Raw genomic sequence first — 144,179 nt, 5'->3', positions numbered from 1 at the left:
TAATCTGTTGCATGATTTTTCTTCACTTTCATGAGAATCATCACCTCATCCGGAGGCTGAACTTTGTCTTGTCTTTGGAGCATTGCGTCAACCTGGTACTGTTGAGACGGTCTACGCATTTCCTCCAAAAAATCATTGTCATAAACACCTGAAGGGCTGTTCTCATCTGCATCTCTCTCAGCTCTGCTTGAGTTTGGCAGTTCGATGTCTTCTTGTGATCCACAAGCAGGAGGGAGGCTGGAAAATGATAAGATAGCCAATTAGGTGCCTTGTGTATCACCTTGAATGTAGGTAAATTAAATCACTTTCAGTGCATCAATACATGGACTGTTATCAAAAACTATGTTTAACCCTCCTGTCCTCGAGTCAAGGAAAGGAAAGGAGGGAGGGAGGGAGGGGGGGAGGAAGGGAGGAAGAAAGGAAGGAAGGAAGGAAGGAAGGAAGGAAAGGAGTGAGGAAGGGAGGAAGAAGGAAGTATGGGAGGGAGGAAGGAAGGAAGGAAGGAAGGGAGGGAGGAAGGAAGGAAGGAAGGAAGGAAGGAAGGAAGGAAGGAAGGAAGGCAGGAAGGAAGGAAGGAAGGAGAAAGGAAAAGAGGAAGGGAGGGAGAAAGGAAAAGAGGAAGGGAGGAAGGAAGGACAGAGGAAGGTAATGGGGGGGGAGAAAGAGAGAAGGAAGGAGGGAGGAAAGAAGGAAAGGAAGGAGGGAAGGAATGAAGAAAGGGGGATGAAGGAAGGAAAGAAAGAGAGAAGGAAAGGAGGGAGGAAGGAAGGAACAGTCAAAACAGACGGGGTCAATTTGACCCGGGAGGATGACACGAAGGTTAAGGTCTTAGAGGGCAGACAAAAATGAAAACCTATTAAATTAAATTATTAAATAAAGTGTGCTCATGTCATACTGAATATAATTTCAACCAAGAATTTGTACTGAGAATGAAATATAAGATCGTTTTCTTACCTTTGTGGACTTACGTATGTTTGTTCTTGTGTAAAGTTCCACAAACTTTGTTGCCTTAAAAAAAATGCAAATATGTTTTTGAATGCAGTGAAATTGAATAAAATCATTATCAACTATTAAACACATGATTACAGCTTCAATGCCTTAAGAGATAGATACTAGTGTTCCACATAAAGCTCAGCAGTTGTAATAATGATAAAATGATTAACCATCACAACACAACCATAATCTGTGACAAGGTGTAAAGTGTACTCACCAGTTTCCGAAATATTTTCTGTAAATGAACATTGCACATCCAAGTATAAAAGCAATTCCCAGTAGCAATAAAATCAATAAGCCCAGTGAAGAAGCTGTAATAGGAATAAAAAAAAGCTTTATCAGGGAAGATGATACTGTCATTCTACTCTTTGACGTGATCTAAAAAAGAAAATCATCATCTACATGTAGAGTAACTTACATTTGGTTACGTTTATGGCCAGTTGTTTGGTGTCGTTGCCCAGTGAGTTGTTGGCTATGCAAAATACAGTAATCTGGCTTTGAACTGGACCTCTTATTTCCCCAGACACTATATTTTCCATATGTGTTGAGTTGGAGGTGAAGGAGGATGGGAGAGTGTCATTTCCATTAACAATCCATTCTATAGAGGCTTTAGGGACCGCCTCAGCCAGGCAGACACACATCAGGACCTCCCCCGTCAGGCTGCAGGAGGACTCAGGTAGGATTTCTGGGGGATCTAGAAAAATAGACGTGAAAGTGTTGTTATTAATGAACAATTAATAATACATTGTCGTCAAGCCAAAAACATACAATACAGCCTCATTTATGTGTTTCGATGCCCTGCTCTTTTTCAGTACTGTGAGGGAAATAGCTTTTAATGATTCATTTACTCTTCATTTTTGCATTTTTGTTTTGTTTTACTCTTGATGATTTCCAAATGCTCATACAGTACATGTACACTTTTGACGTATCTTATACACACTTACACTCACACGTTATTCACAGAGCCATCTCTTGCCCCGTACTTTAGTTTTAGTTTGATATTTTCTCATGATATTTCAGACATCTCTTACCTACTTTGCAAGACAAGCTGTATCCAACTTTCAGTTTGTCAGTCAGTTAGTTCTGCCCTAACCCACTCAAGAGTATAATCCTGTTTTGCTTATAAATTTAGCAATCCCCCACCCACCCACCAGTTCAGTCAGTTCAATCCAAACTGTGTCTTGTTGTCTCTTTTGGCATGGGAGCTGGTCATTTTCCCTTGATTGAAGAATTTCAGTGTATTTTGTGCTGCATATGGTTTGGGTTCACACTCTCAAACATGGATTTTAAACTTTAAATATACGGTCTTCTCTACAGTACATAGATAATATTATTAGTAGTAATAGTAATAATGCAAAATTTTTACTTTTGTGATTCTAAGGGAGATGTAATATATCCACTCAGATATTGATATTAATGACCAAGTCACACACAGAATAGACTTATCTAACTAAAGTAATAGAAAAATACACACTTGAAATGCTCAGGCTCAGACTTGTGAGTTTAATTAATCTCAAAAGTGCCTTGTTATTTATCTTTGTCAGTTGCCCCTAATTATAATTCTTGTTTTTAATGATGTGTTTTATTGTTCCAATCTTTACTGTTTAATGTTTTGTTTTTATGTAAAGCGCATTAAGTTGCCCCTGTGTATGAAATGTGCTATATAAATAAAGCTGCCTTGCCTTGCCTAAAGTAAACACTTTATCTTTAACATCTAAATCATTTTAATATGAACTGTGCTCTTTTTGAATCTTGGAAACACCAGAGCATCTTTTCCAGCTCTGTGAGTAAATGATACTATCATAGTGACATTTGTATCTGTTTATGGTAAAATGATAATCTCTCAGTGATTGAGTTTTCCCACGTCAGATTATTTTTAGACAATCTGCCATCTAATATGATTTGGTTAATCCCATTATAATTTGGGGCAAAAATCATATTCATACTGAATGTGTAACAAACAATAACTAAAAAGAAAACATCTAAAAGTATTAAAGCTATTTCACAATGAAGTATTTTACGTGAGAATAAAGGGTTGGTGTAGATGGTAATAATTTGGCTGATTATCCATATAATAGGCTGGCTATATTCTGTTAATGTGTTATCCCTGTATACTTGTATTTCTGATTTGTTTGTATTTCCCTCTTGTCTGTGTGAGATTTGCATGTGTTGCATGCACTCCCATGCTGGTGTTATCTGTTGTACTTCTACGCATGTGTTCTTTGACCCCAACTTGAAATTTATGTGAATCTGTTGGCATCACCATGGCAACCCTGAGACTTTGATAGACCAACTGCAGGTGGAATAATGACTTGATTGTTATTAAGGTTTTCCTGAGACAGTTTACCATCACGCTGCATCAAGTTTTTATTAAAATGGGAATAAAGCGTCTTTATTTTTTGTTATGTTATTGTGTTTTTTTTTTCTCCACATTGTTTCTATCTGTTGTCCATGTTCTGCCTACATTATGAATGCTTGTGGTGGGCTAGGGCTGTGTATGCTTAATCTCCTAGTGTAAACATTAGTTAGTGTAAAATGAGATTTATTTTGAAAACTTGTTTTGAAGAATATACTATTTTGGTATTTGTTTGGATGTTTTAAATGATTTGAATAATAGTTCATGATCTTATAAATATATTATTTATATTGTTATTCATATTGGGAACTACTTCCTCCTCTGTAGTTTGTCTTTACTGTTTACATTACTTGATTGGACGGAGTGATACACCGCTCAGTGAAGTCATGTATGAAGTTTGTTGTCTGCGTTATAGTGGTGCCACCATGGTGCCACTTGTCTTTTTCTCTCAAAAGCAGCTGTCCCCATGCTGTTTCTTATCCATTAGAAGTAGATTCAATTAAGGTGATGCTAAAATACACCTAGCATTACATTAGCTACCTTAGTTATATTTGCCCTAGTTTTGTGCCAGTTCTCTTGAGGTCGTGTCTACATGGTAAACCCAGACCTGTTAAAGATCGAGCTAGTTGTGAGTCCTACCTCATGAGTTTCCTTGTTTGTCTGTCTTGTCTCCTCCCCTTGTGCTCCTCCCCTGTGTGTCTGTGTTTCCCATTGGCAGAGGCAGGGCTCAGTGGTGGAGGTTTGGCACACCTGATACTCAGCTCAATCAACAGCTGCAGCATAAAGACCTGTGGTAACGCTCGGCCGAACCTCTAGTGTTTTATTGTGTCTTTTGCATTGTGAAGATTACTACTAGTGTAACTGCTCTCTCCTGTTCCCAACAATTTTGCATACTCCACTCGCTGCTGCCCTGCCTCTGTCCCCTGGATCCAGCTCCCTGTGCACTGCCTTCCCGTTTTGGACCTTGCTGCACCAACCTTCCCTGGAACCCTTACCCCAGACCCAGCCACTGCTCCCTCACTGCCCCACTTACTTTGCCATTAAACCCTGCCTTTGAGTTTGCCTTGTGTGTGTTCGCTCGTCTCTGTGGTCTGCTCGGGGGTCCTATTATTTCTGGTTGTGACACAAAGAGTGATCACTTTAACCCAAACCATTGCTGCTTCCGAATAACATACTTCTACTTTTTTACTTCTAGTACATACTACAGCAGCCCTTACAAAGTACATGCTGTTGCATGCAGTGTGGATATAATTGGGGGCATACTATTTCCATCTGTCCTTGCGGCTTCCGTCATTGCACTGTCATGGTCTATGCACTGTCATGGTCTATGCACTTAAGGCAGCCCAGTTGACGTGACATACTTTCTGGTGTGCAGAGGATTGTTGGTTAGAATGGCCAGAAAAGCATGCTGACTTGCATAATACAAAATGCGACCAGATGTAGTTGGGCATCCTGGTACTTTTGGCATATTGCATTTGACATGTTAAACTTGACAGTTTTTCTGTCATACTAAATAATATGGTAGTACAAGTATCAGAAGACATGTCATGCAGAAAAAATAGGTGAGACAGTAAATCTCTAGATGACGTGTCACTGCTCACATGGGCTGTGCGGCTGCTTTAATCAGTTAACATGGGTGCCAAAATAATAAGCAAGAGGTCCCATGATGCACACAGTCTACAATGAGAACTGTTGTGTGAGATGTACAAGTAGCGGTCTCGTCAGAGGGATAAAACCTAACCAGAAGCTAACCACATTTTCACATCATAAAACTAAAAATAGTTTTGTACAACCCACACAATAAAGAAACTTACCAATCTTGCCAGAGTTCAACAAATCTAAGGATAACCATCTACACACAACCATTGATTGCGTACCTAGATAGCTACTTGTTATTTCTATTCCAAATTGTATTGCTCATTTTAAACAAGCTCATCACAAGATTATGTTTTGTAGCTGCTCTGGAGACTTTAATTATAGCACATGATCTTTCTCAGTAGAGTTCCCCAAATTGTCATGTTAACGTCCGCTTTTTGGACAGATTAGGGACTGATTGTGACTCTAGTGCTTGACAAAATCGACTGTTTGATTGAAAACTCCAGGAAAGCTACTAAACAGGCCTTGTAATGACAGCTTCAGTGTCAACCATGTGTAAGCCATGTTTCTAACTACTGCTTACAGTATCTTGCGTGGTTCTCGTGCAGAAATCAACGTTCAGAGCTCAAAGGTAAGAGAGAATATTACAATATTTATATTCTTGGTCTGTGTGAACTGTTGTACCACTTCATTCCCTAACTTAGTCTTTCCTTTAACTTGCTAGAATACTTTTTCCATTTGTTTGACAGTATCATAGAGGGATGAATATTTTAAAAAATCTAATTGTGATTATTTGACAGATATAGCCATTGCAATATAATTCTGCAGCACCACAATATTTAGTTTAAAATGGTATTTCGACATACATGTCTGCTTTTATAAATATTGTGTGTCCTGTGATTTTGAAAATTGCAGTAGGCCATATTACTCGTTCTGCAAGTTTTTGACTACAGATTCAGATGTGGGCTGCTACTTGTCAAATTGCAAGCAGAAGGCGAGATCAAGTAACTCCCTGGTGTGTGTTAAGTTGAAATTATTATTACAAATTATTATGTTGTGGTTCAGGAAATAAAATGAAAGATTTTTACATGGAACATTAATAGGCAGCCACTCAGATTGTCCTGCTCCGATGTTATTGTGAGCGATGCAGGAGACAGAGGTATGTCGTGTGATGTTGCTGAAGGTCATTTTCCTCTGAGTTGAATTCCTTTCATCGTTCTGACCCATCTCTCTTCTGAGCCACGAGTAGGTGTGCGGTGATGGGTTACATTCAGCAGCACAGTCCATGATCACTTCGTTACCCTCCGACACTGGTTTCGTCTCCTGTACCAGGGTCACAGTTACAGGTTTATCTGTGGATAAAGGAGGTCATAGTTAGTATAGTAACCCAGTTGATACACAGCATCCTTCACATACAGAACAAATAAATGTACTTCTGTTATTTAGCTTACAGAAAATGTTGACTGTATGTTGTTGACTGTATGTCGTGATAGCTCCGAAAACTGCAGAGCAATTAATGTAGCCCTTATGCATTTTATATGTTGCAATCCCTCGCAGTGTCTCCGTGTACAACCACAGCCCATGTACTTGCTCACTGGAGCCCGTGTAAGAGGAGTTTTCCAGAAGTTGACTCATATTCCAGCGAATCTTTGGTGGTGAGTCAGGACAGGCGAAGTTGACTCTGCAATGGGCCTGGAAAATCTGCCCCTCCACTATTTCATTCTGAATGGTGATTTGGGGAGTTTTTCTCTCTGAAAGAAAAACATATTGATAACTGAGATATGATGATAATCAAAAGAACTACATTTTTAAATTAACAATAGTGTAAATGAGATGTACAATTACAGAAATGACGTGAATTTGCTTTGTCTGATAGTAAGATGTTCCCTCTAGGTTAAAGTCCAGATAAAGTTTTCAATGTTTAGGATCTGTAATTTCATAGCTTTCAGGTGTAGTCAGCAGTGGAAGTACACGTTTAAGTATAGAGGGACAATAAAGGAAATATAACTTATAAAAAGATTTTATTTATTTTTACTTTAATATATTTGTAAACATCTACTTACCAACTTTAATAGTTACAGTGTGAAGTTTTTTTTGAAGTTTTTCAGAGTCCTGGTTGAGCCACACATATATTTTAAGGTTGTTGTCTGCTTGCTGAACTTGATCAATCTTAAGGGAACAGTTCCCCTCTTTAGCTTTACCCGGTACTGAGGTGCGTCCTCTGAACTGGGCTTCCACTGTTTTAGGTTTAATTCTGTCAAACACCACAGGATAATTTATGGTATGGTACTGGTACCAGACGACCCGCTCATATTCTTCAGTCTGACATGGTACCACAACACAGCTCCCCTCCACTGCATAGACTGTTTGGGGTACACTTATTTTCCGGCTTCTCACCTGCTGGAGCACTGAGAGTCCTTTTATAGGAGAGAGGAAGAATAAGGAAAGGTGACAGGGGTATCACAGAAGACAACAAGTGTTAGTTGTGGTTGTTCTGTTTTGTGACATTTCCTCAAAATGAATGAGAACATATAATACGTGATACACAGCATGAAACACCGACACACAGAGATATAACTGTAAAAGCCGTTTAACCACAAAGCTTGGTTTCCTCCAACAGATTGTAATCATTTGTGAATTACAGCCGACACCAGCACTTCTGGTTGTGTTGTAATTACCATTTCCATCAAATGCAGAAAGTGTCTGACAGCATTACACAACTGTATGCACGTCTACATGTCACACTGCAGTTGTCAAACAGTGTCCCACGCATCACATACAAGTTGTACTAACGGACTGTTTGTTATTCATCAGAAGGGATTTTTGTTCTTTTATCTTGACCATCCCTGGAACTATAAATGAGGCTTAGCGAAAGACAAGAAGACTTTCTTTTTGCATGTTCATATCTGTAGTTTTATTTCTCAACCTTCCGTCACTCTGATCCCTCTCACAGCTCACTCATAATTTCCTTGCTGTCATTTCTGGGGCATCAATTAAGACATCAGCCATGATAAGGAAACAGGAAGTCAGTCTGACTCTTGGAGCGAGAAGGGAGAGATGACCATTATTTGCAAAAGCCTTACAGAGTCACAATAACAGGAAATGATTGTTCAGGCTTATGATGTCTGATATGTGTATGAATATGAGATGCACGATTGATTTCTTGGGTTCCTTGAAATAAACCACTTCAATTCTACAAATCAACAAATCTACAAATCAGCCATATATCATCATGCTTTTTAAATATGTTTTCTCCCTCTCTCCTTTAGTGTTTTGCTTGGTGCTGTTTGCATGCCTCACCACCTCCACATCACCGCCAAGTCTTTGCAGAAGAAGAACACTTCATCAACCTGATCAGTCTCAGCAGAAGTCATCAGCCACACAGACACATCAGTGTCCGGACTCCATGAGGGGATTTATCTTGTTGCTGCTCGGGACTGAAGTCCTTCAATTCAAAATCTCCCCGCAGAGTCCAACTGCCAAAGATTTTTGACAATACCACACCATCACTATCATCTGCATCACAGACAACTTTTGTTGCTTCATTCTCTGGTCTCTCCTTATTTAAATATTTTTCCTTTTGCAACCCTAACCCTGACTTTGGGAGATAGCATGACCCTCCCTCCACCAGAAATAACCATATTTTATAATATTCACACCAAAAGTAGCTACTGTAGTATAGGAGAACATGAAAAGCAATCTGCTGATCTTTTTCCAATCAAGTTTAATAGTGAACTGTGACTTTTAAACCGTGGCCCTCTGCCACTACCAGCACAACTTAAGCTTTGTACATTGGGGGGTTTCACAGCACGGAGGGATTTAATAATAAACAGCTAATTTCTTAAGCAAAATGCAAATCCTCCCTACATAGAATCACATCATCACACAAGCTGCGTGTGCACTTCAGCAGAATATGGGCGTATGACAGCTACCCTTCCTACCACACAGAATCAACCAATTTTAATAAGCCGAGACATCACACACATATCACAGCGTGCACACAGTCAGTTGTCTATCAATGGTCGTTTTCCCAAATAAACCTGACTGAAGAGCATCCATAAGTTCATTTAATTCATCTATTTATAAAAGCTTAACAATAGCACAGAACTGCACTACACAATAATTTGGACACATACGCCTATGACTGAATACAGTAGGGAATATAACGAAGACAACAAACACAGAATGACAAAAACATCACATCACACAGCGTGCACACAGCCAACATTAGCGGCAGTCGCGTATTAATGACTGTTTTCCCACATGAACCGTAACATACCCAACCATGGCAAGAATAATATCAGCTGGCACAGTGGTCGTTATTAGATTTTAACATACATAACAGAAACATATCTTTTGATGATTACATTAAAAAAAAGTTACTTGAAGCCGAATCAAACATTAATGTACAGGGGAAAAAGCCATGGTAGCTTTCTTAGCTGACAAATAATTGCTAGCATGGACAGAAATGTATTCAATATGATTTTATATAAGCCTAAATGACATTCAACTCTGTTTTATCAATCTACTTTGACTTTTTTGTGTTTTGTATGGGCCATGTGTTTGTGGCTATGATAAATGCTAAATGGTGTGCAGACTCTGCCTACTGGCGCACCACAGGTGTACCAGTGTGGTAATGGTGGGGACTGATTCACATTGCACTGAATGCGTCATAAAAAAAGCCCATTCAATCACGAGGGAAGACATGGTGATAATTAGTCAGTTTAACTCTCATTTGATATTTCTCGGCTTTGATATTGAACTGGCAGGTTTAGAGTGTTCCCCAGAAATGTTTTGTGAGAATTATTTGACATGCCTCCCCAATTATTATCCCCTTCCTCTCATAAATAACAAACAGTCCCCAGGTAACAAGTTGACGATTTTCACAGTTAACAGAATGAGGATTTATATGTTTTCACCAATTTCATAAGAACGTCAGATAGAAGCTAAATATGTTTGCTTTGTAGAGGCTTACTATATAGTCTACTGTACATTCAGTAGTCAAAAGCAGTTAAGTTTTGTTTTTTGGGTCAGTTTGGTTTTTCATGGCTGATTGCAACAACAGATCCTTCTGAATTTGATGTACTTGTGATTTGTGTCTCTGGTCGGCATCTTTGCTGTAGCAGATAAACATTGAACAATGCGAATGGTGCAAAACTTTGCCAGCTAGCAACAATAATTCATGCATTTGATTAGTATTTGCCTTCAGTAATACACGAAGAAGACTGAAATATGAGTCTGCTTTCTGTTTAACACACAAGAATGTGTTAAAACATAGTTACTGTACATCATTTCTGATTTGCAGATGCATTAAATTGCATATATATGTTATTAAACAATGCACTTTTTACAATTTCAGAAAAGGCATACTATTTTTTTTTTTAAATAATCTTTATTGATTACTAAAATATCACAAAAATGTATATTTTAACGGTTAAACAACACACAAGTTGTTTTGAATAGGTTAAAATAAAGCTTATCCATGTGCCGACTCAGAAAAGAAAAAAGAAAAAGAAAAAAAAGAGAACAGCTACTATACTACAAAGCTGTAATAATAATTCTGATTATCAAATGATTATTATATGATTAAAAAGCAGCAGCAATTGCTATATATTACATATATTATTATATTACAGTAATATAATATTGTATTCTGATTATGTGAGTGAATAATGCAAGCTTAAAGCTCTTTTAAAATCTACAGATATTTTTTTTATTTTTACGACCAAACTGACAGAAGTTTGGTGAAGCCTTTTAAGATGACACTTTTTTTTATACATATTTATATGACACATATTAGTTATGATGTTCTAAACATTACTTGGCAAAAGAACCAGAGATACCATCAGATAAAACAGATGAAGTGTAATATTACCAGTAAACAAGCTCAGCAGTCGAAGCAGATGAGTAGTCCCCATGATGAAAGTCAGATGCTGTACACCATTCAGTAAGTGACCTTTTGGCCTCTTAATTTCTGAAATACAGAAGCTGTAACAACGTTTCTATAGTTACATTATGATAATTTTGTATTGCATCGTTTCTGCACATGACAGTGCTCTTTTACAGTAGCACAAGAGTGTTGAAATGTTGAAAATGCCATGCAGAATTTAATGAGTCACATTGGTCATAGATTACTAAGTTACAACATGTACTTTCTTAAAGCCCTTAAACACCTCAAGGTTAATCAAAATGCTAAAAATACTGATACAGGCCACAAAATGATATTCTGTAACATTTCAACACAAAATAAGTACTAAGTAAGTATTCAAGAAAATAATATTAACATTTTCCTCATGGACAAGAGGGCTTACCTTGCCAGATGAGCTGCTGAATTAATGTGTCTGTGATGTCTCAAATGAAGTTAACATCAGTTAACATGCTCAAGTCAACCACTTTATTACACCCTAATCCCCTCTACGCCTCCCTCTGTTTTATTTTGTCTCAAACAGGAAACTTGCTGAGCTTATTTAAACCAATCAGTCTGACATCAGAGAACCACAGAGAAAGACAGAAAAAGAGGCTTTCAAGCTGCTTTCTAAAGTCTGGTATACTTACTGTAACACTCCACCAGTTATTGTACAATACGTTTAAAACATAAAATTAAGAAAACGTGAACCTTTTACTTTTGCAGAAACAAAAAACAAACTCTTGCTTCATTTACACATGCTTAGCGCCAGTATATAAGTAAAAAATAAATGTGATTTGTTTTATAGTATTTTGCACATTACATTACATTAGAAATACTGTAGCTAAATAAGATTACTATTTCTTAAAGATTTGGTTAAATCATTGGACCGTTTATTTTTGCAAACAATTGAATAAATATGCACAGAATTACTATGCTTGTGACACTATTAAAGGGATATCGACAAACCTATTATGTGTATTTCAATAAATTCTCCTCATGTTAAACAGCCCAACTCTTATCACATCCTCTGACTGACATCCTCACTGCCAGAAGCTCAGCTTTATACTGCTAACAAAGATGCTATTCCCTCTTCCTACTTTGTGTTAAAATTAATGTCAACATATACTAACACAAAGTTCCCTCACCTACACTGAGGTAATGAATATTTTGTTGTGGCATTCTGGTTGGTGCATAACATCAGTAACAGGATTTTTTAATTTTTTCTTTCACTTTCTCTCAAGGAGGCCAAACAGGCAGGTGCAAGCACTTTGAGGTCTGTGCACATGTCTGGAGCTGAGAGTATCAGGAGCAGTAAAACACAGCCACTCTATGTTGCACTGCTGCCCTCAGCTTCCATCATCTCACGGCAATTTATTTTAAAGGGGGAATGGCTAATGAGGAAACTCTAACACTTGGTATCATCAATCATGTTACTATAAACTTACATATTGTAATTTGATTAAAACTACAAAAAAATGAAAAAATAAACCCCATACATAAAAGAGAGCAAGACCTGTCAGCTATTTGTGCATAGAATTTTTGCCTTTAAATTGAACCTGGGCATATTCACATTCCACTTCCTTTTTCACAAGTTTTGGCTCATCATATAGGCTTTCCATCTGTACTGCATCGCTTAGAAAATTTCTGCGCGTGGCTCCCACCATGCACCTTTCCTCCTCCAGGTAGGAGCTCCCAGGCTGATCCACGTCCCCAGAGTCTTTCCCCTTCTTCTTCTTCTTCTTGCTCTTCCAGATCACACTAGAGTAAGTCACATCGCTGCCTTCTTCCTTCTCCTTTGAGCTTTTACCGTCTCCTTCTGCATTTTCTGGCTCTGAGCGTGGTGAGTTGGTGTTGTTTGTCTCAGAGATGGTTGTGTTTGCCTGTCTCATCACACTGCTGTTAGCATAAATGTCCTCTTCTGTTGTGTTGGGTATCTACAAAGAGGAAGAGGATATGTCAGTAATACAGACATTCTGCTAACCCCTGTTTAATTACCCAAAGTAGATAACTGCCTACCTCATTTCTCTCCCCATTTGTTGGAGGTTGGTTCATAGTGACTGTGCTGGTGTCACTTGTTGGAAGTTGGTTCATAGCGACTGTGCTGGTGTCACTTGTTGGATGTTGGTTCATAGCAACTGTGCTGGTGTCACCTTTACATTGACTGTTTGGAGGGTTATGGCGAGTCTTCTGAGCCCTGAAAAATACAGTAGAATATTCAGCATACATGGGTTTATTTGATTCACCTTTACATCTCCCACAGCTTATTGATTAGTCAAAACAATGACACTGTTTATCACTAAGAAAGTTTTTTTCTTTGTTTTTTCTTGTGTTTTAGCTAAAACAACATCTCATGGGAATGGACTTAACATCTGTAATGACTAGTAAACTGCCGGGTGACACTAGTACAAAGGTTGATTTTCAGTCATTTAATATTTTAGTTTTTTTAAGTGAAATGAGACAACTGACAGCTAAAAGGCTGAATCATGTGTTCTCAAGTTGCATGCAAAACACAAACTGTATCTGCAAAGTGGAGCAGAGGTCACAAGTTGAAACTAATCAACAGGGTTATAATGGACATTGCTCACAGAGGAGGTTGATGAATAGTGCAGATTGACATCAAACCTAATGGACACACCAGTGTTGGCATTTATTTAGTATAAAGGCAAATTACTTTTTGATTATTTTGGCATCATTTGGCTATACACTATTATACATTATCAGTGTTAATAAGTGTTGATTTTGCTGTCACAATTTGACACATATAACAGATTTATTATTTTTTTTATTATTATGTTATTTTTAACAATAACATAAAAACTGTTACATTTAGAGTCTGAACATTTCGGTATCTAAAGATGTTACCCTACCTGATAATCCACAGCAGAGCACATACTAGCAATAGTAGAGCAACAATTGTAGTGATGAAGACTGGCAACATCCCTAGATCTGAAAATAAACATACAAGGTACAATAGGATTAAACGTTTAAACATATTTTATAAAAAATTAAGCTTACATAAGGTCATATTAAAATAATACAAAGCTTTTTTTCTCATTATTTCTTCCTTACATATACCTCTTTATCTTATTACAAAAGAGGTGTCCGCATATTTGTAAATTGGTAGTATTAAAGGTACAGTTTGTATGACTTCCTCTAGTGGAATATTATATTTATAAGTATGTTATAATTCATGTTGAATACCTGAAAATAAGAATTGCTGTGTTTCATTGCCTTGGAATTAACCTCTTTATGTATACATATACAAATACATATACATATACAGAGAGCGGGTCTTCCATGGAGCCCAGCATGTTGCACCACCATATTTCTACTGCAGCCCAGAACAGACAAACCAAACACTGGCTCTAGAGAGGGCCTTTCATGTGTTTTTGAGAGTTTTGTGGAAACTATATGTTTTCCTACAGGCATGGAGAATGTATGGGTGGGGGTGGGGGGTGCAAGGAGAGGTCAGTTCACTGCTTCATTGCTAATGCCACTGAATCCTACACACTGCACCTTTTAAGAATAATGAAAAATCCAAGAAACATTTATCTGGACTTATTTACAGTTTAGTCAAAAGTCTTTCTAATGTCATTTAGTTTCAATCATTTCATAACCAACTGCTAAATACACACCTTGAAAGGTTTGATCTTCAGCACTTTGGACACAAAATGTCTGATTGGCAGATCCCAGAGAGTTGGTGCTACGGCAGACCACGATGATAAGATCCTTCCTGTGTGGTTGATCCACAATCATGATGCTCCTCAAACTCCTGCCATTCACAGACTGACTGCTGATAGTAAACTTGTCAGAGTGATTGACTGGTAACCCATCCACATACCAGTGTAAGGTGGGAGAGGGGTTTCCCACAGTCTCACAGGAACAGTTAATGTGGCCTGTAGGTTTGGCACAATCAGATGAGAGAAGGATCTTTGGTGGAACTGTAATGAAAGCATAAAAGAGAAGTGAAGAGTCAAGTAAAAGTCATGCCTTGCAGACTTACGCTACACATCCACTTTACAATATGACATACCCCCTGCTTCCCCCCAGATGTTGTCAACTTACTGACATGGTACACAACACACCCCTTAACCCCTACCACTAACCATGTCACTACTAATCCCTTAATCTAACCAAGTGTGTTACGTAGTAAAGTGTATTTGTTGTGTAGATACTGCAAGTTTTACAGTTGAATTTAGCAGACTCCTTTATCCAAAGTGACATACATCAGAGAGTTGATACAATACAAGTAGGGATCTAGGCAGGAGAGAACAACCCGAGCCAGTGAAGTTCGAGTCCAATAGGACGTAGTGCCAACAGGCAACGCATAGACTGCATATATAGTTTTTTGAATTTTGTTTATGTTCAGTCCATCAAGTGCAGAGTCTCTGTTGTGGTTGTACCAGGCGCCTTTCATTGGCAGACCATGGTGAATGGGACGGAGAGTACACTTGAATGAGGGAGTTCAGGTAGGCAAAAGCTGTTTCAGTTGCTGTTTTGTAAACTAGTGCCAGGGTTTTTAATTTGATGCAGGCAGCAACTGAGAGGGATATGAACAACAGTGGGGTGACGTGCCGTTTTGCGCTGATTGAAGACCAGACATGCCGCCACATTCTGGATCATCTGTGGAGGTTTGAATGTACATGTGAGGACGCTTACTGGTATGTAATTGCAGTAGTCAATGCGTGATATTATGAAAATCTGGACTAGGTGTTATGCTGCATGCTCAGACTGGCCTCATGTTGTACAGGCCTTGGAAGTTAGTTGGCCATCCATCGTCTCCCAGGTTTCGGGTAGACTATGTGGGCATGATTTGGGTCTCTTCAAGCTGGAAACTGATCTCTTGTTTTATAGAGGGATGGCTGGGATGACGAGGAGCTTGGTCGCAGCGAGGTTAAGTTAAAGGTGGCATTCTTCCACCCCAATGTATTGGTGAGGCATGATGGCGGAAACGACGACGGAAAGAACTGGGTATCATCAGCATAACAATGTAATGAGAAATAATAAGGGTGGATTATTGCACCAAGTGAGGTGGTGTATGTTGAGAAGAGAAGGGAACCAAGCACTGACCCTTAAGGAACCTCTCTGGATGAGCCATGTCGTTTAGATACTTTAATATACTCTAAAATGAGCTCTTTATTAGTTATACATTTTATAATATTTTAAACACAATAAAAACATTTTTCAAAACTGTTTTAAAGCATAAACAAGCAGTTGAGCTGATTTATGTTTACTGGTGGCCAATTATCATATTGTTCAGTGTCAGCTGATTGTGATCATGATTTTGAATTGATAAAACTGTGATTCCCATTTGAACCAGAACTGCACAGCTTTAGTAACTTGTAAGAGATCGATTTATATTATGTATAAATTCAACAATGACTAAGTAGATTGAATTAAGAGAAACACTAGGATCATTTAATACATACATACATACATATTATATTATATATTATTTATAGAAAGTAGAATTTAGAATTTATAAATCAATTAACTGAATTTAGATTAAACTTGTGAATCAAGTGATACATACATTGAACATCTATTTGACTGATGTTGGATCGTCCAGCTCCAAGATTATTTTCAGCCTTGCAGAAAAAAGGAGTTTTAGGAGCTTTAATCTTTAACAAAGGTCCGTTCCCCATGAAAGTCTCCTGGCCTCCATCAGCACTATACCAGGTGTAGTTCCTTACTGCTGGGTTGGCATCACTGCTGCATGCCAGTGTCACATCACTGTCCTCTGGTACTGGACCAGAGGGACTGACTGACACTGTGATGTTTTTGGGCAAATCTGCAACATGAACAATGAATAAAATACTTTGTCTAGACTTTAAATTGGAACTCAGTGCAAGTCCAACAATTATTGACAAAATCTTAAAATTGACCATATAATAGTTCACTGCATTAAGCTAGATGTGTCTAGGTATGTAGGACAAAAGTTTTGTGGGAGAAATCTGATTGTGATCATGATTTTGAGTTGATAAAACTATGATTCCCATTTGAACCAGAACTGCACAGCTTTAGTAACTTGTAAGAGATTGATTTATATTATGTATAAATTCAACAATGACTAAGTAGATTAAATTAAGAGAAACACTAGAATCATTTAATACATACATACATATTATATTATATATTATTTATAGAAAGTAGAATTTATAAATCAATTAACTGAATTAAGATTAAACTTTTGAATCAAGTGATACATACATTGAACATCTATTTGACTGATGTTGGATCGTCCAGCTCCAAGATCATTTTCAGCCTTGCAGAAAAAAGAAACTTTAGGAGCTTTAATCTTTAAAGAAGGTCCAGTCCCCATGAAAGTCTCCTGGCCTCCATCAGCACTATACCAGGTGTAGCTCCTTACTTCTGGGTTGGCATCACTGCTGCATGTCAGTGTCACATCACTGTCCTCTGGTACTGGACCAGAGGGACTGACTGACACTGTGATGTTTTTGGGTGAATCTGAAACATGAATAAATCATGTTATTGGTAGGTATGACATTGCATGATGTGATATGATATCTGTCCCTGTACAGTATTTGTCGGAGTAGATCGTCCAGCTTCAAGATTATTTTTAGCCTTGCTGAGTTTAGAACCTTTAAACCTGGAGTGAAGCTCTTTTACATATAAATGAACACCTGTTACATTCAAGCCTTTGTTAAATTAGCCACATAAATCTCTCTGTATTTCCAATTTATAAATCTGGTGTCTGTGGTGACTTTCCAGCACTGGTGCACCAGTAGTGATGCATTTTACATCAACTACAGTAGCAATGACTGGTTTATGATAGTCACCAAGGTGTGTCTGTTCCAATGACATTGACAATGTTTGTGTAATTACTCTGACTGCCAAAAGGGGGAGACAAAAGTTCTGTACTTCAGGTTTAATCTTTACATCCGTTTCATTCATTCCCATTAATATCTCCTGGCCTCCATCAGCACTTGAACAGGTGTTGTTACTATTGGGTTGGCAGTATATTCACTAGTAGTGAACAAGCTGAATACATAACTAATTGTCCTGTATTTGTGTGTGTTGGTTATTGTTGTCTCAAAAGGATAAACTGATGCGAAAGAGTCTTTTTTGACAACACTTGGGGATGTTAAATTGGGAAATTTTCAAATCCTGAACATAATGGTTTCACATCACACAACACCAGTTAAAAGTTGGGACACACCTTCCCATCCACTTGAATGAGAAAGTGTGTCCAAACTTTTATTTGTTACTCATTATAAGTTAACCAATTGATAACAAAATCTTATCATTCGTACATCAGATCACTGCATTAAGCTAGATGTGTCTGGGTATGTAGAACCAAAGCTTTAAATTTGATACATACATTGAACATCTATTTGAATGCTTTTGTATTGTGCAGTTCCAAGATCATTTTCAGCCTTGCAGACAAAACGGTTGTTGTCTTGAGTTGCTTTGATGGTTAACGTATCTCCAGACCCCACGGTGGTTTCCCGGCCTCCATCAGTTCTGTACCAGGTGAAGGTTCGTACAGCTGGGTTGGCATCACTGCTGCATGTTAGAGTTACATCACTGTTCTCTCTTACTGGACCAGAGGGACTGACTGACACTGTGATGTTTTTGGGTGAATCTGAAAAAGGAAGTGAGTGAAACATAGTCTGATATTTGTAATGACATGAAGTCTGATTATTATATGCTTTTTTCTTATGAAATTAGGGTGAAGTGGATCTGTTTATGAAGCTTAACACAGAATGAATGAAGAAATGTTCAGATCTACCCTTCGCTAAGAAAAAGGAAATGAGTTTATTAAGGATCAGCTATAGAAATTAACATTTACTACATTTCTGCTCCTAAAGGATCATTATTAAACTCATTATCAAAATATTGTTGTCTTCATTTTCCTCTAAACTTTCCCTTTTCTTGTGTGAAAAATACATAACTATAGTGTTGATTAACACAATAATCAGCTTGCATCACCTCCTTTACCCACAACATTAAAATCTTGTGAACATATGAAATCATTAGTAATATAACAGTCTGGAAGGAGCCATTCTTTACAGTGAGTACACTTTCTTTAGAGTCTGGAGTACAGTTTACTGCTGGGTATTATTTGCATTTTAAAACAGATGAATTAGACATAAACTGAATCAATAGATTCAGAAGTTGAAGTGTAACAATTTGAAAAAGAAAGAAATAACTCACATGAAATATCAGCGGTTATACTGCTAACAGATGTTCTAGTGCTGCCATCTTGTTTCCTGTATGCAGCAGTACAGGAGATTTCCTTTCCATGATGGAGGTGAGAAGCAGTGAAGGTCAGAGCAGAGGTCTGTACTTTAGTTTTGTCCCGATTCTCCTGCAGCGTCTCCACACTGTCACCAAGGCCGGGGGTCCACGTCAGAGTTGGAGGATGAGACAGACAGGGAGCTGGAGAAGAGCACCACAAACTCACTGAGGTTCCCTCCTTCACCTTCAGTGTAGACGGTGTCAGAGTTGGTGAGGGAGGATCATCTGATACAGAGGCACATTTGAACACTACATTAGTCACTACTTACATTTTTTAAAGTTTCAGTAAATAGTGCAGTAAATACAATGAGGTCAATTTAATTCTACAAGGAGAGGTTGATATCAAAACCTACCTGTAACACGAACTGTCAGTTTGTCATTATCATAAGTATATTTCAGAGCATTGTTACACTCCAGTCTAAATGTATACTCATTGTTGTTACGAATATGTTTGTTATTGAGGGTTGTGCTGCAATCTTTCAGTCTTAAATTTCCTGTAAGCTGTCCATTTTGTTGTGGAGTGCTGCTATCAAATATGTATACACCATTATTTCTCCATATAGCTGTACATGTGTCGTCTAAGTTTTTTTCATGGCCGTCCTCTATATCAAAGGAACAAGGGATGGTCACACAGGATCCACTCAGAACATTTATAGTCTCTGGCATTGAGACCTCAAATACTCCACAGAGGGCACCTGAAACACAAAACAAGGGAAACTTTATCACAACAAGACAGTTTTAGTGCTCTACTGCTGCCTTCTGAAACATCGTCCATACAGTTTATCCACAACAACATAAGTTAATGAATAAACCTGTACCTTTCTTTCATTTCAGAGTGATTTTTAAATGCAGAAATAATCAAAACAACTTTATCATTCAATTTAGTTTCTCAGAAAATACTTTTAGACTTTCCCACATAAATACAAATACAAATATACTTTGCATAAGAGTGAATGCTTGACCATCAGTGTAAAGTCAAATAAAATGTCATCTTTATAGTTCAATCAATTCTAGATATGAATGAATTTCAACTCACCTTGCAGCAGAAAGCCAGTGAGAAGGAGCTTCAGAGCTCGAGCCATCTTTGTTAGGAGACTGAAGTTCAAAGGTGTCTGGAGACACAGAGATGAAATGTAGCAAATATGTGAACCTTTATCGGTTTAACATCCTCTGATTTTTAACTTAAAGGTTATTATCACATGTCACATGTAATAATATTAGTTAGCGTGTAGATTTTTGCTGTGTGAATGCTGTAAAATAATGAAAAAATAATAAAAACTTGGCGGCAAACAATATATATTTTCATTAAAAGCTTTAAATGAAATAAAAATCCACTATATTGAAGTCATTGGATTCTCAAAATTCTCAGTGGACCCTCATGAATTGAAATTCAGTGGTGAAGCAGATGCTGAAATCTTTGTGATACAGCAAACTAATTTTCCAGTGTTTGTTTTATGTGTTCTTAGTTACTGTAGAAACATGGTGGTGCAACATACCTTTGGGGAAATTATTGCTATAGAAAGTTTATTTTTGGACAAATGGACAGATGTTAACTGATTAGTTATACTACATCATGTAAGTCTATCTGCAGACTCGCAGTATCGACATAACACACCCACTTGGTCAGATTTAGGCATATTGGTTTGATGTGAATGTGGTAAAGTGGGTGTGTAGCATAAGTCTGCAAAGCACAACTTCACTTGACTCTTCACTTCTCTTTTATGCTTTCATTACAGTTCCTCCAAAGATCCTTCCCTCATCTGATTGTGCCAAACCTACAGGTCACATCAACTGTTCCTGTGAGACTGTGGGAAACCCCTCTCCCACCTTACACTGGTATTTGGATGGGTTACCAGTCAATCACTCTGACAAGTTTACTATCAGCAGTCAGTCTGTGAATGGCAGGAGTTTGAGGAGCATCATGATTGTGAATCAACCACACAGGAAGGATCTTATCATCGTGGTCTGCCGCAGCACCAACTCTCTGGGATCTGCCAATCAGACATTTTGTGTCCTCGGTGCTGAGCATCAAACATCTCAAGGTGTGTATTTAGCAGTTGGTTATGAAATGACTGAAACCAAATGACATTAGAAACACTTCTGACTAATATGTAAATCCATATCAATGTTTCTTGGATTTTTGATTATTCTTAAAGATGCAGTGTGTAGGATTTAGTGACATCTAGTGGTGAGGTCGCAGATCCCAACAAACTGAACCCCCTTCCCCTCCCACTCACACTCACACCCTCCAACCCTGTAGGGAAACGTACAGTTTACGCAAAACTCACAAAAAATGTGAAAGGCCCTCTCTAGAGCCAGTGTTTGTTTTATCTGTTCTAAGTTACTGTAGAAACATGGTGGTGCAACATACCTTTGGAGAAATACATAAAAGAAGTTCATTATAAGGTAATGAAACTCAGCCATTGTTATTTTCAGGTAATAATACACTAATTAAAACATATTTGTGAATATGATATTCTAAGTCCATAGGTATATAATATTCCACTAGGGGAAGCATCTAATCCACTTTGTCACACACTGCACCTTTTAATACTAACATCTTACACATATGCTTACACCCCTTTCATTATAAAAGAATGAGGTATATTTAAGGAAGTTGCAATGAAAAAAAAGGTTTGCATTTTAATATAACAGTGTTACATTACTGGTTTTAAAATGAACACTGTAAACATCAGTTTAAGAGTGCTAACGTGAGATATTGACATTCATTTTAAAGAGAAGGCCAGTGTTGCCATCTGACCCTAACATAGAGATAAAACAATTAAGACATACGGAAAAATATATATTCATGTCTAACTAGACGCAGAGCATGAAATGATGAAAGAGAGCAAAATGAGAAGTGATATGCTACAACATAAAGTGGTGTTAATTTAAGGTCAGTATCACAAGTCATATGAAATAGTATTAGTTTGCTTCTACATTTTACATTTAATTTATTGGATTCTCAAATTTCTCAATGGACTCAAAATTTCTCAAACTCATTTTCCACTTAATGCAGAAAACAGTGTTACATTACTGGTTTTAAATTCAACACTGTGAACATCAGTTTAAGAGTGCTAATGTGACACATTGACATTAATTTAGTAACTGTGGTCATGGCAAGTTTAAAGAGAAGGCCAGTGTTGCCATCTGACCCGAACACAGAGATGAAAAAAACCAAGACAAAAACATTTCATGACATACGGAAATGTATCTATTTATATTTAAGATGCAGAGCATGAAATGATGAAAGGGAGAAAATGAGAAGTGCTATGCTACAAAATGAAAAACATTTGATCTACAGTATTTAAGCTGTTTTGAAACCTGCCTTTGTTTCACATAACTAATATACTCAGAGGAAATAATCTCCAAACCACAATTGACTGTTTATAGTTTTGAAGTTTAAAACAAGAAGTAATATAAACAAACAAATAAATATTTCACCTCTGGCAGTTTATTCTATATTACTTCTGACTATAAATACAATATGATGATTAATCTAAAGCATCAGGGGTCAAAGTTTATATCTAAAGAAAAATCACACTATCACGATGTTCAACAAAGTCATGACTTACGTTTTGTTGAGGTCTGTACACAAGTCGGGTTCCTCAGAAGTGAGGCTACGTTTTAAAATGCCTGCTGAAATAATCTTGAAAATGAGGAACTTTTGAAAGGTGCCAGTGAGTAAGACTGAAGTTCATGTTTCCAAATATAACTGCAAACAGAATCCCTCTATTTTACCTTGAGCTCTGCAGCTCATGTTGTCAATTATATTGCAGAGTTGAATTGAGTTTTTCTTAAATATACTGTAAAAGTTTCTGTAGTCACTTAATAATAGTGTGACAGGAAGATGGTTTGGCTTTTTGTGAGGTTCAAATGACTGATGATGTTTCCATCACATTAAAACTGACTTATAATCAGAGTAACATACAAATACATACATATAAAGATATGCTATTAAATTTAATTTCTAACAGTTTATAGAAGCTCAATTTACCTTTCCGATATACGTTTCAGTCTGCTGAAGTATTCTGTTCAAGTGTCTTTTCTCATTTATTTTTTTTCTGTTGTAAACTGAATCTTTAAAACTTTCAACTGTTGATCAGACGAAACAAGCAAGCAATTGAAAAGCACATTTTCTCCCTACTTTCACTTTTTTCTCCACTGTTTGACAAATAATCAATTAATTTGGAAGATAATTACTGTTAATTGAAAAAAATGCTGAATTACTCAGTGGTGCCAATAATTGTGCACTGAGGACATCAATTGTTTCACCTCCATCTAAAACTTGAGTGAAAAATAGAGAAGTTACAAGAAGTTGTGTTGCTGTATGTTAAAACAACCAGCAAGAAATGACCTGAAAAAGAGGAACTTGCGAAAGTGGAAAGTAAGTGAGGATTATTATCAGTACCACAACAGTAATACAACATTTGTGCTGCATATCTGTTCATAATGAAAAACTCCTATAATTGAATAATTTATGATGCAACTTTGTTTCCATCACTTGAGCAGATAATCAAATGGATTAATTGTAAGAGATATATAGCATTGATGGGCATTTAGCAAGAGCACAAAGGCCAAAACCTATTAAGTTTTAAGTACTAGTAGTAAGCACCAAGTTAATCGTTGCCAAATATTTTTATTGAGTTAATTACACCAGAAAATCTCTGTTATATATGATATGAGTATATATGTACCTACAATTGTAACAGGTGGAGGTGGTAGGACCCAGTTGCAGCACAGAACACCAGTGAGCAGTTTTAAATGATCTTTATTTTAGTCCATGAGGTAACTGAACAGGTAAATACAGAATGAGTAGGGCAACAGGCAGGGCTCAGGATCACCAAAGACAGAAGGGCAGCAGGTAAGATAATGCCAGTAGCACTCACGGACATGAGGTTGACCAAGCTGGAAGTTCTGTGCTCTCCTGACAGGATCGAAGCCAGAGGACACCATACAACCACAGGCAAACAGGAACAGGTAATACTCAAGGTCAGGGACAGAAGGCTGGTGCGTTTACTGGGGAAGACACAAGGAGGGGAGGTCAAAAGCAAGCAGGGTTGAAACCAGGAAAACAGTCCGTGAATTAGTGCTGGAAGGTCTAGCATGAAGCAAATGCAAAATGACGAACTGGCCAAGAGTGAGTGGACAACAGGAGTATTTTTACAAGCTTGATTACAGATTAGGTGCAGCTGAGAGTCCAGGTGATTACTGATGAAGCCCAGGTGATTACTGATGAAGCCCAGGTGAACAGAGTTAACTGATGAGGTGGGTGTGGCTGATTAGCAGGAGTAGAGCAGGGGTGTGGTGAATGGAAAGTTACCAGCAGCAGGAGAAGAGCAGAACACTGTGACAACAATTATTATAATGTCACTAAAAATATAGGTCTCCATACATTTTGAGACCTGTAAATATATTGCATTTGTTGTAGCTTTAGGCAATGTGACATCAATGTACTTATTAGGTGGAAATGACGATTATTCAAAACTCATCTGACAGCTGTAGTCACCACTTAACACACGCCCCTGTTTTTTATGCTGTTAGCCTAAACGACATGCCCAAGTTGTGAGCAGCACAGATCCCACATAGTTTTAGACTTAGAGATGTGTCTGGTATCATTGGAAAGGAAACACTCTCAGGATTCTTGTAAAAGTGTCTGTGTGATTCTGTGACTTACTGACAAAGAGTGGCAGAGGTTACAATGATGGGGTTGTTTACTCGCCCATAGGTTTGCCTTTACAATGACATGTGTACAGACATTCAGGGACCTCTCAGCAGGATATAGCCACAGCCACATGTCTTGGCTTCATGCAGTCCAAATTTGGAGTCAAAAGACCAGAATTCAGAATTATTTTTCAACAGGTATGTCCATGCGTTTTCCTCAGGTCCTTTTTGGAGACTCCAAATGGACACTTGGTTACCAAAGCTGTATAACCACAATCAAACACCTATAACTTCACATCCCCTGTGCCTACAATCAAAATCTTGGTCTCTAATGAAAGCTGACGCCATATTATTATTATTATTATTATTATTATTATTATTACATATAACCATATTTTTTTGTTTGGCCATATCTATCTATCTATCTGTTTATTTTGGTATAAGTCATATGTTAAGTCGAAGAAGAACCAACCGTGTACCAAAATGCCGAGTACGTAATGATATATGGTTCAACTCTTTTACGCACAGGGCGCACGCCGGTTACGCTTGGAGTGTGTTTATGGACAGTCAAACTTATTAGCTTAGTGTCATACACCGTTGGAAACCTCTGACTATTGGCTAAAAGGTTATCAACTTCATTTCACCGAATATTTCCATAGGCTAGAACAGCAGTCAATCAAAGCCATGTCGTCATTGTTGTCGGTCACGTGTCCTCATTGGCTTTGGAGACATGTACTGCCTAATCCTAAACACCGATTGGCTTGTGTGTGGTGTTGTCAGAAGCAGAAGAGGCTCACGGTCGTAAACATCTAGTCACGTGTACTCTGAGATGGACGAGCAGGTCAGGAAATGACGTAAACGGACCGTATATGGTTTGTTATTTGTGTTATTACGTTACGTGTTGGACTAAATACATGGACATATTGAGGAAAGTATTTCGGTTTTATGGAAACGGATTTCATATTTCACAAGAATGGATACTTGGCGAGCTGTACAGAAAGTCCTGAGTCATAAGATGGTCGTTGTGGATAAAGGGAAGACTTTGAAGGTATGTAGGCATTATAGCTTTTCTCACTTAGCTGAGTGGCTAGCCGAGCTAATCGCTAATACTATTACGGCTGTGAGCAACCATATAAGTCGTGAGTAGTCTTGAATGAATCAGGAGAATCAAAGCTTTCCAACGATGTACGGCATGAATATATATGTTTAAGGGTTGGTGTTTAAAACATTCAGAAGAACGTGTCGCTACCTCCTAACATCCGTCCCGTCCCGTAGACGGAACAGCGTGCGTTAAGAGGTTAAAATGCCCAGCTGATCTTTGAAAACAAATAGCAGGAAATAATATCCAGAGAAGCCATCATGGTCACCAGAGTAAGCTTTTATTGTAACACATTGTAAATCAATTGAAATCATGTTTATTTATGAGGCTAATTTAAAAACAACCTGAATTAGCCAATGTACTGTAAAAAATAAAATAACATGGTGACAGCAAAAAAATCAGCAGCGAAAAAATCTGTAGCCTTAACAAATAACAATACTCAAATAAGTAAGTGGGTCTTAAGTTTAGCCGTAAAAGTATCTACAGAGGGGGAACACGTTAGAAACTGGTAAATTGTTCCAAAGGTTTGGGGCAGCTACTACAAACACAGAATCGCCTTTACCCCTCAGTATAATATAATATCTGGTTATACATTTAACTACGAAGAGAGCGAAACACTCCCTCTGTCTAAAGTTTATCACAGAGACCTAAACCAGCCAAGACCCTTCAAGTAGGCTCCAAATGGATTTACATATTTGAGTATTCAGGTGGATAGTAACTTGAAGAACCTATTTAAACTCAGCTACCCTGTGCTGATTTTTTTTTTTTAAAGAAAAAAAAGAAAGTAATCTAAACAGTTGACAGACCTTATTTGGTAGGATCACCTTATAAAAAATGAACATTTTGCCAGGGATAGTGAACCTATTCCAATTACTTCCTGTCCTCCTTCCCCATAGTTTAAAAATATGTATTTAAAGTATTTAAGAGGGACTCTGCCCTCTCCTGGGCACAAATTAAATTGCACAGACATGATTAAGAGGAAGGAAACAACTTTATTCATAAGTGGAATCCAAAAAGTATTAAATTGAAAAATCCATTTACTATCCACCTAGTTAGATCATGGTATACATTCCATTAAATTCTTATTTATTATTATTTTATTATTGTTAATGTTGATGGTTTTTTCCACTTCTTTTTATTCTGTTATCTTTGTATCGCATTAATGAGTTAAGTTGATGACTTTAATTTTGTTCTCACTTATTCATGTAGAATCACAAAGTACCCAGGATAAGTTTAGATAAATCATCATGAGACTACAAGATGGGTGGTCTCACACTCACTTATTTTAAATGTTACTATTGGGCAGCACAAAGGAGATTTCTGTCTTCTTTATTTAAGAGTCACTCTGCCCTCTCCTGGTCACAAATTAAATTACAAGAACTTTATTAAGAGATAGGAAACAACTTTATAAGTGGAATCCAAAAAGTATTTGTACTTTATTTGCAAAACTAAAATCAATTCACTAGATCATGGTATACAGTTCATAAAATTATTTTTGTTTTGTTTTTGTGTTTAAAAAAAATCCACTTCTTTTTATTCTGTAACCAGTTCATAAAATACTGTTTTTGTTTGTTTGTTTTTTAAAAAGAGAGATTTTTCCACTTCTTTTTATTCTGTTACCTTTGTATCACATTATTGAGTTAAGTTGACAACTTTCTCAGTTTATTTTGTTGTGCATTACATAACAGAATGAGGGTTTATATGTTTTCACCAATTTCATAAGAACGTCAGATAGAAGCTAAATATGTTTGCTTTGTAGAGGCTTGTATAGTCTACTGTATATTCAGTAGTCAAAAGCAGTTTTGTTTTCTGGGTCAGTTTGGTTTTTCATGGCTGATTGACAACAACAGATCCTTCTGAATTTGATGTACTTGTGATTTAAACCTCTGGTCGGCATCTTTGCCGTAGCGGATAAACATTGAACATTATGAATGGTGCAAAACTATGCAACAATAATTAATTTAGCATCAGCCTTCAGTAATAATAAAGAAGATTGAGGTAATAGTCAGTTTAAGAATATGTTAAACATATAATTATAGATATGTTAATAGAAAATGTGCCTTTTACAAAATCAGAAAAAACCATACTAATTTTAAAATAATCTTTATTGATTACAACAATATCACAAAAAATATCTTGACATTTACACAAAACAGAGGTTGTTTTGAATAGGTTGAAATAAAGCCAGATATAACAGATATACTAGAAAGCTGTAACAATAATTGTGATTATTAAGTTATTATATTATTAAAAAGCAGCAGCAATTGCTATATTCTGTCATATATTGCAGTAATATAATATGATATGTTGATTATATGAATGAATAATGTAAGCTTAAAGCTCTTTTTAAATCTACAGATATCTTTTTGTTTGTTGAAGCCACCTTTCTTTTTTTTACAGAAATATTATATACATATATTGTCATCATTTTTTTGTTTCAAACATTACTGTGCAACCAGAGATACCATCAGATAAATAAGAGAAAGTGTAATATTACCAGTAAACAAGCTGCAGTCCCCATGATGAAAGTGAGACGCTGTACACCATTCAGTAAGTTACCTTTTGGCCTCTTAATTTCTGTAACACAGCAGCTGTAATGTTTCTATAGTTAGATTATGATTCCCTTACCTACACTGAGGTAGTGAATATATAGTTGTGTCATGCTGGTTGGTGCATAACACAGGATCAATAATAGGGATTTTATTTTAATTAGAAAAAATACTCTCTCGAGACTTTCTCTCGAGGAGGCCAAACAGGCAGGTGCTGAAGTCCACTTTGAGGTCTATATACGTGCACGTGCCTGGAGCTGAGAGGTCAGAGCACAGTAAAACTCAGCCACTTCTATCATCTCACACTGATTAATTTTAAAGGGGCAATGGCTAATGGGGAAACTACTGATGACCAGTGTTGTAACTTCATCCCTCACTCACACTCTTTCATTCACAGGCGACAGCGGTAGAATCAGTCTAGAAAAAGAATGGCTACCAATCTTGTTACTATTAATTTCCATATTGTAATTTCATTAAAGACAGAAAAAAAGAGTACATACAGGAAAGCAAGACATTCTGAAAGTTATTTCTCAGAGTTAAGCATGTCAATACAGACCTGTCAGCTATTTGCGCATAGTATTTTTGTCTTTAAATTGAACCTGGGCATATTCACATTCCACTTTCTTTTTCATAAGTTTTGGCTCATCATATAGGCTTTCCATCTGTACTGCATCGCTTAGAAAATTTCTGCACGTGGCTCCCACCATGCACCTCTCCTCCTCCAGGTAGGAGCTCCCAGGCTCATCCACGTCCCCACAGTCTTTTACCTTTTTCGTCTTGCTCTTCCAGTTCACACTAGAGTAAATCGCATTGCTGCCTTCTTCTTTCTCCTTTGAGCTTTTACCGTCTCCTTCTGCATTTTCTGGCTCTGAGCGTGGTGAGGTGGTGTTTGTCTCAGAGATGGTTGTGTTTGCCTGTCTCATCACACTGCTGTTAGCATAAATGTCCTCTTCTGTTCTGTTGGGTATCTACAATTAAAGAGGATATGTCAGTTATGTCATTCTGCTAACCCCTGTTTAATTACCCAAAGTAGATAACTGCCTACCTCATCTCTCACTCCATTTGTTGGAGGTTGGTTCATAGCGAATGTGCTGGTGTCACCTTCACATTGACTGTTCGGAGGGTTACGGCGAGTCTTCTGAGCCCTGAAAAATACAGTAGAATATTCAACATACATGGGTTTATTTGATTATTTTTGTATTTCCCACATCTTATTGATTAGTCAACATGATGACACCATTAATCACTAAAAAGGTTTGTATTGTTTTTTGGTTTTTCAATGAATAGTTAGAACAACATCTAAAGGGAATGGACTTAAACTCTGTTACAAAGGTTGATTTTCTGATAATGTGTTCTCAAGTTACATGTTGATTGGTTTAAAAAAAAAATCCTCGTCTTTCCTCTAAAAAACCCATCAAATAGTAACATTAGAACTGTTACATTTAGGGTTTTAACATTTAAGTATGTCAAGATGTTACCCTACCTGATAACCCACAGCAGAGCACATACTAGTAGTAGTGCAGCAACAATTGTAGTTATGGAGACAAGCAACATCACTGGACCTGAACATACAAGGTATAATAGGAGTTTAGGTTATATAAATAATTTTACTGATAAACGTTTCAACTTTTATTATGAAAGATGTGCATGCATATGTGTAAGTATTAAACGGTGCAGTGTTGTGTGACTTTGTGGATTAGATGCTTCCCCTAGTGGAATATTATATCACAATGGACTCAGAATATCATATTCAAATTCAAGTCATATTCATATTTAATTAGTATATAAATACCTGAAAATAAGAATTGCTGTGTTTCCATTACCTTATAATGAACCTCTTTACATATACATAAACATATAATCATTTATGTTTCACTACCATGTTTCTACTGCAGGCCAGAACAGATAAAACAAACACTGGCTCTAGAGAGGGCCTTCCACATTTTTTGTGAGTTTTGTGTAAACTGTACGTTTTCCTACAGGCTTGGAGGATGTGAGTGTGAGGGGAAGGGGATTCAGTTTGTTGGGATCTGCGACCTCACCACTAGATGTCACTAAATCCTACACACTGCATCTTTAAGAATAATCAAAAATCCAAGAAACATTTATCTGGACTCATTTACATATTAGTTAAAAGTCTTTCTAATGTCATTTAGTTTCAGTCATTTCATAACCAACTGCTAAATACACACCTTGAGAGGTTTGATGCTCAGCACCGAGGACACAAAATGTCTGATTGGCAGATCCCAGAGAGTTGGTGCTACTGCAGACCACGATGATAAGATCCTTCCTGTGTGGTTGATCCACAATCATGATGCTCCTCAAACTCGTGCCATTCACAGACTGACTGCTGATAGTAAACTTGTCAGAGTGATTGACTGGTAACCCATCCAAATACCAGTGTAAGGTGGGAGAGGGGTTTCCCACAGTCTCACAGGAACAGTTAATGTGGCCTGTATTATTGGCACAATCAGATGAGGGAAGGATCTTTGGAGGAACTGTAATGAAAGCATAGAAGAGAAGTGAGGAGTCAAGTGAAGTTGTGCTTTGCAGACTTATGCTACACACCCACTTTACCACATTCACATCAAACCAATATGCCTAAACCTGACCTAGTGGGTGTGTTATGGAGATACTGTGAGTCTGCAGATAGACTTACATGATCTAGTATCTGTGTTTGTCCAAAAATAAACTTTTTCTACAGCAATAATTAGATTTTTGAGATAAAGACATTTTGCACATTGTGCAAAAACAAGTGAATTAATCAAATTACTTCAATATACCCCAAAGGTATGTGGGATTGACTCCAGCCCTCTGTGACCATGGATAAGCGGAATGGAAAACTAATGAATAAATTAATTTGAAAACAGTCTCCCCTCATTTCTGGACTATTCTGGCATGTGTTAGAGCGCAACATCTGGCTACAGCTGAGCTGTTCATTAGATCCAATTTCTAGTTTTTTTTTAAGGCAATAGAAAACATTTCAAAAAGCATAAACAAGCAGTTGAGCTGTCTGTTTATTGGTGGCCAACTATCTTTGGCTATCATTCTTTACAGTGTCAGCATGAACACAATATGGATAGCATCTTTAAGAATCATGGGAGAAAATTGTGATCTTGATTTTGAGTGGATACAAGTGTGATTTCCATTTTAACCAGTTTAATAACTTGTAAGAGATTGATTTATATCATATATAACTTAAGATTAAGTAGATCAAATTAGATCATTTAAAGATTACACACATTTATAGATTTATTGTAGAATTTGTAAATCAATTTACTCAAATAAGCCTGACTTTAGGTAACAAACAACTTTTGAATCAAGTGATACATACATTGAACATCTATTTGACTGATGTTGGATCGTCCAGCTCCAAGATCATTTTCAGCCTTGCAGAAAAAATAAGTTTTAGGAGCTTTAATCTTTAACAAAGGTCCAGTCCCCATGAAAGTCTCCTGGCCTCCATCAGCACTATACCAGGTGTAGTTCCTTACTGCTGGGTTGGCATCACTGCTGCATGTCAGTGTTACATCACTGTTCTCTCTTACTGGACCAGAGGGACTGACTGACACTGTGATATCTTTAGGTGAATCTGAAAAAGGAAGTGAGTGAAACATTGTCTGATATTTGTAATGACATGAAGTCTGATTATTATATGCTTTTTTCTTCTGAAATTAGAGTGAAGTGGATCTGTTTGATGAAGCTTGACACAGAATGAATGGAGAAAGGTTCAGATCTACCCTTCGCATTTACTAAATTTCTGCTCCTAAAGCATCATTATTAAACTCATAATCAAAATATTGTTCTCTTTATTTTAAACTTTCCCTTTTTTGTGTGAAAAACACATAATTATAATGTTGCTCAACAAAATAATCAACTTTCATCACCTCCTTTACCCACAATATTAAAATCTTGTGAACATATGAAATCATTAGTAATGTAACAGTCTGGAAGGAGCCATTCTTTACAGTGAGTACACTTTCTTTAGAGTCTGGAGTACAGTTTACTGCTGGGTATTATTTGCATTTAAAACTGATGAATTAGACATTAAACTGAATCAATAGATGAAGTTGAAGTGTTTGAAAAATGAAGAAAGAACTCACATGAAATATCAGCTGTTATTCTGCTAACAGATGTTCTAGTGCTGCCATCTTGTTTCCTGTATGCAGCAGTACAGGAGATTTTCTTTCCATGATGGAGGTGAGAAGCAGTGAAGTTCAGAACAGAGGTCTGTACTTTAGTTTTGTCCTGATTCTCCTGCAGCGTCTCCTCACTGTCACCAAGGCCGGGGGTCCACGTCAGATTTGGAGGATGAGACAGACAGGGAGCTGGAGCAGAGCACCTCAAACTCACTGAGGTTCCCTCCTTCTTCTTCAGTGTAGACGGTGTCAGAGTTGGTGTGGGAGCATCATCTGATACAGAGGCACATTTGAACACTACATTAGTCACTACTTACATTTTTTAAAGTTTCAGTAAATAGTGCAGTAAATACAATGAGGTCAATTTAATTTTACAAGGAGAGTTTGATATAAAAACCTACCTGTAACACGAATTGTCAGTTTTTGGTCGTTATAGTTCCATTTCAGTTTATTGTTACACTCCAGTCTAAACTTATACTCATTGTTGTTGCCAGGGTTATTGAGGGTTGTGCTGCAGTCTTTCAGTCTTACATTTCCTGTAAACTGTCCATTTTGTGGTGAGTTGCTATCAAATATGTATACACCATTATTTCTCCATATAGCTCTACATGTACTGTCTAAGCTTGTTTCCCATTTGTCCTTTATATCAAAGGAACAGGGGATGGTCACACAGGATCCACTCAGAACATTTATAGTCTCTGGCATTGAGACCTTAAATTGTCCACAGAGGGCACCTGAAACACAAAACAAGGGATACTTTATCACAACAAGACAGTTTTAGTGCTCTACTGCTGCCTACTGAAACATCGTCCATACAGTTTATCCACAACAACATAAGTTAATGAATAAACCTGTACCTTTCTTTCATTTCAGAGTGATTTTTAAATGCAGAAATAATCAAAACAACTTTATCATTCAATTTAGTTTGTCAGAAAATACTTTTAGACTTTCCCACATAAATACAAATACAAATATACTGAGCATAAGAGTGAATGCTTGACCATCAGTGTAAAGTAAAATAAAATGTCATCTTTATAGTTCAATCAATTCTAGATATGAATGAATTTCAACTCACCTTGCAGCAGAAAGCCAGTGAGAAGGAGCTTCAGAGCTCGAGCCATCTTTGTTAGGAGACTAAAGTTCAAAGGCGTTTGGAGACACAGAGATGAAATGTAGCAAATATGTGAACCTTTATCGGTTTAACATCCTCTGATTTTTACAGCAGTGTTAACTTAAAGGTTAGTATCACATGTCACATGTAATAATATTAGTTAGTGTGTAGATTTTTGCTGTAAAATAATGAGAAAATAACAAAGTTGGTTGCAATTTAATTTCTTTATGTATGGCTGATATTCAAAACATATGAAGGAAATAAATATCCACTACATTTAATTTATTGGATTCTCAAATTTCTCAATGGACCTGAATTGAAATTCAGTGGTTAAGCAGATCTTGAAATCTTTGTGATGCAGCAAACTCATTTTCCACTTAATGCAGAAAACAGTGTTACATTACTGGTTTTAAATTCAACACTGTGAACATCAGTTTAAGAGTGCTAATGTGACACATTGACATTAATTTAGTAACTGTGGTCATGGCAAGTTTAAAGAGAAGGCCAGTGTTGCCATCTGACCCGAACACAGAGATGACATGACATACGGAAATGTATCTATTCATATTTAAGATGCAGAACATGAAATGATGAAAGAGAGAAAATGAGAAATGCTATGCTACAAAATGACAAACATTTCATGTACATTATTTTCAAGCTGTTTCGAAACCTGCCTTCGTTTCACATAACTAATATACTCAGAGGAAATCATCTCCAAACCACAATTGACTGACTGTTTATAGTTTTAAAGTTTAAAATAGAAAATATTTCACCTCTTGCAGAGTTTTCCTTTACTTTTGACTTCAAATATGATGATTAATCTAAAGCATCAGGGGTCAAAGTTTATATCTAAAGAAAAATCACACTATCACGATGTTCAACAAAGTCATGACTTACGTTTTGTTGAGGTCAGTACACAAGTCGGGTTCCTCAGAAGTGAGGCTACGTTTTAAAACGCCTGCTGAAATAATCTTGAAAATGAGGAACTTTTGAAAGGTGTCAGTGAGTGTGAGACTGAAGTTCATGTTTCCAAATATGACTGCAAACAGAATCACTCTATTTTACCTTGAGCTCTGCAGCTCATATTGTCAATTATATTGCAGAGTTGAATTGAGTTTTTCTTAAATATGCTGTAAAAGTTTCTGTAGTCACTTAATAATAGTGTGACAGGAAAATGTTTTGGATTTTTAATGAGATTGAAATGATTGATGATGTTTCCATCACATTAAAACTGACTGATAATCAATCAGTGTTAATAGAAAAACCAACAAATTAATCAACAATAATTTTGTAATTGATTAATTGTACATCTCATTTATTTTAACTTGTTTTTCTTTTGTTGTAAACTGAATATCTTAAAATTATTTTTATATTTGATATAGTTTAAACAAACAATCAATTCATTTGATAGATAATTACTGTTAATTGAAAAATGATTGCAAAATTTCTCAGTGATGATAATAATTATAGATTGAAGTCATAATCTGTTTTACCGCCATGTAAAGCTTGAGTGAAAAATTGAGAAGTTACAAGAAGTTGTGTGGCTGTATGTTCAAATAACCAGCGAGAAAAGACTTGAAAATGAGGAAGTAAAGTATGTGAGAACTATTACCAGAAATGACTAAACATTATCACAACATTTGTGTTGCATCTCTGTTCATAATCAAACAGTTAAAACTCTTATAATTGAATAACTGATGATGTTACTTTGTTTCCATCACTTTAAGAACAGATAATCAAATTGATTAATAGTAAACATCAAGACTTGCCATCACATGTCTTTATTAGTGAACTTACTAATTCTCCTTTTGAGTGTTTTTAGTATTCAGTGTTGTTCCACCCAAAACAGAAGTCAAGTCTGAGAAACACACGCTCACACAGTTGGTGTTAGGTGGCCTCCTTTAACCCTTAAACAGCCAGGAGTGGAAAATGAGATGTAAAAAACATAATTTGATGTTATTAGTTATCTCATTTGCACCTAAAGTAAAACTTTTCCATAAATGTTTTTAATATATTTTTGATTTTATGAGTTGTATCTCCACCAAGATACATTGCCCCTATTAAGGTATAAAATGGTCATAATGGTAAAAACTATTGTAAACTGATTTAAGCTTCAATTCTACTCATCTAGTCCTACCAATTCAAGGCATGTACAACTGAACAACCACTTTAACCATCCTAACAGCGTGTTAAAGAGTCTGTATCTCCTGGTGCATGTTGCCTGTTTAAGGATTAAGCAAATTTTGAAGTCAAACAATGAAATTAGTAATGTTAATGTGATGGTAGCAATCAGTTAAGTTAATGATGTTCAATCAATCAATCAATCAATCACAATCATCAAATCACAACAAAGTTTTCTCAAGGCCCTTCACACATAGAGCAGGTTCTAAACCGAACTTAAAACCTCTTCAGGTTTTAACTTTAAAGAGACCCAACATTCCCACATGAGCAACAGTGGCAAGAAAAATCTCCCTTTTAACAGGAAGAACCCTCAGAACCAGACTCAGAGTGGGCGGCCATCTGCCTCGACCGGGTGGGGTTGAGAGGAGAGAAAGGAAGGATAGAGGAGAGAAGCACAATGAAAATCAACAATGAAGCTAGAAGGTCCGGGACTGGAATCTGTCATCTGGACGTCTACAGGCCTAGATTACCTGTGAGACCAGAAAGCACAGACAACTCCGGGGAAGAAGTTTAGGTTATTGAATGCAATTAATAGAACATTAATGTTAATGGATATAGATGGATGGATAGAAAGAGAAAGGGAGGAGGAGAGAGGAGCTCAGTGCATCATGGGAGTCCCCGGCAGTCTAAGCCTATAGCAGCATAAGTTAAGATGTTTAATATTAATTCCATGTGGTCAGATATTCACAACAACTTAACAAAAATCTCACAGCAGACGTATTCACTGATGTCAGCTTTCACTTGATTTTGATGTATTAAGACATTCTCACAGAAATGTGGTGTTTTTAAGAAGTGCACACATTCAATATCATACACTCACTCACACCACCTCTGTGAGGCTATTCTTACAATGCTGATAAAGGATGAAATAATCATTCACCTCTAGATGTCAAACTCATCATTTTATAACTCCAAATAGGAGTTGATATGTTTTCCTTTGTGCCAGTGTCCTCTGAAAGGTGGCTTTGCTGAATCTGGTGTTTTGATGTTTCTCACTCTGTGACAGTAACCCTTTAAATGAGTGATAGACAAAGTTACTTGGGCAGTAATTTCAGGGATCATTGTCTTCTTCACATCCAATCTTCTCTTCTTAGTATCAGTCAGAGGCTTGCTTGCTTTGCGTCTTTGGTCAGCTCCTTGAGTGCCAACTTGATCCCAGTCAACACTGAGTAGGTGTCATGCCCTGCTTCTCTGCACTCTTGAGGCTGTTAACAACTCCTGAAAATGGCCCCTCAGCAGACTTGTGGCAGCCCTGGAGGCTACATAAACAAACAGTAGTAGGATTTCAGATTTTCTTTCTCTCATTCTTGACTCAAAATGAAAACTTCTCAAATACATCTAAACATATTCAGGCCTGAATTCAATCTGAAATATTCAGGTGGATAAGGCAAATAACCCATGAAACAATCTTAGTGAGAAACCTAAACAACAAAGGCTATGACTATCATGAGATTAGCATGTGATAACATATTGGACATGCTGACACTAGTTTGTTTCTTTAGGATGAATATGATGAAAAAAATACAGATCAACTTTAGTAATTATTTGAATTGTTGCAAAAGATGACTTCATTGACATGTGATTTGTGGCTTATGTATACTCAAGTTGAGTAGACAACTGGGTGCACTGAATGTACACAGTTGTACATGCACAGTTGTGAATATCTTGAGTTATTCAAGACAAATCCTGATGCAGCCTTGCTAGATATTTGAGCATTGATGGGTATTTAGCAAGAGCACAAAGGCCAAAAAAACCTGTCAAGTACTGAATTAGAAACAAGCACCAAGTTACTGTTGCCAAATATTTTTATTGCCTGAGTTAAATATTACACCAGAAAATATCTGTTATAAATATATAATGTCATAGATATGAATAAATATGTACCTAAGATTATTATAACTAAAAAGATACATCTTCATACTTTTTGAGACCTGTAAATATATTGCAGTTATTGTAGGCATCAGCCATGTGACATCTAGCAGTTGTGAAACATCAGAAAATGAACTTATTAGGTGGTATTGAAGATTTTTCAAAACTCATCTGACAGCTGTAGTCTCAAAGTGCCCAGCTGATCTTTGAAAACAAATAGCAGGAAATAATATCCAGAGAAGCCATCATGGTCAGCAGAGTTAGCATTTATTGTAGAACATTGTAACTCAGTTCAAATCAAGTTTATTTATAAGGCTCATTTAAAAACAACCAGAATTGACTGCAGTGCTGTAAAAATAAAATAACATGGTGACAGCAAAAAATCAATAGAGAAAACATATAACAATACTATCCTATAAGCATATTCGAGTAAGTAAGAGGGTCAGCTGTTTTTGTTAAGGTTTTTTTCACTTCCATGTTTTCTGTTACCTGTGTATTGCATTTCTCAAATTACATGTTTTTCTGTTTTATGTAAAGCACATTGAATTGCCATTGTGTATGAAATGCGCTATATAAATAAAACTGCCTTGCCTTGCCTTGCCTTGCCTTGTTGGAATAAGCCTTTTCCATATTTGACAGTTCTTCAATAAAATATTCCACAAAATAAAAACAAGATAGAGCCTAAAAGGAGCTTCTATAAAAGAAAATAATATGGACCCTAAAATTGTACATAATAGTAACAGAATTATAGAAATAGGAGACAACCTTACAATTTACTAATTTCCTGCAGACACAAATGCAGCATCTACAGAAACATCACATTCATTTTTTACAAGTTTGGAAATACAATTCAGCACATCAACAACAATTAATGAAAACACATAAACCTGACTGAAGAGCATCCATAAGAACATTTAATGCAGCTATTTATAAAAGCTTAACAATAGCACAAAACTGTACTACACTACAATCATTTGGACACATGCGCCTGTGACTGAATACACAAGAGAATATAATATGGCCCACAGATCAAAGATGATCGTACAGTAGACTTCTGTGATTTAGTTTCAACAGTAATTCCACTGAAACCTCCTGAACTGATGAATGTCTGGCAGTGCTGTTTTGCATTGCAATGTGTACCTCTTCATGTCATTTTACCCATTTTTGGACTATTAGATGTAGCATTAAAGGAAATGACAAAGATAAGTTAGAACAGTCATCTTGGGGTTCGGCCTATAACATCATACTCTGGAGACGTGTCTCTTCTGTCCAATGACATGTAAGTGCTGTCTTCTTCCTTTGGCTTCACGTTCTTTCTTGCTTTCCTTTAAGAAAAACAAGAGAAAGTTACATAAACCTTTTCCTAAAACATGTTCTATATAGCTTAAATATAATAAAATACATGTTGTCATAAAGTTGTATGAACCTACCAAATCAATATTATGCAGATGATGGCGAAGACATTCCCAGCCAGAGATACACAAGCAACAGCCCAGGGAACGACTGTAAAATAAGGTTCACAATGATGCATATTATCTCTCAGAAGACGCAAAATAATATAGATCAGTCCAGTCAGTTTTATATGCAGATGGGTGATAAATTAAAGAAAAAACAAAGTTACTCAGTATGGAGTCAGGCCACCATGATTTAGTGATCCTTACCAAGTCTGTGGAGCAATATTGTGGAGAATAAAAAAGGGAACAAAAGGATTCTCTAATATCTTTTTCCAGTTATTTTAAAAGTCCAATCTGTAATTGTAGGATTGGTGCTATGCTTTCTTCAGCATTATAGTTTGTTGACATTGCGGTTGCACCCAAATTAGATTTTGGTTTTACTTTTTGTTATCTATAGCTGCGTGTTCATTTCATTTTAAACTATCTGTGTCATTGCTGATGCGTTGTCATCAATTCACTGTACAATACACTGTATGTCATTTGTGTTATGTTAAGTAGTATGTTATTCATGCCCTCGACACAGTTACACTTGGGTGCACCATGCAGAGCAACCACTAAAGACTACATGTCAAGTCTCAAGCTTTACCTGAGAATTTCACATTTAAGTGTACAGTGGCTGTCTCATGGATTGTTTATGGAAGTTTAAGGTCACTAAAGTCAGAATTTTTAAAAACTTGTAACCATAGTAGATTTAAACCAAATAATGGCAAAATCTTGTTATTTGTAAAGTGAGACAAGGCATACAGCACATAAGATTAAAATGTGATACATACATTAAAGCTGCAGTTGGTAACTTTGAGGAGAGAGAGGACTTAGCACCAAATTTGAAGAAGTTCAACTTTCAGATCCCTCCCCCTCCCTCTCCACTGCACTCCTGCCCTGCCTCCAAAGTCCCTCCCCCAGAGGAGGCTGACGTGTGCGCAACGGCACGTGACCATGGATTTACAGATTGCGTGCACATCCATGGTCGCGTGCATGACACATGAACTACACTTTACAGTGACTTTCACATGGCTATACCTTACCTAGAAAATCGGAGATATGAGATAGTGACATAGTGACAGTCTTAGCAAATATGACAAAACGTCAGCTTTAAACATCTATTTGACTGTCTCATTTACATATTAGTCAAATGTCTCTCTAATGTCATTTAGTTTCAGTCATTTCATAACCAACTGCTAAATACATACCTTGAGATGTTTGACTGTGGACACTAAATTTCTGACTGGCAGATCCCAGAGAGTTGGTGCTACGGCAGACCACGGTTGGAAGATCCTTCTCCTGTAGATGATTCACAATCATGATGCTCCTCAAACTCCTGCCATTCACAGATTGACTGCTGATAGTAAACTTGTCAGAGTGATTGACTGGTAACCCATCCAAATACCAGTGTAAGGTGGGAGAGGGGTTTCCCACAGTCTCACAGGAACAGTTGATGTGGCCTGTAGGTTTGGCACAATCAGATGAGGGAAGGATCTTTGGAGGAACTGTAATGAAAGCATAAAAGAGAAGTGAAGAGTCAAGTGAAGTCGTGCTTTGCAGACTTACGCTACACACCCACTTTACCACATTCACATCAAACCAATATGCCTAAACCTGACCAAGTGGGTGTGTTATGAGTCTGCAGATAGACTTACATGATGTAGTATAACTAATCAGTTACCATCTGTCCATTTGTCCAAAAATAAGCTTTCTATAGCAATAATTTGATTGTGCATTGTGCAAAAACAATATGAATATACTCCAATGTCAGGTGGGATCAGCTCCAATCCCCTAGTGACCATGGATAAGCAGTATGGAAAATTAATGAATAAATGGTTTTGATATACCGTCTAGCCTTGACTTGAAAACAGTCTCCCTTTATATCTGGACTGTTCTTCCATGTTTTGGAGTGCCAAAAAAATCTGTCTACGGCTTTCTAAAGCAAAAACAAGCAGTTGAGCTGTTCTTTTACTGGTGGCCAATTATATTGTTAATACTGTTAGTATGAACACAATATGGATTCTCTTAGAGAAATAGCATCTTTAAGAATCATGGCAGAAAATTGTGATCTTGATTTTGAGTGGATACAAGTGTGATTCCCATTTTAACCAGTTTAGTAACTTGTAAGAGACTGATTTATATCATATATACATTTTGATTAAGTAGATCAAATTAGATCATTTAGAGATTACATACATTTATAGATTAATTGTAACATTTGTAAATTAATTTACTCAAACAAGACATGGCTTTAGGTAACAAACCTCATGTTCATGTGATACATACATTGAACATCTATTTGACTGATGTTGGATCGTCCAGCTCCAAGATTATTTTCAGCCTTGCAGAAAAAAGAAGTTTTAGGAGCTTTAATCTTTAACAAAGGTCCAGTCCCCATGAAAGTCTCCTGGCCTCCATCAGCACTATACCAGGTGTAGCTCCTTACTGCTGGGTTGGCATCACTGCTGCATGTCAGTGTCACATCACTGTCCTCTGGTACTGGACCAGAGGGACTGACTGACACTGTGATGTTTTTGGGTGAATCTGAAACATGAATAATTCATGTTATTGGTAGGTATGACATTGCATGATGTGATATGATATCTGTCCCTGTACAGTATTTGTCGGAGTAGATCGTCCAGCTTCAAGATTATTTTTAGCCTTGCTGAGTTTAGAACTTTTAAACCTGGAGTGAAGCTCTTTTACATATAAATGAACACCTGTTACATTCAAGCCTTTGTTAAATTAGCCACATAAATCTCTCTGTATTTCCAATTTATAAATCTGGTGTCTGTGGTGACTTTCCGGCACTGGTGCACCAGTCGTGATGCATTTTACATCAACTACAGTAGCAATGACTGGTTTAGGATAGTCACCAAGGTGTGGACCAGCTTACATAAAACGAGTCAGGTGTCTGTTCCAATGACATTGACAATGTTTGTGTAATTACTCTGACTGCCAAAAGGGGGAGACAAAAGTTCTGTACTTCAGGTTTAATCTTTACATCCGTTTCATTCATTCCCATTAATATCTCCTGGCCTCTATCAGCACTTGAACAGGTGTTGTTACTATTGGGTTCACTAGTAGTTAACAAGCTGAATACATAACTAATTGTCCTGTATTTGTGTGTGTTGGTTATTGTTGTCTGAAAAGGATAAACTGATGCGAAAGAGTCTTTTTTGATAACATTTGGGGATGTTAAATTGGGAAATTTTCAAATCCTGAACATAATGGTTTCACATACAGCACCAGATATAAGTTAGGACACATGTTCCCATCCACTTGAATGAGAAAGTGTGTCCAAACTTTTATTTGTTACTCATTATAAGTTAACCAATTGATAACAAAATCTTATCATTCGTACATCAGATCACTGCATTAAGCTAGATGTGTCTAGGTATGTAGAAATTAAGTTTTAATTTGATACATACATTGAACATCTATTTGAATGGTGTTGTATTGTCCAGCTCCAAGATTATTTTCAGCCTTGCAGACAAAACGGTTGTTGTCTTGAGTTGCTTTAATGGTTAACGTACGTCCAGACCCCACGGTGGTTACCCGGCCTTCGTCAGTTCTGTACCAGGTGAAGGTTCGTACAGCTGGGTTGGCATCACTGCTGCATGTTAGAGTTACATCACTGTTCTCTCTTACTGGACCAGAGGGACTGACTGACACTGTGATGTTTTTAGGTGAATCTGAAAAAGGAAGTGAGTGAAACATAGTCTGATATTTGTAATGACATGAAGTCTGATTATTATATGCTTTTTTCTTATGAAATTAGAGTGAAGTGGATCTATTTATGAAGCTTGACACAGAATGAATGAAGAAATGTTCAGATCTACCCTTCACTAAGAAAAAAGAAATGAGTTTATTAAGGATCAGCTATAGAGATGAACATTTACTACATTTCTGCTCCTAAAGGATCATTATTAAACTCATTATCAAAATATTGTTGTCTTCATTTTCCTCTAAACTTTCCCTTTTCTTGTGTGAAAAATACATAACTATAGTGTTGATTAACACAATAATCAGCTTGCATCACCTCCTTTACCCACAACATTAAAATCTTGTGAACATATGAAATCATTAGTAATGTAACAGTCTGGAAGGAGCCATTCTTTACAGTGAGTACACTTTCTTTAGAGTCTGGAGTACAGTTTACTGCTGGGTATTATTTGCATTTTAAAACAGATGAATTAGACATAAACTGAATCAATAGATTCAGAAGTTGAAGTGTAACAATTTGAAAAAGAAAGAAATAACTCACATGAAATATCAGCTGTTATTCTGCTAACAGATGTTCTAGTGCTGCCATCTTGTTTCCTGTATGCAGCAGTACAGGAGATTTCCTTTCCATGATGGAGGTGAGAAGCAGTGAAGGTCAGAACAGAGGTCTGTACTTTAGTTTTGTCCCGATTCTCCTGCAGCGTCTCCACACTGTCACCCAGGCCGGGGGTCCACGTCAGAGTTGGACGATGAGACAGACAGGGAGCTGGAGCAGAGCACCTCAAACTCACTGAGGTTCCCTCCTTCTTCTTCAGTGTAGACGGTGTCAGAGTTGGTGAGGGAGGATCATCTGATACAGAGGCACATTTGAACACTAGTAAATACTTGTTTTTTAAGTTTCAGTAAATAGTGTAGTAAATACAATGAGATCAATTTAATTCTACAAGGATAGGTTGATATCAAAACCTACCTGTAACATGAATTATCAGTTTTTTGTTTATATAGTCCAATTTCAGAGCATTGTCACACTGCAGTCTAAATATATACTCATTGTTGTTACGAGGGTTATTGAGGGTTGTGCTGCAGTCTTTCAGTCTTAAATTTCCTATAAACTCTCCATTTTGCTGTGGTGAGCTGCTATTAAATATGTCTACACCATTATTTCTCCATATAGCTCTACATGTAGTGTCTAAGCTTGTTTTCCATTTGTCATCTATATCAAAGGAACAGGGGATGGTCACACAGGATCCACTCAGAACATTTATAGTCTCTGGCATTGAGACCTTAAATTGTCCACAGAGGGCACCTGAAACACAAAACAAGGGAAACTTTATCACAACAAGACAGTTTTAGTGCTCTACTGCTGCCTTCTGAAACATCGTCCATACAGTTTATCCACAACAACATAAGTTAATGAATAAACCTGTACCTTTCTTTCATTTCAGAGTGATTTTTAAATGCAGAAATAATCAAAACAACTTTATCATTCAATTTAGTTTCTCAGAAAATACTTTTAGAATTTCCCACATAAATACAAATACAAATATACTGAGCATAAGAGTGAATGCTTGACCATCAGTGTAAAGTAAAATAAAATGTCATCTTTATAGTTCAATCAATTCTAGATATGAATGAATTTCAACTCACCTTGCAGCAGAAAGCCAGTGAGAAGGAGCTTCAGAGCTCGAGCCATCTTTGTTAGGAGACTAAAGTTCAAAGGCGTCTGGAGACACAGAGATGAAATGTAGCAAATATGTGAACCTTTATCGGTTTAACATCCTCTGATTTTTAACTTAAAGGTTATTATCACATGTCACATGTAATAATATTAGTTAGCGTGTAGATTTTTGCTGTGTGAATGCTGTAAAATAATGAAAAAATAATAAAAACTTGGCGGCAAACAATATATATTTTCATTAAAAGCTTTAAATGAAATAAAAATCCACTATATTGAAGTCATTGGATTCTCAAAATTCTCAGTGGACCCTCATGAATTGAAATTCAGTGGTGAAGCAGATGCTGAAATCTTTGTGATACAGCAAACTAATTTTCCAGTGTTTTATGTGTTCTTAGTTACTGTAGAAACATGGCGGTGCAACATACCTTTGGGGAAATTATTGCTATAGAAAGTTTATTTTTGGACAAATGGACAGATGTTAACTGATTAGTTATACTACATCATGTAAGTCTATCTGCAGACTCGCAGTATCGACATAACACACCCACTTGGTCAGATTTAGGCATATTGGTTTGATGTGAATGTGGTAAAGTGGGTGTGTAGCATAAGTCTGCAAAGCACAACTTCACTTGACTCTTCACTTCTCTTTTATGCTTTCATTACAGTTCCTCCAAAGATCCTTCCTTCATCTGATTGTGCCAAACCTACAGGCCACATCATCTGTTCCTGTGAGACTGTGGGAAACCCCTCTCCCACCTTACACTGGTATTTGGATGGGTTACCAGTCAATCACTCTGACAAGTTTACTATCAGCAGTCAGTCTGTGAATGGCAGGAGTTTGAGGAGCATCATGATTGTGGATCAACCACACAGGAAGGATCTTATCATCGTGGTCTGCCGTAGCACCAACTCTCTGGGATCTGCCAATCAGACATTTTGTGTCCTCGGTGCTGAGCATCAAACCTCTCAAGGTGTGTATTTAGCAGTTGGTTATGAAATGACTGAAACTAAATGACATTAGAAAGACTTTTGACTAATATGTAAATGAGTCCAGATAAATGTTTCTTGGATTTTTGATTATTCTTAAAGATGCAGTGTGTAGGATTTAGTGACATCTAGTGGTGAGGTCGCAGATCCCAACAAACTGAATCCCCTTCCCCTCCCACTCCCACTCACATCCTCCAAGCCTGTAGGAAAACGTACAGTTACGCAAAACTCACAAAAAATGTGAAAGGCCCTCTCTAGAGCCAGTGTTTGTTTTATCTGTTCTAAGTTACTGTAGAAACATGGCGGTGCAACATACCTTTGGGGAAATATATAAAAGAAGTTCATTATAAGGTAATGAAACTCAGCCATTGTTATTTTCAGGTAATACACTAATTAAAACATATTTGTGAATATGATATTCTAAGTCCATTGGTATATTATTATTCCACTAGGGGAAGTATCTAATCCACTTTGTCACACACTGCACCTTTTAATACTAACATCTTATACATATGCTTACACTCCTTTCATTATAAAAGAATGAGGTATATTTAAGGAAGTTGCAATAAAAAAAAAAGCTTTGCATTTTAATGTAACAGTGATACATTACTGGTTTTAAAATGAATACTGTAAACATCAGTTTAAGAGTGCTAACGTGAGATATTGACATTCATTTTAAAGAGAAGGCCAGTGTTGCCATCTAACCCTAACATAGATATGAAAAAATGAAGATGTACGGAAAAATACATATTCATATTTAACTAGACGCAGAGCATGAAATAATGAAAGAGAGCAAAATGAGAAGTGATATGCTGCAACATAAAGTGGTGTTAATTTAAGGCCAGTATCACATGTCACATGAAATAGTATTAGTTTGCTTCTACATTTTTGCTGTAAAATAATGAAAAAATAACAATAAAGAGAAGTAAATATCCACTATAATGAAATACAGAGGTTAAGCAGATCTTGAAATCTTTGTGATGCAGCAAACTCACTTTCCACTTAATGCAGAAAACAGTGTTACATTACTGGTTTTAAATTCAACACTGTGAACATCAGTTTAAGAGTGCTAATGTGACACATTGACATTAATTTAGTAACTGTGGTCATGGCAAGTTTAAAGAGAAGGCCAGTGTTGCCATCTGACCCGAACACAGAGATGAAAAAAACCAAGACAAAAACATTTCATGACATACGGAAATGTATCTATTTATATTTAAGATGCAGAGCATGACATGATGAAAGAGAGAAAATGAGAAGTGCTATGCTACAAAATGACAAACATTTGATCTACAGTATTTTCAAGCTGTTTTGAAACCTGCCTTTGTTTCACATAACTAATATACTCAGAGGAAATAATCTCCAAACCACAATTGACTGTTTATAGTTTTAAAGTTTAAAACAAGAAGTAATATAAACAAACAAATAAATATATATTTCACCTCTGGCAGTTTATTCTATATTACTTCTGACTATAAATACAATATGATGATTAATCTAAAGCATCAGGGGTCAAAGTTTATATCTAAAGAAAAATCACACTATCACGATGTTCAACAAAGTCATGACTTACGTTTTGTTGAGGTCTGTACACAAGTCGGGTTCCTCAGAAGTGAGGCTACGTTTTAAAATGCCTGCTGAAATAATCTTGAAAATGAGGAACTTTTGAAAGGTGCCAGTGAGTAAGACTGAAGTTCATGTTTCCAAATATAACTGCAAACAGAATCACTCTATTTTACCTTGAGCTCTGCAGCTCATATTGTAAATTATATTGCAGAGTTGAATTGAGTTTTTCTTAAATATACTGTAAAAGTTTCTGTAGTCACTTAATAATAGTGTGACAGGAAGATGGGTTGGCTTTTTGTGAAGTTCAAATGACTGATGATGTTTCCATCACATTAAAACTGACTTATAATCAGACTAACTGTACGTATAAAGATATGCTATTAAATTGAATTTCTAACAGTTTATAGAAGCTTAATTTACCTTTCCGATATATGTTTCAGTTTTCTCACTCCTTCCACTTTTTTTCTCCACTGTTTTACAAATAATCAATTAATTTGGAAGATAATTACTCTGTTAATTGAAAAAAATGCTGAATTACTCAGTGGTGCCAATAATTGTGCACTGAAGACATCAATTGTTTTACCTCCATCTAAAACTTGAGTGAAAAATAGAGAAGTTACAAGATGTGTTGCTGTATGTTAAAACAACCAGCAAGAAATGACCTGAAAAAGAGGAACTTGCGAAAGTGGAAAGTAAGTGAGGATTATTATCAGTACCACAACAGTAATACAACATTTGTGCTGCATATCTGTTCATAATGAAAAACTGCTGTAATTGAATAATCTATGATGCAACTTTGTTTCCATCACTTGAACAGATAATGAAATGGATTAATTGTAAGAGATATATAGCATTGATGGGCATTTAGCAAGAGCACAAAGGCCAAAACCTATTAATTTTTAAGTACTAGTAGTAAGCACCAAGTTAATTGTTGCCAAAAGTTGAGTACACCAGAAAATCTCTGTTATAGATATGTAATGATATGAGTATATATGTACCTACAATTGTAACAGGTGGAGGTAGTAGGACCCAGTTGCAGCACAGAACACCAGTGAGCAGTTTTAAATGATCTTTATTTTAGTCCATGAGGTAACTGAACAGGTAAATACAGAATGAGTAGGGCAACAGGCAGGGCTCAGGATCACCAAAGACAGAAGGGCAGCAGGTAAGATAATGCCAGTAGCACTCACGGACATGAGGTTGACCAAGCTGGAAGTTCTGTGCTCTCCTGACAGGATCGAAGCCAGAGGACACCACACAGCCACAAGCAAACAGGAACAGGCAATACTCAAGGTCAGGGACAGAAGGCTGGTGCGTTTACTGGGGAAGACACAAGGAGAGGAGGTCAAAAGCAAGCAGGGTCGAAACCAGGAAAACAGTCCGTGAATTAGTGCTGGAAGGTCTGGCCAAGAGTGAGTGGACAACAGGAGTATTTTTACAAGCTTGATTACAGATTAGGTGCAGCTGAGAGTCCAGGTGATTACTGATGAAGCCCAGGTGAACAGCGTTAACTGATGAGGTGGGTGTGGCTGATTAGCAGGAGTAGAGCAGGGGTGTGGTGAATGGAAAGTTACCAGCAGGAGAAGAGCAGAACACTGTGACAACAATTATTATAATGTCACTACAAATATAGGTCTCCATACATTTTGAGACCTGTAAATATATTGCATTTGTTGTAGCTTTAGGCAATGTGACATCAATGTACTTATTAGGTGGAAATGAAGATTATTCAAAACTCATCTGACAGCTGTAGTCACCACTTAACACACGCCCCTGTTTTTTATGCTGTTAGCCTAAACGACATGCCCAAGTTGTGAGCAGCACAGATCCCACATAGTTTGAGACTCAGATATGTGTCTGGTATCATTGGAAAGGAAACACTCTCAGGATTCTTGTAAAAGTGTCTGTGTGATTCTGTGACTTACTGACAAAGAGTGGCAGAGGTTACAATGATGGGGGTTGTTTACTCGCCCATAGGTTTGCCTTTAGAATGACATGTGTACAGACATTCAGGGACCTCTCAGCAGGATATAGCCACAGCCACATGTCTTGGCTTCATGCAGTCCAAATTTGGAGTCAAAAGACCAGAATTCAGAATTATTTTTCAACAGGTATGTCCATGCGTTTTCCTCAGGTCCTTTTTGGAGACTCCAAATGGACACTTGGTTACCAAAGCTGTATAACCACAATCAAACACCTATAACTTTACAACCCCTTTGCCTACAATCAAAATCTTGGTCTCTAATGAAAGCTGACGCCATATTATTATTATTATTATTATTATTATTACATATAACCATATTTTTTTGTTTAGCCATATCTATCTATCTATCTATCTATCTATCTGTTTATTTTGGTATAAGTCATATGTTAAGTCGAAGAAGAACCAACCGTGTACCAAAATGCCGTGTGCGTAATGATATATGGTTCAACTCTTTTACGCACCGGGCGCACGCCGGTTACGCTTGGAGTTTGTTTATGGACAGCCAAACGTAATAGCTTAGTGTCATCCACCGTTGGAAACCTCAGACTATTGGCTAAAAGGTTATCAACTTCATTTCACCGAATATTTCCATAGGCTAGAACAGCAGTCAATCAAAGCCATGTCGTCATTGTTGTCGGTCACATGTCCTCATTGGCTTTGGAGACATGTACTGCCTAATCCTAAACACCGATTGGCTTGTGTGTGGTGTCGTCAGAAGCAGAAGAGGCTCACGGTCGTAAACATCTAGTCACGTGTACTCTGAGATGAACGTGCAGGTCAGGAAATGACGTAAACGGACCGTATATGGTTTGTTATTTGTGTTATTAAGTTACGTGTTGGACTAAATACATGGACATATTGAGGAAAGTATTTCGGTTTTATGGAAACGGATTTCATATTTCACAAGACTGGATACTTGGCGAGCTGTACAGAAAGTCCTGTGTCATAAGATGATCGTTGTGGATAAAGGGAAGACTTTGAAGGTATGTAGGCATTATAGCTTTTCTTACTTAGCTCAGGGGCTAGCCGAGCTAATCTCTAATACTATTACGGCTGTGAGCAACCATATAAATCGTGAGTGGTCTTGAATGAATCAGGACAATCTAAGCTTTCTAACAATGTACGGCATGAATATATATGTTTAAGGGTTGGTGTTTAAAACATTCATAAGAACTTGTGGCGACCTCCTAACATCCGTCCCGTCCCGTGGACGGAACAGCGTGCGTTAAGTGGTTAAAGTGCCCAGCTGATCTTTGAAAACAAATAGCAGGAAATAATATCCAGAGAAGCCATCATGGTCACCAGAGTTAGCATTTATTGTAACACATTGTAAATCAATTGAAATCATGTTTATTTATGAGGCTAATTTAAAAACAACCTGAATTAGCCAATGTACTGTAAAAAATAAAATAAATAAAATAACATGGTGACAGCAAAAAAATCAGCAGCGAAAAAATCTGTAGCAAAAACAAATAACAATACTCAAATAAGTAAGTGGGTCTTAAGTTTAGCCGTAAAAGTATCTACAGAGGGGGAACACGTTAGAAACTGGTAAATTGTTCCAAAGGTTTGGGGCAGCTACTGCAAACACAGAATCGCCTTTACCCCTCAGTATAATATAATATCAGGTTATAAATTATATTATATTGTATTATAAATACATATTTGGGTATTCAGGTGGATAGTAACTTGAAGAACCTATTTAAACTCAGCTACCCTGTGCTGATTTTTTTTTTAAAGAAAAAAAAGAAAGTAATCCAAACAGTTGACAGACCTTATTTGGCAGGATCACCTTATAAAAAATTAACATTTTGCAAAGGATAGTGAACCTATTCCAATGACTTCCTGTCCTCCTTCCCCATAGTTTTAAAAGAAGATGTATTTAAAGTATTTAAGAGGGACTCTGCCCTCTCCTGGGCACAAATTAAATTGCACGAACTTGATTAAGAGGAAGGAAACAACTTTATTCATAAGTGGAATACAAAAAGTATTAAATTGAAAAATCCATTTACTATCCACCTAGTTAGATCATGGTATACATTCCATTAAATTCTTATTTTTGTTTTGTTAATGTTGATGGTTTTTTTCCCATTCTTTTTATTCTTGTATGTTTGTATCACATTATTAAGTTAAATCGATGACTTTAATTTTGTTCTCACTTATTCATGTAGAATCACAAAGTACCCAGGATAAGTTTAGATAAATTATCATTAGACTACAAGATGGGTGGTCTCACACTCACTTATTTTAAATGTTACTATTGGGCAGCACAAAGGAGATTTCTGTCTTCTTTATTTAAGAGTCACTCTGCCCTCTCCTGGTCACAAATTAAATTACAAGAACTTTATTAAGAGATAGGAAACAACTTTATAAGTGGAATCCATAAAGTATTTGTACTTTATTTGCAAAACTGAAATCAATTTACTAGATCATGGTATACAGTTCAATTTTTTTTTGTTGAAAAAAAAGTCCACTTCTTTTTATTCTGTTACCTTTGTATCACATTATTGAGTTAAGTTGACAACTTTCTCAGTTTATTTTGTTGTGCATTACATAACAGAATGAGGGTTTATATGTTTACTCCAATTTCATAAGAATGTCAGGTAGAAGCTAAATATGTTTGCTTTGTAGAGGCTTATATAGTCTACTGTACATTCAGTAGTCAATAGCAGTTTTGTTTTCTGGGTCAGTTTGGTTTTTCATGGCTGATTGCAACAACAGATCCTTCTGAATTTGATGTACTTGTGATTTAAACCTCTGGTCGGCATCTTTGCTGTAGCAGATGAACATTGAACATGTGAATGGTGCAAAACTATGCAACAATAATTAATTTAGCATCAGCCTTCAGTAATAATAAAGAAGATTGAGGTAATAGTCAGTTTAAGAATACGTTAAACATATAATTATAGATACAAAATGTGCCTTTTACAATATCAGAAAAAACCATACTAATTTTTAAAATAATCTTTATTGATTAAAACAATATCACAAAAAATATCTTGACATTTACACAAAACAGAGGTTGTTTTGAATAGGTTAAAATAAAGCCAGATATAACAGATATACTAGAAAGCTGTAACAATAATTGTGATTATTAAGTTATTATATTTTTAAAAAGCAGCAGCAATTGCTATATTCTGTCGTATATTGAACTAATATAATATATGTTGATTATATGAGTGAATAATGTAAGCTTAAAGCTCTTTTTAAATATACAGATATCTTTTTGTTTGTTGAAGCCTTCTTCCTTTTTTTTCATAGAAATATTATATACATATATTGTCATCATTTTTTTGTTTCAAACATTACTGTGCAACCAGAGATACCATCAGATGAATAAGAGAAAGTGTAATATTACCAGTAAACAAGCTGCAGTCCCCATGATGAAAGTGAGACGCTGTACACCATTCAGTAAGTTACCTTTTGGCCTCTTAATTTCTGTAACACAGCAGCTGTAATGTTTCTATAGTTAGATTATGATTCCCTTACCTACACTGAGGTAGTGAATATATAGTTGTGTCATGCTGGTTGGTGCATAACACAGGATCAATAATAGGGATTTTATTTTAATTAGAAAAAATACTCTCTCGAGACTTTCTCTCGAGGAGGCCAAACAGGCAGGTGCTGAAGTCCACTTTGAGGTCTATATACGTGCACGTGCCTGGAGCTGAGAGGTCAGAGCACAGTAAAACTCAGCCACTTCTATCATCTCACACTGATTCATTTTAAAGGGGCAATGAATAATGGGGAAACTCCTGATGACCAGTGTTGTATCTTCATCCCTCACTCACACTCTTTCATTCACAGGCGACAGCGGTAGAATCAGTCTAGAAAAAGAATGGCTACCAATCTTGTTACTATAAATTTCCATATTGTAATTTCATTAAAAACAGAAAAAAAGAGTACATACAAGAAAGCAAGATATTCTGAAAGTTATTTCTCAGAGTTAAGCATGACAACACAGACCTGTCAGCTATTTGCGCATAGTATTTTTGTCTTTAAATTGAACCTGGGCATATTCACATTCCACTTCCTTTTTCACAAGTTTTGGCTCAACATATAGGCTTTCCATCTCTACTGCATTGCTTACAAAATTGCTGCACGTGGCTCCCACCATGCACCTCTCCTCCTCCAGGTAGGAGCTCCCAGGCTGATCCATGTCCCCAGAGTCTTTTCCATTCTTCTTCTTCTTGCTCTTCCAGATCACACTAGAGTAAATCACATCGCTGCCTTCTTCCTTCTCCTTTGAGCTTTTACCGTCTCCTTCTGCATTTTCTGGCTCTGAGCGTGGTGAGTTGGTGTTTGTCTCAGAGATGGTTGTGTTTGCCTGTCTCATCACACTGTTGTTAGCATAAATGTCCTCTTCTGTTGTGTTGGGTATCTACAATTAAAGAGGATATGTCAGTAATACAGACATTCTGCTAACCCCTGTTTAATTACCCAAAGTAGATAACTGCCTACCTCATCTCTCTCTCCATTTGTTGGAAGTTGGTTCATAGCGACTGTGCTGGTGCCACTTGTTGGAAGTTGGTTCATAGCGACTGTGCTGGTGTCACTTGTTGGAAGTTGGTTCATAGCAACTGTGCTGGTGTCACTTGTTGGAAGTTGGTTCATAGCAACTGTGCCGGTGTCACTTGTTGGAAGTTGGTTCATAGCGATTGTGCTGGTGTCGCCTTTACATTGACTGTTCGGAGGGTTATGGCGAGTCTTCTGAGCCCTGAAAAATACAGTAGAATATTCAGCATACATGGTTTTATTTGATTCATCTTTACATCTCCCACAGCTTATTGATTAGTCAACAAGATGACAACATTAATCACTTAAAAGGTTGGGTTTTTTTAGATTTTTTAGAATAATTAAATCTTATGGCAAGGGACTTTAATTCTGTGGTAAACGGACTGATGACAAACACTGGTACAAAGGTTGATTTTCAGTACTTTAATATTTGAGTTTTTAAGAGAAATGAGACAACTGACAGCTTTTAAAAGGCTGAATAATGTGTTCTCAAGTTGCATGTGGATTAGTTAAAAACAAAACAAATCCTAGACTATGGTGGCAGGGGATAGTCTTGGAAATTACATGGCAAACACAAACTGTATCTGCAAAGTGGACCAGCAGTCAAACGTTGAAACTAATCAACAGGGTTATAATGGACATTGCTCACAGACGAGGTTGATGAATAGTGCAGATTGACATGAAACCTAATGGACACACCAGTGTTGGCAGTGGTGATTTATTTAGTATAAAGGCAAATTACTTTTTGATTATCTTGGCATCATTTGGCTATACACTATTATACATTATCAGTGTTAATAAGTGTTGATTTTGCTGTCACAATTTGACTCAAATAACAGATATAGCTTTTAACATTTTTTTTTTCAAAAGCATAAAAAAATAACATAAACAATTATGTTTAGAGTCTGAACAATTAAGATGTTACCCTACCTGATAACCCACAGCAGATAACATACTACTAGTAGTAGAGCAACAATTGTAGGGATGAAGACTGGCAACATCCATGGACCTGAACATAAACATACAAGGTACAATAGGAGTTTAGGATATAGAAGTAATTTTACTGGTAAACATTTTTGATAAATATATTTGATATAGAATATCAAATATATTTGATAAAGAATTAAGCTAACATAAGGTCATATTAAAATAATACAAAACCATTTTTTCCCCATTACTACTTCCTTATACCACTTTATTTAATCGTATTAGTCAAAAGTCTCTCTAAAGTAATTTGGTTTCAGTCATTTCATGATCAACTGCTAAATACACACCTTGAGATGGTTGATGCTCAGCTACGTGGACACAAAATTTCTGACTGGCAGATCCCCGAGAGTTGGTGCTACGGCAGACCACGGTTAGACAATCCTTCCTGTGTGGTTGATCCACAATCATGATGCTCCTCAAACTCGTGCCATTCACAGACTGACTGCTGATAGTAAACTTGTCAGAGTGATTGACTGGTAACCCATCCAAATACCAGTGTAAGGTGGGAGAGGGGTTTCCCACAGTCTCACAGGAACAGTTAATGTGGCCTGTAGGTTTGGCACAATCAGATGAGGGAAGGATCTTTGGAGGAACTGTAATGAAAGCATAAAAGAGAAGTGAAGAGTCAAGTGAAGTCATGCCTTGCAGACTTGCGCTACACACCCCTCATGTTGTACAGGGAAAATTGATACAACCAAACAGTTGAGGCCACATGGACCTTAAAAGTTAGTTTGCCATCAATCATAACACCAAGGTTTCGGGAAGACTTTGTGGGCATGATTTGGGTCTCTTCAAGCTGGAAACTAATATCTTGTTTTATAAAGGGATGGCTGGGATGACGAGGAACTTGGTCTCGGAGATGTTAAGTTGAAGGTGGCATTCGTCCACCTCTGATATTGTATTGGTGGGGTTGAGCTACTACCTTATCGTGGTGGAGGGGTTTGCGTGTCCCAATGACCCGCAGGAGCTCAGTTGTCGGGGGCTTTTATGCCCCTGGTAGGGTCTCCCATGGCAAACATGTCCGGGGAGAGGGGCCAGACAAAGGGTAGCTCAAAAAGACCCCTTATGATGAGTTCTACAAATGGCTTTCCGTGTCCCTTGCCCGGACGTGGGTCACCAGGATTTCTAGGCACAGTCAAGGTGTTGAGGGGGTTCGGTTTGGTGACCTCAGGATTGGGTCACTGCTTTTTGCAGATGATGTGGTCCTGTTGGCCTCATCAGACCGTGGCATCCAACTCTCACTGGATCGGGTGCCGCCGAGTGTGAAGCGGCCGGGATGAGAATCAGCACCTCCAAATCCGAGTCCATGTTTCTCAACCGGAAAAGGGTTGTATGCACTCTTCGGGTCAGGGATGAGATCCTGCCCCAAGGGGAGGAGTTCAAGTACCTCGGGGTCTTGTTCACGAGTGAGGGAAGGATGGAGCGTGAGATCGACAGGCGGATCGGTGCGGCGTCTGCAGTACTGCGGACTCTGCACAGATACGTCGTGGTGAAGAGAGAGCTGAGCCGAAAGGCGAAGCTCTCGATTTACCAGTCGATCTTCGTTCCTACCCTCACCTATGGTCATGAGCTTTGGGTAGTGACCGAAAGAACAAGATCGCGGGTACAAACGGCAGAAATTTTCTTCCCCTCCGTAGGGTGGCTGGGCTCTCCCTTAGAGATAGGGTGAGAAGCTCAGTTATCCGGAGGGAGCTCAGAGTAGACCCGCTGCTCCTCCGCGTCGAGAGGAGCCAGATGAGGTGGGATCTCCCAGGAAGAGCTAGACGAAATGGCTGGGGAGAGGGAAATCTGGGCTTCTCTACTTAGGCTGCGGCCCCCGCAACCCGACCCCAGATAAAGCGGAAGAAGACGGTACGGTATGGTACGGTAGCATAACAATGTAATGAGAAATCATGGTAGTGGATTATTGCACCAAGTGAGGTGGTGTATGGTGTGAAGAGAAGGGAACCGAGCACTGACCCTTAAGAAACATCTGTGGAGTTGTGTGGTTTAGGCGCTTCAAGATACTCTAAAATATTTACCTGAGAGGAAGGATAACCAGTGGAGGGTAGATCCTGAAATACCAAGCTCAGTGAGTGTGGACTGTGGAGTAAGCTGCCTTAACCGTGTCAAAGGCAGCTGACAGATCTAGCAGCAATAGAGCTGAGGACTGGCCAGCAGTTCTAGTTAAACACAGTGATTCCATTACCGAAGGGAGTGCAGTCTCTGCTCCCATTTGGGTCATGTAGGTTGTGAACTATTTTTGAAAATGCTTCTTCTCAGTTGCCAGTGACATTGTTGCTATGATACAACACACTCAGCTGATCAGTATGCCTAAACCTGACCAAGTGGGTGTGTCATGTCCTTAGGTGGATGTGTTATGAAGATACTGATCATTCATATCTGGACTATTCTTCTATGTTTTGTAGCATAAAAACATCTGGCTACAGGTGAGCTGTTTATTAGTTATACATTTTATAATCTTTTAAACACAATAAAAAGCATTTAAAAAAAAATTGTTCTAAAGCATAAACAAGCAGTTGAGCTGATTTCTATTTACTGGTGGCCAATTATCATATTGTTCGTAGTGTCAGCATGAAGACAATACAGATTTTCTTAGAGGAATAGTGTACTTAAGAATTATGGGAGAAATCTGATTGTGATCATGATTTTGAGTTGATAAAACTGTGATTCCCATTTGAACCAGAACTGCACAGCTTTAGTAACTTGTAAGAGATTGATTTATATTATGTATAAATTCAACAATGACTAAGTAGATTAAATTAAGAGAAAAACTAGAATCATTTAATACATACATTTATTATATATTATTTATAGAAAGTAGAATTTATAAATCAATGAACTGAATTAAGATTAAACTTTTGAATCAAGTGATACATACATTGAACATCTATTTGACTGATGTTGGATCGTCCAGCTCCAAGATCATTTTCAGCCTTGCAGAAAAAAGAAGATTTAGGAGCTTTAATCTTTAACAAAGGTCCAGTCCCCATGAAAGTCTCCTGGCCTCCATCAGCACTATACCAGGTGTAGTTCCTTACTGCTGGGTTGGCATTACTGCTGCATGTCAGTGTCACATCACTGTACTCAGGTACTGGACCAGAGGGACTGACTGACACTGTGATGTTTTTGGGTGAATCTGAAACATGAATAAATCATGTTATTGGTAGATATGACATTGCATGATGTGATATCTCTCCCTATAAAGAAGTATTTGTCTGAGTAAAGCTTTAGAGTCAAGCCTTTTTAACCAACATGCAACTAGAATTTCATAAGAGTTACAGCAAACAACAACAGCTGCTTGTATGTTTCTGCATGTCATCTCACCTATAAATTTGTAAGACATGTCTTCAATACAAGACCTACAGTATACTCAATTATTATTATTAATAATAATAATAATAATAATGCATGTCATCTATGACATGTCACCAGTACAAGACATGTACTATCAATCAATTTATGTCTTCTATGGAAATGTTTTATCCTCACAAAGACCAAAGACACTAATGTTGTTCTTGTCAAGTCATTAAGTCCAAAAATAGAAAAAAGACATCAATAGGTAGGTGACCTAAAATGACCAACAAACTATAATAGTGGTAAATTTAGGCAAGTTTCTATTCAGATAGGAAGACACATGATACATACATTGAACATCCAGTTCACTGATATCAGATCGATTTTCAACCTTGCAGACAAAATTCTTTGACACAGATGTCATCATTGTAGACTACACACATGAACATTTACTACATATCTGCTCCTAAAGCATCATTTTAAAAACTCATAATCAAAATATTGTCCTCTTCAATTTCCACCAAACTGTTTTTGGAAAAATACATGACTATAGTGTTGCTTAACACAGTAATCAGCTTGCATCACCTCCTTTACCCACAACATTAAAATCTTGTGAGCATATGAAATCATTAGTAATGTAACAGTCTGGAAGGAGCCATTCTTTACAGTGAGTACACTTTCTTTAGAGTCTGGAGTACAGTTTACTGCTGGGTATAATTTGCATTTAAAACTGATGAATTAGACATTAAACTGAATCAATTGACACAGAAGTTGAAGTGTAACATTTTGAAAAAGAAAGAAATAACTCACATGAAATATCAGCTGTTATACTGCTAACAGATGTTCTGCCATCTTGTTTCCTGTATGCAGCAGTACAGGAGATTTCCTTTCCATGATGGAGGTGAGAAGCAGTGAAGTTCAGAACAGAGGTCTGTACTTTAGTTTTGTGCTGATTCTCCTGCAGCGTCTCCTCACTGTCACCAAGGCCGGGGGTCCACGTCAGAGTTGGAGGATGAGACAGACAGGGAGCTGGAGCAGAGCACCTCAAACTCACTGAGGTTCCCTCCTTCACCTTCAGTGTAGACGGTGTCAGAGTTGGTGTGGGAGGATCAGCTGATACAGAGGCACATTTGAACACTACATTAGTCACTACTTACATTTTTTAATGTTTCAGTAAATAGTGCGGTAAATACAATGAGGTAAATTTAATTCTACAAAAAAACTACCTGTAACATGAGCAAGTTTTTTTTTTGGATAGTCATATTTCAGAGCATTCTTACACTCCAGTCTAAACGTATACTCATTGTTGTCACGAGGATATATGTTATTGAGGGTTGTGCTGCAGTCTTTCAGTGTTAAATTTCCTGTTAACTGTCCATTTTGTTGTGGTGAGCTGCTATTAAATATGATTCTATCATTATTTTTCCATATAGCTCTACATGTACTGTCTAAGTTTTTTTCGTGGTCGTCCCTTATATCAAAGGAACAGGGGATGGTCACACAGGATCCACTCAGAACATTTATAGTCTCTGGCATTGAGACCTCAAATACTCCACAGAGGGCACCTGAAACACAAAACAAGGGAAACTTTATCACAACAAGACAGTTTTAGTGCTCTACTGCTGCCTTCTGAAACATCGTCCATACAGTTTATCCACAACAACATAAGTTAATGAATAAACCTGTACCTTTCTTTCACTTCAGAGTGATTTTTAAATGCAGAAATAATCAAAACAACTTTATCATTCAATTTAATTCTCAATCAATCAATTCTAGATATGAATGAATTTCAACTCACCTTGCAGCAGAAAGCCAGTGAGAAGGAGCTTCAGAGCTCGAGCCATCTTTGTTAGGAGACTAAAGTTCAAAGGCGTCTGGAGACACAGAGATGAAATAGCAAATATGTGAACCTTTATCGGTTTAACATCTTCTGACTTTTACAGCGGTGTTAACTTAAAGGTTAGTATCACATGTCACATGTAATAATATTAGATAGCATGTAGATTTTTGCTGTGTGAATGCTGTAAAATAATCAGAAAATAACAAAGTTGGTTGCAATTTAATGTCTTTATGTATGGCTGATATTCAAAACATATGAAGGAAATAAATATCCACTACATTTAATTTATTGGATTCTCAAATTTCTCAATGGACTCTCATTAATTGAAATTCAGTGGTTAAGCAGATCTTGAAATCTTTGTGATGCAACAAACTCATTTTCCACTTAATGCAGAAAACAGTGTTACATTACTGGTTTTAAATTCAACACTGTGAACATCAGTTTAAGAGTGCTAATGTGACACATTGACATTAATTTAGTAACTGTGGTCATGGCAAGTTTAAAGAGAAGGCCAGTGTTGCCATCTGACCCGAACACAGAGATGAAAAAAACCAAGACAAAAACATTTCATGACATACGGAAATGTATCTATTTATATTTAAGATGCAGAGCATGACATGATGAAAGAGAGAAAATGAGAAGTGCTATGCTACAAAATGACAAACATTTCATGTACATTATTTTCAAGCTGTTTTGAAACCTGCCTTTGTTTCACATAACTAATATACTCAGAGGAAATAATCTCCAAACCACAACTGACTGACTGTTTATAGTTTTAAAGATTAAAATAGAAAACATTTCACCTCTTGCAGAGTTTTCCTTTACTTTTGACTTAAAATATGATGATTAATCTAAAGCATCAGGGGTCAAAGTTTATATCTAAAGAAAAATCACACTATCACGATGTTAAACAAAGTCATGACTTACGTTTTCTTGAGGTCAGTACACAAGTCGGGTTCCTCAGAAGTGAGGCTACGTTTTGAACCGCCTGCTGGAATAAACGTACAAATGAGGAACTTTTGAAAGGTGTCAGTGAGTAAGACTGAAGTTCATGTTTCCAAATATGACTGCAAACAGAATCACTCTATTTTACCTTGAGGCCTGCAGCTCATATTGTCAATTATATTGCAGAGATTGTCTTGAATATGCTGTAAAAGTTACTGGAGACATATTTTGCTGTAGTAGATATTTTGGCTTCTTTGTGGAGTTGAAATAATTGATGATGTTTCCACCTCATTAAAACTGACTGATAATCAATCAGACTGATTGTATGCATAGAGATATGCTATTAAATTACATTTCTATCAGTGTTTATGGAAACTTAATTAACCTTTTCAACTTTTTTAGTGTTGATTGAAAATCAAATCAACAATAATCTTATAATTGATTAATTGTTCAAGTCATTTATTTATTTATGTATTTATTCATGTATTATGATGTATTCTGCTAAAATCAGCTCATCTCATGTTTTCTACTGTAGGTCAGACAAAACAAGCAAACAATCAAAAAGTGCATTTTCCCATTATTTTTACATTGTAATTTTCCAACAATCATTTGAAAGATAATTACTGTGTTAATTGAACAATTATTGCCAAATTACTCAGTGATGATAATAATTATGAATTGCAGACATAATCTGTTTTACGTACATGTAAAACTAAGTGAAGTGAAAAATTGAGATGTAACAAGAAGTCGTGTGGCTGTATGTTCAAATAACCAACGAGAAAAGACTTGAAAATGAGGAATTTGAAAAAGTGGAAAGTATGTGAGAACTATTACCAGAAATGACTAAACATTATCACAACATTTGTGTTGCATCTCGGTTCATAATCAAACAGTTAAAACTCTTATTATTGAATAACTGATGATGTTACTTTGTTTCCATCACTTTAAGAACAGATAATCAAATTGATTGATAGTAAACATCAAGACTTGCCATCACATGTCTTTATTAGTGAACTTACTAATTCTCCTTTTGAGTGTTTTTAGTATTCAGTGTTGTTCCACCCAAAACAGAAGTCAAGTCTGAGAAACACACGCTCACACAGTTGGTGTTAGGTGGCCTCCTTTAACCCTTAAACAGCCAGGAGTGGAAAATGAGATGTAGAAAACATCATTTGATGTTATTAGTTATCTCATTTGCACCGAAACTAAACCATTTCCATAAATGTTTTTAATATGTTTTTAATTTTATGAGTTGTATCTCCACCAAGATACAGTATCTCACAAAAGTGAGTACACCCCTCACTTTTTTGCAAAGATTTTATTATATCTTTTCATGGGACAATACTATAGAAATGAAACTTTGATATAAGTATACAGCTTGTATAGCATATAGATTTACTGTTAAATTGTATCAAAGTTTCATTTCTATAGTGTTGTCCCAAGAAAAGATATAATAAAATATTTGCAAAAATGTGAGGGGTGTACTCACTTTTGTGAGATACTGTACATTGCCCCTATTTAGCTATAGAAATGGTCATAATGGTAAAAACGATTGAATGTTTTATTTAATAAGGAGAAGTGATATATTCTTGCTTTCCCTTGTCATAAATACCAGACATACTATTTTCTAAACTGATTTTTATCTTTTAAGCTTCAATTCTACCCATCTAGTCCTACCAATTCAAGGCACGTACAACTGAACAACCACTTTAACCATCCTAACAGCGTGTTAAAGAATCTGTATCTCCTGGTGCACGTTGCCTGTTTAAGGGTTAAGCTAATTTTGAAGTCAAATAATGAAGTTAGTAATGTTAATGTAACTAGTGCAGTGACCGTGCAAAGTCAGTTTTTGCGTGTTTTTACTACAAAGTAGCCTGGGCTATTCAAAGTGTTTTCAGTTCCATCCATTTTTTTGAGGGTCTGAGGTGTATTTCACATTTTTGCTACCAAGGCTCTGCTGTTATACCCTCTTTAAAACCCAATTTCACCGGTCCGTCAGTGGTGCGTTACATTTACGCAGCGGTCACCGGAGCTGATAGGTACCACTATAATCAATGAGAGTGTTTCCACCAGGAGCGTCTCAGCAGCGTGTCAGCAACATCTCAGCAACGTCTCAGCAACGGCTCTCCGCGCCGCAGCGCTATCAATCCGCAGCATTTCTATTTTTGACGGAGCTGTTTGTAACTCGCGACAAGCTCAACAGAGCAGATTGCACCAGACAGGAAGTCAGACACAGAATCGGCATAATAAAACTTCCGTCTTTCAAAATAAAACAACCCGTAGCCTCCCGATTGTATTTCAGCAACAAATATGAATAAAACAAACAGATAAGGTGTGAGTTGACACTGGGCAGAGGACGGAGCAAAAACCGTGGGGCAGCCACTGACGGACCGGTGAAAATCCCGGGTAACCCTGGTCCTGCGCTGTGCTCAGTGTGCTGTGTGAGAGGGGGAGTGGCCAGCAGCTAGAGCGGCAACAGCAAATGTGTGCTTCTTTTACCGACATATTTATCTATATCTTTTACATTTCTTATCCAAACACATCAAACTTGGCACTGCACTTACTCGTGCCGGTAGCAAGACACATGTCGTAGAAAGACGTTCCTGTCATTTATAGATAGATGACAGTAAATCAGTTAAGTTTATGATGTTTAATATTAATTCCACGTGGTCAGATATTCACAAGAGCTTAGCAAGATCCTCACAACAGCAGGGGGTTGAGCATAGCTCAGGGGGTAGCCAACCCACCCCATGTGTTGAGGCTACAGTCCTTGCCGCAGGTGACCCCGGTTCAAATCCCGCATCGAGCGGTCTTCTCCTGCATGGCATTCCCCCCTCTCTGCCTCCTGTTTCCTGTCTCTCCCTACTGATCCGTACAATAAAGGCAAAAAGCCCAAAAAATATACTTAAAAAAGGGCTGCCCTTTGTCACCGATCCTGTTCATAATTTTTATGGACAGGATTTCTAGGCGCAGCCAGGGTGTAGAGGGGGTCCGGTTTGGTGACCTCAGGATTGGGTCACTGCTTTTTGCAGATGATGTGGTCCTGTTGGCTTCATCAGACCGTGACCTCCAACTCTCACTGGATCGGTTCGCAGCCGAGTGTGAAGCGGCCGGGATGAGAATCAGCACCTCCAAATCCGAGGCCATGGTCCTCAACCGGAAAAGGGTGGAGTGCACTCTTCGGGTCAGGGATGAGATTCTGCCTCAAGTGGAGGAGTTCAAGTACCTCGGGGTCTTGTTCACGAGTGAGGGAAGGATGGAGCGTGAGATGGACAGGCGGATCGGTGCGGCATCTGCAGTAATGCGGACTCTGCACAGATCCGTCGTGGTGAAAAGAGAGCTGAGCCGAAAGGCGAAGCTCTCGATTTACCAGTCGATCTTCGTTCCTACCCTCACCTATGGTCATGAGCTTTGGGTAGTGACCGAAAGAACAAGATCGCGGGTACAAGCGGCCGAAATGAGCTTCCTCCGTAGGGTGGCTGGGCTCTCCCTTAGAGATAGGGTGAGAAGCTCAGTTATCCGGAGGGAGCTCGGAGTAGACCCGCTGCTCCTCCACGTCGAGAGGAGCCTTCTTTAGGATGAAGTAGTAAAGAAAAAAATCAAGTTAGATTGAGTTCAAATTACCAAAGTTCAACTTTGGTAATTATCTGAATTGTTGCAAAAGATGACTTCATTGACATGCGATTTGTAGCATATGTATACTCAAGTTGAATAAATAGACAAGTGGGTGCACTAAATGTACACAGTTGTACATGCACAGGTGTGGATACCTTGAGTTATTCAAGACAAATCCTGATGCAGCTTTTCTAGAGATTTGAACATTGATGGGTATTTAGCAAGAGCACAAAGGCCAAAACCTGTCAAGTACTAAATTAGAAGTAAGCACCAAGTTAATTGTTGCCAAATATTTTTATTGCCTGAGTTAAATATTACACCAGAAAAATCTCTGTTATAGATACTGTAAATAATCTCATAGATATGAATATATGTACCTACAATTATTATAATGTCACTAAAAAGTTAGGTCTTCATACATTTTGAGACCTGTAAATATAAAGTATAAAGTTAGACCATATGTTCCTCAGGCCTGCCTTCCCACAGCACAGGTATGGCCATTCCCTAATGCACGTAACGTGTTCATCGCATCTATGAAAATGCTTGAAAGACGTGAAATTCTTTATTTTATTATTAAACTGGGAGAACATAGGGCTGTGGGAACACAGACACGCTCCCCATAAAGCTTGAGTTAAAAATTGAAAAGTTACACAAAGTTGTGTGACTGTATGTTAAAACAACTAGCAAGAAAATACTTGAAAATGAGGAACTTGCAAAAGTGGAAAGTACAGTATGTGAGAATTATTACCAGAAATGACTAAACATTAACACAACATTTGTGTTTCCATCACTTTAAGAACCGATAATTAAATTGATTAATAGTATTCAGTGTTGTTCCACTCAAAACAGAAGTCAAGCTTGAGAAAAACACCCTCACACAGTTGGTGTTTGGTGGCCTCCTTCAACGCTTAAACAGGCAGGAGTGGAAAATTAGATGTAAAACACATAATATGGTGTTACTATCTTATTTGCACCTAAAGTAAAACTTTTCCATAAATGTTTTTAATATATTTTCAATTTTATGAGTTGTATCTCCACCACACCCTCACACAGTGTTTGGTGGCCTCCTTGAAGCAAATTTTGAAGTCAAACAATTAAGTTAGTGATGTTTATATAATGACAACAAATCAGTTATGTTAATATTGTTTAATATTCATTCCACATGGTCAGATATTCATAACAGCTTAGCAACAACCTCTGAGCAGACTTTGATGTATTAAGACATTCTGACAGAAATCTGGTGTTTTTAAGAAGTGCACACATTCAATATCATACACTCACTCACACCACCTCTGTGAGGCTATTCTAACAATGCTGATGAAATAACCATTCACTTCGATGGCAATGGTCCCATGTCAAATAGGAGTTTAATATGTTTTCCTCTGTGCCAGTGTCCTCTGAAAGGTGGCTTTGCTGAATCAGGAGGTTTACTGTTTCTCTCTCTGTTATGGCAGTAACCCTTTAAATGAGTGATAGACAAAGTTAAGCGATACATTTCAGGAATCATTGGGCCTCATTCACAAATATGAGCAGAAATGTTCTTACACTCGGTGTAAAGTGCATAGGCATCAGCTATGTGACATCTGGCAATTGTGAAACAACAGAAAATTAGGCTTATATAGTCTACTGTACATTCAGTAGTCAAAAGCAGTTTTGTTTTCTGGGTCAGTTTGGTTTTTCATGGCTGATTGCAACAACAGATCCTTCTGAATTTGATGTACTTGTGATTTAAGCCTCTGGTCGGCATCTTTGCTGTAGCAGATAAACATTGAACATTAGGACAGGTGCAAAATTTGCATTTGCCTTCAGTAATAATAAAGAAGACTGAGATATTATTGAGTTTTCTTCAACCCAGCCATCATCTGTTTGAACTCCTGCCCTCAGGCAGGCGTTACCGGGCAGTTAAAACCCGAACCACCAGACTGTTGAACACAAGCTTACAAACCTGAACTCATACCTAACAACACATAAACCTCACAAACACCAAAGTGCAATAAATCAACTTGTGCAATATTATTACTGTGAAATGTATCATTGTTGGTACTTTTATATGACTGAGTTCCTTTTTGTATGGCTGAGTATGTATGTGTATGGTTGTGTGTATAGTACATATGTATTTTATCTCGCCCTATTTTTTACTATTTATTACTCTTTAATTGAGCTCCATTATATGCCTTAGGTTTTAAATTTCATTGTATTTTATACAATGTCAATAAAGGAATCTATCTATCTATCTATCTATCTATCTATCTATCTATCTATCTATCTATCTATCTGTCACAAAAATGTATATCTTAACGGTTATACAATACAGAGATGCCTATCCATGTGTCAACCAAGAAACAAAGATGAAAAAATACACTACAAACCTTTAATAATAATTTTGATTTAATAAATGATTATTATACTACAAGCAGCAGCAATTGCTATATTCTGTCACATTGCAGGAATATATTATATCTTGATCATGTAAATGAATAATGCAAGCCTAAAGCTGTTTTTAAATCTACAGATATTTCTTTGGTGAAGCCTTTTAAGATGACACTTTTTTTATACATACATTTTTATATGACACATATTAGATATGATGTTCTAAACGTTACCAGCAAACAAGCTCAGCGGTCTAAGCAGATGAGCAGTCCCCATGATGAAAGTCAGATACTGTAAGTGACCTTTTGGCCTCTTAATTTCTGAAACACAGCAGCTGTAACAATGTTTCTATAGTAACATTATGATGATGTTGTATTGCATCATTTCTGCACATGACAGTGCTCTTTTACAGTAGCACAAGAGTGTTGAAATGTTGAAAATGCCATGCAGAATTTAATGATGAGTCACATTGGTCATAGATTACTAAATTACAACATGTACTTTCTTAAAGCCCTTAAACACCTCAAGGTTGATCAAAATGCTAAAAAAATAATACTGATACAGGCCACATAATGATATTCTGTAACATTTCACCACAAAATAAGTACTACGTAAATATTCAAGAAAATATTAACATTTTCCTCATGGACAAGAGGGCTTACCTTGCCAGATGAGCTGCTGAATTAATGTGTCTGTGATGGCTCACTGATCAGTTAACATGCTCAAGTCAACCACTTTATTACACCCTAATCCCCTCTACGCCTCCCTCTGTTTTATTTTGTTTCAAACAGGAAACTTGCTGAGCTTATTTAAAACAATCAGCCTGACATCAGAGAACCACAGAGAAAACCAGAAAAAGAGGCTTTTTAGGCCACTTTGAAAGTCTGGTATACTTAACACTCCACTAGTTATCGTACGTACGTTACTGTACGTTACTGTACGTTACTGTACGTTTAAAAAATTAAACCAAGAAAGCTTGAAGCTTTTACTTTTGCAGAAACTGTAAACTCCCTCTGCTCTTGGATATCTCTGGTTTTTCACTCTCTGTTTAGTGTAATATTGGAGTGATTGTTTTTTGGGATGCTTTAACTGTGCACTCTCCCTCTGATGACAAAGATGCACTTCCTCTTTCCTACTTAGTGGTAAAATGTTAACACTAACATATACTAACAGAAAATTCTCCCTTACCTACACTGAGGTAGTGAATATATTGTTGTGTCATGCTGGTTGGTGCATAACATCAATAACAAGACTTTTTTTAAATTTAAAAATAAAAAGTTTGGAGCAGTAAAAATCTATAAAACTGTTTTCCGCTGCTGTCTTCAGCTTCATTTTAAAGGGGCAATGGCTAATGGGGACACTAACAGTTGCTGATGACAAGTGTTGTAACTTCATCCCTCACTCACACTCTTTCATTCACAGGCGACAGCGGTAGAATCAGTCTAGAAAAAGAATGGCTACTAATCTTGTTACTATAAATATGCATATTGTCATTTGGTGAAATTCTGTACATACAAGAGAACAAGACAAGTTAAGAAGTTATTAAGCATGACAATACAGACCTGTCAGCTATTTGCGTATAGTACGTTTGTCTTTAAATTGAACCTGGGCATATTCACATTCCACTTCCTTTTTCACAAGTTTTGGCTCATCATATAGGCTTTCCATCTGTACTGCATCGCTTAGAAAATTGCTGCACGTGGCTCCCACCATGCACCTCTCCTCCTCCAGGTAGGAGCTCCCAGGCTGATCCACGTCCCCAGAGTCTTTTCCCTTCTTCTTCTTCTTGCTCTTCCAGTTCACACTAGAGTAAATCACATTGCTGCCTTCTTCCTTCTCCTTTGAGCTTTTACCGTCTCCTTCTGCATTTTCTGGCTCTGAGCGTGGTGAGTTGGTGGTGTTTGTCTCAGAGATGGTTGTGTTTGCCTGTCTCATCACACTGTTGTTAGCATAAATGTCCTCTTCTGTTGTGTTGGGTATCTACAATTAAAGAGGATATGTCAGTAATGTCATTCTGCTAACCCCTGTTTAATTACCCAAAGTAGATAACTGCCTACCTCATCTCTCTCTTCATTTGTTGGAGGTTGGTTCATAGCGACTGTGCTGGTGTCACCTTCACATTGACTGTTCGGAGGGTTACGGCGAGTCTTCTGAGCCCTGAAAAATACAGTAGAATATTCAACATACATGGGTTTATTTGATTATTTTTGTATTTCCCACATCTTATTGATTAGTCAACATGATGACACCATTAATCACTAAAAAGGTTTGTATAGTTTTTTGTTTTTTTAATGAATAGTTAGAACAACATCTAAAGTGAATGGTACAAAGGTTGATTTTCTGCACTTTAATATTTGACTTTTTAAGTGAAATGAGACTGACAGCTTTTAAAAGGCTGAATAATGTGTTCTCAAGTTACATGTTGATTGGTTAAAAAAAAAATCCTCGTCTTTCCTCTAAAAAACCCATCAAATAGTAACATTAGAACTGTTACATTTAGAGTGTGAACATTTAGGTATCTCAAATGTTACCCTACCTGATAACCCACAGCAGAGCACATACTAGTAGTAGTACAGCAACAATTGTAGTTATGGAGACAAGCAACATCACTGGACCTGAACATACAAGGTGCAATAGGAGTTTAGGTTATATAAATAATTTTACTGATAAACGTTTCAACATTATTTTCTTTCTTATACCTCTTTCTTTTATTATGAAAGATGTGCATGCATATGTGTAAGATGTTAGTATTAAAAGGTGCAGTGTGTGACAAAGTGGATTAGATGCTTCCCCCTAGTGGAATATTATATACCTATGGACTCAGAATATCATATTCACAAATATGTTTTAATTAGTGTATTATTACCTGAAAATAAGAATTGCTGTGTTTCCATTACCTTATAATGAACCTCTTTACATATACATATACATATACATATACATATACATATACATATACATATAATAAACATATAATCATTTATGTTTCACCACCATGTTTCTACTGCAGGCCAGAACAGATAAAACAAACACTGGCTCTAGAGAGGGCCTTCCACATTTTTTGTGAGTTTTGCGTAAACTGTACGTTTTCCTACAGGCTTGGAGGATGTGAGTGTGAGTGTGAGGGGAGGGGGGTTCAGTTTGTTGGGATCTGCGACCTCACCACTAGATGCCACTAAATCCTACACACTGCATCTTTAAGAATAATCAAAAATCCAAGAAACATTTACCTGGACTTATTTACAGTTTAGTCAAAAGTCTTTCTAATGTCATTTAGTTTCAGTCATTTCATAACCAACTGCTAAATACACACCTTGAGAGGTTTGACTGTGGACACAAAATGTCTGATTGGCAGATCCCAGAGAGTTGGTGCTACTGCAGACCACGATGATAAGATCCTTCCTGTGTGGTTGATCCACAATCATGATGCTCCTCAAACTCGTGCCATTCACAGACTGACTGCTGATAGTAAACTTGTCAGAGTGATTGACTGGTAACCCATCCAAATACCAGTGTAAGGTGGGAGAGGGGTTTCCCACAGTCTCACAGGAACAGTTGATGTGGCTTGTAGGTTTGGCACAATCAGATGAAGGAAGGATCTTTGGAGGAACTGTAATGAAAGCATAAAAGAGAAGTGAAGAGTCAAGTGAAGTCGTGCTTTGCAGACTTATGCTACACACCCACTTTACCACATTCATATCAAACCAATATGACTAAACCTGACCAAGTGGGTGTGTTATGTAGATACTGTGAGTCTGCAGATAGACTTACATGATGTAGTATCTGTGTAATTAGATTTTCGTTGTGCAAAGACAAGTGAATTAATCAAATTATTTCAATATACCCCAAAGGTATGTGGGATTGACTCCAGCCCCCTGTGATCATGGATAAGCGGAATGGAAAACAAATGAATAAATTAATTTGAAAACAGTCTCCCCTCATTTCTGGACTATTCTTCCATGTTTTAGAGCGCAACATCTGGCTACAGCTGAGCTGTTCATTAGATCCAATTTCTAGTTTTTTTTAAGGCAGTAGAAAACATTTCAAAAAGCATAAACAAGCAGTTGAGCTGTCTGTTTATTGGTGGCCAACTATGTTCTTTATACTGTTAGTATGAACACAATATGGATTCTCTTAGAGAAATAGCATCTTTAAGAATCATGGGAGAAAATTGTGATCTTGATTTTGAGTGGATACAAGTGTGATTCCCATTTTAACCAGTTTTGTAACTTGTAAGAGATTGATATATATCATATATACATTTTGATTAAGTAGATCAAATTAGATAATTTATCGATTACATACATTTATAGATTTATTGTAGAATTTGTAAATCAATTTACTCAAACAAGCCTGACTTTAGGTAACAAACCTCATGTTCATGTGATACATACATTGAACATCTATTTGAATGATGTCGGATCGTCCATCTCCAAGATCATTTTCAGCCTTGCAGAAAAAAGAAGTTTTAGGAGCTTTAATCTTTAACAAAGGTCCAGTCCCCATGAAAGTCTCCTGGCCTCCATCAGCACTATACCAGGTGTAGTTCCTTACTGCTGGGTTGGCATTACTGCTGCATGTCAGTGTCACATCACTGTCCTCTGGTACTGGACCAGAGGGACTGACTGACACTGTGATGATTTTGGGTGAATCTGAAACGTGAATATTTCATGTTATTATTAGGTTCCTGTACACTATTTGTCTGAGTAAAGCTTTAGAGTCAAGCCTTTTTAACCAACATGCAACTAGAATTTCAAAAGAGTTACAGCAAACAACAACAACAGCTGCTTGTATGTTTCTGCATGTCATCTCACCTGTAGGTCATCAATACAAGATCTATAATCAATGTATGTCTTCTATGGAAATGTTTTAGCCTCACAAAGACCAAAGCCACTAATGTTGTTCTTGTCAAGTCATTAAGTCCAAAAATAGAAAAAAGCATCAATAGGTAGGTGATCTAAAATGACCAACAAACATTTCCATTCAGATAGGAATATATATTTAGACACGTGATACATACATTGAACATCTATTTGAATGGTGTTGGATCGTCCAGCTCCAAGATTATTTTCAGCCTTGCAGACAAAATGGTTGTTGTCTTGAGTTGCTTTAATGGTTAACGTATGTCCAGACCCCACGGTGGTTTCCCGGCCACCATCAGTTCTGTACCAGGTGAAGGTTCGTACAGCTGGGTTGGCATCACTGCTGCATGTTAGAGTTACATCACTGTTCTCTCTTACTGGACCAGAGGGACTGACTGACACTTTGATGTTTTTGGGCAAATCTGAAACATGAACAATGAATAAAAAACTATGTCTAGACTTTGAAATTGGTACTCAGTGCAAGACAACCAATGATTGTCAACATCTTAAAATTGACCATATAATAGTTCACTGCATTAAGCTAGATGTGTGTAGGTATGTAGGACAAACGTTTTAATTTGATACATACATTGAACATCTATTTGAATGGTGTTGGATCGTCCAGCTCCAAGACTATTTTCAGCCTTGCAGAAAAAAGAAACTTTAGGAGCTTTAATCTTTAACAAAGGTCCAGTCCCCATGAAAGTCTCCTGGCCTCCATCAGCACTATACCAGGTGTAGCTCCTTACTGCTGGGTTGGCATCACTGCTGCATGTCAGTGTCACATCACTGTCCTCTCTTACTGGACCAGAGGGACTGACTGACACTTTGATATTTTTAGGTGAATCTAAAAAAGGAAGTGAGTGAAACATAGTCTGACATTTGTAATGACATGAAGTCTGATTATTATATGTTCTTTTTCTTATGAAATTAGATTGAAGTGGATCTGTTTATGAAGCTTAACACAGAATGAATGGAGAAAGGTTCAGATCTACCCTTCACTAAGAGTTTATTAAGGATCAGCTATCGAGATGAACATATCTGCTCCTAAAGCATCATTATTAAACTCATAATCAAAATATTGTTGTCTTTACTTTCCTCTAAACGTTCCCTTTTAAAAAAAATACATAACTATAGTGTTGCTTAACACAATAATCAGCTTGCATCACCTCCTTTACACACAACATTAAAATCTTGTTAACATATGAAATCATTAGTAATGTAACAGTCTGGAAGGAGCCATTCTTTACAGTGAGTACACTTTCTTTAGAGTCTGGAGTACAGTTTACTGCTGGGTATTATTTGCATTTAAAACTGATGAATTAGACATTAAACTGAATCAATTGACTCATAAGTTGAAGTGTAACAAAAAAAAGAAATAACTCACATGAAATATCAGCTGTTATACTGCTAACAGATGTTCTAGTTCTGCCATAGTTTTTCCTGTATGCAGCAGTACAGGAGATTTCCTTTCCATGATGGAGGTGAGAAGCAGTGAAGGTCAGAACAGAGGTCTGTACTTTAGTTTTGTCCTGATTCTCCTGCAGCGTCTCCACACTGTCACCAAGGCCGAGGGTCCACGTCAGAGTTGGACAATGAGACAGACAGGGAGCTGGAGCAGAGCACCTCAAACTCACTGAGGTTCCCTCATTCACCTTCAGTGTAGACGGTGTCAGAGTTGGTGTGGGAGGATCATCTGATACAGAGGCACATTTGAACATTACATTAGTCACTACTTACATTTTTTAAAGTTTCAGTAAATAGTGCAGTAAATACAATGAGGTCAATTTAATTCTACAAGGATAGATTGATATCAAACCTACCTGTAATACGAATTGTCAGTTTGTCATTAACATAAGTATATATCAGTTTATTGTTACACTCCAGTCTAAATATATACTCATTGTTGTTACGAGGATATATGTTATTGAGGGTTGTGCTGCAGTCTTTCAGTTTTAAATTTCCTGTTAACTGTCCCTTTTGTTGTGGTGACCTGCTATTAAATATGTTTCTGCCATCATTTATCCATATAGCTCTACATGTACTGTCTAAGTTATTTTTATGGCCATCCTCTATATCAAAGGAACAGGGGATGGTCACACAGGATCCACTCAGAACATTTATTGTCTCTGGCATTGAGACCTCAAATACTCCACAGAGGGCACCTGAAACACAAAACAAGGGAAACTTTATCACAACAAGACAGTTTTGGTGCTCTACTGCTGCCTTCTGAAACATCGTCCATACAGTTTATCCACAACAACATAAGTTAATGAATAAACCTGTACCTTTCTTTCATTTCAGAGTGATTTTTAAATGCAGAAATAATCAAAACAACTTTATCATTCAATTTAGTTTGTCAGAAAATACTTTTAGACTTTCCCACATAAATACAAATACAAATATACTGAGCATAAGAGTGAATGCTTGACCATCAGTGTAAATTAAAATCTAATGTCATCTTTATAGTTCAATCAATTCTAGATATGAATGAATTTCAACTCACCTTGCAGCAGAAAGCCAGTGAGAAGGAGCTTCAGAGCTCGAGCCATCTTTGTTAGGAGACTAAAGTTCAAAGGCGTCTGGAGACACAGAGATGAAATGTAGCAAATATGTTAACCTTTATCGGTTTAACATCCTCTGGTTTTTACAGCAGTGTTAACTTAAAGGTTAGTATCACATGTCACATGTAATAATATTAGTTAGCGTGTAGATTTTTGCTGTGTGAATGCTGTAAAATAATGAAAAAATAACAAACTTGGTTGCAATTTAATTTCTTTATGTATGGCTGATATTCAAAACCTATGAAGGAAATAAATATCCACATTTAATTTATTGGATTCTCAAATTTCTCAATGGACTCTCATTAAATGAAATTCAGTGGTTAAGCAGATCTTGAAATCTTTGTGATGCAGCAAACTAATTTTCCACTTAATGCAGAAAACAGTGTTACATTACTGGTTTTAAATTCAACACTGTGAACATCAGTTTAAGAGTGCTAATGTGACACATTGACATTAATTTAGTAACTGTGGTCATGGCAAGTTTAAAGAGAAGGCCAGTGTTGCCATCTGACCCGAACACAGAGATGAAAAAAATCAAGACAAAAACATTTCATGACATACGGAAATGTATCTATTTATATTTAAGATGCAGAGCATGAAATGATGAAAGAGAGAAAATGAGAAGTGCTATGCTACAAAATGAAAAACATTTGATGTACATTATTTTCAAGCTGTTTTGAAACCTGCCTTTGTTTCACATAACTAATATACTCAGAGGAAATAATCTCCAAACCACAATTGACTGTTTATAGTTTTAAAGTTTAAAACAGGAAGTAATATAAACAAACAAATATATATTTCACCTCTGGCAGTTTATTCTTTTACTTCTGACTACAAATACAATATGATGATTAATCTAAAGCATCAGGGCTCAAAGTTTATATCTAAAGAAAAATCACACTATCACGATGTTCAACAAAGTCATGACTTACGTTTTGTTGAGGTCTGTACACAAGTCGGGTTCCTCAGAAGTGAGGCTACGTTTTAAAATGCCTGCTCGAATAAACTTGAAAATGAGGAACTTTGTGTCAGTGAGCGTAAGACTGAAGTTCATGTTTCCAAATATGACTGCAAACAGAATCACTCTATTTTACCTTGAGCTCTGCAGCTCATATTGTAAATTATATTGCAGAGTTGAATTGAGTTTTTCTTAAATATGCTGTAAAAGTTACTGTAGTCACTTAATAATAGTGTGACAGGAAAATGTTTTGGATTTTTAATGGGATTGAAATGATTGATGATGTTTCCATCACATTAAAACTGACTGATAATCAATCAGTGTTAATAGAAAAACCAACAAATTAATCAACAATAATTTTGTAATTGATTAATTGTACATCTCATTTATTTTAACTTGTTTTTCTATTGTTGTAAACTGAATATCTTAAAATGATTTTTATATTTTATATAGTTTAAACAAATAATCAATTCATTTGATAGATAATTACTGTGTTAATTGAAAAATGATTGCAACATTTCTCAGTGATGATAATAATTATGGATTGACGTCATCATCTGTTTTACGGCCATGTAAAGCTTGAGTTAAAAATTGAGAAGTTACAAGAAGTTGTTTTGCTGTATGTTCAAATAACCAATGAGAAAAGACTTGAAAATGAGGAAGTAAAGTATGTGAGAACTATTACCAGAAATGACTAAACATTATCACAACATTTGTGTTGCATCTCTGTTCATAATCAAACAGTTAAAACTCTTATTATTGAATAACTGATGATGTTACTTTGTTTCCATCACTTTAAGAACAGACAATCAAATTGATTAATAGTAAACATCAAGACTTGCCATCACATGTCTTTATTAGTGAACTTACTAATTCTCCTTTTGAGTGTTTTTAGTATTCAGTGTTGTTCCACCCAAAACAGAAGTCAAGTCTGAGAAACACACGCTCACACAGTTGGTGTTAGGTGGCCTCCTTTAACCCTTAAACAGCTAGGAGTGGAAAATGAGCTGTAAAAACATCATTTGATGTTATTAGTTATCTCATTTGCACCAAAACTAAACCATTTCCATAAATGTTTTTAATATATTTTTGATTTTATGAGTTGTATCTCCATCAAGATACATTGCCCTTATTAAGGTATAAAATAGTCATAATGGTAAAAACTATTGTAAACTGATTTAAGCTTCAATTCCACTCATCTAGTCCTACCAATTCAAGGCACGTACAACTGAACAACCACTTTAACCATCCTAACAGCGTGTTAAAGAGTCTGTATCTCTTGGTGCTTGTTGCCTGTTTAAGGATTAAGCAAATTTTGAAGTCAAACAATGAAGTTAGTAATGTTAATGTAATGGCAGTAATCAGTTAAGTTAATGATGTTTAATATTAACTCTGTGTGGTCAGATATTCATAACAGCTTAGCAAGAACCTCACAGCAGACGTATTAACTGAGCTTTCACTTTATTTTGATGTTCTCACAGAAATGTGGTGTTTTTAAGAAGCGCACACATTTAATATAATACACTCACTGACACCACCTCTTCTAACAATGCTGATAAAGGATGAAATAACCATTCACTTCCATGGCAACGTTATCATTTTAAATAAGAATTGGTATGTTTTCCTTTCTTCCAGTGTCCTCCAAAAAGGTGGTTTTTGAATCAGGAGGTTTACTGTTTTCTGTTTTTCACTCTGTTATGGCAGTAAACTTTAAATGAGTGATAGACAAAGTTACTTGGGTAGTAATTTCAGGGATCATTGTTTTCCCCACATCCAATCTTTTCATCTCATATGCCTACTGTACTGTAGCTTGATCCCAGTCGGTGTCTGCTAGCTGCCCTGCTTCTCTGCACTCTTTAGGCTGTTAACAACTCCTGATAATGGCCCCTCGGCAGACTTGTGGCAGCACATCTAATCATGTTCAGGCCCGAATTCGATCAGAAATATTTGAGTGGATAAGGCAAATATCCCATGAAATTTTGGAGTGTGATAAATGAGGAGACGAGGCGGAGATGCGTTGAGTCAGCTTTACTCTCCATTTTTTTATATCTAAACAACACTGTACAGCGAGTGAGGTGAAACTGCCACAACAACGTAAACCTGGAACTAGTACCCCGTAAATGTCTCCCTTAAAGGTACAGTCCCTTGGTGAATGTCTCTTTCAGTGTTCACTGTGGGTCACCACAAAACAATCTTAGTGAGAAACCTTAACAACAAAGGCTATGACTATAATGAGATGAGCATATGATAACATATTGGACATGCTGACACTAGTTTGTTTCTTCAGGATAAAGTAATAAAGAAAAAAATAGAGTTCAACTTCGATAATTATCTGAATTGTTGCAAAAAATGACTTCAAAAGTGGAGATAGTGGGTTACTGCAGCATTGTTTTATTTTGTATTTTCCTTTTCTGGATTATACATTTTCTTAGGGCACACCACACACTTAACATTGATGATTAAATACTATTAATAAGGATTACTCTTCTAATGAGGGCTGAAGTTTCTCTACAGAAAGTGCTATTTTTGCCATGAGGTCTGCTTTGAGTTTTTTTCTACCTGTATTTTTGAGGCTGTGTCCATCCTCTGGAGTTAATTGCTTGTGAGTATCATTTGTTCATGTAAGAATCATATTTCACAACACTGTGTTTATGGATTTTAAGATGTCTTACAGTCAGCTAAACTTTGTTTAATCTGCTGCTACTCATTTGTTAGTTTCTTTATATTGGTTAAGTGAGTTTTATAGATCATTTATGTTAGTTAAAGAATGTATTTGGGTTACCAGGTGGCATTTGTCATTGTATCTTTTCTTTGTTATGTTGAGATAAAGGCAATTTTATAATGTGTGACATAATATTTTTGTTTATTTTAGTTTTACAAGGTGTAACTTGAAGAGCAGATAACAGTAAAGAATATAAACTTTACTCCAGCTTCTGGGATTCTTCTAAGTCTTGTTCACTACCTGTTGATTTGTGTAGGGACACTGAGGGCAGGATACTCCCTGATTTCAAATGTTACTATTGGGCTCTCTCCTGGACATAAATTAAATTGCAAGAAATGGATAAACACAGGAAACAATTTTATTCAAAAGTTGAATTCAAAACGTATAATTTATGAAATGAAAAACCCAATTACTATTGACCAAGTTAGATCAAGGTATACAGTTAAAAAAATAGTTTTTTAAAATTCTAACCCTTTCTATTGCATTATTGAGTTAAGTTGATGATTTCATTGTTTAATTTGTTGTGCATTACATAACAGAATGAGGGTTTATATGTTTTCACTAATTTCATAAGAATGTGAGATAGAAGCTAAATATATCTGCTTTGTAGAGACTTATATAGTCTACTGTACATTCAGCAGTCAAAAGCAGTTTTGTTTTTTGGGTCAGTTTGATTTTTCATGGCTGATTGACAACAACAGATCCTTCTGAATTTAATGTACTTGTGATTTGAGCCTCTGGTCGGCACATGTTCAAATATTACTCTGCAACCAGAGATACCATCAGATAAAACAGATGAAGTGTAATATTACCAGTAAACAAGCTGCTCTTTTACAGTGACACAAGGGTGTTGAAATGTTTTGTTAAATGTTGTCATGAATCACATTGGTCATAGATTACTAAGTTACAACATGTACTTTCTTAAAGCCCTTAAACACCTCAAGGTTGATCAAAATGCTAAAAAAAAAAAAAAAAAAAATGATACAGGCCACATAATTATATTCTGTAACATTTCACCACAAAATAAGTACTACGTAAGTATTCAAGAAAATATTAACATTTTCCTTATGGACAAGAGGGCTTACCTTGCCAGATGAGCTACTGAATTAATGTGTCTGTGATGGCTCACTGATCAGTTAACATGCTCAAGTCAACCACTTTATCACACCCTAATCTCCTCTGTTTTATTTGGTCTCAAACAGGAAACTTGCTGAGTTTATTTAAAACAATCAGCCTGACATCAGAGAACCACAGAGAAAACCAGAAAAAGAGGCTTTCAGGCCACTTTGAAAGTCTGGTAGACTTAACACTCCACCAGTTATTGTATGGTCCGTTTAAAACATTAAGTTAAGAAAGCTTGAATCTTTTACTTTTGCAGAAACAAAAAACAAACTCTCTTTATTTACGAACACTCAACACCAGTATAGAAGTGAAAAATAAATAAATATTTGTTTTATGCAAATGTACATTACATTTCATTAGAAATAGCTAAACATGCTTATTATTCTTTAAAGACTGAACTTTAGCCAATTTGTTATAGGGACCAGTGGTAGTAGTTTCTATAATGTGAATTCTTGTATATTTACAATTTTTTGTAGTGGTCCCCGTTACATTTCGTGGTAACGTACCGAAATAGCATATCACATGACGTGGTTAACCTATGTTTGAGTCACAGAATGGGTATAAATGTACTTACAAGAATAATACTTTCCACTCATATGTCCGGATGTTTCATTTGAAAGAGAAGTTATTTTAATTGTAATTATAACTATTTTAATTATCTGTTAACTCCCCCTGCTCTTGGATGTCAGATGTCATTTTTCACTCTTTATTTAGTGTTATATCAGAGTGACTGCTTTTTTAGGGTGCTTTAACTGTCCGCTCTCCCTCTGCTGACATAGATGCACTTTCTCTTTCCTACTTCGCGGTAAAATATTTATACTCCCTATTCTCTGAATATATTGTTGTTTCATGCTGGTTGGTGCATAACATCAATAACAGGAATTAAAAAATAAAAAAATAAACTCAGAAAAAAGGAGGCCAAACAGGCAGGCGCTCAAGTCCACTCTGAGGTCTATATATGCACGTGCCTGGAGCTGAGAGGTCAGAGCACAGCAAAACTCAGCCACTTCTATCATCTCACACTGATTCATTTTAAAGGGGCAATGGCTAATGGGGAAACTAACACTCGGCTGATGACCAGTGCTGTAACTTCATCCCTCATTCACAGGCGACAGCGGTTATAGAATCAGTCTAGAAAAAGAATGGCTACCAATCTATCAGGTACGGATCAGGACACAATGAAGGAACCGATGGGCTCAGGCTTACTCAGAGTCGTTTATTGCAGGCGGGGGTCAAAACCAGGTAGGCAGTATAACAAGCAAAGGTACAATTAATCGCCAGGCTAAACTCTATGGTCGGGGAATCAAAACTGGTCACTCACAGGAAGATACTCAAGGCACTAATACGCTGGAACTCAAAGGACAAGACAATCTGGCACAGAAGGGAAACACGGCTTAAATACACAAGGAGGGGGAAGACAATTAGACACAGGTGAAACACATTAGGGCGAGGAAAGCAATCACACAGGCGGGAAACTTGACAGGAAGATAGGGGTAAGATGAGGACTTCAAAATAAAACAGGGAGTGGCACAACAAGAACAGAAAATCAACTAAACCCTAACAGACCCTGACACAATCTTTTTTTTTTTTTTTTTTTTTTTAAAGAGTACATGCAAGAGAGCAAGTTAAGAAGTTATTTCTCAAAGTTAAGCACAACAATACAGACCTGTCAGCTATTTGTGTATAGTATTTTGGTCTTTAAATTGAACCTGGGCATATTCACATTCCACTTCCTTTTTCACAAGTGTTGGCTCATCATATAGGCTTTCCATCTCGACTGCATTGCTTACAAAATTTCTGCAAGTGGCTCCCACCATGCACCTCTCCTCCTCCAGGTAGGAGCTCCCAGGCTGATCCAAGTCCCCACAGTCTTTTACCTTCTTCTTCTGCTCTTCCAGTTCACACTAGAGTAAATCACATCGCTGCCTTCTTCCTTCTCCTTTGAGCTTTTACCGTCTCCTTCTGCATTTTCTGGCTCTGAGTGTGATGAGTTGGTGTTGTTTGTCTCAGAGATGGTTGTTTGTCTCTCTCAGCACAATGCACTTAGTAGGGGTGGGGAAATTTCTCGATTATATGATGCATTGCGATACGAACGTGGGCGACTCTGCATTGATTAACAAAAGTCAATAATCGATTATTTAAATCTTAGTTAATAATGATGTTGACGGCGACAAAGGCGGAATCAAACAGTGAGGGCAGCGCAGCAGATGGACAGTCTTATAAGACGCACACACGAGAGTTCATCTGTAGTTCATCTTAAAAAAGAAGCGACTGTAGCCTTTTTTGATTGGATAACTATATAATTACCTTTGTGAGACGATCAGGAATGTTATTGTGAACTTTTAACGCCGTCACTCAGCTTACGGTAATGTTAGTGGAGCAGCTGACAAACACACTTCTTAGCATGAAACAACGTAAACTCTGAGGTGAAGAAGATAACTCGGTGCTTAGCCTGTCTCACCTCTACAACCCTGCAGCTGCTCAGCGTGTTGGACAGTGAAGTTTGTCCCGGAGCTAACAGTGCAGCAGAGAGGCTGCTCTGCACTGCTGGAGACATGATAACAAACAGCTGCACTCAGGACTCCGCCATCAGTTTGATACTCTCATACAGGCAGGTGAGTTTCACCCCTACTAGGTCTATATATAGACTTATAATGGTCATATATTTAATATGCATGTTGACATTCAGATTTTTCAGAGTTCATGTGATTTCTTGTATCAATTGATGAAAAATTGGCCGCGCAGTAAGCAAGAAAAATGAGGTGATGCATCAATCGTTTTAGAATCGATTTGTAGCCCTCTGAATCGGATTTTAATCGAATCCGTGAGGTGCCGAGATGTTCCCACCCCTAGCAGTTAGCATAAATGTTGTCTTCTGTTGTGTCATGTATCTGCAATTTAAGAGGATACAGTATGTCAGTGTTACGGTCATTCTGCTACCCCCTGTTTAATTACCCAAAGTAAATAACTGCCTACCTCATCTCTCTTTCTATTTGTTGGAAGTTGGTTCATAGTGGTTGTGCTGGTGTCACCTTCACATTGACTGGTCGGAGGATTACGGCGAGTCTTCAGAGCCCTGAAAATACAGTAGAATATTCAGCATACATGGTTTTATTTGATTGGTCTTTACATCTCCTCCTAAGCTTATTGATTAGTCAAAACAATGATATTTTTAATAACAATTATTTAAAAAAAAGGAATAGCTAAAACATCTTATGGAAATGGACTTAAACTCTGTAGGAAACCAACTGATGACAAACACTGGTACAAAGGCTGATTTTCAGTACTTCAATATTTGAGTTTAAGTGAAATGAAGCAACCAACAGCTTTTAATAGTCTCTATCGTGTGTTCTCAAGTTGCATGTTGATTGGTTAAAAAAAATGATTCTTAACTATCCTCTAAAAAAAAAAGCATCAAGAGTAACTTAAAAACTGTTACGTTTAAGGTTTTAACATTTAAGTATGTCAAGATGTTACCCTACCTGATAACCCACAGCAGAGCACATACTAGTAGTAGTACAGCAACAATTGTAGTTATGGAGACAAGCAACATCACTGGAAGGTATAATCACAAGGTATAATAGGTTATAGACATTATTTCACTGGTAAATGTTTCAACATATATGATAAAAAACGAAAGTTGTGTATGCATATGTGTAAGATGTTAGTATTAAAAGGTGCAGTGTGTGACAAAGTGGATTAGATGCTTCCCCTAGTGGAATATTATATACCTATGGACTCAGAATATCATATTCACAAATATGTTTTAATTAGTGTATAAATACCTGAAAATAACAATGGCTGAGTTTCATTACATCATAATGAACTTCTTTTATATATTTCCCCAAAGGTATGTTGCACTGCCATGTTTCTACAGTAACTTAGAACAGATAAAACAAACACTGGCTCTAGAGAGGGCCTTTCACATTTTTTGTGAGTTTTGCGGAAACTGTACGTTTTCCTACAGGCTTGGAGGATGTGAGTGTGAGTCTGAGGGGAAGGGGATTCGGTTTGTTGGGATCTGCAACCTCACCACTAGATGCCACTAAATCCTACACACTGCATCTTTAAGAATAATCAAAAATCCAAGAAACATTATTAGTCAAAAGTCTTTCTAATGTCATTTAGTTTGAGTCATTTCATAACCAACTGCTAAATACAGACCTTGAGAGATTTGATGCTCAGCACCGAGGACACAAAATGTCTGATTGGCAAATCCCAGAGAGTTGGTGCTACTGCAGACCACGATGATAAGATCCTTCCTGTGTGGTTGATCCACAATCATGATGCTCCTCAAACTCCTGCCATTCACAGACTGACTGCTGATAGTAAACTTGTCAGAGTGATTGACTGGTAACCCATCCACATACCAGTGTAAGGTGGGAGAGGGGTTTCCCACAGTCTCACAGGAACAGTTGATGTGGCCTGTATTATTGGCACAATCAGATGAAGGAAGGATCTTTGGAGGAACTGTAATGAAAGCATAAAAGAGAAGTTGTGCTTTGTAGATACTGCGAGTCTGCAGATAGACTTACATGATGTAGTATAACTAATCACTTACCATCTGTCCATTTGTCCAAAAATAAACTTTCTATAGCAATTATTTGATTGTGCATTGTGCAAAAACAATATGAATTAATCAAATTACTTCAATATACTCCAATGTCAGGTGGGATCATCTCCAATCCCCTAGTGACCATGGATAAGAGGTATGGAAAATTAATGAATAAATGAATTTGATATACCGCCGAGCCCTGACTTGAAAACAGTCTCCCTTTATATCTGGACTGTTCTTCCATGTTTTGGAGTGCCAAAAAAAAACTGTCTACAGCTTTCTAAAGCAAAAACAAGCAGTTGAGCTGTTCTTTTACTGGTGGCCAATTATATTGTTAATACTGTTAGTATGAACACAATATGGATTCTCTTAGAGAAATAGCATCTTTAAGAATCATGGGAGAAAATTGTGATCTTGATTTTGAGTTGATACAAGTGTGATTCCCATTTTAACCAGTTTAGTAACTTGTAAGAAATTGATACAGATCATATATATTATTTGATTAAGTAGTTCAAATTAGATAATTTAGAGATCATATACATTTATAGATTAATTGTAGAATTTGTAAATTAATTTACTTAAACAAGCCTGGCTTTAGGTAACAAACCTCATGTTCATGTGATACATACATTGAACATCTATTTGAATGATGTTGGATCGTCCATCTCCAAGATTATTTTCAGCCTTGCAGACAAAATGGTTGTTGTCTTGAGTTGCTTTAATGGTTAACATATGTCCAGACCCCACGGTGGTTTCCCGGCCTCCATCAGTTCTGTACCAGGTGAAGGTTCGTACAGCTGGGTTGGCATCACTGCTGCATGTTAGAGTTACATCACTGTTCTCTCTTACTGGACGAGAGGGACTGACTGACACTTTGATATCTTTAGGTGAATCTGTAAAAGGAAGTGAGTGAAATATAGTCTGATATTTGTAACAATATAAAGTCTGATTATCACAGGCTTTTTTCTTCTGAAATTAGATTGAAGTGGATCTGTTTGGTGGAGCTATGCATCCAAAATCCCACCCACTCTACTTTGGTTAGTCCGCACAGGATGAGGATTGACACAGAATGCACCAAGAGAGTAGTTTATCATGGAAAAGCTCATTGGAGACTCCAGAAATTAACATTTACTAGATTTCTGCTCCTAAAGGATCATTATTAAACTCATAATCAACTATAGTGTTGCTCAACAAAATAATCAGCTTTCATCACCTCCTTTACCCACAACATTAAAATCTTATGAACATATGAAATCATTAGTAATGTAACAGTCTGGAAGGAGCCATTCTTTACAGTGAGTACACTTTCTTTGGAGTCTGGAGTACAGTTTACTGCTGGGTATTATTTGCATTTAAAACTGATGAATTAGACATTAAACTGAATCAATAGATTCAGAAGTTGAAGTGTAACATTTTGAAAAAGAAAGAAATAACTCACATGAAATATCAGCTGTTATACTTCTGCTAACAGATGTTCTAGTGCTGCCATCTTGTTTCCTGTATGCAGCAGTACAGGAGATTTCCTTTCTATGATGGAGGTGAGAAGCAGTGAAGGTCAGAACAGAGGTCTGTACTTTAGTTTTGTCCTGATTCTCCTGCTGTGTCTCCACACTGTCACCAAGGCCGGGGGTCCACGTCAGATTTGGAGGATGAGACAGACAGGGAGCTGGAGAAGAGCACCACAAACTCACTGAGGTTCCCTCCTTCACCTTCAGTGTAGACTGTGTCAGAGTTGGTGTGGGAAGATCAGCTGATACAGAGGCACATTTGAACACTACATTAGTCACTACTTACATTTTTTAAAGTTTCAGTAAATAGTGCAGTAAATACAATGAGGCCAATTTAATTCTACAAGGATAGATTGATATCAAACCTACCTGTAACACGAATTGTCAGTTTGTCATTATGATAAGTATATTTCAGAGGATTGTTACACTCCAGTCTAAACGTATACTCGTTCTTGTTACGAGGGTTATTGAGGGTTGTGCTGCAGTCTTTCAGTCTTAAATTTCCTGTAAACTGTCCATTTTGTGGTGAGCTGCTATCAAATATGTTTCTACCATCATTCATCCATATAGCTCTACATGTACTGTCTAAGTTATTTTTATGGCCATCCTCTATATCAAAGGAACAGGGGATGGTCACACAGGATCCACTCAGAACATTTATAGTCTTTGGCATTGAGACCTTAAATTCTCCACAGAGGGCACCTGAAACACAAAACAAGGGAACCTTTATCACAACAAGACAGTTTTAGTGCTCTACTGCTGCCTTCTGAAACATCGTCCATACAGTTTATCCACAACAACATAAGTTAATGAATAAACCTGTACCTTTCTTTCATTTCAGAGTGATTTTTAAATGCAGAAATAATCAAAACAATTTTATCATTCAATTTAGTTTCTCAGAAAATACTTTTAGACTTTCCCACATAAATACAAATACAAATATACTTAGCATAAGAGTGAATGCTTGACCATCAGTGTAAAGTAAAATAAAATGTCATCTTTATAGTTCAATCAATTTTAGATATGAAGGAATTTCAACTCACCTTGCAGCAGAAAGCCAGTGAGAAGAAGATTCAGAGCTCGAGTCATCTTTGTTAGGAGACTAAAGTTCAAAGGCGTCTGGAGAGACAGAGATGAAATGTAGCAAATATGTGAACCTTTATCGGTTTAACATCCTCTGATTTTTACAGCAGTGTTAACTTAAAGGTTAGTAACACAGGTCACATTAAGATTAGTTTGCATGTAGATTGTTGCTGTGTGAATGCTGTAAACTAATGGGAAAAAAAACTTAAGGAAATAAATATCCACTGTATTTCGTTCATTGGATTCTTTTATTTCTCAATGGACTGTAATACATTGAAATTCAGTGGTTAAGCAGATCTTGAAATCTTTCTGGTACAGCAAACAAATGTTTCCACTCACTGGACAAAACAGTGTTACATTACTGGTTTTAAATTCAACACTGTGAGCATCAGTTTAAGAACGCTAATGTGAGAACATTGCGACTCGTGAGAGATTTTCCGCTTCTCCAATGTCGCGAGATGGTGCTGTACATGTGGCGACAAGCAGTGGAAGTATAGTCTGTCCTGGTTTACCGTCTTTGTGTTGGTTAAATGTTGTTAGTAAGGAATCAACCAACTTGATCAGACTTTTCATCCCTGGCATCTTTGAAGCTCACTCTCTCAAAAATGGAGCTCTTGTATGTCATTGTTATATGGACTTTATTTGCCGTGGCTCAGTGTTCGTGGGATCCTTGACTTGGGCAGACAGGCGGGATCCAGTACTCTCTGGGATTTTTATTAAACCTGAGAGATCATCACCAGCCACTGTCTTACTTGGACATCATTATGGAAGACCGTTCAGCAGCGGACGTCCTCTATCAGTCCCGTGAATCTATTAATTTCCGTACCGTACCCTACCATCTTCTTCCGCTTTATCTGGGGTTGGGTCGCGGGGGCAGCAGCCTAAGTAGAGAAGCCCAGACTTCCCTCTCCCCAGCCACTTCGTCTACCTCTTCCCGAGGGATCCCGAGGCATTCCCAGGCCAGCTGAGAGACATAGTCTCTCCAGCGTGTCCTGGGTCTTCCCTGGGGTCTCCTACCAGTGGGATGTGCCCTGAACACCTCACCAGGGAGGCATCCTAACTAGATGCCCGAGCCACCTCATCTGGCTCCTCTCGACGTGGAGGAGCATTGGGTTTACTCCGAGCTCCTCCCGGATGACTGAGCTTCTCATCCTATCTCTAAGGGAGAGCCCAGCCACCCTATGGAGGAAGCTCATTTCGGCCGCTTGTACCCGCGATCTTGTTCTTTTGGTCACTTCCCAAAGCTCATGACTATAGGTGAGGGTAGGAACGAAGATCGACTGGTAAATCGATCTGTGGATCTGTGCAGAGTCCACATTACTGCAGACGCCGCACCGATCCGCCTGTCGATCTCACGCTCCATTCTTCCCTCACTCGTGAACAAGACCCTAAGGTACTTGAACTCCTCCACTTGGGGCAGGATCTCATCCCCGACCCGGAGAGTGCATTCCACCCTTTTCCGGTTGAGAACCATGGACTCGGATTTGGAGGTGCTGATTCTCATCCCGGCCGCTTCACACTCGGCGGCGAACCGATCCTGTGAAAGTTGGAGGTCACGGTCTAATGTAGCCAACAGGACCACATCGTCTGCAAAAAGTAGTGACCCAAAGCGGACCCCCTCAACGCCTTGATTGAGCGTAGAAATCCTGTCCATAAAAATTATGAACAGGATCGGTGACAAAGGGCAGCCCTGGCGGAATCCAACCTTCACTGGAAACAAATCCGACTTATTGCCGGCAATGCGGACCAAGCTCTGGCACCGGTTGTACAGGGAACGGACGGCCCGTATCAGGGGGTCCAATACCCCATACTCCCGGAGAGCCCCCCACAGGACTCCCCGAGGGACATGGGCGAATGCCTTCTCCAAGTCAACCAAACACATGTGGACTGGTTGGGCAAACTCCCATGCACTCTCAAGGATCCTGTAGAGGGTGTAGAGCTGGTCCACAGTTACTCGACCTGGACGGAAAAAACCACACTGCTCCACCTGAATCCGAGATTCGACTATCCGACGGACCCTCCTCTCCAGCACCCCCAACTAGACCTTACCAGGGAGGCTGAGGAGTGTGATCCCCCTATAGTTGGAACACACCCTCCGGTCCCCCTTCTTAAAAAGAGGGACCACCACCCCAGTCTGCCAATCCAGAGGTACTGCCCCCGATGTCCACGCGATGCTGCAGAGTCGTGTCAAGCATGATAGCCCCACAACATCCAGAGCTTTTTGACCACCATGGCAACCTCGGCAAACCTCCGGAGTCCCACAGGCCAATAAGGTCCCATAGGACTCCTTCTTCAGCTTGACGGCATCCCTCACCGCCGGTGTCCACCAGCGGGTTCGGGGATTGCCGTTACGACAGGCACCGACCACCTTGCGGCCACAGCTCTGGTCAGCCGCCTCAACAATGGAGGCACGGAACATGGCCCACTCGGACTCAATGTCCCCCGACTACCCCAGTACATGGTTGAAGCTCTCCTGGAGGTGGGAGTTGAAACTCTCTCTGACAGGAGATCAACTATGTGATGTTTTTAGTGATATTAATTCATCTCTTACTCAGTGCAAGGTCTCAGTACTGTGGAAGGAGTCCATTGTCATACCTGTGGCCAAGAGCGCATCACCTAAAGAGCTGAATGACTTTAGACCAGTAGCTCTTACTTCATTGGTAATGAAGTGTCTGGAGCAACTGGTCAAGAAATTCCTCATGACTGAGGTGCAGGACCTGCTTGACCCAATGCAATTTGCTTATCGGCCAAATAGAGAAGTGGAGGACGCTACCACCACTCTATTTCACTTTCTTTACAAGCATCTTGAGGGTACGAAAACTCATGCTAGACTTTTATTTATTTGCTGACTTTTCCTCAGCTTTTAACACAATTCAGCCACCCATCTTATGCCAGAAACTAGTGTCCTTTTTTAATCTTGATGTTGGTATGGTGAAATGGCTCGCAGACTTTTTAACATGCAGGCCTCAGTCAGTCAGGGTAAATAGTGTCTTATCTCAAAAGTAGTTGTCGGCTAACCACAGGGTTGTGTCCTGTTCCTATTACTGCAGAAGTCACTACAATGACAGGCACTTCTTGAAATTTGCGGATGTAACAGTCTTAGTCAGTCTGCTCCAGGATGGAGAGATTGACCATGGGCCAGTTGCGATGGACTTTGTGGAATGGTGTGACAGCCATTTCCTTAGTTAAATGTTCAGAAAACTAAGGACATGGTCATTGATATTAGGAACATATCACAACCAGCTTGCCCAACTTTGATCAAGAGTACAGCTGTGGAGATGGTTGGTTCCAATAAGTACTTGGGGACAGTGATCGATAAAAACCTGACACATGACCTCAACACATCAACAATCTGCAAAAAGGGCCTGCTGAGATTATACTTTCTGCGCAGACTAAATTCTTTTAATGTTGACTAGATTTTAATGGTTTTATTTTATAAAGCTTTTATTAAGTCCATTTTAACGTTTTGCTTAATTTCGTTTTATGGAAACTTGTCAATAAAGAACAAAAATCATCTGCTAAAAATTGTGAAAGAAGCCAGTAAGGTAATTGGCATGCAGCAGCGTTCTCTCTCAGAGATCTTTGACAGGCTTGTCTTAAAAAAAGCACGGTCAATCTTGTCCAGCTCTGATTATCCACTTTTGGAGGAATTAACTCCCCTGCCATCTGGACGGAGATTTAGGCTACCTCGAGCACGAACAAACAGGTTAAAATTTTCTTTTGTCCCACGTGCAATGAATACAGTTAACCTGTACAACCCCTAAAAAACGACATTTCTTATTTTTATTCGGATTGAAATTGTTCTTATCAAGTTTGGTTGTGTTGTATGTCACTGTATATTTATCTATTTATGGTTGTTGTGTTCGTTGTTTTTTGTTACTGTAACTGCAAACCAAATTTCCCCTCGAGGGACAATAAAGCTCTGAACTGAACTGAACTGAGATATTGACATTCATTTAGTGATTGTGGTCATGGCAAATTTCAAGAGAAGGCCAGTGTTGCCATCTAACCAGAATATAGAGAAAAAAAATGTAACTAAGTAGCGAGCATGAAATGACAAACGCAAAATGAGAAGTCACATGCTACAAATTGACAAACATTTCATGTACATTTTCAAGCTGTTTTGAAACCTGCCTTTGTTTCACGTAACTAATATACTCAGAGGAAATAATCGTCAAATCATAATGGACTGACTGCTTGATAGTTTCAAAGATTAAAATAGAAAACATTTAATCTCTTCAATTTTTTTTTTTACTTTATTCCTAACTTCCAATATGATGAATAATCTAAAGCATCAGGGGTCAAAGTTTATATCTAAAGATAAATCACACTGTCTTCATGTTCAAAAAAGTGACTTACATTTTCTTGAGGTCAGTACACAAGTTGGGTTCCTCAGAAGTGAGGCTACGTTTTAAAACGCCTGCTCGAATAAACTTGAAAATGAGGAACTCTTGAAAGGTGTCAGTAAGACTGAAGTTCATGTTTCCAAATATGACTGCAAACAGAATCACTAACTTAACTTGAGCTCTGCAGCTCATATTGTAAAGTGTATTGGGGATTTTTTCTGAAATATGTTGTAAAAGTTACTATAGTCACTTAATAGCGTAAAAGGAAGATGTTTTGGCTTCTTTGTGAAGTTGAAATGATTGATGATGTTTCCTCGACATTAAAACTGATACATCAGACAGATTTTACACAGAGATATGCCATGAAATTAAATTTCTATTACAGAAATTAACTCACCTTTCTGAAATATGTTTCAGTCTTGACTGAAATTTTAAAATAATGTTGTAAATGATTTGTTCAAGTCATTTATCAAATATTCTGTTCAAATGTGAGACTTCTCATATCTTTTACAGTTTCTGTTGTTGGTTAGACAAAACAAGCAAGCAATCGTAAAGGGTATTTTACCACTATTTTTGCATTTACTTACATATAAAGATAAGTTGATAAAAGCACATGTCTTTATTAGTGAACTTACAGTTCCACAGAAACTAATTGTCTTTTGGGTGTATTCAGTATTCTGTGTTGTTCACATCTGAAAGCAGAAGTCAAACTTGAGAAAAACACCCTCAAACAGTTGGTGTGTGGTGGCCTCCTTGAAGCAAATTTTGAAGTCAAACAATGAAGTTAGTAATGTTATTGTAATAACAGTAAATCAGATAAGTTAATGTTTCACATCAATTCCACGTGGTCAAATATTCACAACAGCTTAGCAAGAACCTCACAGCCGACATATTCACTAAGATGTCAGTTTTCACTTGATTATGATTTATTAAGACATTCTCACAGAAATCTGGTGTTTTTAAGAAGTGCACACATTCAATATCATACTCTCACACCACCTTTGTGAGGCCATTCTAACAATGCTGATAATGGATGAAATAACCATTCACTTCTATGGCAACATTTTCATGTTGTAACTTTAAATACGAGTTTTGGTCCTTGGCAGACCGCTGAAAGAGTATAGCCCCTACTCTACAATCAGAAGCATACTTCCACAACACACTGAAGTGAGGGCTCAGGGAAAGTGAGTTAGGAAATGTAGGCTATACAAATGTTTTAGCTCACCAACAGTGGCGGCAGGTTAATGCAGGGTGCTGGGGCGCTGCCCCCTCCAAATATCTAGAAAAAATCTACTTAAACATATTAAATAGAAATTAAATAGATGATGCTAAATAATTATGAAATAAAAAAGTATTTGCTTGTGAAATATGCCTGGTAGTCTGTCAGCACCTGTCAGCATTTATTATAAATTGATTCCAAATGGTATTTTAATATGTTATAACTCTAAATAGGGCCTTTGATAGTTGGCTATCAAAGGCTGGCTCTTATGCCAGTGTCTTCTCAAAGGTGATTTTGCTGAATCAGGGGGTCTGCTGACTGTTTTCTGTTTCTCTTTCTGTTATGACAGTAACCCTTTAAATGAGTGATAGACAAAGTTACTTGTATAAATAATTGTAAATAATCATCAAACCATAATGGACTCACTGCTTGATAGTTTCAAAGATTAAAATAGAAAACATTTCATCTCTTCAATTTTTTTTAACTTTATTCCTAACTTCCAATATGATGAATAATCTAAAGCATCAGGGGTCAAAGTTTATATCTAAAGAAAAATCACACTGTCTTCATGTTCAGAAAAGTCATGACTTACGTTTTCTTGAGGTCAGTACACAAGTCGGGTTCCTCAGAAGTGAGGCTACGTTTTAAAAACGCCTGCTCGAATAAACTTGAAAATGAGGAACTCTTGAAAGGTGTCAGTGAGTAAGACTGAAGTTCATGTTTCCAAATATGACTGCAAATAGAATCACTAACTTAACTTGAGCTCTGCAGCTCATATTGTAAAGTGTATTGGGGTTTTTTTCTTTTACTATAGTCACTTAATAGCGTAAAAGGAAGATGTTTTCTTAGTTGAAATGATTGATGATGTTTCCTCCACATTAAAACTGATAAATCAGACAGATTTTACACAGAGATATGCCATGAAATTAAAATTACTTGGGTAGTAATTTTAGTCATCATCTTCCCCACAGGGCCAGAGCCTCGCTTGCTTTGCATCTTTGGTCAGCTCCTTGAGTGCCTACTGTAGCTTGATCCCAGTCACTCCCAAAGTATTCAGCAGGTGCTGTGTAGATGTTAAAATGTATCCTCTCTAGCCTCCCTCCACTGAGTAGTTGTCTGCTATCCATCCTACTTCTCTGCACTCTTTAGGCTGTTAACAATAGAAAATGGCCCCTCAGCAGACTTGTGGCAGCCCTGGACGCTTCATAAACAACATTCTTGACTCAAAATGAAAACTTCTCAAATATATTCAAACATGTTTAGGCCTGAATTCAACCTGACATATTTGAGTAGATAAAAAATAATCCATGAAACAATTTTAGTGAGAAACCTTAACAACAAAGGCTATGACTATCATGAGATGAGCATGTGATAACATATTAGACATGCTGGCACTAGATTGTTTCTTCAGGATGAAGTAATAAAGAAAAAAATAGTTCAACTTAGGTAATTATCTTAATTGTTGCAAAAGATGACTTCATTGACATGCGATTTGTAGCATATGTATACTCAAGTTGAATAAATAGACAACTGGGTGCTCTGAATGTACACAGTTGTACATGCACAGTTGTGAATACTTTGAGTTATTCAAGACAAATCCTGATGCAGCCTTGCTAGATATTTGAGCATTGATGGGCATTTAGCAAGAGCACAAAGGCCAAAACCTGTCAAGTACTGAATTAGAAGCAAGCACCAAGTTAATTATTGCCAAATATTTTTCTTGCCCGAGTTAAATATTACACCAGAAAATATCTGTTATAGATTTATAATACCGTTACCGTTACCATCACCTTCCGCTTATCTGGGGTCGGGTCGCGGGGGCAGCAGCCTAAGCAGGGAAGCCCAGACTTCCCTCTCGCCCAAGGCCGGATTAACCATATGGGCAACTGGGCAATTGCCCAGGGGCCCAAAACTTTAGAGGGCCCCAAGTCAGGGGGGGGGGCCAGGCAAAATATCTTACAGTTTTATCTGCTTTTTTTATCAACTGTTCATTTTAATTCACCGCGACTATGGTGCGACAGAGCTGACACGTATCTGACCCGCCTCACTCGGTCCTAGTTCGGCCTGTGCTTGGTCAAGCCCAGCGAGGCGGGTCAAAGGTAACGCAATGAACACGTTGGCTGACATTAACGCCGGTCGCGTTGTCAAGGAGACACACAACGCCAATCAGCTCGTTGTCAAGGTTACCACTAGCAGCTTTCATTCAAAAATGCGAAAATGGAGAAGCCAGGAGGCCAGCTAGGTGGCTATGCCAAAAGAAAACTAAAAAAGGACAGAGAGATAAAAAAGGCAGAAAATTTAAAATGTATGCCAAAAATAGGAACATTTTTCACTTCTGGGAGAAACTGCTCTCAAACAGCAAACAGCAGCGATGCCAGTGAATCAGTTGGACGACCAGCTAACATTAGCAGCCTGGACAGTGGCACTGACAGGTCACCAGGAGCAACTTGCAATGTCGCCCCGGATACACCTCTCGGCCCGGACCCCGCTGAGCCTCTCGGCCCTGACCACGCTACGCCTCTCGGCCCGAACCCTGCTGCACCTCTCGCCCCCGACCTCGCTGCGCCTCTCGGCCCCGACCACGCTACACCTCTCAGCCCGGACACCGTTACACCTCCTGGCCCGGACCTCGCTGCACCTCTCGGCCCCAACCACGCTACACCTCTCGGCCCGGACCCCATTACACCTTTTGGCCCGGACCCCGCTGCGCCTCTCGGCCCGGACCCCGCTACACCGCTCCCTAGAGATCCTGGGCTGTGGGGACCTGTTACGGAGCTGCAACGAAAGGAGGCAATCCAAAGAGGACCCGCAGCTTTCCAGAATCGGGCCTCCAAATATCCTGCATCAGTGAGGGAGTCTGGCATTGGGTCTAGGACACGCTCTCTCACCAACGATGTCCTTAATTGCCATCTCCAAAATAACCAAATTGTTCCAAGGGAATGGCTACTTTACTCACCGTCGACTGGTTCAGTTTACTGCTATGCCTGCAAACTCCTGTCTTCACAGCAGAGGAATGCGTTTATCAGCGGATTTTGTGATTGGAAGCATCCGGAGAGGATTTGTGATCACGAAAAGAGTGCAGAACATAGACAAAACATGCTTGCTTTATTACACAGGTGTAAACACACTGGCAGGGTGGATGCATCACTTGCTCGACAGTGTGCAGCAGAGCAACAATATTGGACAGAAGTCCTTAAACGTGTGGTTGCTGTCATCAAGTTTTTGGGTGCGAGAGGATTACCACTCAGAGGTGACAATGAACTGCTGGGCTCGGCGCGCAACGGGAACTATTTGGGACTGCTTGAACTGATAGCGGAGTTTGATCCTTTTTAAAGGGACACATAGAGAAGCATGGCAATAAGGGTAGAGGTAAGCCCTCCTATTTGTCCTCAACGGTATGTGAGGAATTCATTTCATTAATGGGTGAAAAAACTAAAAAAAGTGATAGCAGAGGAAATCAGGCAGGCTAAATACTTCTCTGTAATTGTTGATTCAACGCCAGATTTAGCACACGTAGACCAACTTACGTTTGTTTTTCGTTTTGTCAGTACAGATGGAAGAGTTGTGGAGAGATTTATCGGGTTTGAGCCCCTCCACAGCCATACAGGTATAAGTCTGGCTGAATCTGTCATTGCAATGGTGAGAAACTTGGGGTTGGATCTGTCAAACTGTCGTGGCCAGAGTTACGACAATGCAAGCAACATGTCTGGAAAATACAATGGGCTCCAGGTGCAATTAAAAAAAGAAAACCCATTAATTCATTACACACCGTGTGCCGCCCATTCACTGAACCTTGTTGGTGTGAAGCATTGATAATTGCTGTGAAGAAGTTGACTCCTTTTTTGAACTGCTACAGTCTCTGTATACATTTTGTAGTGCTTCAACACATCACTGGAACACAGTTTTCCATAACAGCGACAATCACATTAGCCACACACTAAAATCTCTCTGTAATACTAGGTGGAGTTGTAGAGCAGACTCCACAAAAGTTGTCAATGAAAATTACCAGGCAATTAGGGACACACTAGCCAAAATAGCCTCGGACTCTGATGAAAAGCCCCAAACCAAACGCGAAGCTGCTGCACTAGTCTCTAAACTTAATAAACTGGAGACAGTGATCATGACTATTTTGTGGGACAGGGTACTAGGTAGGTTTAAGGCAACAAGTAACCAACTACAAAAAAGTGACATGGATTTGGCTACTGCTCTCGGTCTTTTGCGATCATTGCAATCGTATGTAGGTTCTTTACGAGACCAATTTGCAGAGCTCAAAGAATCAGCACACTGTGTCAGTACTACACAAGACTACCAATATGACATCCTACGTGTGAGAAAAAGAAAGAGATTCGCAGATGAGTCTGATGATGACAGCGATATAGCTCTTACTGACAGTAAGTCAAAGATTTAAAGTTGAAACATACTACATCATTATTGACAGACTCAGTTCTTGCATTTCCAAACGAATCAATGCCTACACAGATGTCTGCGAACTCTTTGGCGTTTTATTTGAGAGGGGGTGTAGTGATAGTGATGTACGTGAAAAAGCTGCTAAGCTGTGCTCAATTTATCCTACAGACCTGAATAACTCATTGGCTGATGAGCTAATTCAGTTCACGCATTTTGAGGAGAGTGAGACGTCTCCTGCAAAGCTGCTGCATGGTCTTGAGAAAAATGGTCTTAAGACAACATTTCCGAATGTGTATGTGGCATTAAGGATGTTTTTACCTTTGCCTGTCCCTAACTGTGAGGGTGAGAGGTCGTTTTCCGTTTTGAAACGTGTTAAGAATGAGCTGAGGACCACAATGTCACAGAATAGGCTTTCAGCACTTTCCCTCCTGGCCATTGAACATGAACTGGTTAGTAATATTGATTTTGAAGATATTATAAACCAGTTTGCAAATTCGAAGTCAAGAAGGAGGCCACTGTAAGGTCTGCAAATCTGAAAATGTCAGTCAGACATGTTTAGGTGAAAATGGATTATCTCATTTCTTCCTTTTTGCCTTCCTCTGTGATATATGATTTAGTTTTTGAAAGAAATTAATATTCATAAATGCTTATGTTGCACTAATTGTTGTTAACCCTGACTGTTTGAATTGAGGGTGACAGATTGTTTTATCTTTTAAATTAAGTTAATAAATGAGCCAGATTATATATTTTTCCTGGTTTGAGACATGCTACTTTTCATTCAGATGAATAGCCTATGTATTGATATGTGATACAAGATATGAGTTTTTGTAGTAAAATAAATATTAGATTCTTTGACAGTGGTTGCCCCTTGTAGTAGTCATGCTTTACTAAGGTCATACTGATGCAGATGTGTTTTCATAATGCAAGTAGACAAGCCTTGGCGAGACACAACAATGGTCGGTGGCAGCGGTGGGGGGGCCCTTGAATGTTGTTGCCCAGGGGCACAGTGACGTGTTAATCTGGCCCTGTTCTCGCCAGCCACTTAGTCCAGCTCTTCCCGGGGGATCCCAAGGCATTCCCAGGCCAGCCGAGAGACATAGTCTCTCCAGCGTGTCTCTTCCCCGGGGTCTCCTACCGGTGCGACGTGCCCTGAACACCTCACCAGGGATCCTAATTAGATGCCCGAGCCACCTCATCTGGCTGCTCTCGACGTGGAGGAGCATTGGGTCTACTCCGAGCTTCTCCCGGATGACTGAGCTTCTCATCCTTTCTCTAAGGGAGAGCCCAGCCACCCTACGAATGAAGCTCATTTTGGCCGCTTGTACCTGCGATCTTGTTCTTTCGGTCACTACCCAAAGCTCATGACCAGAGGTGAGGGTAGGAACGAAGATCGACTGGTAAATCGAGAGCTTCGCCTTCACCACGACGGATCTGTGCAGAGTCCACATTACTGCAGACGCTGCCCCGATCCGCCTGTCAATCTCACGCTCCATCCTTCCCTCACTCATGAACAAGACCCCGAGGTACTTGAACTCCTTCACTTGGGGCAGGATTTCGTCCCCGACCCGGAGAGTGCACTCCACCCTTTTCCGGTTGAGGACCATGGATCCAGCGAGAGTTGGAGATCAGGGTCTGATGAAGCCAACAGGCAAACAAAAAGCAGTGACCCAATCCTGAGGTCACCAAACCGGACCCCCTCCACACCCTGGTTGCACCTAAAAATCCTGTCCATAAAAATTATGAACAGGATCGGTGACAATGGGCAGCCCTCCAAAAGGTGGGTGGTGGTAAAGTGGGTGTGTAGCGTAAGTCTGCAAAGCACGACTTCACTTCATTCCTCACTTCTCTTTTATGCTTTCATTACAGTTCCTCCAAAGATCCAAATTTGAGCGCGAGAGCAGTTTTGAGAGAAAATATCACAAAATCTGAGCATGAAATCAATAAATACTGCTCTCAAATCCATTTAATATGCTCTTGAATTAAGATAGGGAATAAACTCCATAGTGGTTAAGCAGATCTAGAAATCTTTGTGATGCAGCAAACTAATTTTCCACTTCATGCAGAAAACAGTGTTACATTACTGGTTTTAAATTCAACACTGTGAACATCAGTTTAAGAGTGCTAATGTGACACATTGACATTAATTTAGTAACTGTGGTCATGGCAAGTTTAAAGAGAAGGCCAGTGTTGCCATCTGACCCGAACACAGAGATGAAAAAAATCAAGACAAAAACATTTCATGACATACGGAAATGTATCTATTTATATTTAAGATGCAGAGCATGACATGATGAAAGAGAGAAAATGAGAAGTGCTATGCTACAAAATGACAAACGTTTGATGTACATTATTTTCAAGCTGTTTTGAAACCTGCCTTTGTTTCACATAACTAATATACTCAGAGGAAATAATCTCCAAACCACAATTGACTGTTTATAGTTTTAAAGTTTAAAATAGAAAATATTTCGTTTTTTGCTTTACTTTTGACTTCAAATATGATGATTAATCTAAAGCATCAGGGGTCAAAGTTTATATCTAAAGAAAAATCACACTATCACGATGTTCAACAAAGTCATGACTTACGTTTTGTTGAGGTCTGTACACAAGTCGGGTTCCTCAGAAGTGAGGCTACGTTTTAAAACGTCTGCTCGAATAAACGTAAAAATGAGGAACTTTTGAAAGGTGTCAGTGAGCGTAAGACTGAAGTTCATGTTTCCAAATATGACTGCAAACAAAATCACTCTATTTTACCTTGAGCTCTGCAGCTCATATTGTAAATTATATTGCAGAGTTGAGAATTGAGTTTTTCTTAAATATGCTGTAAAAGTTTCTGTAGTCACTTTATAATAGTGTGACAGGAAAATGTTTTGGATTTTTAATGGGATTGAAATGATTGATGATGTTTCCATCACATTAAAACTGACTGATAATCAATCAGTGTTAATAGAAAAACCAACAAATTAATCAACAATAATTTTGTAATTGATTAATTGTACATCTCATTTATTTTCACTTGTTTTTCTATTGTTGTAAACTGAATAAATAAATAATCAGTTTCATTTGATAGATAATTACTGTGTTAATTGAAAAATGATTGCAAAATTTCTCAGTGATGATAATAATAATGGATTGACGTCATCATCTGTTTTACCGCCATGTAAAGCTTGAGTGAAAAATTGAGAAGTTACAAGAAGTTGTGTGGCTGTATGTTCAAAATAACCAGCGAGAAAAGACTTGAAAATGAGGAAGCAAAGTATGTGAGAACTATTACCATTTGTGTTGCATCTCTGTTCATAATCAAACAGTTAAAACTCTTATTATTGAATGATTGATGATGTTACTTTGTTTCCATCACTTTAAGAACAGATAATCAAATTGATTGATAGTAAACATCAAGACTTGCCATCACATGTCTTTATTAGTGAACTTACTAATTCTCCTTTTGAGTGTTTTTAGTATTCAGTGTTGTTCCACCCAAAACAGAAGTCAAGTCAAGCCCCTATTAAGGTATAACATGGTGATAATGGTAAAAACTATTGAATGTTTTATTTAATAAGGAGAAGTGATACATTCTTGCTTCCCCTTGTCATAAATACCAGACATACTATTTTCTAAACTGATTTTTATCTTTTAAGCTTCAATTCTACTCATCTAGTCCTACCACTTCAAGGCACGTACAACTGAACAACCACTTTAACCATCCTAACAGCGTGTTAAAGAGTCTGTATCTCCTGGTGCATGCTGCCTGTTTAAGGGTTAAGCTCATTTTGAAGTCAAACCATGAAGTTAGTAATGTTAATGTAACTAGTGTAGTGACCGTGCAAAATCTGTTTTTGCGTGTTTTTTCTACAAAGTAGCCTGGGCTATTCGAAGTGTTTTCAGTTCCATCCGTTTTTTTGAGGGTCTGAAATGTATTTCACATTTTCCCTGCCAAGGCTCCGCTCTTATACCCTCTCTAAAGCGGCGTTGAACGGCTGCGCTGCGGTCACCGGAGCTGATCGCTACCACTTTAATCAATGAGAATGTTTCCACCAGGAGCGCTGCGGCACGTCAGGAGGCTCTCGGACTCTACGTGACGCAACGCTATCAATCCGCAGCATTTCTATTTTTGACGGAGCCGTTTCTAAATCACGTCAAGCTCAACAGAGCAGACTGCACCAGACAGGAAGTCAGACACAGAACCGGCATAATAAAACTTCCGTCTTTCAAAATTAAACAACCCTTAGCTTCTCGATTGTATTTCTGCAACAAATATGAATAAAACAGACAGATAAAGACACCATCTAGCTATATAGCCTACTGACACATGGTATAAGCAGAACAATCAAATAAAATGACCAAATCAACTAAATTAAGTTGATTAAATCGGGCCTTTAGTTGTGCTGCCTGCTACTACAGTAATTACGGTAGACTAAAGGCACTTGTTCAGATTTTATTGGGCTGCTGCAATTACTGTATTAACAGTGCAACTTCATTTTGAAAGGCAGATTTCTCTCCCAGAGCTCCGCTTCGCTGCCGTGACTTGCCCGGTGTGAGTTGACATCGGGCAGAGGACGGAGCAAAACCGTGGGGCAGCCGCTGACAGACCAGTGAAAATCCCGGGTAACCCTGGTCCTCTGCTGTGCTCAGTGTGCTGTGTGAGAGGGGGAGTGGCCGGCAGCTAGAGCGGCAACAGCAAATGTGTGCTTCTTTTACCGACATATTTATCTATATCTTTTACATTTCTTATCCAAACAATGTCAAACTTGGCACTGCACTTACTCGTGCCAGTAGCAAGACACATGTCACGTTTGAAATCAGTCAGATAAATGGTTCAGACAGAAAGACGGTCTTATCATTTATAGATAGATAGATGACAGTAAATCAGTTAAGTTTATAATGTTTAACATTAATTCCACGTGGTCAGATATTCATAACAGCTTAGCAAGAACCTCACAGATTGATTTTGATATATGAAGATATTCTCACAGAAATGAGGTGTTTTTAAGAAGTGCACAATTTTTTTTTTTTTTTTCTGTTTCTCACTCTGTTATGGCAGTAACCCTTTAAATGAATGATAGGCAAAGTTACTTGGGCAGTAATGTTATGGATCATTGTCTTCCTCACATGCAATATTCTCTTTTCAGCAAAAGCCAGAGGCTTGCTTTGCATCTTTGGTCAGCTCCTGGAGTGCCTACTGTAGCTTGATCCCTGAGTGTGGGCGACTTGGGATTGCCGGCTTGGGGGTCTGAACCTTACTCCCCCGGATGATAGTCAGTGCAGGTACACATGTACCATAGACACATGCATACTTATTTACCACTTCCCCCATTTACCATCCACACCATCACACCACACCAATAAAGGACAGTTATAGCCCAAGTGTGTAGGCCAGTGCATTTTATGTTTTCCAACTACCCCTGAACCCCAACCGTAACCCTAACCCTCTAATCCTCAAGTGTCTAATCGTGGCTAATACCCCCATTCCTAACCCTAACCCCCTAACCCCAAACCCTAACCCTAACCTAACCCTATGGCTAACCCCCCCAACCCTAACCCTACCTAACCCTAACCCTAACCCAATTAGAACCCAGGGAAAGATGGTTTTATATTCTTCCAAAAATTCATAAGGATCCTAAGAGTTCGACAATTCCTTTTGAGGTGCCCCCTGGTAGGCCTATTATGTCTGACTGTGGAAGTGAGACGTATTATAAAGCAGAGTTTTTAGACTTCCACTTGAATCCACTTTCTACTAGACATCCTGCCTATGTCAAAGATACGTATCATTTTATTGAAATTGTGAAGAGTTTATGGATCCCGTCCAATTCATATTTTTTTTCCATGGATGTGGAAAGTCTATATACTAATATAGATATTAAAAATGGTATAAGTTCAGTTAAAACATTTATGGCACAGTATCCTGATCCCAAATGCCCAGATGAAGAATTGCTGCAGTTATTAGAAATTAATTTAACAAGGAATGATTTTGGTTTTTAATGAAAAATATTATTTGCAGATTAAGGGTACGGCGATGGGGAAGAGATTCGCCCCAGCCTATGCGAATATCTTCATGGCTAACTGGGAGGAAGAAGTTTTTAGGAAATGTAAAAAAAAAACATTTTATTATTTGCGTTACCTTGATGAAATTTGGGGGATTTGGACGGGGTCCAGGGAAGAGTTTCAGGAATTTGTGGATATTTTGAACTCCCATGATTGCTCCATTAAACTGAAGAATGAATTTGACGAACAATCAATAGTTTTTTTAGACACCACAGTATACAAAGGCCCAGATTTTCAGGAGACACATACATTAGATATTAAAGTATATTTTAAATCTGTGGACACGCATGCTTTATTGTATGGGACAAGTTTTCACCCACAACATACATTTCGGGGTATCATAAAGTTTCAAATTCTTAGATTTAAACTAATTTGCACGCGTGAGGAGAATTTTATGGCAACTGTCAAAATTCTCAAAAAGCATTGCATCATAGGGGCTATACAAGATCATTTTTGAGATTGTGTTTTAGGACATTTCAGTTGCAGAGGATATAGGGATCATGGGAATTTGATTCCTTTGATTGTTTCATTTTCTTCTGTTAGCCAAATGCTAACCATTAAATTGAAGTCAAATTTTGATACATATTTAGGTGCTCCAGAGAAATTTTCAAATTCCAAGGTGATTTCGGCTTACAGAAGAAATAAGAACTTAAAAGATTTTCTTATCAGAGCCAAGTTGCTGACATTGCAGACACAGAAGTCTCAATTGTTGGAGGCTCAATTGTGTTAATTAAAGTTTGTACGGAACAGTAAGGAGAAAACAAATGTTCAAATTATACAAGTCTTTAGTCCCCGATCTACAAAGTGCGTTTATGCTTTATTTTGTGCCAAATGTGGCTTGAAGTATGTCAGGGAGACAAAGAATTCTTTATCTGTACGCATGTCTCAGCACAGATACAATATTAGACATAAGAAAGAAGTGGGAACACCATTAGTTAAGCATTTTTTGATCCACGGTTTGGAATCTGTCAGAATGGCTGGCCTACAAAGAAATATTAATTGGACTGATTTCGAAAAAAAAAATAAGAAGCGTTATTGGATTTGTTGGGGTCGCGGGTGTCAGGGTCTGTCATGTCCTGTTTTATTTTGACAGTCTAGTCTCTGTCCTCACTTCCTGTTCCCCGTGCGATTACCTGTCCCCGCCCTTATGTGTTGCACCTGTGTCTCATTATCCCTTCCCTCCTGTGTGTATATAACCAGTGCTCCCCAGTGTGTCATTGCCAGAATGTCTTGTCCCCCCGAGCAGCTTCCCAGCCTTGTGTTTCTTGAATGTGAGTCTGCCTGTGTCTGCCTGTGCTCCCCAGTCTTCATCTCCTGTGTTGAAACCTCTGCTGTTCTGGATTTTGGACCCTTGGACTGAATAAATATATATATTGAGAACTGATTCTGTCGGCCTGCCTGCATTTGTGTCCGCCAGTCTCTGTGGTCTGACAGCAGGAACCATTTGGACTAAATTTGAGACGTTAATTTGGATTTTTAAACCTAACTCCTAAACCTAACCTAACCCTAATCTCTGGCCCTAAACCTAACCACACCCCTATCTAAAACCTAACCCTAAACCTAACCTAACCCTAATCTCTGGCCCTAAACCTAACCACACCCCTAATCTAAAACCTAAACCTAACCTAGCCCTGACCTTAACCCTAACCCTAACCACACTGTTTTTAAGTTTATTTCCTTTCATATTTTTGAATAAATTAATAAATAAATAAATATATATATAAATATATATAAAAGATACAAGGGAATAAATCAAACCCTGGCCCTAACCCTAGAACCCAAAAGGAGGTCTACAAAAATCCAACTAAGGAAAACAAACAAACAAACAAATAAATAAACAAAACTTACCATATATAGCCAAGGGAAGGCACAATAAAATATACGAGGTAAGCTAAAGGGGAAAAGTAAAGGATGGGAGTCGGGTAATTGGAAGGGACCTAAATTAAGGGGATAAAGGTTAGTAATAAATTAAACACAATAAATAAATAAATAAACACAATTAATAATGAGTTACAATTCATTCATACATAACATGATATTCACTCAATGTTCGATGATGTTCACTCAATCAGCATTTCATGTAACATAAGTGGTGTCATGGTCAGCAGATTATGACACACACATGCACCTAATCATATGACATAGATACTCTGTATCTGCAACAGTCATCACCTAATGGTCACCTGCCAGCACACATGCCCTTAATTTTTCTGATAACTCCATTATGTACACACACCTGCTCCATTATTATTGTCCTCTGCCAGATTGCCAATGTTGCTGTGTGTCTGTGAATTCAACCACTAAACCTGATCCTGGATCCTGTATCCTGTATGGCAAGATTAGGCAAGTTTATTAACATATCACAGTAATAGACAAGGATAATTCAGGTGCGGCATTAAAATATTAAAAAAGAAGAGCAGCATACAGGACAAGTTAAGATGTAAGGGCAAGATGATTAATGAGTAGTACTTAAAGAGGAATTTCAGCACTGTAATGGTCATTATAAAACCAGGCCACTTACAGTATTTAGTAGGAATATGCTATTATTTTCAAAACTGGTGGACTATGACAAGATAAAACTGAGAGAAAGTCTTTAAATTCCTCTGTTGCAATGGATGCACTTGTACTTTATAGCCCCTTTCTAGTCTTCTGACCAGTCGAATCACTTTTACACTACAAACCACATTCACTGATTCACACATATTCATACACTGATGTCATGTGCTGCCATGCAAAATGCCACCCTGCTCATCAGGAGGATCTATTCATTCACACACATTCATGTTCCAATGGCAGAGACGGCCATATGGCAGAGCTGCTATATTGTGTTATGTTGTCCTGTGCCCTGTTTTTATGAACACACTACATTGATGCAGTATTTAATATTCAATATTGACACAAAATATCAAACATAATCAATGGACATACAGCTGTCAACTCCTATTTTACGACACCATCTACAGTTGCCCATCCCTGCACATGCCACAATAAGATGTTCACATAAATATCACTCTGTGCTCCACATTATATCACATTCATCAGCACAGCTAAAGCAGCGGGTCATTTTCCTCTGAGTTTATTCTGCATGTCAAGGTATGTGGTTGAGGCTGAATAGCCATGCTCACAAATATGTAGTTTGTTGGGTTATTTCATTTCATGAGTATTGTCAGCTGCATATAATTACTTAATATCCATCAGTGATTGACTCTGTTATCTGTCTCAACCAGAACAATGAAACACAGTTCAGTGCTGCTCTCGCTGCTCTTTTTGGGGACGTGCTCGGCTTCCATTTATCGTGAGTATGATCTGGCTCTGTCTGTGATACTTGATATTTGTGTTATCAAACATGGTGCCCTAAAATGGGGAGTGATAACAAAGATTTATGTAGCTTGGATGTGTTATGGGTTCGTGTTTCATCCATTCACTGAATTCAGTTCAATATTCAGTTCAATCTGACAAATGAAAAGCTGAAGAATGTAAAAATAGACTGTTGATGTTTGGTTTTCAGTTGAAAACATGAAAGCTAACAATCAATAAAACCAAAAGGGAAAAACTAATTTATTTATCATTTATTTTTAAACAGATGATTTGGGATGTGATATCAATTCATCCACGGAGATGAACAAAATAACATTTTGGGGGAACGATTTTTGTATTTCTTTCACAGGAAATGTGGTGTTGCATTGCAAAACCACTCATTCACACAAGTGTGAGGGTCTCATGAAGGGTTCTGGGACTGCTTACAATGTCATTTGAAGGAAATTGTGAATCTAGTTTTTCAGCCAGGTATGTGTTATGTTATGTGTCTCATTCATAGAAAACGTGGCCTTGCGAGGAAGAGCGACACAGTCAGATCGTTGGGGGGATATATTCGCGTCTGCCTACAATGCCATAGATGGAAACCGTGACTCTCGTCTTGCGGCTGGCTCATGCAGCCATTCTGATGCACAGACCAACCCCTGGTGGAGGGTGGACCTGCTGGATACCTACGTGGTCACATCTATCGTCATCACCAACAGAGGAGACTGCTGTGCAGAAAGGATCAATGGAGCAGAGATTCATGTTGGAAACTCTTTACGAGACAATGGTGCAGCAAACCCAGTGTAAGTAAACATACACTGATTACTCGGTTCATACAGGATTTTCCCTGGAAACTGTTCAACACGCATTATAAACCATGCAGATATTGACATATCAAAAGATATATTAAGTTGAGACGTAGTCTCATAATTTGGTTTGCCTTTATTTTTCTACAAACATTAGTTGTTTTTTTAATGATATAGAAATTTGTTACATAGTGGACAAGGTGTTAGCTAATACTTTATGTTGCTGTATGCATTTTAAGTACTTCAGTACTAAAATGCATTCCTGTACTGTTTCTTCTCTCCCTTATTCAGTGTTGCTGTAATTGCCAGTATCCCATTAGGCAGATCTTACACAGTAACTGTTACAAAACATGTGGAGGGGCGTTATGTGACTGTGGTTATACCTGGTTTACAAAAGATCCTCGCACTCTGTGAAGTGGAAGTCTACGGATACCGTGCTCCAACTGGTGAGAATGAAATATGTGGCAGAAGTGATGATCCAAACAAATAACACCTGCAAAAGTGAACTCAGTTTTGTTTAATCACTGCAAAGACAAAAATGTGCAGATAGTTGTGACATTTGGGTTCATGATAGATTGGGACTACCTTGTTGTATAGATGGCAAGGAAAACTACGCATTAGCACTGATGTTTGCAAATGTGTCCTTTCATACAGAAGAGAACCTGGCAGTCCGAGGAAAAGCCTCACAGTCATCATTCCATTCATTTGGCTACCCATATAATGCCATAGATGGGAATCGTGCCAGTGTCTGGGGCCAGGGCTCCTGCACTCACACAGCCCACGATCTCAACCCCTGGTGGCGACTGGATCTGGGGAAAACCCATAAAGTGTTTATTGTCAACATTGTCAGCAGAGATGGTGACCCATACCGACTCAATGGAGCTGAGATCCGCATTGGAAACTCTCCTGAACACAATGGCAACAACAATCCAAGGTAGGTAATGTAAGGCGTTACAATGTCTACAGTCAGTAATCACATTAAAGTTACTAAACAAAGAAATGTTGCGTAACTTGCGTTACATCAGTTCATCAATTATTATGCATAAAGGTGCATTTCATGTACTCTTGCAGTAATGTGTAATATATTACATTTTTGAGTAACTTCCCCAACACTGCATAGGAGTAAATTACATTTATCAAAATTCATTTTTAATCCCCAAAATGCAAATGAGACTTCCCTGTTCCATTTAGTATTCATTTGCTCTATGAATTAACAGTTAAAAGTCTTTTCTTTTTCTCCTAGGTGTGCTGTGATCAATAACATCCCTGCAGGTGTTATCCAAACATACAAGTGTAACGGGATGGACGGCCGCTACGTTACAATAGTCATTCCTGGAAAACGCGAGTACCTGATCCTATGTGAGGTGGAGGTGTATGGCTCTAGACTGGATTAGATCTAATGAGGTTCAAAGTGTACAACAGTGGCAATTTACATAGCCGGTATTTAGATGATGCTCTTTTATAGATTCTGGTAGAAATCATATCTTAAGTTTCACTTTGGACATCGACATCATTAGAGACAACATATGGTTAGATGATGATAATGATAATAATGATAATAATAATTCTTGTTTTTCTGTTTTTAATCTTTGGGTTTCCCACCTGGACATTGGCTCTGGCAATTCCCACCTACCTAATAACAAATGTACACCTCTCATAGATTGACTACATATGTGTGTTTGCCTTATGCCTTTGTCCTTATTTGAGTCTGTCAGTAGTGTTGAAACATTAATCTGCTTGCATTATTAAAGGCTGCATATCAATCAGTGTGCTTCTGTCTTTTCTGTCTGAAGTGTACTGTGGGTTTATCAGAGTCTTTTGAGTAGTGACACCAAACCATACAAATATCTAAAACCAAATCAATGAGCAAAACAGGCTAAAAAGCTCTGTTGGCACTAATTATGTATTTTTCACTATGAGTGATGCTTCACACATTGTATATAAAAATGCCAAAAAAGATACTGTCAAGATACTGTTACAGTAGGCAACATTAAATCTGGCACTTTCTTATTTCTAATTCAGTGAAATCATAAACATGAAGCAAGTTTAAGGATAAAAATCAGTATATTATATGAAAAGTGTCCATGTTGAGAATCAGTGAGGAAACCACATATATGTTGCATAATATAAGAAATTAAACCAAATCTCAACAATGTGAGCTCATCAGTCTACATCCAAAATCAATCAATTCAAAAACTTCTGATCATATTCAGCACAAAGTTTGACTCTGTGTCACACAAAGATTGAAATCTAAACATGAAACATATTGTACAATCCTTTTTCATTATGTTTTTGAATTCCATATATGATTGACTACACATAAGTGAAACAAATAAAATCATTGTCATTTGATTAGTTTCCAGTTATTGTTTGTAGTGCATTAAAAAAAGTATCCATGGATTAACCCAGGTCTTTCTTGCTCAGTGAGCTTGACAAATAAAGTCACACCCTCCTCCCACCATAAAAAGAGCACATCCAAACTGATTGGTCTGTTTGATTATGACATGTGGAAGGTGTGAAGTGCTGCATGAAGGATAAATACTGCAGATAAATATCACTCCTACATTGTGGTTTCACACAAACCACCTCTTTGCCATTTTGGAAGAGAATTTCATCACACCTGAAGACTTTTCTGATTTTTCCAAATTTCCTGCTTTTGGAAAGGATTTTCTTCTACTCCTAATGTCATCTAGGAGCACTTCCTAGATGACACACAAGCAAGAAGATTTTTTTTTACATAAATGAACAGTCTCTTGACATCTTGTCATGTTTGTGTAAGCCTGTGTCAGCAGCCTGTGTAGTGAACAGGCAGTAGTCTGAGTCTGTGATGGGTTTTAAGAAGTACTCCCAATAACTTGTTGAAACATTTATTTAATCATAAAAGGGGACAAAACAGAGACAACAGCTGTTCCATAATTAATATTAAACTCAAAAGATATCGAAAAAATAAAGTCAAAATTGGCATTGAACCACAGCCTCAACTCGTCCGACACTGACAGACTGATTCCCTGCAGCCATGACCAGACTGCTATTATGTTGTCTTCCCAAACAATTACACCTCTCGGCTGTAGGCAATCCAAGCTGATTATCTCAATTTATATTCATAATTCTACACCTAAATAACATACTAAAGCAATACTAAATCACATACAATAATTCATAGGTTATACAATTAGATTTATCTTAAACTCAAAAATGGCTTTAGCCAATATTAACCCCCTTGTCTATCACCCCTCAGTGGAGGCGCTCTCTTTCTTCAGTCACCTCACATTTGAACTGAAATCCTCTCATACAACATACTGTAGGCTAATACTTATACCAGTATATGTGAAAGTTTTTCAATAGTTTTAATGAGAGCATTTAAGTTGTTGAAAGCATTTCACTTGAATGTGTGTGTGGTTTTCATTACAGTATATGAATGAGTTAGGTTTCATATTTCTGTATGTGAGAAGAAAGTACATGTAGAGGCATGCTGTTTGTTTTACTGTTGGACAATGAAGAACTATTCTGTTCTATTCTTTTCCATTCTATTCTATTCTATTCTATTCTATTATTTTACATTCTATTCTATTCTATTATTTTACATTCTATTCTATTATTTTACATTCTATTCTATTATTTTACATTCTCTTATTTTCTATTCCATTCTATTCTATTATTTTACATTCTATTCTTCTCCATTCCATTCTATTCTATTCTATTCCATTATGTTCCATTATATTCTAAAATATTGGTGAATCACAGAAATCAATGGGTATTATCAAAATAAGAACAAATCATAGATATGAACAAAAATATGAGGGAATTAATTTGCATGGCTTCTTGCATAAGGACCAATAATTCATATTTCCATGGGATTATGAATTCATTTAAACATACTTATGAATGTTATTTTCTGTTTGTCAAGTCTTAATTGTAGTACTTAAAGGACTCCTAAATAAACTTCCCAGAATAGCACATACGTACAGCATTTTGCATTCTGCATGATTCGATGGCTTGAGGTAAACTTTCAACTGAGCTAATGCACCTCACAACTTCTCTATGGAGTGGTATTTCATTTTCTCATCCTGCCTCCGGTTCTGCCTTCAACCACACTGTCGCTTCTCCAGTTCCTTGCATTTCATCCACTTTCTCACTCCTTGCCATTTATCACCTGACCACCAGATGCCCTCTCATCTTTCCCTGTGACCTCTCCAGTAACTCTGTATCTGCAACAGTCATCACCTAATGGTCACCTGTCAGCACACGTCCTTAATTTTGCTGATAACTCCATTATGTACACACACCTGCCCCTTTATTATTATTAGATTTCCAATATTGCGGTGTGTCTTGGCATTCAACCAGTAAACCTGATCCTGGATCCTGGATCCTGTATGGCAAGATTAGGCAAGTTTATTAATATATCACATTAATAGACAAGGATAAATCAGGTGCGGCATTAAAATATTAAAAAAGAAGAGCAGCATACAGGACAGGTTAAGATGTAAGGGCAAGATGATTAATGAGGAATACTTAAAAGGTCCTCTTTCAGCACTGTAATTATCATTATAAAACCAGGTCACTTACAGTATTTAGTAGGAATATGCTATTATTTTCAAAACTGGTGCACTATGACAAGATAAAACTGAGAGAAAGTCTGTAGATTCCTCTGTTGCAATGGATGCACTTGTACTTTATAGCCCCTTTCTAGTCTTCTGACCAGTCGAATCACTTTTACACTACAAACCACATTCACTGATTCACACATATTCATACACTGATGTCATGTGCTGCCATGCAAAATGCCACCCTGCTCATCAGGAGGATCTATTCATTCACACACATTCATGTTCCAATGGCAGAGACGGCCATATGGCAGAGCTGCTATATTGTGTTATGTTGTCCTGTGCCCTGTTTTTATGAACACACTACATTGATGCAGTATTTAATATTCAATATTGACACAAAATATCAAACATAATCAATGGACATACAGCTGTCAACTCCTATTTTACGACACCATCTACAGTTGCCCATCCCTGCACATGCCACAATAAGATGTTCACATAAATATCACTCTGTGCTCCACATTATATCACATTCATCAGCACAGCTAAAGCAGCGGGTCATTTTCCTCTGAGTTTATTCTGCATGTCAAGGTATGTGGTTGAGGCTGAATAGCCATGCTCACAAATATGTAGTTTGTTGGGTTATTTCATTTCATGAGTATTGTCAGCTGCATATAATTACTTAATATCCATCAGTGATTGACTCTGTTATCTGTCTCAACCAGAACAATGAAACACAGTTCAGTGCTGCTCTCGCTGCTCTTTTTGGGGACGTGCTCGGCTTCCACTTATCGTGAGTATGATCTGGGACTGCTTACAATGCCATTGATGGAAATTGTGAATGTAGTTTCTCAGCCAGTTCACATGTTATGTGTCTCATTCATAGAAAACGTGGCCTTGCGAGGAAAAGCGACACAGTCAGATCGTGCGAAGGATATATTTGGATCTGCCTACAATGCCATAGATGGAAACCTTGACTCTCATCTTGCGGCTGGCTCATGCAGCCATTCTGATAGTCAGACCAACCCCTGGTGGAGGGTGGACCTGCTGGATACCTACGTGGTCACATCTATCATCATCACCAACAGAGGAGACTGCTGTGCAGAAAAGATCGATGGAGCAGAGATTCATGTTGGAAACTCTTTACGAGACAATGGTGCAGGAAACCCAGTGTAAGTAAGCATACAGTGATTACTCGTTTCATACAGGATTTTCCCTGGAAACTGTTCAACACACATTATAAACCATCCAGATACTGACATATCAAAAGATATATTAAGTTGAGACGTAGTCTCATGATTTGGTTTGCATTTATTTTTATACAAACATTAGTTTTGAGCATTATGTTAATTTATTGGTCTAACCTGCTCAATCTTCCTAAATTTGCTAATAATGCTATCAAACCCTCAGATCTAACTCCAGTCATAAGTCTCTTCATTTCAAATGTATACCATGACCATATATGAATATGATTGATACATGTTCCATTAAATGTCTGTAAAAGTGTGCTAAAAAAGCAATTTTCTATGCGTGTGAGGTCACACCAAATGTAAAAATGAGAATAATAAATCTCTGATTGTGAAAGCCTTTTCTACAATCAGCTGTTTGTTGCTTAGCTAGACAACATGTTGCTCAGTAATGCAGGCAGCAGAAATACTAAGGCACATGAACTATATTTCATTTATAACAAAAAAAGTGAGATTACAAATTTTATAAAACTCACTGAATTATTATTATTTTTTTTTTAAAGATTTATTTTTTGGCATTTTGTCCCTGAAAGTTCTAGGCATAGAGGCCAACAGGAAACAGGGAGAGAGAGGGGAATCACCTGCAGCAAAGGTCTCTTGCTGGAATCGAACCAGGGGTGTTGCGCTAACCACTGGGCTATGAAGGCGATCTATTGAATGATTTCTGTTAATTGATTTTTTTCTTTTTTAATATTATTTTTTTATGATATATAGCAATTTGTTGGCATACTGGACAAGTGTTGGGTGTTAGCTAATACTTTATGTTGCTGTATGCATTTAAAGTACTTCAGTTCTGAAATTAATTCATGCACTGTTTCCTCTCTCTTTTTCAGTGTTGCTGTAATTGCCCGTATCCCACTAGGCAAATCTTACACAATAACTGTTACAAATCATGTGGAGGGACGTTATGTGACTGTGGTTTTACCTGGTCCAGAAAGGATCCTCACACTCTGTGAAGTGGAAGTCTACGGGTATCATGTTTCAACTGGTGAGAATGAAATATGTGGTAGAAGCCACACAAATTTGATATGCAAGATGATGCTGGCGCCTCATTGAACCAAAACGGGAAAAAAAGTCATGATTTGACAAACAAAAGTGTCCTTAGGGATTTAAAATATACACCAGCAGAGAAAGGAAAAGATGAAAAATATAAGTTATGACTGATCACAGTGTTAATTTTATAAGCCTGGGAAAATATAATTTCTCAATTCTATCCTATCACGATACTTGGGCGCCGATTAGATTCTGAATCAAATATTGATTGTTCAATTTTCCATTCATTCATGTCTTTAGTTCACTAAAATAATTTGTAAGCTTCTTAGTTTCCTGCCTGTGCACTGCTGTGATGTTATTAATATTGTGTCTCCAGCAGTTATTTTCTTCACCTCAGAGTTGGTTTATTTTGTTCAGTGCTGCAGTGTGTGGTCAGCTGGTCTCATTGTTACTGCTAGAGTTTGCTTTCTCTGCTAATGTTAGTGTCTGAGTGAAAGTGTAGTAAGTTCTCAGTACATTCACATTTATCTCACATAGATAATTATTTAGTCAGAAAATGTTGGCAACCACTGCTGTTTTTAACGATGAGCCAAAAGACAACTCCAGTGTGTGCATGCTGTTAACAGTCTGGGTGCATTGAGACTGGTAGGCAGGAAAACCCTACCCAAGTTTGGATAGTTGCTACTGCCAGTTGTTGATACATCCTTTAACTTTTACAGTGCTGATCCTAATAAATAACACCTGCAATATTTCTCTTGAACCCAGTTTTGTCATTGCAAAGACAAAAATGTGCAGATAGTTGTGACATTTGGGTTCAAGATAAATTGGGAACACCTTGTTCTATAGATAGCAAGGAAAACTAGCCATTAGCACTGATGTTTGCAAATGTGTCCTTTCATACAGAAGAGAACCTGGCAGTCCAAGGAAAAGCCTCACAGTCATCACTGAATTCATTTGGCCATGCATATAATGCCATAGATGGGAATCGTGCCAGTGTCTGGGGCCTGGGCTCCTGCAGCCACACAGCCCACGATATCAACCCCTGGTGGCGACTGGATATGGGGAAAACCCATAAAGTGTTTATTGTCAACATTGTCAGCAGAGATAGTGATCCATCCCGACTCAATGGAGCTGAGATCCGCATTGGAAACTCTCCTGAACACAATGGCAACAACAATCCAAGGTAGTTAATAGTCTATTATTTAGAAATGTACAACGATAAACATTGGTCATTAATGACTAATGAATAAACAGATATATTTGGGACAACAAGGATAGTGGTTTGGCATAACTTAGCAGCAAGTTATATTTATCAAAATTCCTTTTTAATCCCCAAAATACAAATGAGACATCTCTGTTCCATTTAGTATCCATTTATTCTATAATTTAACAGTTAAAAGTATTTCCTTTTTCTCCTAGGTGTGCTGTGATCAATAACATCCCTGCAGGTTTTACCCAAACATACAAGTGCAACGGGATGGACGGTCGCTACGTTAACATAGTCATTAATGGACGACGCGAGTACCTGATCCTGTGTGAGGTGGAGGTGTATGGTTCTGTATTGGATTAAATCTGACGAAGTTCAAAATGAACAACAATGGCAATTTACATAGTCGGTATTTAACTGATTATCTTTTAGAGTTGTCCGTATAAATCATATTTTAAGCTTTACTTTGGACATTGACATTGGCCACCTTTTCATCTATTATTCAATATGTTTGAATTCATCTTCCACCCACTAACAAATGTACACCTATCATACGTTGATTACAAATGTGTATTTGCCTTATGCCTTTGTTGATTCTGTCAGTAGTGTTGAAACATTAATCTGCTTGCATTATTAAAGGCTGCATATCAATCAGTGTGCTCCTGTCTTTTCTGTTTGAAGTGTACTGTGGATCAGAGTCTTTTGAGTAGTGACACCAAACCATACAAATATCTAAAACCAAAACAAGAGGCAAAACAGGCTAACAAGCTCTGTTGGCACTAAATATGTGTTATTCACTATGAGTGATGCTTCACACATTGTATATAATAATGCCAAAAAAGATACTGTCAAGATACTGACACACCACATGAAATCTGGCACTTTTTTATTTCTAATTCAGTGAAATCGTAAACATGAAGCCAGTTTAGGGATAAACATCAGTATATTATGAAAAGTGTCCATGTTGAGAATAAGTGAGGAAACCACATATACTGTATGTTGCATAATATAAGAAATTAAACCAAATCTTAACAAAGTGAGCTCATCAGTCTACATTCAAAATCTATCAATTCAAAAACTTCTGATCATATTCAGCACAAAGTTTGACTAATATTAAAATCTAAACATTATGAAACATATTTTACAGTCCTGTTTCATTGTGTTTTTGAATTCCATATACATACAGTTATTATCATTTTAGTTTTGAGTTATTATTTGTAGTTCATTCAAAAAAGTAGCCATGAATCATGTTAAGGGATTTTCAGGAATTAACCCAGGTCTTTCTTGCTCAGTGAGCTTGACAAATGAAGTCACACCCTCCTCCCACCATAAAAAGAGCACATCCAAACTGATTGGTCTGTTTGATTATGACATGTGGAAGGTGTGAAGTGCTGCATGAAGGATAAATACTGCAGATAAATATCACTCCTACGTTGTGTCACACTGTCACAGTTGTGTTCACACAAACAACCTCTAGAATTTCATCAACTCTGAAAACTTTTATGAACATTTTTTTCCAAGTTCTCCTTTTTTGTTTCCTTGCTCTCTATCTTCTCAGACCTTTTAGTGATGGGGATACTGGCTCTTTTGAGTTAGCCAGATCATTAGGTTCAGTTTAACAAGAAGAGCGGGTTTCCATTAATTACTTTTTCTGGGATTTATGGGGTTTTTTTTCACCTATGATTGGTACACACAGGCTCCTGCACGCGGGTAGGAGTAATGGTGGATATCTGGCACCACCTAGTGGCCACTGCCTAGATGACACACAGGCAATAATTTAAAAATAAAATAACACCTATGGTCATGAGCTTTGGGTCGTGACCGAAAGAACGAGATCGCGGGTACAAGCGGCCGAAATGAGCTTCCTCCGTAGGGTGGCTGGGCTCTCCCTTAGAGATAGGTTGAGAAGCTCAGTTATCCGGAGGGAGACCCGCTGCTCCTACGCGTTGAGAGGAGCTAGATGAGGTGGCTCGGGCATCTAGTCAGGATGCTTCCCGGACGCCTCCCTGGTGAGGTGTTCAGGTTACGTCCCACCGACAGGAGACCCAGAACGCTGGAAACACTATGTCTCTCGGCTGACCTGGGAACGCCTCGGGATCCCCCGGGAAGACCTAGACGAAGTGGCTGGGGAGAGGGAAGTCTGAGCTTCCCTACTTAGGCTGCTGTCCCCGCGACCCGACCCCGGATAAGCGGCAAGAAGACGGACGGAGACAACAGATGTTCCATAATTCATATTAAACTCAAAAGAAATCAAAAAGAAGTCAAAATTTGCATTGAACCACAGCCTCAACTCGTCCGACACTGACTGATTCCCTGCAGCCACGGCCACCTCTCAGGTCAGCTGTAGGCAATACGAGATTATCTCAATTTATATTCATAATTCTACATTCATTTATTTTCATTTATAGATTTATTTAAAATTAAAAATGGCTACAAGGAAGCCAATTTAGCCATTTTTTTTTACTGAAATGAACTGACATTTTTTTTATGTATAAATGTTGTAATCGATGTAATATAAAATAAATATAATATACAATAAGTAATACAGTATTTCTGTCTCATCCCTTGCCATTCATCACCTGACCACCAGATGCCTTCAGGCCTTCCCATCTCTCCCAGTTATCTCTCCAGTAACTCTGGACTTGTAACAGTCATCACCTGATGGTCACCTGCCAGCACATATGCCCTTCATTTTCCTGATAATGATTCCTCCATTGTGTACACATACCTGACCCTTTATTATTGTCCTCTGCCAGATTGCCAATGTTGCTGTGTGTCTTGGCATTCAACCAGTAAACCTGATCCTGGATCCTGGATCCTGTACGGCAAGTTTATTAATATCACATTAATACACAAGGATAATTCAGGTGCAGTATTAAATATTAAAAAAAACAGCATACAGGACAGGTTAAGATGTAGGGGCAATATGATTAATGAGGAGTACTTAAAAAGGCCATGATTATTTATAAAACCAGGTCACTTACAGTATTTAGTTAGTAGGAATATGTTATTATTTTCAAAACTGACTACTGACTGACAACCAGAGTGCATTACATGTGGACCCGTCACCTGTGTTCTGTAAACGCACTATCAGTGCGGGTCGGCAGGCCGGTGTCACTGGTGTGAATGGTAAATGGATGCACTTGTACTTTATAGCACCTTTCTAGTCTTCTGACCAGTCAAATCACTTTTACACTACAAATCACATTCACTGATTCACACATAGTCATACACTGATGGCAGAGTCCCCCATTGGGAGCAATACGGGGTTCAGTATCTTGCCCAAGGACACTCCAACAGCCAAACTGGAATACTGTAATTGATTTAAATAGTTGAACTTGTTTACCAGCTCGACACAATTTTTCCTCATTGATGATTAAATATTACAGTCAGCATAGAGCAAAAGGTGATCTAATCCTCTTAATTGGACCCAAATATCTAATTAGGGGAAGGAAACCTCTCCACAGACTGCTGATGTCACAACTGCTGCCTCTGTGCCTTTTTCCCATCCTGCCTCTGTCCCTGCCGTCAGCCACTCTCACACACTCTCCAGGCCTCTGAATTTTCATGAAACTCTCCATTAACACCTTTTACAGTCACCTCACTCCCACACCCACTCCCCTACCTGTCTCATGCTTATCCAGCTGCTTGCAGTCTACGTCGGTTACAGGCTTTGGATAAGCATTACTATGTTTCATACACCTAAAAATGTTTCCATGAGCTGCTATATTGTGTTATATGTTGTCCTGTGCCCTGTTTTTATGGCTGTATGTTTTTATGAGCGCAGTACAACAGCTGTCTAAGAACTGTAAACTTTGATGCAGTATTTCATTTTCATTGATACAAAACATCAAACATAATCAATGGAAGTACAGCTGTCAACTTCTATTTTACGACATTTAAACAGCACATGCCCCATAAGATGTTCATATAAATACCCCTTTGTGCTCAACATCAAATCATATTCATCAGCACACCTCAAGCAGTGGCTCTTCATCCTCCTCTCACTTTGTTTTGCATGTCAAGGTATGTGGTTGTAGCTTAATAAACATGCTCTCAAATATTTCATTTTCATGTAAGTTGTCAAGTAGATATAATTAGTTAATATCCATCAGTAATTTATTTTAGAAAAGTAATTTTATTTTTATGCATTTTGGATATCCAACTTCTGGAACAAAGCATTACATTGTTGGTCAAGGATAAACTTAATACATTAATAATGACAAAAATGCAAAGTTGGTTAGTGTAATTCTATCATTAATCTTTCTCAGCCAGAACAATGAAGCAAGTCTCAGTTCTGCTGTTGCTGATCTTTGTGGGGATGTGTTCGGCGTACGTACACAAGTATCGTGAGTATAATTTGGCTATGTCTGTGATATCTGTGTTATAAACATCAAAAAGTATGCAAAAAGAAAAAAAAAACACTGCCCTCAATGGATAAGTAGTTGTGTAAGTAATAGAAACACTGTGTAGTGATATTAAAGATTAATGCGACTTGAATGTGGTCTGTTGATTTGATTAGAAAGTGTGTTAATAACAGTGCGCTCTCTGATCTAAAGCTTTAAATCCAAAAAAGAAAACAATAACAAATAAGCAAAACAAAAAAAGTCACTACACCTCATGCAAGTTTGTTTTTGTTACGTGTACTATACTTAAAGATGCTTAGTTTTATCTATAAAATAAATCAAACAGTTATATTTAGTTATTTGTATAATGCACTGAAAGGTGATAAATGTTGCCGAATACTACTTTTATATGCATTAAATATTTAATTTGAAGAATATATGACCTTGCACATCTGCAGAGTTGTTGACAAAAAAAGTGATTTTTTAAAAACTAAATTAATGTATATGCTATAGACAGAAATTAACGATCACGAAACTTACATTTATTTAATCTGCTACTATAATCAATATTTCTAACACTGTGTCAAGTTGTTACGACTCTGCTGCTCCACTCAGCTTAACAGAGCTGTATATCTAATTTCAGCTCATTGTTCATTCATCCAGCTGTAACTTTTCTGTTTGTGTTTACTCTAAGCTCTTTTATAGCATGGTGGTGCAAAAGCTTTAAAAATCCTCTGCACACTACCTGCTCAGCACCAAACTGCCAACAGACACAGTTAGAGTAGTGGGTGAGCATAGTGGAGCATTTAGCAGCTACAGAGCCAGATATAACAGATTAAAAAGAGTGAATATTAGCCTTGTACGAGGTGGACAGAAACAAGACTCCAAATGATTGATAATGTTGATCTGTAACTGCTGGATGTGAAAAGAGCCACTGTTCTCCACATCAACTGAAAAGTGGTTATTGTTGTGTTAAAACTTAACACTGCCTGCAGGAGCTAATTTCTTTTTGTAACAATCTCAAGATAACCTTCAGAATTACAGCACCAGTTTAGACCAACTGTCCCTCTTTGATATAAATTCCTGCACAGTGATAATTATTAATGAACTTTGGGGAGAAAATGTGTGTGTGTGTTTTTTCTTTTTTACAGAAAACGTGGCTTTGCGTGGAAAAGCGACACAGTCAACTCGTTTGGAGCATATATTGGCATCTGCTTCCAACGCCATTGATGGAAACCGTGAATCTCATTTTTTTGCCGGTTCATGCAGCAACACTAAAATGCAGACCAACCCCTGGTGGAGGGTGGACCTGCTGGAGTCCTACGTGGTCACTTCTGTTGTCATTACCAACAGAAGAGACTGCTGTCCAGAACAAAGCAATGGGGTAGAGATTCGTATTGGAAACTCTTTACGAAACAATGGTGTTGCAAACCCAGTGTAAGTGAACATACAGTAATTACTCTTTAAATACAAGACTCCTGACTGAAAACTGTTAAGCAGATGTTGTAAACCATCCAGATCCTCATGTAGCCCTTCTACCCTGAATATTTGTAGATGGGGCCCTAAGTTCTTGATACAAATTAACTTTGATATAGTAACTCTGATTTACTTAATGTTATTCATATTGGTTTACTAAACACACCCAGACACCATTTTAAAATCAAAAGGGGGCTTTTCTTACTTTAATTGTATGGCAAAAATAAATAAAAAACAACATTAACTAAAACCTTAGGTGTGTTCCCTATTCTTGCTTGAAATTACATAATTGATTTGTGTGTCCATTCATTTCCTGTGACAGACAGTGTAACTGGACACACCCATGCAGACTGTCTATGTGTGTGAGGTCAAACCAAATGTAAAATCAGTCAGGATAATAAATCTTCCACCGTACCTGTGAAAGACAATCAGCTGTTTGTTGTTTAGCTTGACAACATGCTGCTCAGTAATATAGGAAGTAGAAATACAGAGAACCATGAATTATAATTAATATGTAAGAAAGAATATTAGTCATCTTTTGGACATTTTTTATTACATAAAATACTTCATTCATACACTGTTTCCTCTCTCTTTTTCAGTGTTGCTGTAATTCCCAATTTCCCAGTAGGCACAATTCACACAGTAACTCTTACAAAACATGTGGAGGGACGTTATGTGACTGTGGTTTTACCTGGTCGAAATAAGTGGCTCGTACTCTGTGAAGTGGAAGTCTACGGGTATCGTGCTCCAACGGGTGAGAATGAAGCCACATAAATTTGATTTACTACGTGATGTTGGCACTTCATTCACTTTCTGCTGCAAATACGTCTATGCTTAGTAGTCTGGTATCTATTTGAACTGAGACTCCATTTACACCTGGTATTAAAATGTGTTCAGGATCTAGATACATTATCTGGATAATGACATCCAATCAGTAGATCTTTTCATTTACACCTGTTGTTAAAATGTCTTCTTGTTTTATCAGCTGTTCCTTCCTTGTGATCAGCTCTTAATTTTCTAGGTGGAGCTGGCAGAAAGCCTTTACAGAGCTTGCTTTAGCTGACAGGAAGAGCTTAGTGACTTCACACCTGGTATTAAAATGCCAAGTGTATCTGGGAAAGGAAAACAGATGTTAAAGCAGTGTATAAATGAACACACACTGTGATTAGAATGTGATCGGATCAGTAATTTAACATTTGAAGGTTTTTGGCTCATCTTGTGATCAGCTATCATCCAGCCACACGTCTGACAGATATGCTTAGCTAATTTGCTAATTAAAATGTAATCATAATGCGGCACAAGTGAGAAAAACAGGATTGAATGTCATTATTCAGAAAATGTATTCAGATTTAGAACACATTTTAAACACATAATGTGTAAATGGGACCATAGTGAATGAAACGTTTTTTTAAATTATTCATATGATGAATTATATGAAGAAACAATTCCTACCAAAAAATGTGTTGAATGATGAAGAGAAAAATAAAAATAAACATTGGATTCTGATACACAACATCAAATCTGGCACATTTTGTACTGTCAACTGCTGGTGCATCCATCAAGTTTGAGCAACATGCACCTGGATAATTATACATAATAATAGATAAACTTTGTTCTGCAGATAGAAATGAAAATTAGGTATCAGTGCTGATGTTTGCAAACGTGTCCTTTTACACAGGAGAGAACCTGGCACGCCAAGGAAAAGCTTCACAGTCATCATTGTATTCATTTCTGGGCAATGCATATAATGCTATAGATGGGAATCGTGCCAGCAAGTATGAAGGGGGCAACTGTGCTTGCACAAAAAGCGAGCTCAGTCCATGGTGGCGACTGGACCTTGGAAAAACTCGTAAAGTGTTTTCTGTTAAGATAACCAACAGAGATGCTGCCCCAGAACAACTCAATGGAGCTGAGATCCGCATTGGAGATTCTCTTTCAAACAATGGAAACAACAATCCCCGGTAGTTGATAATTAATTAATTAATTGATTATTATTAATAATTATTATTATTATCATTATTATTATTAATTAATAATTGATATTACTATGACTAAAAATTGGTCAATATAAAGATATTAATCATTAGGTTTATCTGCAGTAAATTATATTTATATTAACTTTTCAAGCCAAAACCCATATATCCATGTATTGAACTGATCATTCAATAAGTTAACAGTGTATTTCATTTTTCTCTTAGGTGTGCTGTGATCAGTCACATCGCTGCAGGTTTTACCCAAACGTTCCAGTGTAACGGGATGGACGGTCGCTACGTTAACATAGTCATTCCTGGAAGACAGCAGTACCTGATCATATGTGAGGTGGAGGTGTATGGCTCTGTATTGGACTAGATCTGATGAAGTTCAAAATGTACAACAGTGGAAATTTACACAGCCGATATTTAGCTGATGCTCCTTTATAGATTCTGGTAGAAATCATATCTTAAGTTTCACTTATGACATTGACATCATTAGAGACAACATATGGTTAGATCATCAAAGCTGCAATAAAACATGTTTGATCAATAGGGGGCAGAATAATTCCAAAACATGACAAACACAACCCCAACGTCACCATCTAGTCCAATAAATGTGTTATGGCTAATATGTTAGCAAAGAGTTTCCCATTCACACATCCTGTCAACAAAAACAACATTAGCATTCATTCAGAGTCATGTGTCTGCCTGCAGGATGAATGTGAATCCATTATTCAATCTCTGTTTAGCTCTAGTTTGGTGTCCATGACTCCTGATTAAAAAAAAAAAACAGCTACTAGAGCTGAATTTGTCATACTTCCTCCATAACATGATGTTATGTCATCTACAAAACGTACTTTTGTTCTTGATTTCACTTAATTCTTCTTTTTTCTGTTTTTAATCTTTGGGTTTGGTACCTGGACATTGGCTCTGTCACTTCCCACCTTCCATCCATCATCCAAAGTGTTTGAATTCATGTTCAACCTTCTACCCAAAAAGAAATGCACACACCTATCATACGTTGATGTGTGTTTGCCTTTGTCCTTCTTTGATTCTGTCAGTAGTGTTGAAACATTAATCTGCTTGCATTAGAATTATTAAATGCTGCATATCAATCAGTGTGCTCCTGTCTTTTCTCTCTGAAGTGTACTGTGGGTTTATCAGAGCTTTTTCAGCAGTGACACCAAACCATACAGTGTGTAAAACCAAAACAATAAGCAAAACAGACTAAAAGGCTCTGTTAGATATAATTATGGTTATAATTCAAAGTGTTGCTTTTCACATTGCTGAATATAATATATGCAGACTGGAGCTTAGAGAAATAAACTAAATATTGTGGAGGGAGCTTCATCTCTGTCATTTCTCGACTTTTGTAGCTGCAGAGAGATGATTTTAACCTGTTGCAAGTTCTTACACAAGAAAATACTTTAAAGCCCAGAGAAAAAGTGCTTCCCTCAGATCAGAACATCATCACATATTTGAGAAGTAACGACCAATGCTTGTGAAAGACATGTCATCATGTTGGAGGAGTCAGCAGAGTTGTTAACATCTCTTTGAGAGAGGTACTGCCAAAATCTGTGTGGTGGCTGCTTAGATTCACAGGATCAGAGAGGAAGAAGTCTCCTGTTGAAACTCTTCCAACATGCTTGGTAAAGAAATAGTTAAACATTTTTTTGGGAATACGCTTTGTTGTTGAGGGTTAGCTTAGCATAAAGCCTGACTCGATCCAAGCACCTTTGCAGCTCTCTAAATAATAGTTTAATGGGGAGATATGCATGGGACTCTTTCTTGGCCAGTGTCAAGAAATACTCAGAAACACATACTCCGACCTTGTAAAACCACAATTCATCAATTTTTATTAATTAAACAAAATGTATTGAGCTTTAGATGTGCTGGTAGATGGATTTTGTTACGTTTAAGCCAGGTGCTAGCTGTTTCCTCCAATGTCCAGTCTATGCTACAGATATATGAGTTGGTATCTATCTCCTAATTTAATTTTTTTTAGCAAGAGACAGAATAATCCCAAAAATACAAATTATTCCTTTAAAGAAAACCAAACATTCAGGTCATTTTAAGACAGCCACAGTGTATACTAACTTATTTGTTCATTTATAGAGAAATAACTAACCTGAATTAAAAAGATTCTGGCAGCAAAGCAAACATTTAAAATATGTTTGATGCATAATTTAAACAGATGGGCATGTGACAGCAATTTAAACCAAGTCTGACTATATGAGGACTACATGGCAGCGATGTAAAGGACACTTTTTGACAGCTATGAGTGAACTAGTTTTGCTTTTTTAACATTTTATTTTTTACTTTTTTAAACATGCTCATTCAAGTTAGAGAAGAAGGTTGATAACACTCTGGTGTCTGTATAGTAAATATGAGGATACAGCTTAGCATGAACACCAGAAGCAGTGGGGGATGAGGTAGTGACTCCATCCAATGGTTAAAAAATTTACCTACCAACCAATCAACATCCTCTAAAGATCACTAATGAAGTCTATAAGTTTTACTGGTACAGAAAGTCACTGCACACTGTCAAGAAACAGTCCAGCACGTAAAACCACAACTTGTTTTTACGTTTACTTTTGTACAGATGAAACTCAACTTTAAATCATGTTACCCTGTGCATTTTATAGGTGCTCGTACTTTTCAGTGGACAGAACCAAGCTAGCATACATAACATACAGTAGCACTTCTAACTCACATACAATAATTCAAAGGTTATGCAATTCATTTATTCTTTTAACTTAATGTTTATTATATTTATTCATAGATTTATTTAAAGAAAGCCAAAATGTACCCCCTTGTCCATAGCACCTTAGCTGTACTGGGTGGACTCTGTCATTTGTGTGTAAATGTTATAATCAATGTTATATAAAATAATGAATATAATATACAATATGTAATGTTGTTTTTCTTTTTCACTCCTTGCCATTCATCACCTGATAGTCACCTGCCAGCACATATGCCTTTCATTTACCTGATAACTCCATTATGTACACATACATGATCCTTTATTATTGTCCTCTGCCAGATTGTCAATGTTGCTGTGTGTCTAGTGCATTCAACCACTAAACCTGATCCTGGATCCTGGATCCTGTATGGCAAGGTAAGACATAAACATATCACATTTAAAAACAAGGGGAATTCAGGTGCATTATTACAATATTGAAAAAAGAAAAACAGCATACAGGACAGATTAAGATGTAAGGGTAAGATGATTAATGAAAGGAATATTAGCGTGGTCATGATTATTTATAAAACCAGGTCACTTACAGTATTTAGTTAGTAGGAATATGCTATTATTTTCAAAACTGGTGGACTATGACAAGATAAAACTGAGAGAAAGTCTGTAGATTCCCCCTCAACCAGAATGCATTGCATGTGGGTCTGTCACCTGTAAACACTATCAATCTATTATAATTTATAGCCCCTTTCTGGTCTTCTGACCAGTCGAATCACTTTTACACTACAAACCACATTCACTGGTTGACACATATTCATACACTGATGTCACGTGCTGCCATGCAAAATGCCACCCTGCTCATCAGGAGGATCTATTCATTCACACACATAATCGTGTCCCAATGGCAGAGGCTATTGGGAGCAATTTGGGGTTCAGTATCTTGCCCAAAAACACTTCGACATCCAGACTGGATTACCTGGCACTGTGCTTCCATTGATTTCAACTCAATCCCAAAATAACACATAGTTGAATTTGTTCACCAACTAGATGCAATTTTCCCTCCTTCATGATGAAATATTACAATCAGCATAGAGCAAAAGGTGATCTAATTCTCTTAATTTGACCCTAATTAGGGGGAGGACAACTTATCCATACGCTGCTGATGTCACAACAGCTGCGTCCGTGCCTTTTTCCCATCCTTTTGCCTGCTCTGCTAATGTTAGAGAGGTCACAATACATTCACATTTATTTTGAGTTATTAAGATCATTTAGTCATTAAATGAAGTGCCACAGGCCATAATTTTTACCAGCTAGTAATACAAAGACATTGCGACTGATAGGCAGGGAAAACCCTACCAAAGCTTGGATAGTTGCTACTGCCAGCTGTTGACAACCTGCAGATAGTTGTGATATTTGTGATAAATTGAGAACACCTTGTTCTACAGATAGCAAGGAAAACTAGCTGTGTTTGCAAATGTGTCCTTTCATAGAGAAGAGAACCTGGCAGTCCGAGGAAAAAATCCTCACAGTCATCACTGCATTCATATGGCCATGCATATAATGCCATAGATGGGAATCGTGCCAGTGTCTGGGGCCTGGGCTCCTGCACCCACACAGCCCACGGCTGTGCAGAGATGATCCAGCCTGACCTAGAATACTAGGGAATATTTGCTCTATAAATTAACAGTTAAAAGACTTTTCTTTTTCTCCTAGGTGTGCTGTGATCGATAACATCCCTACAGGTGGTCCCCAAACATTTCAGTGTTACGGGATGGACGATCGCTACCTTAACATAGTCATTAATGGATGGCATGAGTACCTGATCCTATGTGAGGTGGAGGTGTATGGCTCTAGACTGGATTAGATCTAATGAGGTTCAAAGTGTACAAAAGTGGCAATTCACATAGCCGGTATTTAGCTGATGCACTTTTACAGATTCTGGTAGAAATCATATCTTAAGTTTCACTTATGACATTGACATCATTAGAGACAACATATGGTTAGATCACATTAAAGCGGCATTGATACATGTTTGATCACTAGGGGGCAGAATAATTTCAAAACATGCTGACAAACATAACCAGGTGGAGGTGTATGGCTCTAGACTGGATTAGGTCTGATGGGATTCAGAATGAGTTATGATGGCAATTTACATTTTTAGCTGATGCTCTTTTATAGATTCTGGTAGAAATCATATCATAAGTTTCATGACATTGACATCATTAGAGACAACATATTATAGTTAGATGACAGTAAAGCTGCATTACTACATGTGTGATCACTAGGGGGCAGAATAATTCCTCCCCCCCAAAAAAAATGCTGAAAAACACAATCCTGACATCATGTAGTGGAAAAAATTGTAATGGCTAATATGTTAGTAAACAGTTGCCCATTCACAGATCCTGTCAACAAAAACAACATTAGCATTCATTAGGAATCATGTATCTGCCTGCAGGATGAATGTGAATCCACTATTCAGTCTCCTTTTAGCTCTAGTTTAGTGTCCATGACTCCTGAGAAAAAATGCTGAATTTGTCATACTTCCTCCAATTCATGATGTAATGTCACCTGCAAAACATGCATCTTTTGTTTTTAATCTCTGGGTTTGGCACTTGGACATTGGCTCTTGCAATTCCCACCTATTCATCTTGTTATTCAATATTTTTGAAGTCCTGTTCAACCTTCAACCCAATAAGAAATGTACACTGTCAGTATAAAGTCAGTTTACTCCTGAAGTGTACTGTGGGTTCATCAGAGCATTTTCAGTAGTGATATTAAACCCTACGATGTGTTTTTCACAGTGATGATGACCACATTGCACATTATAATGCCCTGTTACACTTGGGCGGCTGCGCGCTCTTGCCACAGATTCCGGGAGATTAGATTTCATTTGTGGGCGTCAGGGAGCCACTATCAATATGCGTGAGAGTCCCGGAACTTCGGGGAGAGTTGGGATGTCTGCCATGTGCAAATTTGTTCTGGACACTGGACTGTGACTTAATTCCTGATTGTCATCTGTCAACACACAACCCCTCATTCTTGTAGTCCCTCAGTTGTGTATGCACAGTTGTGTATATATACCTGCCTACTTACAGTTGTCCTTAGTCAGATCATCAACGTTGTATTGAGCCTTTGCATTTCAGCATTGATCTGATCCTGCACATAAATACCACTGTCTGGTTCATCAAATCAGATTCATTGGGACAGCAGAAACAGAGGCTGTATATCTTCTTCTGAGTTTATTTTGCATGTCAAGGTATGTGGTAGTTACTGAATAGCCTTGTCTCAAATATACAGTTATGACAGTTATTTATTTGTATTGTTGGCTACATATAGTTACTTGATATCCATCCATGATTTACTTTAGAAGATTTGTATGCACTGTGGGTATCAAGTGTCTTGAGCAAATCATTAAATTGTTGGTCAGGTATGAACTTAATACACTAATAATGTTGACACTGTAAATTTCTTCAGTGTAGTTGTATTATTGAATATGTAATCTGTCTCACCCAGAACAATGAAAACCAGTACAGGTCTGCTGATGCTGCTCTTCCTGGAGATATGTTCAGCCTACAAATACAGTAAGTATGATTTGCTTCAAAATAATAATAGTTATTAATGCAAATGCTATAGACTATAAAGCAACTATTAGGCAACTTATTGGCTGAAATATTTATTTAAAATAAAAGCAATGTGAATATATAAAGAAGTTGTTTCGATTCTGCAGCTTCACACAGCTTAACAGCTCATTGGCCATCCATCCAGTTGCAACTTTGCAGGTTTTGTTCACTCTCAGCACTCAAGCGTAATATTAGGCCACAGCCAATATTTTAGAAAAAAGCTCTAAAAACCTTCTGTACACTATCTGCTCAGCCCTGAACAGTAAAAAGACACAATCAGACACTAGCTGGTGAACAATGTGGAAAATTTAGGAGCTACAGAGCCATATATGACATACTAAGAAGAGTGAATACTGGCTTTATACGAGGTGGACAGAAACTAAACAGAAACAAGACTACAAATAATTGATAATGATAATGTTACTCTATAATGTCTGAATGTGGACAAAAGCAACTAACAAGTTTGCCAAAGATGGTGATGAATCATTATTGTGTTCACAACAACGTGTCACCACTGCCTACAGGATTTTATTTTTTGTTGAAATCATCTTAAGATAATCTGCAGAATTACAGCATCAGTCTGGACCAACTGTCCCTATGGCAACGCTGCTAACATGGCTGAAAACAAAGTATTCAGATCAGACTAATGCAAACCACAGGGTGGGCACACAGAGGTTTACAGGTGTGATATAAATTCCTGTACAGTGATAATTATTATTAAACTTTGGGGAGAAAATATGTGTGCTTCCAACGCCATTGATGGAAACCGTGAATCTAATTTTTTTGCCGGTTCATGCAGCCACACTAAAAAACAGACCAACCCCTGGTGGAGGGTGGACCTGCTGGAGTCCTATGTGGTCACTTCTGTTGTCATTAGCAAGAGAAGAGACTGCTGTCCAGAACAAAGCAATGGGGTAGAGATTCGTATCGGAAACTCTTTACGAAACAATGGTGTTGCAAACCCAGTGTAAGTGAACATACAGTAAATACTCATTAAATACAAGACTTCTGACTGAAACTGTTAAGCAGATGTTGTAAACCATCCAGATCCTCATGTAGCCCTTCTATCCTGAATATTTGTAGATGGGGCCCTAAGTTCTTGATCCAAATTAACTTTGATATAGTAACTCTGATTTACTTAATGTTATTCATATTGGTTTACTAAACACACCCAGACACCATTTTAAAATCAAAAGAGGACTGTCTATGTGTGTGAGGTCAAACCAAATGTAAAATCAGTCAGGATAATAAATCTTCCACCGTACCTGTGAAAGACAATCAGCTGTTTGTTGTTTAGCTGAACAACATGCTGCTCAGTAATATAGGAAGTAGAAATACAGAGAACCATGAATTATAATTAATATGTAAGAAAAAAATATTAGTCATCTTTTGGACATTTTTTATTACATAAAATACTTCATTCATACACTGTTTCCTCTCTCTTTTTCAGTGTTGCTGTAATTCCCAATATCCCAGTAGGCACAATTCACACAGTAACGCTTACAAAACATGTGGAGGGACGTTATGTGACTGTGGTTTTACCTGGTCGAAATAAGTGGCTCGTACTCTGTGAAGTGGAAGTCTACGGGTATCGTGCTCCAACTGGTGAGAATGAAGCCACATAAATTTGATTTACTACGTGATGTTGGCACTTCATTCACTTTCTGCTGCAAATACGTCTATGCTTAGTAGTCTGGTATCTATTTGAACTGAGACTCCATTTACACCTGGTATTAAAATGTGTTCAGGATCTAGATACATTATCTGGATAATGACATCCAATCAGTTGATCTTTTCATTTACACCTGTTGTTAAAATGTCTTCTTGTTTTATCAGCTGTTCCTGCCTAGAGATCAGCTCTTAATTTTCTCAGTAGAGCTGGCAGAAAGCCTTTACAGAGCTTGCTTTCACTGGCAAGAAGAAGTGACCTTTAAAAATGCCAGGTGTATCTGGAAAAGGAAAACGCATGTTAAATCAGTGTGTTAATGAACTCCGAATCACACTGTGATTAGAATGTGATCGGATCAGTAATTTAACATTTAGAGGCTTTTGGCTCACCTTGTGATCAGCTCTCATCCAGGCACAAGTCTGACAGATATGCTTAGCTAATTTGCAAATTAAAATGTAATCATAATGCGGCACAAGTGAGAAAACCGTAACACATTTTAATACCAGTTGTAAATGCAAAAAACCATGAATTGAATGTCATTGTTCAGATAATACAACCAGACTCAAAACACATGTTAATACTGGGTGTAAATTGGAACATAGACTCAGCAGTAAAATATTCATATGAGATGAGAATTTACTAATTATATGATGAAACAACTTCTCAAAAGTTCCTGGGATTCTGGATTGTTGCTAAAAAAATGCAAATGTGTTGAATAATAATAAGAAAAATAAACAGATTGGGTTGTGATACACAACTTAACATCTGGCACATTTTGTTCTGTCAACTGCTGGTGCGTCTTAAAAGTTTTGCAACATGCACCTGCACGATTATATATAAACTCTCCATATGTCTTTACTGTTTCTCACTACTGGAAAGGACAACAATGTACAAATAGTTGTGACTGTTAAGTTCAAGACATTCATAAACTTGAGCCAGTTTGTTCTGCAGATAACACGGAAAACTAGGTATCAGTGCTGATGTCAAATGTGTCCTTTTACACAGGAGAGAACCTGGCACTCCAAGGAAAAGCTTCACAGTCAACATTGTATTCATATCATAGCGATGCATATCATGCTATAGATGGGAATCGTGACAGCAAGTGGGAAGACGCCTCCTGTACTTGCACAAACAACAACTTTAGTCCATGGTGGCGACTGGACCTGCAGAAAACCCATAAACTGTTTTCTGTTAAGATAACCAACAGAGATGCTGTCCCAGAACGACTCAATGGAGCTGAGATCCGCATTGGAGATTCTCTTTCAAACAATGGAAACAACAATCCCCGGTAGTTTACAGTCCATTCATTGAAATAATACTATGACCAAGAGTTTGTCATTAATGGATATTTATCATTATGTTTATTAGCAGTGAATTATATTCATTTTAACTTTTGAAAAAAAAAACATAGTATCCATGTATTGAACTGATCATTCAATAAGTTAACAGTGTATTTCATTTTTCTCTTAGGTGTGCTGTAATCAGTCACATCCCTGCAGGTTTTACCCAAACGTTCCAGTGTAACGGGATGGACGGTCGCTACGTTAACATAGTCATTCCTGGAAGAAATGAGTACCTGACCCTGTGTGAGGTGGAGGTGTATGGCTCTGTATTGGACTAGATCTGATGAAGTTCAAAATGTACAACAGTGGCAATTTACACAGCCAATATTTAGCTGATGCTCTTTTATAGATTCTGGTACAAATCATATCTTAAGTTTCACTTATGACATTGACATCATTAGAGACAACATATGGTTAGATCATCAAAGCTCCATTAATAAATATTTGATCACTAGGGGGCAGAATAATTCCAAAACATGACAAACACAACCCCAACGTCATCATCTAGTCCAATAAATGTGTTATGGCTAATATGTTAGCAAAGAGTTGCCCATTTACACATCCTGTCAACAACAACAACATTAGCATTCATTCAGAGTCATGTGTCTGCCTGCAGGATGAATGTGAATCCATTATTCAATCTCTGTTTAGCTCTAGTTTGGTGTCCATAACTCCTGAGAAAAATATTTGTTCTACAGCTACTAGAGCTGAATTTGTCATACTTCCTCAAATACATGATGTTATGTCATCTACAAAACATACTTTTGTTCTTGATTTCACATAATTCTTGTTTTTCTGTTTTTAATCTTTGGGTTTGGTACCTGGACATTGGCTCTGTCACTTCCCACCTTTTCATCTATTATTCAATATGTGTGAATTCATGTTCAACCTTCGTGTTTGCCTTATGCCTTTGTCCTTCTTTGATTCTGTCAGTAATATTGAAACATTATTCTGCTTGCATTATTAAAGGCTGCATATCAATCAGTGCGCTCCTGTCTTTTCTGTCTGAAGTGTACTGTGGGTTTATCAGAGTTTTTCGAGTAGTGACACCAAACCCTACAAATATCAAATGAGCAAAACTGGCTAAAAAAATCTATTGTCACTAATTATGTGTTTTTCACCATGAGTGAAGTTTAGGGATAAAAATCAGCATATTATATGAAAAGTGTTGATGTAAAGAATCACAGAGGAAACCACATATATGTTGCATAATATAAGAAATTACCCTAAATCTTAACAATGTGAGCTCATCAGTCTACATTCAAAATCAACCAATTCAAAAACATCTAATCATATTCAGCACAAAGTTTGACTCTGTGTCACAAAAAGATTGAAATCTAAACATTATGCAACATATTTTACAGTCCTGTTTCATTGTGTTTTTGAATTCCATATACATACAGTTATTATCATTTTAGTTTTGAGTTATTATTTGTAGTTCATTCAAAAAAGTAGTCATGAATCATGTTAAGGGATTTTCAGGAATTAACCCAGGTCTTTCTTGCTCAGTGAGCTTGACAAATGAAGTCACATCCTCCTCCCACCATAAAAAGAGCACGTCCAAACTGATTGGTCTGTTTGATTATGACATGTGGAAGGTGTGAAGTGCTGCATGAAGGATAAATACTGCAGATAAATATCACTCCTACATTGTGGTTTCACACAAACAACCTCTGTCATTTTGGAAGAAAACTCTGAAAACTTTTATGAACATTTTTTTCCCAAGTTCTCCTTTTTTGTTTCCTTGCTCTCTATCTTCTCAGACCTTTTAGTGATGGGGATACTGGCTCTTTTGAGTTAGCCAAATCATTAGGTTCTGTTTAGCAAGAAGAGCGGGTTTTCCATTCATTACTTCTTCTGAGTTTTATGGGGTTTTTTCACCTATGATTGGTACACACAGGCTGCTGCACGCGGGTAGGAGTAATGGTGGACGTCTGGCACCACCTAGTGGCCACTGCCTAGATGACACACAGGCAATAATTTAAAAATAAAATAACACCTATGGTCATGAGCTTTGGGTCGTGACCGAAAGAACGAGATCGCGGGTACAAGCGGCCAGAATGAGCTTCCTCTGTAGGGTGGCTGGGCTCTCCCTTAGAGATAGGGTGAGAAGCTCGGTCATGCGGAGGGAGCTCGGAGTAGACCCAATGCTCCTCCGCGTCGAGAGGAGCCAGATGAGGTGGCTCGGGCATCTAGTCAGGATGGTGAGGTGTTCAGGGCACGTCCCACCGGCAGGAGACCCAGGACGCTGAAAAGACTATGTCACTCGGCTGACCTGGGAACGCCTCAGGATCCCCCTTTAAGAGCTAGACGAAGTGGCTGGGGAGAGGGAAGTCTGGGCTTCTCTACTTAGGCTGCTGTCCCCGCGACCCGACCCCGGATAAGCGGCAAGAAGACGGACGGAGACAACATATGTTCCATAATTCATATTAAACTCGAAAGATATAGGACAAAATGAAGTCAAAATTTGCATTGAACCACAGCCTCAACTCGTCCGACACTGACTGATTCCCTGCAGGCATGGCCACCTCTCAGGTCAGCTGTAGGCAATACGAGATGATCTCAATTTATATTCATGATTCTACATTCATTTATTTTCATTTATAGATTTATTTAAAATTAAAAATGGCTACAAGGATAAGCCAATTTAACCATTTTTTTTTACTGAAATGAACTGACATTTTTTTATGTATAAATGTTGTAATCGGTGTAATATAAAATAAATATAATATACAATATGTAATACAGTATTTCTGTCTCATTCCTTGCCATTCATCACCTGACCACCAGATGCCTTCAGGCCTTCCCATCTCTCCCAGTTATCTCTCCAGTAACTCTGGACTTGTAACAGTCATCACCTAATGGTCACCTGCCAGCACACAAACCTTTCATTTACCTGATATCTCCATTGTGTACACATACCTGACCCTTTATTATTGTCCTCTGCTAGATTGCCAATGTTGCTGTGTGTCTTGGCATTCAACCAGTAAACCTGATCCTGGATCCTGGATCCTGGATGGCAAGTTTATTAATATCACATTAATACACAAGGATAATTCAGGTGCAGTATTAAATATTAAAAAAACAGCATACAGGACAGGTTAAGATGTAAGGGCAATATGATTAATGAGGAGTACTTAAAAAGGAATATTAGTGCGGCCATGATTATTTATAAAACCAGGTCACTTACAGTATTTAGTTAGTAGGAATATGTTATTATTTTCAAAACTGACTATGACAAGATAAAACTGAGAGAAAGTCTGTAGATTCCCCTGTCGCAATGAAGAGGGAAATCAACCAGAGTGCATTACATGTAGACCCGTCACCTGTGTTCTGTAAACACTATCAGTGCGGGTCGGCAGGCCGGTGTCACTGGTGTGAATGGTAAATGGATGCACTTGTACTTTATAGCACCTTTCTAGTCTTCTGACCAGTCAAATCACTTTTACACTACAAACCACATTCACTGATTCACACATAGTCACACACTGATGGCAGAGTCCCCCATTGGGAGCAATACAGGGTTCAGTATCTTGCCCAAGGACACTCCAACAGCCAAACTGGAATACTGTAATTGATTTAAATAGTTGAACTTGTTCACCAGCTAGACACAATTTTTCCTCATTGATGATTAAATATTACAGTCAGCATAGAGTAAAAGGTGATCTAATTCTCTTAATTGGACCCAAATATCTAATTAGGGGAAGGAAACCTCTCCATAGACTGCTGATGTCACAACTGCTGCCTCTGTGCCTTTTTCCCATCCTGCCTCTGTCCCTGCCTTCAGCCACTCTCACACACTCTCCAGGCCCCTGAATTTTCATGAAACTCTCCATTAACACCTTTTACAGTCAACTCACTCCCACACCCACCTACTCACCTACCTGTCTCATGCTTATCCAGCTGCTTGCAGTCTATGTCGATTACAGGCTTTGGATAAGCATTACTATGTTTCATACACCTAAAAATGTTTCCATGAGCTGCTATATTGTGTTATATGTTGTCCTGTGCCCTGTTTTTATGGCTGTATGTTTTTATGAGCGCAGTACAACAGCTGTCTAAGAACTGTAAAATTTGATGCAGTATTTCATTTTCATTGATACAAAACATCAAACATAATCAATGGAAGTACAGCTGTCAACTTCTATTTTACGACATTTAAACAGCACATGCCCCATAAGATGTTCATATAAATACCCCTTTGTGCTCAACATCAAATCATATTCATCAGCACACCTCAAGCAGTGGCTCTTCATCCTCCTCTCACTTTGTTTTGCATGTCAAGGTATGTGGTTGTAGCTTAATAGCCATGCTCTCAAATATTTCATTTTCATGTAAGTTGTCAGCTAGATATAATTAGTTAATATCCATCAGTAATTTATTTTAGAAAAGTAATTTTATTTTTATGCATTTTGGATATTCAACTTCTGGAACAACGCATTACATTGTTGGTCAAGGATAAACTTAATACATTAATAATGACAAAAATGCAAAGTTGGTTAGTGTAATTCTATCATTAATCTTTCTCAGCCAGAACAATGAAGCAAGTCTCAGTTCTGCTGTTCCTGCTCTTTGTGGGGATGCGCTCGGTGTACACGTATCGTGAGTATAATTTGGCTATGTCTGTGATATCTGTGTTATAAAACATCAAAAATTATGCAAAAAGAAAAAAAACACTGCCCTGAATGGATAAGTAGTTGTGTAAGTAATAGAAACACTGTGGAGTGATACTAAAGATTAATGCGACTTGAATGTGTTCTGTTGATTTGATTAGAAAGTGTGTTAATAACAGTGCGCTCTCTGATCTAAAGCTTTAAATCCAAAAAAGAAAACAACAACAAATAAGCAAAACAAAGAAAAAGGTCACTACACCTCATGCAAGTTTTTTTTTGTTACTTGTACTATACTTACAGATGCTTAGTTTTATCTATAAAATAAATCAAACAGAATATGTTATATTGAGTTATTTGTATAATGCACTGAAAGGTGATAAATGTTGCAGAATACTACTTTTATATGCATTACATATTTAATTTGAAGAATATATGACCTAGCACATCTGTAGAGTCGTTGTTGACAAAAACAGTGATTTTAACTGTTAATGTAACTAAATTAATGTATATGCTATAGACAGAAAGTAATGATCAGGAAACTTACATTTATTTAATCTGCTACTATAATGAATATTTCTAACACTGTGTCAAGTTGTTACGACTCTGCTGCTCCACTCAGTTTAACAGAGCTGTATATCTAATTTCAGCTCATTGTTCATTCATCCAGCTGTAACTTTTCTGTTTGTGTTTACTCTAAGCTCTTTTATAGCATGGTGGTGCAAAAGCTTTAAAAATCCTCTGCACACTACCTGCTCAGCACCAAACTGCCAACAGACACAGTTAGAGTAGTGGGTGAGCATAGTGTAGCATTTAGCAGCTACAGAGCCAGATATAACAGATTAAAAAGAGTGAATATTAGCCTTATACGAGGTGGACAGAAACAAGACTCCAAATGATTGATAATGTTGATCTGTAAATGAGCCACTGTTCTCCACATCAACTGAAAAGTGGTTATTGTTGTGTTAAAACTTACCACTGCCTGCAGGACCTAATTTCTTCTTGTAACAATCTCAAGATAACCTGCCGGATTACAGCACCAGTCTAGACCAACTGTCCCTCTGTGATATAAATTCCTGCACAGTGATAATTATTAATGAACTTTGGGGAGAAAATGTGTGTGTTTTTTTTTTACAGAAAACGTGGCTTTGCGTGGAAAAGCGACACAGTCAACTCGTTTGGAGCATATATTGGGATCTGCTTCCAACGCCATTGATGGAAACCGTGAATCTAATTATCCCGCTGGTTCATGCAGCCACACTAAAAAACAGACCAACCCCTGGTGGAGGGTGGACCTGCTGGAGTCCTACGTGGTCACTTCTGTGGTCATTATCAACAGAAGAGACTGCTGTCCAGAACAAAGCAATGGGGCAGAGATTCATATCGGAAACTCTTTACGAGACAATGGTGTTGCAAACCCAGTGTAAGTGAACATACAGTAAATACAGGACTTCTGACTGAAAACTGTTAAGCAGATTTATTGGTTTACTCTAAAAACTTTATACCTAACGGAAATAACTAGAAATTATGAGACCACAATATAGAAAATAATTGATTGCACAAGCCCTTTGAGACAGTGCAAAAGCACTGCTCTCATGTAATTTTAAAATTAAAAGAGGGCTTTTCTTACTTTAATTGTAAGGCAAAAAAAAATAAAAAAAATAACATTAACTAAAACCTTAGGTGTGTTCCCTATTCTTGCTTGAAATTACATAATCGATTTGTGTGTCCATTCATTTCCTGTGACAGACAGTGTAACTGGACACACCCATGCAGACTGTCTATGTGTGTGAGGTCAAACCAAATGTAAAATCAGTCAGGATAATAAATCTTCCACCGTACCTGTGAAAGACAATCAGCTGTTTGTTGTTTAGCTGGACAACATGCTGCTCAGTAATATAGGAAGTAGAAATACAGAGACCCATGAATTATAATTAATATGTAAGAAAAAAATATTAGTCATCTTTTGGACATTTTTTATTACATAAAATACTTCATTCATACACTGTTTCCTCTCTCTTTTTCAGTGTTGGTGTAATTCCCAGTATCCCAGCAGGTAGACCTCACACAGTAACTGTTACAAAACATGTGGAGGGACGTTATGTGACTGTGGTTTTACCTGGTCCAGATAAGTCGCTCGTACTCTGTGAAGTGGAAGTCTACGGGTATCGTGCTCCAACGGGTGAGAATGAAGCCACATAAATTTGATTTACTACGTGATGTTGGCACTTCATTCACTTCCTGCTTCAAATACATCTATGCTTAGCAGTCTGGTATCTATTTGAACTGAGACTCCATTTACACCTGGTATTAAAATGTGTTCAGGATCTAGATACATTATCTGGATAATGACATCCAATCAGTTGATCTGTTCATTTACACCTGTTGTTAAAATGTCTTCTTGTTTTATCAGCTGTTCCTTCCTTGTGATCAGCTCTTAATTTTCTAGGTGGAGCTGGCAGAAAGCCTTTACAGAGCTTGCTTTAGGTGACAGGAAGAGCTTAGTGACTTCACACCTGGAATAAAAATGCCAAGTGTATCTGGGAAAGGAAAACAGATGTTAAAGCAGTGTATAAATGAACACACACTGTGATTAGGATGTGATCGGATCAGTAATTTAACATTTGAAGGTTTTTGGCTCATCTTGTGATCAGCTATCATCCAGCCACAAGTCTGACAGATATGCTTAGCTAATTTGCTAATTAAATGTAATCATAATGCGGCACAAGTGAGAAAAACAGGATTGAATGTCATTATTCAGAAAATGTATTCAGATTCAGAACACATTTTAAACACATAATGCCTAAACGGGACCATAGTGAATGAAACGTTTTTTAAATTATTCATATGATGAATTATATGAAGAAACAATTCCTACCAAAAAATGTGTTGAATGATGAAGAGAAAAATACAAATAAACATTGGATTCTGATACACAACATCAAATCTGGCACATTTTGTACTGCCAACTGCTGGTCAAGTTTGAGCAGTTGATCATGCACCTGCATAATTATACATAATAATAGATAAACTTTGTTATGCAGATAGAAATGAAAATTAGGTATCAGTGCTGATGATTGCAAATGTGTCCTTTTACACAGGAGAGAACCTGGCACACCAAGGAAAAGCTTCACAGTCATCATTGTATTCATATCATAGCGATGCATATCATGCTATAGATGGGAATCGTGCCAGCAACTGGGAAGAGGGCAAGTGTGCTTGCACAAAAAATGAGTTCAGTCCATGGTGGCGACTGGATCTTGGAAAAACCCATAAAGTGTTTTCTGTTAAGATAACCAACAGAGATGCTGTCCCAGAACGACTCGATGGAGCTGAGATCCGCATTGGAAATTCTCTTTCAAACAATGGAAACAACAATCCCCGGTAGTTGACAGTTCATTAATTAATTGATTATTAATCATTATTATTATTATTATTATTATTAATTAATTAATCATTGATATTACTATGACTAAAAATTGGTCAATATATAGATATTAATCATTAGGTTTATCTGCAGTAAATTATATTTATATTAACTCTTCACGCCAAAAAATAGTATCCATGTATTGAACTGATCATTCAATAAGTTAACAATCTCTTTATTTTTCTCCTAGGTGTGCTGTGATCAAACGCATCGCTGCAGGTTTTACCCAAACGTTCCAGTGTAACGGGATGGACGGTCGCTACGTTAACATAGTCATTCCTGGAAGACAGGAGTACCTGATCATATGTGAGGTGGAGGTGTATGGCTCTGTATTGGACTAGATCTGATGAGATTCAAAATGTACAACGGTGGCAATTTACACAGCCGATATTTAGCTCATGCTCTTTTATAGATTCTGGTAGAAATCATATCTTAAGTTTCACTTATGACATTGACATCATTAGAGACAGCATATGGTTAGATCATCAAAGCTGCATTAAAACATGTTTGATCACTAGGGGGCAGAATAATTCCGAAACATGACAAACACAACCCCAACGTCATCATCTAGTCCAATAAATGAGTTATGGCTAATATGTTAGCAAAGAGTTGCCCATTTACAACCCATTAGCTTTCATTTGGAGTCATGTATCTGCCTGCAGGATGAATGTGAATCCATTATTCAATCTCTGTTTAGCTCTAGTTTGGTGTCCATGACTCCTGAGAAAAATATTTGTTCTACAGCTACTAGAGCTGAATTTGTCATACCTCCTCCCATACATGATGTTATGTCATCTACAAAACATACTTTTGTTCTTGATTTCACATAATTCTTCTTTTTTCTGTTTTTAATCTTTGGGTTTGGTACCTGGACATTGGCTCTGGCAATTACCACCTTTTCATCTATTATTCAATATGTTTGAATTCATGTTCAACCTTCGACCCGATAACAAATGTACACCTATCATACGTTGACTACATATGTGTGTTTGCCTTATGCCTTTGTCCTTCTTTGATTCTGTCAGTAGTATTGAAACATTAGTCTGCTTGCATTATTAAAGGCTGCATATCAATCAGTGTACTCCTGTCTTTTCTGTCTGAAGTGTACTGTGGATCAGAGTCTTTTGAGTCGTGACACCAAACCCTACAAATACCAAATGAGCAAAACTGGCTAAAAGGCTCTATTGTCACTAATTATGTGTTTTTCACCATGAGTGAAGTTTAGGGATAAAAATCAGTATATTATATGAAAAGTGTCCATGTTGAGAATAAGTGAGGAAACCACATATATGTTGCATAATATAAGAAATTACCCCAAATCTTAACAGTGTGAGCTCATCAGTCTACATTCAAAATCAACCAATTCAAAAACATCTAATCATATTCAGCACAAAGTTTGACTCAGTGTCACATAAAGATTGAAATCTAAACATTATGCAACATATTTTACAGTCCTGTTTCATTATGTTTTTGAATTCCAAAAATTATAGTCATTTGATTAGTTTCGAGTTATTATTTGTAGTTCATTCAAAAAGTCATGTAGCCATGTATCATGTTTAGGGATTTTCAGGAATTAACCCAGGTCTTTCTTTCTCAGTGAATTTGACAAATGAAGTCACACCCTCCTCCCACCATAAAAAGAGCACATCCAAGCTGATTGGTCTGTTTGATTATGACATGGGGAATGCGTGAACGGCTACATGAAGGATAAATATCACTCCTACAGTGTGAGTTCAGGCTCTTTGAGTGGTGTCAGATCATTTGGCTCAGTTTAGTAAGAAGATATGGGTATGTGTACACATTTTCATGTGTACTATTCTACTCAACTTCTACAACTTCTACTCATCTTTACTTCTTTAAACTACATTTGATATTTCAATGCACTGGAGCAGAAGCAGATCACAGATGAAGCTAAAAGGTGATTGATGTGTCCTTGCTTTTTTAATGAAGTGTTGTTGATATTTCACTAGTGAGTATTCTGAGTACTACTCTATGACTCAAAATGAAATAGATCTGCATCAGTCATCATCACCTGATGGTCAGCTGATAGAAGCCCTTCATTTAATTTAATTTATTTTTACCTCTGTCAGACTGCCAGTGATGTTGTGTGTCCTTGCATTCATCCATCACATCTGATCTTAGATACTGTAAAGTCACAAGGTTACATAATGCCTTAAAACATTAATAAAAAGAAAAACAACTTAAAATAGTGAGGTCAGAATCAGACGTATTGCAGAGCAGGTTTGCACATAAGCACAACAAATTTGCCTTGGTGTTGTGGTTCAGTCAAAATATACACACAATTAAGTAGTTCTAAATGATATATTTCTTAAAAATACAATTAAAAATACATAAAATACATTCTAAGTGAAAAGAGCTACTACAGGTTTCAATTTTAAATTGAAAAAAAATTAGATGTACAAGAGAGGTCATTGTAGTCACCTAGACGCCAAGCAGCAGGAGGAGGCACAGGGCTGGCCCGTGGCATAAACGGTCTATGTGGTTGTTTAGGGCCACAACCACTAGGGGGGGCCACACGATCAGTGGAACTCTATATTTTGCCAGCTCTTCACACTGCAGTGCGGTTTTTTACATATAAATGTGAACAGAGATTTTATTTGCCATATAAATATCTGCTCAGTCTGTGGAACTTTCCTCTTTCCTGAACTGCCTGGATGAATGTACGTCTGCCGGTTGAGAAGCTAACTTCTGGTTAGCTATCCGCTAACTTCAACACGGAATAAACTATTTAATTGTGCGGCTCTTCAGACTGTCCAGATGTTATCGGACAGATAGATAAATGCTGATAGCAATACGATCCGTTTCGTTAGTTTCGGAGTTATATGATGTTCAAACTATGTATTTACTGTTTTGTTCTGCGTAACCATGGTAACTAAAATACATAGTAGGACTAGTCACCCGTTTTGATCTAAACTCAAGGTGAACATACTCACAGTTGATTGAACTAATTCAGATCAGCTGTTCTAAAACCGGATACTGAGCGTTTTCCATCCCAGAGTAAGTCAGGGTTAGACTGAGACTACGTTTACACATGCCTGGATATTTTCATAAACTGACATTTCATCCTCTCCGTTTACAAAAAAAACGTTGTGCACACCACTCCGTTTTCAGAAAAGTTTCCGTTTACACTAACTCGTGTATATATGCCGTCAAAAGCAGCTCAAGCCCACGTTAGCCAATCAGAATCCTGCATAGCAACAACAAAAACGTCACTTCATTCCTCCACATAATACAACACTTGTATTTGCAAATGCAAACAAATATAAAGGGATTGCACCAGCATAAATATGACTGCTATTCTGCATCCATGATCACCATAGATTGTAAACATAGACTGTAGATTATAAATAATGTCACATTTAACTCAGGAGCAGTTTCTGTCTCACAATCTGCCGTCGGCTCCCCAAATCTCCGTTTTTCTCTGTTTACATGCAAACGTGCAAACAGAGTTTTCCATTATCTCCGGAGTTTTTTAAAAGCATCGTTTTCAGGGGCGAATTCTCTGTTTGCGTCTAAACGGAGGGTGCAAGCGATGCTTAATGTCCCCGTTTTTAAAAATAACCAGGTACGTATAAACAGGGCCTCAGAGTTTGTCAAACCTCCTTCATGGAATATCCCCCTGGACATTGGCCCTGGAAATTCCCACCTTTTCATCTATTAGTCAATATTTTGGAAGTCTTGTTCAACCTTCTACCCGATAACAAGTGTACACCTATTATAAGTTGACTACATATGTGTGTTTTCCTATTGCCTTTGCCCTTTGATTCTGTCAGTAATGTTGAAACATTAGTTTGTTTACTCTTTTCTCTCTGAAGTGTACTGTGAGTTCATCAGAGCCTTATCAGTAGGGAGACTAAACCATACACATTTCTAAATCCAAAGTATGATGTAAGAACAGGCTAAAAGGCTCTGTTGGCACTAATTATGTGTTTTCCACTATGAGTGATGCCTCCCACATTGCAGCTGGCATGTTTTATCATTCTGATGATTTTATGTTTGAGTGTTTCTGTTTTTCTGTACAATCGATCATTTATCTGAACAAGATTCTCAACCTTTGTATCATCTGTACGACACAGTTCTTTGTGTTGTTGTGTTTTTTTGCCAATGGCAGTTTTATATGTAACATCAGTGATGCTGAGCATGTTTCCAAGGCAACCGTCTGTCACGTTGTCAGAAACGCAACACTTGAAGGGTCTTGGTAGGCTAGTGGTTACTACGCACGCATCATAGTGACAGCTGGTACGATTCCAGTGAGGAACTTTTGCTGCAGGTCATATCCCCCCCATCTTTGCTCTAAATGTTATCTGATTTATATTGTTTGATGTACTGTTGTTGTGTTATATGTTATTAGGTGTCCTTGAGTGCTTTGAAAGGCGCCTTTAAATAAAATGCATTCAAATAGACAATATTAAATACTGGCAGTTTTGGGATGGCTGAAAAATTGACTTTTTTTTGCTTAGAAGATTTCACTAACTACTGAAATATATCACATGTTGAATGTAGTCATTGAATGCTGTTTAATTAGGTAGGGCAGGCTAAACAACACCACAATTGCTTGTAATGAAATTCTACTTATAATTACTAATTATACTATACTTGTTTGAGCTATTTTTTTATATTTCATCTTCAGTTGTTGCCAAGTAGGCCTATGTTTTGTACCTGTTGGGGTCTGCATGAATATTAAATGTGCCGCACGCACATACATACACAGAATATAAATGTCAAATAAGTGGACCACTCGAGAGAAAACGTTTCTATTTTCTTTTCATTAATACTCACACACTGACTCGGTTAGTCATTTTCTGTCACACCAGCTCATGTTCTTTTACTACTGCTACAGT

The 144,179-nt window shown here is 37.7% G+C and overlaps 6 protein-coding genes across 6 annotated transcripts in view; 5 read left to right on the top strand and 1 right to left on the bottom strand.

Moving 5' to 3' along the window:
* LOC128366211 (cysteinyl leukotriene receptor 2-like) overlaps positions 1–6,478 on the bottom strand; it is an 8,484-nt gene extending 2,006 nt beyond the window's left edge. Inside the window, exons 1-4 of the mRNA XM_053326893.1 lie at positions 6,397–6,478; positions 6,034–6,297; positions 1,412–1,687; positions 45–237 (exon numbers count right to left, since the gene is read on the bottom strand). Coding sequence (XP_053182868.1) covers positions 45–237; positions 1,412–1,687; positions 6,034–6,297; positions 6,397–6,478 — 815 coding nt within the window. The remainder of the gene's footprint in view (positions 1–44; positions 238–1,411; positions 1,688–6,033; positions 6,298–6,396) is intronic.
* Positions 6,479–77,209: 70,731 nt separating this feature from the next.
* LOC128366210 (uncharacterized) lies at positions 77,210–122,736 on the top strand. The gene is made up of 5 exons (XM_053326892.1): positions 77,210–77,289; positions 119,657–119,941; positions 120,580–120,734; positions 121,659–121,941; positions 122,179–122,736. Exons 1-5 carry the CDS (start codon positions 77,210–77,212, stop codon positions 122,327–122,329), a joined length of 954 nt encoding a protein of 317 aa, XP_053182867.1. The 3' UTR covers positions 122,330–122,736.
* LOC128366056 (fucolectin-1-like) lies at positions 105,290–107,614 on the top strand. The gene is made up of 5 exons (XM_053326707.1): positions 105,290–105,353; positions 105,876–106,161; positions 106,456–106,610; positions 106,819–107,098; positions 107,408–107,614. The coding sequence occupies exons 1-5, from the start codon at positions 105,290–105,292 to the stop codon at positions 107,556–107,558; spliced, it is 936 nt and encodes a 311-aa protein (XP_053182682.1). The 3' UTR covers positions 107,559–107,614.
* LOC128366057 (fucolectin-6-like) lies at positions 111,441–114,521 on the top strand. Its single transcript, XM_053326708.1, has 5 exons — positions 111,441–111,504; positions 111,598–111,883; positions 112,792–112,946; positions 113,855–114,134; positions 114,371–114,521. The coding sequence occupies exons 1-5, from the start codon at positions 111,441–111,443 to the stop codon at positions 114,519–114,521; spliced, it is 936 nt and encodes a 311-aa protein (XP_053182683.1).
* A 6,269-nt stretch (positions 122,737–129,005) lies between the features above and the next one.
* Positions 129,006–131,946, top strand: LOC128366207 (fucolectin-like). Its single transcript, XM_053326890.1, has 4 exons — positions 129,006–129,235; positions 129,719–129,873; positions 130,943–131,225; positions 131,408–131,946. Exons 1-4 carry the CDS (start codon positions 129,006–129,008, stop codon positions 131,556–131,558), a joined length of 819 nt encoding a protein of 272 aa, XP_053182865.1. The 3' UTR covers positions 131,559–131,946.
* Positions 131,947–135,600: 3,654 nt separating this feature from the next.
* Positions 135,601–139,932, top strand: LOC128366051 (uncharacterized). The gene is made up of 6 exons (XM_053326700.1): positions 135,601–135,614; positions 135,815–135,882; positions 137,028–137,313; positions 137,918–138,072; positions 138,992–139,274; positions 139,508–139,932. Exons 2-6 carry the CDS (start codon positions 135,819–135,821, stop codon positions 139,656–139,658), a joined length of 939 nt encoding a protein of 312 aa, XP_053182675.1. The 5' UTR covers positions 135,601–135,614; positions 135,815–135,818; the 3' UTR covers positions 139,659–139,932.
* Positions 139,933–144,179: the final 4,247 nt, after the last annotated feature.

The sequence above is a fragment of the Scomber japonicus genome, chromosome 10 (genome assembly GCF_027409825.1).
Source record: "Scomber japonicus isolate fScoJap1 chromosome 10, fScoJap1.pri, whole genome shotgun sequence".
NCBI classification, from domain to species: Eukaryota; Metazoa; Chordata; class Actinopteri; order Scombriformes; family Scombridae; genus Scomber; species Scomber japonicus.
Note: the sequence above shows the minus strand (reverse complement) of the source record. Positions and strands in the feature narration are given on the sequence as shown.

Excerpts from the sequence above, each read along its gene's own strand:
- LOC128366210 (XM_053326892.1), top strand. The coding sequence starts at position 77,210 with ATGTCTCTTTCAGTGTTCACTGTGGGTCACCACAAAACAATCTTAGTG. Across the intron at positions 119,942-120,579 it reads AATGGTGTTGCAAACCCAGT|TGTTGCTGTAATTCCCAATT; the intron begins GTAAGTGAACAT and ends TCTCTTTTTCAG. Across the intron at positions 120,735-121,658 it reads CGGGTATCGTGCTCCAACGG|GAGAGAACCTGGCACGCCAA; the intron begins GTGAGAATGAAG and ends CCTTTTACACAG.
- LOC128366056 (XM_053326707.1), top strand. The coding sequence starts at position 105,290 with ATGAAACACAGTTCAGTGCTGCTCTCGCTGCTCTTTTTGGGGACGTGC. Across the intron at positions 106,162-106,455 it reads AATGGTGCAGCAAACCCAGT|TGTTGCTGTAATTGCCAGTA; the intron begins GTAAGTAAACAT and ends TCCCTTATTCAG. Across the intron at positions 107,099-107,407 it reads AATGGCAACAACAATCCAAG|GTGTGCTGTGATCAATAACA; the intron begins GTAGGTAATGTA and ends TTTTTCTCCTAG.
- LOC128366057 (XM_053326708.1), top strand. The coding sequence starts at position 111,441 with ATGAAACACAGTTCAGTGCTGCTCTCGCTGCTCTTTTTGGGGACGTGC. Across the intron at positions 111,505-111,597 it reads GTGCTCGGCTTCCACTTATC|AAAACGTGGCCTTGCGAGGA; the intron begins GTGAGTATGATC and ends TCTCATTCATAG. Across the intron at positions 111,884-112,791 it reads AATGGTGCAGGAAACCCAGT|TGTTGCTGTAATTGCCCGTA; the intron begins GTAAGTAAGCAT and ends TCTCTTTTTCAG.
- LOC128366207 (XM_053326890.1), top strand. The coding sequence starts at position 129,006 with ATGTGTGCTTCCAACGCCATTGATGGAAACCGTGAATCTAATTTTTTT. Across the intron at positions 129,236-129,718 it reads AATGGTGTTGCAAACCCAGT|TGTTGCTGTAATTCCCAATA; the intron begins GTAAGTGAACAT and ends TCTCTTTTTCAG. Across the intron at positions 131,226-131,407 it reads AATGGAAACAACAATCCCCG|GTGTGCTGTAATCAGTCACA; the intron begins GTAGTTTACAGT and ends TTTTTCTCTTAG.
- LOC128366051 (XM_053326700.1), top strand. The coding sequence starts at position 135,819 with ATGAAGCAAGTCTCAGTTCTGCTGTTCCTGCTCTTTGTGGGGATGCGC. Across the intron at positions 137,314-137,917 it reads AATGGTGTTGCAAACCCAGT|TGTTGGTGTAATTCCCAGTA; the intron begins GTAAGTGAACAT and ends TCTCTTTTTCAG. Across the intron at positions 139,275-139,507 it reads AATGGAAACAACAATCCCCG|GTGTGCTGTGATCAAACGCA; the intron begins GTAGTTGACAGT and ends TTTTTCTCCTAG.